The sequence below is a fragment of the Lissotriton vulgaris genome, chromosome 5, assembly GCF_964263255.1.
Source record: "Lissotriton vulgaris chromosome 5, aLisVul1.2, whole genome shotgun sequence".
Classification (NCBI taxonomy): Eukaryota; Metazoa; Chordata; class Amphibia; order Caudata; family Salamandridae; genus Lissotriton; species Lissotriton vulgaris.
Window position 1 is genome coordinate 18,047,272 of NC_141693.1, and position 144,179 is coordinate 18,191,450.

A 144,179-nucleotide genomic window follows, 5' to 3' on the forward strand; every position below is an offset into this window, starting at 1 on the left:
GAATGGGGGGGGAGCGGGCTCGAGGAGGACGACAGGACACACGGCCTGCACACCACCAGCCTCAGTGGCCTGCGCTAAGTGTGCCGCCTGGCCCAGCTGCAACCCCCAGAAGGGGAGGAGCGGGCACGAGTGGAGCTGGGGGACAAGGGTGGCTGAGGAGGGGAACTGCGCAGGCTGGAAGAAAGAAACGAGAGCCGGGGTGGGTAGAGCCGGGAAGCCTAACTTAAAGCTGTAGCGGACGGGAGGTCAGCAACCATGCCTGGGGGGGGGAGGGGAGAGCAGGACGAAGGAGCAATCAGGGGGCAGAAGGCAAGAAAACGAGCACAGTTAGAAGGCATAAGGCAAGAAAAAAAACAGCAGGACACTGACCTCATGTCCTCTCCTGGCTTTCCGAGCAGAAAAATGGCGCCGCAAAGCTCCGAAAATGTTCAGATTCGGGGGCGTGTTTTGCGTTCTGAGTGACAGATGACGTCACCGGCTAAAGAACAGCAAAATACACACCCCCGAATCCGAAAGAGACGGGGCTAAATTGAAGTGACGGCCCTCTCCTCCAATGCCTGGCCTCCGTTTACGAAGCCAGCCAATGGAGGAGAGAGGCGGGTTAAACCACACTACTAAGAGACATAAGATCTCCTACCGGAAGCTGGCAAGCCAGCATTTCCGGTCCTCGACCTAAAAACTTACATACAAATCAATGGAGTGCACTTAAAGAAGTAGTCGGGCTGATTCAAAGGCACTGAAGGCCACGGGACAATCGGAAAAGCCGCAATCCTCTAGAGGTGAACAAGGCCACATTATAATGGCATGAAGATGTATTGCGTATTAAAGGATAAGAAAAACAACAGTATTTACCTGACGTTTTCAAAGTAGTGGGCTAGACATTGGGGAGGCGGTCAAACGTACTGCGGTAGCCTAAAGAGGGTGAGTGAAAGCAGAGATAAGGGTTAGTACGCAGAAGTGCCACGATCGCTAAGCATTAGCGGCTTCATTTAAAATAACCAATGGGTACTTGAGAAACCGTTGGTTTACCTGGAGTGGGGAATGGGACCTCTGTCAGGCATCCAATCTGCCGGCAGAAAAGCTGCAGTCAAAAGGACCGGGCAGAGCAGGTATTAAATTCCCTGGGAGGAGTCATACGTCAGACTTCCATACGTGATGGGAATAGAAAAAAGACTAGCAGCCAAAGCTGCTGTCGCCATGGTAACTATCGGACGCTCTGGTGAACGTGGAAAAAGGGGGTCATTCACCACGGTCGATGTTGAAAAAGGTTAAATCAATGTTGGACCATTTTGAGGGGGTTCATTATTACCAGCAGAGCACAAATTCAGGCGGTACATATGGTTTGGTCGCTCACTGTTCTGTGCGGTATGTGTATTAGATGGTGTATATAAAATAGAGTTGATGGGTATTAACACCGAGTCATATGTAGTAATGAATGCAACATACATTGTGAGCACGACAAACGTGTAACTACCGTGCAGGGTGTTCAAAGCACTCGTGGGATGCAAGTGATCAATGGGAAAAATAAAATAAAATAAAATAAATTACTGTACATCATCGTTTGAATGAATAAAACGCGTAAGATCCGCGCAGGGTGTTGAAGGCGCTGATGAGTTGCATCTGATCATTAAATTAAATGAAATTTATTGACAGTTAGGCAAAAAGTAGAAACCGCCGTGCCGAGGGTAAAAAATCGGCAGTGGATAACATATGATCCTTACAATAAATGCAATGGATTAAATGAACTTTACCTCCTCAATTGACAATGACTGGAGCGTTTACCTGCCACACAAGGTGATAAAAACGCTCAAAAGTTCTAAACGTTGTGAATTAGATAGATGAAAGAGAGAAATGGAGAGCATTCAGAAGGACAGTGTGTCGCCGGTTGACCCGACCTTGGTCTGCCGGTACCAGTGTGCAGACGACTAGCAGTGTCGGAGGCCGAAGTAAAGTTAGGATTATCTTTACAGTACTGCAAGATGGGCAAAACTGCTGTCTAATTCATTGAGCCCACTGTTGATAGAGTTAAAGTATGTTATCCACTTAAGTTCACGGGTATTCAGTAGGAGACCAATGTTACCACCTCTAGGGCCAAGGGAGACTTGTTCTAGGACAATCCATTAAAAACTGTCAGGTGAGAGTCCTGTCAATTTGAAGTGTTCATCCCTTTCTACGATAAGAAGAGAACGTATCCCTACCTCCAGGAGGACTACTACTGCCAAGACAATCAAGGTCGTTTCACTAATCGAGACCGTGGTGGATTCAGGGGTGGGCGCAACTACACGACTTTCTCGGACTCATCTTACAGTTCTGAGGGCGACACTGAACAAGCTGGTCTCAGCTCAGCGTACAGTTACCAAGAATTTAAATACCCTCCACAGCAATCTTTTTTAGGTCAAGGAACATGGAGACCACCATGCGGAAGAGGGAACAATTGGTCCAGAGGCACCCCGAGGGGACAACAGGGCAACAACATGGAATGGGACGGTGGGAGAGTGCGCGCCCAGAAACAGGTCCGGTTTACACTGGAGGAACACGGAGAGAGATCGACCCGCCACAAGAACTACAGGTGGTAAGGATCGCACCCACCCCAGTGGTTAATATCTCCACCTACAAGCTCAATGAGACCAAGGTCAGGGTACTTAGTAGAGGTCTATCGTACGTACACACAGTCTTGCCTAATCAATTTAACATCAAAACGGAACTTCATAGAATCTTTCAAAAAATCAGGCTACGCTATTTTTTCAGAAATTCTACTGTTCGGACTCGGAAATCCTACACAGGGCTCAGAACCCCATCTACCTTTGTCCCACCAGCACATGCAATGACACACACAAATTTAGCCTATGAAAATGTGGTGCTTCGGGATGTGCAAAAGATCCTGGCTGAAAAGAAGTATACCAAATTCAACATCAGCAAGACAGGGAGGATGGCATTAATAGCTTTGAAAGACAACAAAGAAGTGATTATTAAGCCGGCCGACAAGGGCGGGGCCATCGTGATACAAGATGTCTTTAAATGCAAGGATGAAATCCTGAAACAACTAAATGATGGAGTTAGCTACAAAAAGCTTACGGTAGACTACCCTCTAAGGATCTCGCAGCCGAAATACAATGTGTCACACAAGATGGCCATGACCAACATTTCTTATCTGAACTGGAGTACCAATATCTCAACCAGAAGAGCCCCCGACTACCCACATCTATACCTTGCCGAAAATACACAAGGATATGACTAACCTTCCTGGATGCACCATAGTCTCAGGGTGCGGGTCCTTGCTTGAGCCCCTCTGCTGATATATCGATTTCTTTTTTAAACCTATCGCGGAGGCAATGGAATCGTATCTACGTGACACCACCCATACCGTTATAGATGGCAGCCCTTTCGACTCTACAAAACAGCTACTGGTCACCTCTGACATTATTTCTCTACATACTAGTGTTCCCCAGGAGGCAGCACTTGATGTCATCTCTTCAGTACTGGAGAAACGTGAGGCACCAGTCCCGGTCCCAACCAACTTTATCATCTTACTACTCAAAATTGCCATGAGTAAGATTTTCTTTGTCTTCCAGAATAATTTTTATCTACAGACCAAGGGAGTAGCCATGGGGGCTGCTTTTGCCCCGGATTTGACTATTATCTTCATGTCAGCCTTCGAGGGCAATCTCATCTTGAATTAATTCAATCCTTTCCAGCCCAACATAGGGCTCTGGATGCGTTACATCGACGACATAATAATGATTTGGACAGGTAACCAAACGCAGTTGATAGCTTTCCATACATGGCTCAATATGAGATCTCGAGACATCCAATTCATGATCCAATCTGATCCCAAAACAATCAACTTTCCTGATCTATCCATCTATGCGGAAGGCGACGTCCTATGCACGACGTTACAGAGAAAACTGGCAGAACGAAACCCGCGTCTGCAATACTCCAGCCACCACCCCAGAGGATTGAGGGATAATTTGCCTTTTGGGCAATTCCTTCAGATACGGAGGAACTGTTCCAAAAAGGAACACCACATGAATGAATCTGAAGACCTATTGGAACGCCTTATCGAGCATGGTTACCCAAAAAGACTTGTAAAACGAGCGAGAAAAAGAGCTTGGTTTAGCCCCGGTGAATCACTTCTGCAAACTAGAGACCATGAGGATAATGAGGAACAATGACTGATCTGTTTAACCACCTTTTCAACTAAGAGTAACGAAATAAGAAAACCATCAATAAGCATTGGAATTTGATCTCAGATGACCTTGGACTAGATACACCCCCCATGCATGCCTTCAAAAAGGCAAAGAATATCAGGGACCATGTAGTTCGATCATTCCTCGACCCACCGGCAGCAACCACGATAACGGCACTTTGGAATCTACCACCTATCCTTGGGCACCATAGATGTGGCAATTGCAAAGCCTGCACTAGTAGCATCGAAACTAAGTTCTGTTACAAGCAACACAAAATTCCACTTCAAACCTACTCAAATTGTAACACTTCAGATGTTATTTACTGCATCATTTGCCCATGTGATTTGATTTATGATGGTCCAAGTCAACAAAAAATAAAAACAAGAATTCTGCAACACTGCAGCCGCATCAGATGTGAAGTAACAGGTGCACCGCTTGTTGAACACTTCAAATTGACAGGCCACTCACCTGACAGTTTTGAATGGATTGTCCTAGAACGAGTCTCCCTTGGCCCTAGAGGTGGTAACATTGGTCCCTTACTGAATACCCGTGAACGTAAGTGGATAACATACTTTAACTCTATCAACAGTGGGCTCAATGAATTAGACAGCAGTTTTGCCTAACTTGCAGTACTGTAAAGATAATCCTCACTTTACTTTGTCCTCCGACACTGCTAGTCGGCTGCACACTGGTACCGGCAGACCAAGGTCGGGTCAACCGGCGACACACTGTCCTTCTGAATGCGCTTCATTTCTCTCTTTCATCTATCTCATTCACAACGTTTAGAACTTTTGAGCGTTTTTACCACCCTGTGTGGCAGGTAAACGCTCCAGTCATTGTCAACTGAGGAGGTAAGGTTCATTTAATCCATTGCATTTATTGTAAGGATCATATGTTATCCACTGCCGTTTGTTTACCCTCTGCATGGCGGTTTCGCCTTTTTGTTTCACTGTCAATAAATTTCATTTCATTTAATGATCAGATGCAACCCATCAGCGCCTTTAACACCCTGCGCGGTTCTTACGCGTTTTATTCATTCAAAAGATGATGTACAGTTATTTATTCTATTTTATTTTTCCCATTGATCACTTGCATCCCACCAGCGCTTTTAACACCCTGCGCGGTAGTTACGCTTTGTCGTGTTCACAATGTATGTTGCATTCATTACTACATATGACTCGGTGTTAATACCCCTCAACTCTGTTTTATATACACCATCTAATCTGTGCCGCCCGGCCTAGCTGCAACCCCCAGAAGGGGGGGAGCGGACACGAGTGGAGCTCTGGGAGAAGGGTTGCTGAGGAGGGGAACTGCGCAGGCTGGGAGAAGGAAAGGAGAGCCGGGGTGGGTAGAGCGGGGAAGCCTCACTTAAAGGTGTAGCGGACGGGAGGTCAGCTACCATGCCTGGGGGGGGGAGGGGGAGAGCAGGACGAAGGAGCAATCAGGGGGCAGAAGGCAAGAAAACGAGCACAATTAGAAGGCATAAGGCAAGAAAAAAAACGGCAGGACACTGACCTCATGTCCTCTTCTGGTTTACCGAGCAGAAAAATGGCGCTGCAAAGCTTCGAAATTTTTTGGATTCGGGGGCGTGTATTGCGTTCTGAGTGACAGATGACGTCACCGGCTAAAGAACAGCAAAATACACACCCCCGAATCCAAAAGAGACGGGGCTAAATTGGAGTTACGGCCCTCTCCTCCAATGGCTGGCCTCCGTTTAGGAAGCCAGCCAATGGAGGAGAGAGGCGGGTTAAACCACACTACTAAGAGACATAAGATCTCCTACCGGAAGCTGGCAAGCCAGCATTTCCGGTCCTCGACTTAAAAACTTACATACAAATCAATGGAGTGCGCTTAAAGAAGTAGTCGGACTGATTCAAAGGCACTGAAGGCCACGGGAAAATCGGAAAAGCCGCAATCCTCTAGAGGTGAACAAGGCCACATTATAATGGCATGAAGATGTATTGCGTATTAAAGGATAAGAAAAACAACGGTATTTACCTGACGTTTTCAAAGTAGTGGGCTAGACATTGGGGAGGCGGTCAAACGTACCGATGTAGCCTAAAGTGGGTGAGTGAAAGCAGAGATAAGGGTTAGTACGCAGAAGTGCCGCGATTGCTAAGCATTAGCGGCTTCATTTATACTATCCCATGGGTACTTGAGAAACCGTTGGTTAACCTGGAGTGGGGAATGGGACCTCTGTCAGGCTTCCAATCTGCCGGCAGAAAAGCTGCAGTCAAAAGGACCGGGCAGAGCAGGTATTAAATTCCCTGGGAGGAGTCATACGTCAGACTTCCATACGTGATGGGAATAGAAAAAAGACTAGCAGCCAAAGCTGCCGTCGCCATGGTAACTATCGGACGCTCTGGTGAACGTGGAAAAAGGGGGTCATTCACCACGGTCGAGGTTGAAAAAGGTTAAATCGATGTTGGACCATTTTGAGGGGGTTCATTATTACCGGCAGAGCACAAATTCAGGCGGTACATATGGTTTGGTCGCTCACTGTTCTGTGCGGTATGTCTATTAGATGGTGTATATAAAATGGAGTTGATGGGTATTAACACCGAGTCATATGTAGTAATGAATGCAACATACATTGTGAGCACGACAAACGTGTAACTACCGTGCAGGGTGTTCAAAGCACTCGTGGGATGCAAGTGATCAATGGGAAAAATAAAATAAAATAAAATAAATTACTGTACATCATCGTTTGAATGAATAAAACGCGTAAGATCCGCGCAGGGTGTTGAAGGCGCTGATGAGTTGCATCTGATCATTAAATTAAATTAAATTCATTGACAGTGAGGCAAAAAGTAGAAACCGCCATGCAGAGGGTAAACAAACGGCAGTGGATAACATATGATCCTTACAATAAATGCAATGGATTAAATGAACTTTAGCTCCTCAATTGACAATGACTGGAGCGTTTACCTGTCACACAAGGTGATAAAAACGCTCAAAAGTTCTAAACGTTGTGAATTAGATAGATGAAAGAGAGAAATGGAGAGCATTCAGAAGGACAGTGTGTCGCCGGTTGACCCGACCTTGGTCTGCCGGTACCCGTGTTGAGACGACTAGCAGTGTCGGAGGCCAAAGTAAAGTTAGGATTATCTTTACAGTACTGCAAGATGGGCAAAACTGCTGTCTAATTCATTGAGCCCACTGTTGATAGAGTTAAAGTATGTTATCCACTTAAGTTCACGGGTATTCAGTAGTAAACTAATGTTACCACCTCTAGGGCCAAGGGAGACTCGTTCTAGGACAATCCATTTAAAACTGTCAGGTGAGAGTCCTGTCAATTTGAAGTGTTCATCCGTTACTACGATAAGAAGAGAATGTATCCCTACCTCCAGGAGGACTACTACTGCCAAGACAATCAAGGTCGTTTCACTAATCGAGGCCGTGGTGGATTCAGGGGTGGGCGCAACTACATGACTTTCTCGGACTCATCTTACAGTTCTGAGGGCGACACTGAACAAGCTGGTCTCAGCTCAGCGTACAGTTACCAAGAATTTAATTACCCTCCACAGCAATCTTTTTTAGGTCAAGGAACATGGAGACCACCATGGGGAAGAGGGAACAATTGGTCCAGGGGCACCCCGAGGGGACACCAGGGCAACAACATGGAATGGGACGGTGGGAGAGTCCGCGCCCAGAAACAGGTCCGGTTCACACCGGAGGAACACGGAGAGAGATCGACCCGCCGCAAGAACTCAATGAGACCGAGGTCAGGGTACTTAGTAGAGGTCTATCGTACGTACCCACAACCTTGCCTAATCAATTTAACATCAAAACGGAACTTCATAGAATCTTTCAAAAAATCAGGCTACGCTATTTTTTCAGAAATTCTACTGTTCAGACTCGGAAATCCTACACAGGGCTCAGAACCCCATCTACCTTTGTCCCACCAGCACATGCAATGACACAAACAAATTAACCTATGAAAATGTGGTGCTTCGGGATGTGCAAAAGATCCTGGCTGAAAAGAAGTATACAAAATTCAACATCAGCAAGACAGGGAGGATGGCATTAATAGCTTTGAAAGACAACAAAGAAGTGATTATTAAGCCGGCCGACAAGGGCGGGGCCATCGTGATACAAGATGTCTTTAAATGCAAGGATGAAATCCTGAAACAACTAAATGATGGAGTTAGCTACAAAAAGCTTACGGAAGACTAAGGATCTCGCAGCCGAAATACAATGTGTCACACAAGATGGCCGTGACCAACATTTCTTATCTGAACTGGAGTACCAATATCTCAACCAGAAGAGCCCCCGACTACCCACATCTATACCGTGCCGAAAATACACAAGGATATGACTAACCCTCCTGGACGCACCATAGTCTCAGGGTGCGGGTCCTTGCTTGAGCCCCTCTGCTGATATATCGATTTCTTTTTTAAACCTATCGCGGAGGCAACGGAAACGTATCTACGTGACACCACCCATACCGTTAACATCATAGATGGCAGCCCTTTCGACTCTACATAACAGCTACTGGTCACCTGTGACATTATTTCTCTACATACTAGTGTTCCTCAGGAGGCAGCACTTGATGTCATCTCTTCAGTACTGGACCAACGTGAGGCACCAGTCCCGGTCCCAACCAACTTTATCATCTTACTACTCAAAATTGCCATGATGCGGAATTTCTTTGTCTTCCAGAATAATTTTTATTTACAGACCAAGGGACTCGCCATGGGGCTGCTTTTGCCCCGGATTTGGCTATTATCTTCATGTCAGCCTTCGAGGGCAATCTCATCTTGAATTAATTCAATCTTTTCGAACCCAACATAGGGCTCTGGATGCGTTACATCGACGACATCATAATGATTTGGACAGGTAACCAAACGCAGTTGATAGCTTTCCATACATGGCTCAATATGAGATCTCGAGACATCCAATTCATGATCCAATCTGATCCCAAAACAATCAACTTTCTTGATCTATCCATCTATGCAGAAGGCGACGTCCTATGCACGACGTTATAGAGAAAACTGGCAGAACGAAACCCGCTTCTGCAATACTCCAGCCACCACCCCAGAGGATTGAGGGATAATTTCCCTTTTGGGCAATTCCTTCGGATCCAGAGGAACTGTTCCAAAAAGGAACACTACATGAATGAATCTGAAGACCTATTGGAACGCCTTATCGAGCGTGGTTACCCAAAAAGACTTGTAAAACGAGCGAGAAAAAGAGCTTGGTTTAGCCCCCGTGAATCACTTCTGCAAACTAGAGACCACGAGGATAATGAGGAACAACGACTGATCTGTGTAACCATTTTTTTAACTAAGAGTAACTAAATAAGAAAACCATCAATAAGCATTGGAATTTGATCTCCGACGACCTTGGACTAGATACACCCCCCATGCACGCCTTCAAAAAGGCAAAGAATATCAGGGACCATGTCGTTCGATCATTCCTCGACCCACCGGCAGCAACCACGATAACGTCACTTTGGAATCTACCACCTATCCTTGGGCACAGTAGATGTGGCAATTGCAAAGCCTGCACCAGTAGCATCGAAACTAAGTTCTGTTACAAGCAAGACAAAATTCCACTTAAAACCTACTCAAATTGTAACACTTCAGATGTTATTTACTGCATCATTTGCCCATGTGATTTGATTTATGTTGGTCATACCCAACAAAAAATAAAAACGAGAATTCTGCAACACTGCAGCCGCATCAGATGTGAAGTAACAGGTGCACCGCTTGTTGAACACTTCAAATTGACAGGCCACCCACCTGACAGTTTTGAATGGATTGTCCTAGAACGAGTCTCCCTTGGCCCTAGAGGTGGTAACATTGGTCCCCTACTGAATACCCGTGAACGTAAGTGGATAACATACTTTAACTCTATCAACAGTGGGCTAAATGAATTAGACAGCAGTTTTGCCTAACTTGCAGTACTGTAAAGATAATCCTAACTTTACTACAGCCTCAGACACTGCTAGGCGTCTGCACACTGGTACCGGCAGACCAAGGTCGGGTCTACCGGCGACACACTTTCCTTCTGAATGCTCTCCATTTCTCTCTTTCATCTATTTCATTCACAACGTTTAGAACTTTTGAGCGTTTTTACCACCCTATGTGGCAGGTAAACGCTCCAGTCATTGTCAATTGAGGAGGTAAGGTTCCTTTAATCCATTGCATTTATTGTAAGGATCATATGTTATCCACTGCTGTTTTTTTACCCTCTGCATGGCGGTTTCGCCTTTTTGTTTCACTGTCAATAAATTTCATTTAATTTAATGATCAGATGCAACCCATCAGCGCCTTCAACACCCTGCGCGGATCTTACGCGTTTTATTCATTCAAACGATGATGTACAGTAATTTATTTTATTTTATTTTATTTTTCCCATTGATCACTTGCATCCCACCATAGCTTTAACACCCTGCACGGTAGTTACGCGTTTGTCATGCTCACAATGTATGTTGCATTCATTACTACATATGACTCGGTGTTAATACCCATCAACTCTATTTTATATACACCATCTAATAGACATACCGCACAGAACAGTGAGCGACCAAACCATATGTACCGCCTGAATTTGTGCTCTGCTGGTAATAATGAACCCCCTCAAAATGGTCCAACATTGATTTAACCTTTTTCAACATCGACCGTGGTGAATGACCCCCTTTTTCCACGTTCACCAGAGCGTCCGATAGTTACCATGGCGACGGCAGCTTTGGCTGCTAGTTTTTTTAGGTCGAAGCCTGCTATCAGCGCATGCGCTGTAGCAGGCAAAGAGATATTGTCAGGAGGGGTTTTCAATACGGCATGAAGCCACACCCCTTTTTTCCATTGGCAGGCCTCTCGAAACGGAGGCCTGCAATTGGAAAAAGCTCCTGTTTTGCAGATTTGTCTGCTCTGGATACCGCCCCTCGAGGACTCCATGACCTGCCTTACGGTATCACGACAATATTTCTTGAAATATCGCCTTGGCAACCATGAGGCAGGTCAGGGAGTCCTAGAGGGGCGGGATTCAGTATCCTGTTTCCGCCCCGTTTTTTTTGCGTTCGTGCCGTCATTTCGTTGGGAGTCCTCGGAGATGCAGGTTGTGGGGGTGAGGCTGTGCTGGTCAGTAAACGGTGCTTGTTATTAGATTTCAGTCATAATCACAGCACTTATTTGGAGAGATTTTATTAAATGTTCCCAAATACCATTTCTTGCCGTATGACAGACGAAATAATAAAATGTAGGCAAGAAAACATGATGTTTTGACAAACTATCTGGAGTAAAAGGTAAATCAATAATACCAGAAGCGCAGAGCTCCGGTACCTGTCAATTATCCGGCAAACTCTCCCTGCTTCTTATCCTTGCGCGCGGTACTCGCAATGCCGAAGGCAATAGTGAAGCGCGAGCGAGCCTGTGAAAGTGACCGGCCTCGGTCTCCTGTTGTTTGGCGCCGGCAAGACAGGAATGTTCAAATTCCCTTTTGGAAGGTTCTCGAAGACGTTTTATCCGAGCCAGAGAGCAAAGAAAATGTGACGCACCGCACGGGAACTGGAATCCAGGTTATTGCGAAGAGCCTGAAATTGTGTCTGCCTGTGTTATTTGTAAATTCGACATTCCTCCTAGTACAAGGGTTCGGTGTTGTGTGCAAGACCTGGCGTAGCATTGCCGGTCTGTTTTATCCTGTCACCAATGCCTCCATGCTCATTAAAAACAGATTGGGTCGCCTCATAAAGCATTAGGCAATAATACCACTGAAGAGTTTCCCAGGCTCCCACCAAATTATATTTTGCATTATTTAATACATATTTATTAAATGCATTTCCTTATTAAATGCATTTTGTCGGCCTTCACAATTCTTATTGAGGTTGCATCTTTTCAAATATAGACATACTAAATGTTCAGACATTTAAAATATATTTATGCTGTTGCATTCGAGTTGCATCTTCAAAAAAGAGAGACACGGAACCCGGGGTGTAGTATACTTTCATATCCTTATTATCAGTGGGAGAAGTTCATATAGTAGCAGCAGCAGAAGTATTACTAATATTGTTAATATTACTTGCTTACAAAATAAATACGCCTCAATCCTTCAAGCATGGTCACAAAAAAGTATTATTATTATTATTGTAATCAACTGTTACTCCTTTCTTTTTATCGGGTGAGCTCCCCTTATCCTCTATTCTTTGCCAGCCTCCTCTCTCTAGGTATTGCCTACTCTGAGTTTCATAATAGCCTGCATTATTCTGTATTATTTTAGTGCAATAAATTACACTGAGTCTGTTTCATAGATGGATACCCACTTCTTTGAAATCATTCCCTGTATCCTAACTGTATTTTATCTAGGTTCTCTACCACTACTTCTTAAACAAGCATTGGCATAGCCATTAGGTCTCGCCTTTGGGACCTTACAAGTGTTTAGCCATGCATTAGTTGATGATGTTGCACCAAGGATATTGTGCTGGATAACTAAACACTTATAAGGTCTCAAAGGCGAGATCTGTTGGCTATGCCAATGCTTGTTTCTATACCCATCACGTATGGAAGTCTGACGTACAACGCCTCCCAAGGAATTTGATACCTGCTCTGCCCGGTCCTTTTGACTGCAGATTTTCTGCCGGCAGATTGGATGCCTGACGGAGGACCCGTCCCCACTCTAGGTAAACTGACGGTTTCTCAAGTACCCATGGGTTATTTTAAATTAAGCCGCTAATGCTTAGCAATCGCGGCACTTCCACGTACTAACCCTTATCCCTGCTTTCACTCACTCTCTTAGGCTACCGCGGTACGTTTGACCGCCTCCCCAATGTCTGTCCCACTACTTTGAAAACGTCAGGTAACTACTGTGTCCCATTGTTGTTTTTCTTATCCTTTAATATGCAATACATCTTCATGCCATTATAATGTGGCCTTGTTCACCTCTAGAGGATTGCGGCTTTTCTGATTGTCCCGTGGCCTTCAGTGCCTTTGAATCAGACGACTACTTCTTTAAGCGCACTCCATTGATTTGTATGTACGTTTTTTCTCCTCTGATTCTGGGCTACCACGTGGTGTTTGTTGTGATAGTATGGGATCAGTTGTTTTTCCATGCATGAAAGAACTATACATTGTGTTAGTATGTTGACATACCTCACAGCGTTCAATTTCTTGCCCGCTTAGGGAATATTGCATGTACATGGCATCAAGGCCATGTTTGATACATCTTCCACCCTGTTCCACCGTGGTGTTTGGATCCCCTTGAGGGACCAGTCTAATTATGTGTTTATATGTCCCCCCTTTTTAGGAAGCTTGCCCAAAGCCCTCCCCGTCCTGTTGAAGACCGGCTCTTTAAGGGATACTGACCCTACACCTTCCTGGGTCGAAACGTAGACCCCTCACCAACTTCTACCCCGAGTGTGAATTACACTGCTGCCTACAGAAGTCTGGTTATGAATAATTGTAACATTTGATGTACCGTCGCCTGGCTCCCCTGTGAAGCCAGCTGAAGAAATGTTGCTTTTTTTGCATGTTAATAAGTATGCTTGACCTTTGTCACATTCCTTACTTTATAACACTTCCTATCACTTCACTTCGCCATCCCCCCTCCCCTACCATTGGGCACCTAACATTTTTTGTGAACTGATATGTAAATGTAATGTACATTAAGATGTCTTTGAGCACTTTGTGATTAAATAACACTGTGCTCTAAAGTGAAAAAAATCTTTTGCTGATTTTACTATTCCTATCTGTTCTCCCGTTCTTGGACCCCTTTCTTCTGTCTCACAACATACCCAGGTCCCAGTGACTTTCCTTGGGTTGACCCTACTTTTTGTAACGTAACACACTGATTTTTGCAGCAGGTGCTTTAACTACTATAGTTATTTTGCCAGAATTATTATCCCCTATAAGTTGCTGAGTACACACAGATCACTGCAGCAAGTGCATTAACCGCCAGAGTTATTTTACCAGTATTAGTTTCCCCTAAAAGTTTCTGGGTACACACAGATCTCTGCAGCAAGTGCATTAACTGCCAGAGTAATCTTCCCTTTATTATTTTCCCCCACAAGTAGCGAGGCACACAGATCTCTGCAGCAAGTGCATCAACCACAAATTATCTTGCCGGAATTAGTATCCCCTAAAAGTATGCTGGGTACACACAGATCTCTGCAGCAAGCGCATTAACCGCCAGAGTTATCTTGCTTTTATTATTATCCCCTACAAGTTGCTAGGCACACAGATCTCTGCAGCAAGTACATTAACCCCCAGAGTTATATTGCTAGCACTATTATGCCCTAAAAGGTATTGGCCACACAGATCTCTCTGCAGCAGGTGCCCGAACTTCAGGAGATATTTCAAAACGCAGCCTCATTGTGATCAGGTAAGTAAACAAGAGCCGATCTAGTGTCACATTTGTCCTTGTTACCTTTCTTGTGGCCGAGTTTTAAAAACATAACCGTTGATTGCCAGACTCTTTTTTTCATGACTCCACCCCCTTGCTCCCATCCACACCGGAGTCCTTGGTTATGGGGTCCCGGAATATTATTTTCCGATCGCAGCTCTGTGCGTTGAGCTGTTTCACCTGCAGTCTTTGGGGTAAAGGCACTGCAGGGCACGCTCAGCCTTTAATTCTTGCAGGGTCAATAACAGAGTGGTTTTCGTAGGAGGCTCTCTTAGGGTTTCTGCCCCTTCCCCTGCTCGAGCGGATGGGGGGATTGTATGGTACATCTATGGCCCCCAACATCCCCGTTGAAGGGGTGTCCTTATATGGTTGAAGGGGCATGGTTATAGGGTTGAAGGGGCGTGGTTATAGTGGTTCTATCATTGAATTGGCGTGGTCCTATCATTGAAAGGGCATGGTTCTATCTGTGGATCTATGGTTGAAGGGGCGTGGTTACAGCGTTGAATGGGCGTGGGTCTATCGTTGAAGAGGTGTGGTTATGTAGCTAAGAGGGGCGTGGTTATAGTGTTGAAGGGGCGTGGTTATGTAAATATATACCCCGAAGTGTCATCACCGCCTGGAACTGTCGAATCCTGGAGAGCTAAAACCCCCTTCCCCTCCTCCCCCAGCGGTGTTAAAGATAGCGAAAGGCAAGGGGCGGGGGCACTGGGGGACAGGACGGAGATCACGATGGCGGTGGGGGGCGCCATCAATGCAGCTCATTGAGTGTTGTTTCTCATCCAACCCTCCCACCCTCCCTCCCCCTATCACCCACCAGAGACTCAGTGTTTCTGGGATCAGGAATGAAGGGGAGGTAATCATTTGCTGCTGCCTGTAGACCCCCCAGGTCCTTGTCTGACCCTCTCTTGCCCTCCTTCAGGCTCTCTCCTGCGTTACTTCTCCTCCCCCTCGGCCCCCCAGTTTATTTGTAAAAGTCGCATGCACTGTGGAGGGGGACCTAGCGTGGGGGGCTCAGTGTGTGTTGTGTGGGGGCGGATGGGAGGTATTTCATGTTCGGGGGGCGCTCTCTCCTCTGATTCCCCAGTGCCTCTCTCCCCCCAGGCTCACTCCGTCCGGAATTTCTACTCCTCCCTCTCAGAGCCCCTCCCCGGGGCCCCCCAGTTCTCCGCGGTCGGGTACGTGGATGACGTCCCCATCGCCAGTTACACCAGTGAGAGTCACAGGAAGGAGCCCGGGCCGCCTGGATGGGGAGGATCACTGCCGAGGACCCCAGTACTGGGAGAAGAACACGGAGAACCTCCGAGGATGGGAGCGGGCATTCAAGGCCAATGTGAGGATCGCGATGGAGCGAGTCAACCAGACTCAGGGTGAGTGACACGGGGGAGGAGTGATGCATGGTGGGGGTGAGTGATTTGGGCAGTAATTACAGGTCAAGACCGGGGTTAGTTACTCCTGGTGGGCGGAGGTTTGAACGATATGTGAGAGTTGAGGAGGGTTTGAAAGAAGGAGGGGGGACGAACTGCACGTGGTGTGCAACTGTGGAGCCGAGGAGTGGAGCAGGTGCACAAGGTCAATGTGAGGAACGTGATGGAGCGGGTCAACCAGACCGGAAGTGAGTGACTCAGGGGAGTGAGGCATGGTGGGGGGGAGAGGGACCCGAGTGGGGTGAGTGACATGTGGGGAGGGGAGTGTGGCATGGTGGGGGGGGTTGTAATTACAACACAAGACCAGTGCTAGTGACACCTAGGGGGTGTTGAACGACATGCAGGAGTGGAGGGGGTGGGGGTTGAAAAGGATGGTAAGAGGGGCCGAACTGAGTGTGTGTGAATGTGAATTGAACTTTACTTGGGGAGGGGGCCCAGGAAGAGGGGAGAGAGGTCAGGGGGGCAGTGTTTAGGGAGGTGACAGGTGTAGTCACACAATATTTTGAAGCAATGAAGCTGTGATTGGAGTTTCTGTTTGGCGGGGGGGTTAACAACACCCACCCCCACCACTTAATCAGAGGGGGTATTCTTTCTTCTCTACAATCACTCTCTGCCTGGCATCCTTGCCCCTTCCTTCCGCTGTGCTCCTGTTCACACCCCCCACCCCTATGGATGGTTCTATAGGGGTGTGCGGGGGAGTCGCCGCACACTCTGCCTGGAGGTACCGGACTCTCGCTCCCCTCCCTCTGCCCCCCCCTCATTTCACCTCTGGTCTCTGAACCGCCACTTTACTCACTGCTGGTCCCCCCTCAGGCACAGTCTCTCTGCCCCCCCACAGAAGAGGGGGGCTGTGTCTCCTCGCTATCTGTGCATAAAGGTGTCTGTTCCTCCTTCAGCCCCTCCTCCCATGCCAGGGGGGCTGTATCTCCTCCCTCTCTGCCTCCAGGTGTCTGTTCCTCCTTCAGCCCCTCTCCTTCCTCCTCCTCAGTCACAGTCTCTTTGCCCCCCTCGCCCTCCAGAGGGGGGCTATGTCTCCTCGCTCTCTGCCTCCAGGTGTCTGTTAATCCCTCAACTCCACCCCCCTCCCTTGGGACAGGCTCTCTACCACCCTCCTCATTCCCCAGAATGGGGGCTATGTCTCCTCCCTCTCTGTCCCGAGGGAGGAACAGACAATCTCTCTACCCCCTCGATCCCCAGAGGGGCGGAATGTGTCTCCTCGCTCTCTGCCTCCAGGTGTCTGCACTGCTGTGCGAGCTCTGGGTGAACTGCTACCTGAGGAGGGGAATGTATTGTCTCCCCAGAGGTGTCTGACTCTCCCTCACTCCCCCCCAGGTCTACACATGTACCAGTACATGTAAGGCTGTCAGCTCCGGGACGACGGCTTTGGGGGCGGGGAGTTATTTCCCCCTCTCTCTGCCTGGGACATCATGGTCCTCACTCTAACTGCCTACCCCTCCCAGCTGTAATTTCACTTCTGGTCTCCGGACCTTGACTTTACTCTCTACTGCTCGCCCCTCAGGCATAGTTTCTCTGGGAGTGCTCGGTCTCCTCGCTCTCTGTGCCTGCAATTGTCTGTTACTCTCAGCCCTCTCAGCCCCTCACTCTCACCCCCCCCCCCCCTCAGGTCTCCACATATTCCAAGTGATGTACGGTTGTGAGCTCCGGGACGACGGCTCTGCGGGGGGTTACGCCAATTTGCCTTTAACGGACACGACTTCATCAGCTTCGACAAGGACAGACTGACTACACGGCGGCCATGGATGCGGCCAAGATCACACAGGACCGATGAAACTCGGAGAGGAGCATCGCCCAGCGATGGAAGGGGTACATGGAGGGGAGGTGCATCGAGTCCCTGAAGGAATACCAGGAAGTCAGGGCAGAGAGGATGCAGGTAGGTGGGTTATGGGGGTTTATATAGCGCTTACTGCCCCCACCAGGCACTGACTCCTCTCTGTGCACGGACACTGGCAGTGCAGAGAGGTGGGTTTGGGGGTCTATATAGCGCTTACTGCCCACACCAGGCACTGACCCCTCTCTGTGCATGGGCACTAGCAGTGCAGAGAGGTGGGTTATGGGGGTTTCTATAGCGCTTACTGCCCCCACCAGGCACTGACTCCTGCAGAGAGGCGGGTTACAGTGGGGGCTGGTGACTTTTGAAAGTAGTAGGGCGTAAAAGCTGGGAGCGAGCCCAACTCTCATAAGGGAACTTTGGAGGAGTTCCCACCCCAGGAAAATATTGACAAAAGAGTGGGCAAATCGTGCATTTGAAAGCAAGAAGATTCATAAATCAATTATTAAAGTGCAGACTTGAAATATTTAAACAAAAAAATGCTCCATATTTTACGGAATTAATATTGTTCAGCAGTTACTGTAGTGTGCAAATTGTACAGTTGAACAAGCAAGGTTTTCAATCTTCTTACCTGCACATAGGGTTGTCTCTGCACTGCATTTGGTTGCTTAAGCTGAAAATATTCATGAAAAATATGTATATGTATATGTGTATATGTATGTGTCTTGTAAAGCGCACTGCTGCCCTGAGGCGTCGTGGCGCTGTAGACCGCTGGGGAACCCGTCCTGGCTATCCCTGTGAGATGGTCCCTACTGGGTATCTCCAAGGTTAAACCAGGCTTCTGTAGTAGGGGATCTCTGTGTATAGTCATAATCTAGTGAATAGTCCCGCCCATGTGCGTGGACCCCGGAGCAATCAAAAATAATCTCTTAAATTGTTGAAAAATGCAGAACTGCACAGACACTTAAGAGAGAATTAAAGACAGATAATGCAGCCTATAAAATAGGCTACACTGTGCAGTACTTCAACTAAAAATTCCACCAAAAATCTCCACAAAACAGCAAAGCCTGTACAGATTTCCCTTGCTTCAGCAGCAAAACCCTCTGGAATGATAGAGAGGAGGACCTGGACAGACAAGACCCATAGGCTGCCATTATGTGGCTCAGAACAGGATACTGTGCCTTTAAGTGAACCTTCCAGAACTTCACAGTATCCCAGAATGCACTGCAGGTCCCTTTTACTTTCAGTTCTTTTTTCCAGCTCCTGCAAGCAGGACCCTGGAGCATTGAGCTCTCCATTTTCAAGGGTTTATTGGTGATTTTTCACTGTTATTTTTCAATTTAAGTGCTTCTAAGTACTTTAGTGCTTTTCGTCTTGGTGTTTGCTCCTTTTTGAGGTCAAATATGCCTGCATTATTTGACAAATACCAGGAGTGCTCCAGGAAAAAGGCAAAATCAGATCCCCATGAGGTGTGTATCCTCTGCCTTCCTTCTTCCCATGTCCCAGAGGAGTGTGTGATTTGTCAAGGCTTCTCTGGCAGGACCCTGAAGGACAGAATGAAGATCAGGCTTCAGGGCCTCGAGGAAAGAAGACTGAAGGCACAAGGTGGGTCTGGAGGGACTTCTTCTGCCCGTGCTGAGGCCTCTGGGGGCTCCCCAGGGGCAGGAAGACCAGGAAGCGTCCCCATTCTCCGTCTGGGTCGATTGCACCGACTACGACGTCGAGAGGGATGACTACAGTCTGTTCCCCGTCTCCCCAGGGCTCTGGGTCGAAACGGCATCGACGCTCGATGTCGAGGGATTTGAACAGACCGCCGTCTTAGTCTCCGGTGACGATCTCGTCGTCATCCTCGGCGGACTCGACGTCGAGTGATCGACATCGGAGGGCCCGGCGTTGGCGCTCGCCGTCGAAGCGACTCTGCCGTTCGCCGTCAGCGAAAAGGAGAAGAACGTCGTCGAGGGGATCCTCGTCGTCGAGGAGTGGACCGCCGTCGAAGCGGAAGAGGTCGCCGTCGAGGCGGAAGAGGTCGCAGTCGAGGCGGAAGAGGTCGATGTTGAGGCGGACGAGGTCGACGTCGAGACGCAAGAGGTCGTCCTCGAGGCGGACGTGGTCGTCATCGAGGCGGACGAGGTCGCCGTCGAGACGCAAGAGATCGCTGTCGAGGCGTAGAAGTCGACGCCGAAGAAGAGACGCTCGACGTCGAGGGGCCGATGCACGCTGTCTGGTCACCGTTCTTCGACGTCGAAGAGGCGTGAGATGAGGCCTGATGCCCTGGGGGGCTCGGCCACGTCCCTGGCTGGAAAGGAAGGCGGATCACCGGGCTCGGTGTACTCCGAGGTGTATACTCCGTCGCAGAAGACAGTTACGCCTCCGCCTCCATTGCCGAGGGGTCTCCTTTCGAGGGCTCCTACCCCTCCTCCTTTGCCTCCACTTCCGCAACCCGTGCCTCGGCCTCAGGTGCCAGAAAGGCCGCCCCCGGTTCCTCCGCGGTCGGTCTCATTGCCCAGGCTTCCGACTCCTCCCAAAGGGACTCCTAAGCCGCAGGCCCTGGCCAAACCTAAGACGCCCGCTCCGGTGAAACCGGCGGATCGTCCGAGGCCTAGGAAGTCGCGATCACGCTCCGGAAGGAGAGGAAGATTGAGGAGTCGGCACAGATCCTCCACTAGATCTAGGCCTCGCCATAGGAGGCGGGGATCCAGGTCCCGCAGGGACTCCTCCAGGACACGATCCTATTCACCGACCTTGTCAGATTCCCCAGGGACAAGGGTGTCTCCGGTGGATGACATCAGCACGTTCCAGGAGGTTCTCCTGAGGGGGGCTACAAAGTTGGGCATCACGGTGACGGCTCCTACACCTACGACGTCCGTGATATTTGAGACACTTCACAAGAAGCATTTGTCTCGCTCTCTGCTACCATTAGTGCCGGGTTTGGTGGAACCTGCGGAGGAGCTGTTCCTTACGCCAGCGGTGGTGAAGGCCGCTCCCTCCAGACTTCTGAAGAAGTACAGGGCCCCGGATTCGGACCCGGCTTTCTTGCGGATGGATCCAGTACCCGACTCTGTTATAGTGACGGCGGCCAGGAAGTTACACTCTACCTCCCCGTCCTCCACCGTGCCGCCTGATAAAGAAAGCCGATGGAGTGACATGGCTGGAAGGAAGGCTTGTGGGACTGCGTCCACGACTATGAAAGCCTCCAGCGATTCAGCGTTGCTGGGGCGGTACGACCGTGCCCCGTGAGACTCCCTGCAACAGTTCACGGACCTTCTGCCACGAGACAAAAGGGAGGACTTCCTGGAGATACTTAAGGAAGGGATGCTGGTTTCAAACCAGGTCATTAGCGCGGCTGCGGATATCTCTCTTTTGGGAGCCCATGGTTACTGTCATGGGATCAACCAGAGACGTCATGCTTGGCTCAGGCTCACGTCACTCAAGCCGGAGGCCCAGCAGTGGGTGGCCAATCGGCCTTTTTCCAGAGAAACACTGTTCAGAAAGCATGCCGATGATGAAATGGCCCGCATGAAGGCGGAGGCTGAGACCCTGACGGCTGTGGGCTTGGAGAAGCCCAAAGAAAAGAAGTCCTACCGACCGTTCCAGAGGCGGTTCGGTGCACAGGGAAGAGGACGAGGGCAGTCTTCGGGACAGCAGCAGCAACAACAGCAGCAGTTCCGGAGACCCTTCCAGAAGCGCCAGAAGGGTAGAGGTGGACAACAATCCTCTTCCCCTTCCCCTTCATCCGTTACCCGCTCCGGTGGGGGGAAGCGTTCAATTTTTTCTGGCAGAGTGGAGAAAAATTACTCAGGACAAGTGAGTGCTGAATATTGTTTGCAATGGATACAGTCTTAGGTTCACCAGCCCGCCTCCATCGATTTCTCAGTATCAAATACGCGAGCTCCAGGCGGAGGCCGATATCCTGTTAAGGAAAAGGGCCATAGAAGACGTACCTCTGTCTCAAAGATGAAGAGGTCTGTACTCCCGGTTCTTTCTGGTTCGCAAGAAGGACAAGAACGAGTTCAGGCCCATGCTGGACTTGCGACAGGCAAACAAGTGGATTCGCAGAGAAAAGTTTTGCATGCTGTCGTTGCATCAGATTTTTCCTCAGTTGCAACAGGGAGACTGGCTATGTGCAATAGACCTACAGGATGCGTACTTCCATGTCCCCATTGCACACAAACACAGGAAGTTCCTGCGATTTTAAGTCGCCACCAATCACTATCAGTACACAGTACTTCCATTCGGGCTGAAGTCTGCGCCCAGAACTTTCTCGAAGTGCATGGCAGTGGTAGAAGCACACCTGAGGAAGAACAAGGTGTTTGTCTACCCGTACCTGGACGATTGGTTGATCAAGGCCTCCTCCTTCTCGGAAGCTCAAGCGCACTTCTAGAAGACGTGCGTTCTCCTGAACAAGCTGGGGTTGCACATCAACATGTCCAAGTCTGTCCCGACTCCGGTCCAGTGCATTCAGTACTTGGGGGCCACCATCAATACGCTGTCAGCAAGTGTGTCTCCTTCGGAGGAGCGAAAGTTATCACTCCTTCGGAAGGCTCAGGCTCTTATGACCACTCCATCTACCACAGTGAGGACGGTGTCTTCTCTACTGGGGTCGATGGCCTCTTGCATCTTCCTAACGCCACACGCGCGGCTGCACATGAGACCGCTGCAGGAGTGTTTGGAGGATCAATGGGATCAGAGGAGAGGTTCTTGGGACGACAAGATACGACTGTCTCTGCATGCTCTTCAGTCTCTGAAGTGGTGGTGTTCAGCGGCGAATCTCCTCAGAGGGGTTCCCTTCCACAAGGACATTCCCACTCAGACTATCGTGACGGATGCTTCTCTCCAGGGCTGGGGAGCGCACTCCGGAGACCTACAGATTCAAGGGATGTGATCCCCGACGGAGTCCACGTACCACATCAATTTCCTGGAACTTAGAGCTGTTCACTTGGTGCTGAAGGCCTTTCATCCGTCCTTCCAGACCAACTCCCTGCTTGTACAGACGGACAATACGACGAAAGCTGATGCGGACCCCTTGCAATTCTGTAACTACCGTCCAATTTCCCTCCTCCCTAAGCCAGCTAAAATCCTGGAAAAGGCTGCCCAGAAACAATTGGCAGACTACCTGGAAGCCAACCAACTGTTACACGACTCGCAGTCTGGATTCAGAACAGGCTTTAGTACCGAGACCGCTCTTTTAGAGGTATCGGAGACAATTCGTGAGTGTGTGGATGGGGGCGAGGAGGCCATGTTGGTCCTCCCCGACCTATCTGCCGCTTTCGACACAGTATCTCATGAGATACTGTTGGATTGGTTAGGTCAGATGGGAATTGGAGGTACTGTGTTGACTTGGATTAGATCTTTCCTTACAGGTCGGACTCAGAAGGTCTTTCTTCGACCTTTTGAATCGGAGGGTAAACTTCTTTTTTGCGGAGTGCCTCAGGGCTCTGCTTTGAGCCCTTTGTTCTTCAATGTCTATCTCGCTCCGCTGGCTGAGGTGGTGGAATCTTGGGGTGTCAGAGTGATCTCCTACGCTGATGATACTCAGCTTGTGTTTTCATTTAGAGATCACTTAGACACCAATTTCATCAATTTTCGCCACTGCCGCAGCAATATCTGCTCCTGGATGACCTCTAATCACCTTAAACTGAATACCGATAAAACAGAGGTATTATTTTTTAATCAGAAAACCGCGCTGCCTGCCATCCAGTGGTGGCCAACTGTACTTAATCCTCCTCCGGTTCCAGTCCAGACAGCTCGAAATTTGGGCTTTCAATTTGATAATGCATTATCTTGCAAATCACAAATTAATAAGGTCACAGCAGCTTGCTTCGGCAAACTGCGTATGATCAGGAAGATCTTTCCATACCTCCCATTGGATTCCTGCAAAACCATTGTCCATGCCCTGATTACATCGCATTTAGATTATGCCAACAGTCTCTATGCGGGCGCCCCCTTGTACCAAAATTGAACGCTTGCAAATAGTTCAAAATGTCGCAGCGAGACTGATTGGCAACATTCCTTTTCGTCATTCGGTTGCATCATATCGGAAGAAGCTGCACTGGCTTCCCATTGCCCGTCGCATTCAGTTTAAGGCTTTGATTTTTGCTTTCCGTGCCCTTAATGGGTTAGGCCCAGGATATTTGAGAAAGAGACTTAAACTGTCCCAGTCTGCCAGGTCTCTGAGATCGAACAGTCTACGCCTCCTGGTGGTGCCCAGATTCCGTCGTGCCAGAAGTGGTGGCAGAGCGTTCGGCGTAGTAACAGCTAAACTTTGGAACAACCTCCCACTGGATCTTAGGTTTGTTGATTCTAAACCATTGTTCCGAAGCAAACAGAAAACTTGGTTGTTCACTATCTCATAAGTAGCTTATTCCTCTCTAGCTTGCAGTCTATAGCGCCGGGACACCCCCGTTGGAGGTAGCCGTGCGCTTTACAAACTTCTTAATAATAATAATAAATAAATAATAAATAATAATAAATACGACCACGATGTATTACCTCAACAAGCAGGGGGGCTTGAGATCACGCACTCTGTCGCAGGAGGCGCAGGCGATCTGGCATTGGCTTCTGGCCCGAGGACTGACGATAACGGCTACACATCTGCCAGGTGTGCAGAATGTTCAGGCAGACGCGCTGAGCAGACTGATTCAGGAAAACCACGAATGGGTCATAAACAACGAAGTACTAGGAGAAGTCTTCGCAAGTAGATCTGTTCGCCACCGCCGAAAACAGCAAATGCCGAGACTTCGCCTCCAGGTACTACCAGCAGGGAACGCTGGGGAGTGCGTTATGGATCAACTGGTCGAACAGCTTTCTGTACGCTTTTCCACCCATTCCCCTGATTCCGGCGGTGCTCATCAAGCTGTCCCAGGCCAGGGCGCGGATGATCCTCATCGCTCCGGAATGGCCCGGACAGTGGTGGTTCAAGGACCTGCTTCACCGGTCTCTCCTTCCTCACATGCGGCTGCCGTGCAGGCCGGGACTTCTCACGAAGTTCGGAGGGCAGATGTTGCATCCCAACCTCTCGTCTTTGAGTTTGGCGGCATGGCTCCTGAGATAGTGCAATATGGCCATCTAAATCTCCCAGAAGATTGCATGGACATACTGAAGGAGGCTAAGCGACCTTCCACTAGGACTTCTTATGCTTACAAGTGGAAGAAGTTTTGCATCTGGTGCAAGTCCAAGAACTATGACCCAACGACATGTAAGGAAGATGTCATCCTTCCATATCTTCTACATCTGGCGCAGTCTGGCCTTAATGTCCATTCCATTAAGGTTCATCTCGCTGCATTGACTGCCTACAGGAAATGCCCTTCACAGACTTCCTTCTTCCAGATCCCTGTGATCAAAGATTTTTTGGAAGGCTTGAAGAAAGTGTTCCCTCCTGTCAGGCTTCCTTCGCCTTCATGGGATTTGAATGTGGTGCTGTCCAGATTGATGAAGGAACCTTTTGAACCTATTCATAAGGCTTCGTTGCAGCACCTGTCCTGGAAGGCGGCGTTCCTCGTGGCCATTACATCGGCCCGCAGGGTGAGTGAAATTCAGGCGTAGTGTTGCCAAGAACCTTATACTGTATTTCATGCTGCTAAGGTTGTGATGCGTACTCACCCTAAGTTACTTCCTAAGGTGATTTCGGATATTCATGTCAACCAGACTATAACTTTGCCTACGTTTTTTCAGAATCCTTCCTCTCCAGCGGAAAGGTCTCTGCATTCCCTGGATGTTCGGAGGGTGTTGACATTTTATCTGGATAAAACCAAAGATATTCGTAGGTCAGACCAATTGTTTATCAATTATGGATCAGTCAGGACCGGTCTTGCTACCTCTAAGCAGTCCATCTCGAGGTGGATTGTGTCCTGTATACAATTGTGTTACCAGAAGGCTAATAAGACCTTAGGGGGTAAACCTAAGGCTCATTCCACCAGGGGCAAAGCTGCCACGACTGCTTTGCTTCGTAATGCTCCTATTGCAGAAATCTGCAAAGCGGCCACTTGGAGGTCGGTCCATACCTTTGCTAAGCATTACTGTCTGGACACTGATGCCAGGGCAGACGCTCAGGTTGGGCAGGCTTTGCTGCGAAATCTATTCACATAGTAGTGGTGTTATTTCTCTTTTCTCCACCGCCGCTTTGGTGTGGGGGATGGGTTTGCCATTCTATTCACTAGATTATGACTATACACAGAGATCCCCTACTACAGAAGGAGTAGTTTCTGTCCTGTAACTCCAGTTCTGTAGTAGGGGTATCTCTGTTATAGTCATAAGCGCCCTCCCGCCTCCCCGGTGGAGAGAGATATTCATGTAAGGAATGCTACAGGTCTGGCTTGTTACGCCTTCAAAAAGAACTGAAGGTAAAAGGAACCTGCAGTGCATTCTGGGATACTGGTAAGTTCTGGAAGGTTCTCTTAAAGGCACAGTATCCTGTTCTGAGCCACATAATGGCAGCCTATGGGGCTTGTCTGTCCAGGTCCTCCTCTCTATCATTCCAGAGAGTTTTGCTGCTGAAGCAAGGGAAATCTGTACAGGCTTTGCTGTTTTGTGGAGATTTTTGGTGGAATTTCTAGTTGAAGTACTGGACAGTGTAGCCTGTGGATATAGGGTGCATTATCTGTCTTCAATTCTCTTTCAAGTGTCTGTGCAGTTCTGCATTTTTCGACACTTTAAGAGATTATTTTTGATTGCTCCGGGGTCCACGCACAAGGGCGGGACTATTCACTAGATTATGACTATAACAGAGATACCCCTACTACAGAACTGGAGTTACAGGACAGAAACTACTCCATCCCCGGCGAATGGGGGGGGCCGTTGTAGAGATGAGGCAAGCTAATGCTTAGAGTTGCCGAGTGTGATCCCTGGTTAGAGTAGGCACCGAGGCGAGAATTATCGAGTCCGCTGACCCTGGTCCACGACCCTGCTGCGTCGGGAATTGAACCCTGGTCCCGGGCTGTTCTCTGCTTCCGGGTCTGCTGCCTCTAACCAGTGAGCCACACCCCTCCACTGAGGGGTGCACTATGAGGTTAGTGTACCACGTTATTTTATTAACCTCAGATACTGACTTGTGAGACTGAAGTATGCAGGGCTGGCTAGTAGCTAAGTGGGGGACCCACAGCCAGGTCCTGGAGCTTTTTGTCAGCTGCTAATGTTGCCCGACGAGTAAGCCAAGTCCCATGAGTAAGAAAGGTGCCTCGCCTGCTACGGGGGGCACAAAACTAGCACATCACCAAGAGGCCCTTTGACTCCTTGGAGCGCACTGCCTGCGCAACCCCTTTGAAAGCACTCCTGTTAAGGAGCGCAGGTTCAATGTGCACCAGCCCTGTTCACACATCTTAGAACAGGCTACTTGAAGGATTGCAGCTAAAGGAACACCTATTGCCACGTAATAAAATATAGACAATGCTAAAACCCCTCGCAGTTCAAGAGGCACAGAGAAAGGGCAGAGCGATTGTTCGAGAGGTGTCTGTGCCGACAGAAATTAGATTTAAGAAGCAGCGAGCTGCCAAAGTCACTGACAGATCCAACCAACACCCTGCACTGCCTCATACACATGCCAGGGACCCCAAACAACTACTACTGCACCTCTAGTCACCGTCGACAACCACTCTATCGGCAGAGGAGCACAGAGCCAAGGCCCGAGAGCTATGCTGATCTCGGGCTCATGATAAAGCAAACCTCTGGCCAGGTGAACTCATCCCCAGCCACAGGCCAAGCCCACCCCGGCCAAAGGAATGCACTGCAGACCTTCAGCCTTGTGAAAAAGAAAGCATCCCTCCCCGTAAAAAAATTAAGTCTGCCACACTGTGTGCAGACGTCCCACGGGCCCCAGAAAACGGACTGGGACAAGAAGTACCAACAACGCTCCAGGCCAAGGTAAACAAGCCCACATAGTAACTCGGGGACAAGCCAGACCGGGACAGAACTGAGAACTACTGCCACGAAAGGATCAACCTGACAACACCGTGCCTTCAGTGGTGGAACTTGAACCCTTAAATCTGATGGCTGCTTAGATTGAGCGCCAATTACCGGACGCCCTTCATGCACCCACACGCAGACAAACAGATTAGCTCGAAATCATCTGAGCACTAAACGGCTTCTGGTGACGTGAGCGTTTTCCTTGATTAGTTCATATTTGCAATTCGTATGCCATCCACTGAGCTCGCTGGGTTTTGAGGCTCTCTTTTTAACACTGCAGAAGAGCAGATAACTGGCGGGTGATTGAATGGCTCATTGGCAACAAATACAAACCCTACATTAAAATGCATGTATTTCTCAGTGGATCGGTGCTGGTTAGTTAGAAGACACCTTCATTTAGGGTTTCCTGCTTTCAAAATGTTCAGTACAGACAATGCCTTGATGTATCTCAGAGTTCAGGAAATTTAAAAGATAACCTTGTTAAATCAGACCTTGGGATGCAGTTTAGAAACGTGGGCCTCACTGCTCCTCGCTGCACTGGACTGTGCCTCACTGCACCTGACTGTGCCTCACTGCACCTGACTGTGCTTCACTGCACCTGACTGTGCTTCACTGCACCTGACTGTGCCTAGCTTCCCCTGACTGTGCCTCGCTGCTCCTGACTGCGCCTCGCTGCACCGGACTGTGCTTCACTGCACCTGACTGTGCCTCGCTGTGCCTCACTGCTCCAGACAGTGCATCACGGAGCCCGACTGCGCCGGAACGTGCCTGACAGCGCCTGCCTCTGTGGGTTCATCATTAGGAGAGAGAGCATGGGTGGGTGCACGGCATAGGGGCTCTCATCTCAGGTCTGTGTTTAATTCCCCGGAGGAACTACAGGTTTGGTGGGTGAAAGCCCCGACGAACCCTGCAAGAGGCTGTGAAACACTTCTCACGTGGGCCACACTGCATACACCCGCCTCCCCATCCGCACAAAAGGGCCCATCTCTCACGCCTTACGTTTACTTACACACCACAGGTGCGGCAACACAAATGTGACAAAGCCACAACTGCGTTAACTCCAGTCACGCCGGCATTACAGGCGGGTAGGGGTGGAAATGGGGTTGTGGGGTCGTCGCGCCGCGGAAGGGATGCGGGAGGGGTTTAATGGAAAAAAATAAAATAAAGTAAACTTACCATCCCGAGACTCCCGCCGTCCTGGTTTTCAATTCCTGCAGCACTGTGCACGTCATCAGGAAGGCGGCAGGCAGCCACCCTCCCCCTCCACCACAGCGCTGTGATTGGTGAGGCCGCTGCCCCGCCAGCGTCATTTTCTCTCTGTATGCTGCAGCATACAGAGAGAACAGGGAGTGTGGGTGGTGTTGCTCGAGGGCAGGGGGGAGTGGCTTGTCCACTGTTGTTCATAATGACTCTTTGGGCGGCCTCAGGCTGCCCAAGCAGTCAGTATTAACAACAGGGGGCAAGCCACTCCCCCCTGCCCTCAACCAGGACCGCCCACCCCCAACCAGGAACTTCTGCTTTCTCGCCGTGCGAGAAGGAAGAAACAAATGGTAGTTAGTACAGCAATAACTACCATTTGTTTCTGCGTTCTCGCACGGCGAGAAAGCAGGGGGGCGGTGCCCAAACACCCCCATAGAGGAGCCGCCACTGGTGGCTTATCACTAATTATATAGCGCTTACTGCCCCCCTAGGTGTTGAGGCTCCTATAAGGGTTCTCGATGGCTTGGTGTGTCATGCACAAGGCAAAAGGTGTTGAGTCTCCTATAAGAGTCCTCGATGGCTTGGTGTATTGCACACAGGGAAGGATGGGTTGAGTCTCCTATAAGGGTCCTCGATGGCTTGGTGTATTGTGCCCAAGGCAGAAGGTGTTGAGGCTCCTATTAGGGTCCTCATTGGCTTGGTGTATTGTGCACAAGGCAGAAGGTGTTGAGTCTCCTATAAGGGTCCTCGATGGCTTGGTGTATTGCGCACAAGGCATAAGGTGTAGAGTCTCCTATAAGGGTCTTTGATGGCTTGGTGTATTGCACACCACGCAGGAGGTGTCGAGTCTCCCATAAGGGTCTTTGATGGCTTGGGTGTATTGTGAATAAGGCAGAAGGTGTCGAGTCTCCTATAAGGATCCTCAATGTCTTGGTGTATTGTGCCCAAGGCAGAAGGTGTTGAGTTTCCTATAAGGGTCCTCGATGGCTTGGTGTACGCTAAAAGATAGAAGGTGTTTAGTCTCCTATAAGGATCCTCGATGGTTTGGTTTACTGCGCACAAGGCAGAAGGTGTCTCTACGCCTGTGCACAAGGGAGGAACCGTTCTGTAGTAGGGGATCTCTGTGTATAGTCATAATCTTGTGAACAGTCCCGCCCATGTGCGTGGACCCCAGAGCAATCAAAATATTCTCTTAAGTTGTCGTCTTCTGCAGTCCTACATAGCCACGTACGAGAAAATCAAAGACAAATAATGCCGCCTAACATTAACCAAGCTACATTGGCCAGCACTTCATCCTGAAATGAAAAAGGATAGCTAAATAATATATTTACACATTTTACAGAGTTTCACACTTAGAGAAACTCGCCTTCACAAAAATCCTTTGTCATGATAGAGAGGAAGGGTTGGTCAGACAATTCTCATAGGCTGCCATTATGTTTCTGGAAAAGAGATACTGTGCCTTTAAGGAACAATCCAGAGACCCTCGGTATCCCATGATGCACAGCCACAGGGAAGTTACTTTCAGTTCATTTTTCCGGCTCCTGCTAGCAGGACCCTGGAGCATTGAGCTCTACCTTTTTAGGTTTTGCCTGCAAGTGCGCACGTAGTGCGCATGCGCTAAAAAACCTTATGAGTCTTTTGTGGAATCGATGACCCGCCCCCGGCTCCCATTGGCTAGCTCCATAAATGGAGGCTAGCCATTGGGAGCCGGATCTGTCAGTCAAGGCCGGACCAGATCCGGGGGCGTTCCCGCGTTTTTTTCCCTGGGCGTGGTTCCATTCGTCTTGGAGGCGGCCTCTCCTCTACACTGCTTTAGCCGTCGGAGTTGGTAAATGTGCGGTATGCGGAGTTTCGTTTGGGTTTGTTTTCTTGAGTCCATGCCGACCGCCGCCGGAAGAAGTCCAGGTGAGTGTTATTTTATTTTATTTATTGCCTTCCAGCCCCCCTCCCGCTGTCCGTGTGCCCGTTCCCGCCCCCCTCCCGCTCTCCGTGTGCTGTCCTGTCTTCCCCGCCCCCCTCCTGCTGTCCGTGTGTTCCCGTGACCCCCTTCCCGCTGTCCGTGTGTGCCCGTTCCCGCCTACCCCCCTCCCGCTGTCCGTCATTGTACCTCTCCTCGCTTCACTTTGTTTCTATTGCGTGACCTTTAAGTGCCCCTGTGGCACAAGCAGGGGCCAACTAGAGTGCTTCTCTATCGGAATGCACTGTGAGGTCCCCCGGGGGTACAAGCAGGCATCCCCTTCGGTGGGAAGCGCGCGTGCCGAGGGGTTTCCCAGAGACCGGAGTGTTTCCCAACTTAGGGCTCGCACTGCACGGATGGTGCGCGCTGAGTCCTCGAGGCCGCCTGCTCACATCACTGGCGCATTGGGCTAAAGGTATATTATGTTTCATTGTATGTGCTTTCAGATTGCGTTGCTCGTTCCCAACCGCCGGTGACCGGGACACAGCCCTGGTAACTTCCTTTTTTTTTGTGCAAGACATTTACACTGTAAGTATTCCATATACCCTAATGATTTGGCAAGGAGAACAAAAAAACCTCTAGAACATAATGTTTGGATGACTTCAAATGATCTCTTGTGTTCGTTTCTGTGGAATCACCGAGGCTTGATGAACACTAAGTGAATCTGATGCATAAACGCAGCTTCTACCTCGATTCTGATGAGTGCCAGATGTGGGGGGCATGTGATGTGTGTGTCTTTGTGATCAGGCAGAATCCATTGCTGTTTTTAACCTACCGTAGCGTTGTCATGTTGATTGCCCCCACTCAAGGGCTGCTGCTACGGGGTTTGACTGCAAGGGGCTGGATCTTTTCAAAGGTGGGGTGCTTTGGTGGTGCTGGAGGCAGCAATAGGGTGAGAGAAAGAGGGGGTCGGGCTCATTAAAAGCTGCATCTCAGAATATACACTCAGAAAGAAAAACAGCAAAGCGCACACTGCAAAAATAAAAATCATGCAAAGCACCAAGTGCTTGTTCTCACACTGGAACAAAAGCAGTGATTTAATTCACTTTTAAAATAGATAGGAAGTCGGGTGGGCTAGATTTCTTCTTTTATTTCACTGGATGCACAGTTTTTTAGTGGCTGGTGTCTTTCTACGGACTTTGCCTTGCATTCTTAACAAAGTTAGGCAAAATGGATCATTTGCAGGCCTGGCGAATTAACATTATTAAATGTTTGTTGATTCGATCTTGATGACGAGCTCGTCATGAACAATGGGAAAATGAGTGCCTGCAGCACAGGAGGTGTTAAGAAAAGGTAACTCCTCAGACATCTGTAGGCAGTAGTGCTTCATTCAAATAAGCACACACACTACTATCGAAGTGACAGATTTTGTATGTACATGTCCTCCATTTACACTCACGATTACAAAGTTACTTTCCGTGAATTGCTTCGAATAAGTCAGAAGCGGCCCATGGTCTTCCGGTGAGCTCGTCAGACACCCCAGACTGAGAATGAAGAGAAACAGAAACACAACTTCTCTAATGCACCCCAGGTGTGTGAATGTGTGAGAGCCGCCCATGGTAAATGGAAGACCAGAGCTGTAAATACTGATGGGAACCAGGAGATGGTATAACAGAAGCACATTACGAACGTCGGCTTCTAATCCTGGTTACAGAATCAAAACTGGTGGAATGTGATGGTCGTAAAGTGCACTTACGCACCGGCCTCCAAGGCAGAACGGCGGCATTCACACATTCAAGATCAGGGGTGGGGTTCTAGGCGTTCTTTTGTGTGGCAACCTGAAAAAGTATTTTACACCCACAAACTTACTCCTGTCAAAGCAGGGAAAATTCATTTTCATAGTGTGGCAGCCTAATTTACACCCACAAACCTACTCCTGTCAAAGGCAGGGACACCTTCATTTTTTTTTTTGCAGAGTTTTATATAGCGCGAACTAGACCCGAACCGAATCGGGTATCAGAGCGCTTTACATAGCACCAGTTACGTTACATGAGGACACACATTCATTTTTGTTAGGCACGGGGAGATTAAGTGATTTGCCCAGAATCACAGGATGTTTGGCGTCGTTACCGAGACTCAAACCCAGGTCCGTTGGGAGGGTGCACGCAGATATTTATTAAAGGAATTAGCCCCTGGCCTCACATGTCTCATCTCCAGATGCAAAGCAAAGACCAGAATCAGGCAGCCGGCACTGTACTGACTGAGCCTTTCCGGCACGGTGTGTTAGATAAAATGAACCTACCTACTACACTGTAACTGGGGGTACTGGCAGGGACCGCATGAGCATGTGAGGTGCAATAGGTGTGCGCTGGTATGACCGTAACTCCATGTCAGTGGAGGCGGGAGCCTGGCACCCCGCCCCCGCCCCCGCTTTATAGTGCTATAAGCAGTCCGGTCTCTGCGTAAGCAAACCAAGTATTTCACATCACTTAGTGCGCTCAGCAGAGAAGCCAAAGAGATAATGAGCAAATAGTCAGAACCCTTTTACAGTCCGGATTATTTCATACGCTCAGCAACAAGGCCAAAAGGCGTGCTGTTTTAACATTAAGCACCTAGGGCCAGATGTAGGTAAATCCCATTTACCGATTTTAAAATACCGAATCATACCGATTCGGTATGTCAAAATCGGTAAATGGGATGTAGGTCCCAACATCTGGATTTGTTACCGAATCCTTAACAATTCATTAATTACCGATTCGGTAAATACCGAATCGGTAATTTGAAGCCCATAGGAATGATTAGGCATTACTGATTCGGTATTTACCGAATCGGTAATTAATGAATTCACAAGGGTGCAGGGGGTGTCACTTTGACACCCTCTGGCACCCCCAAAACAGGCACAGGTGCCATGTGGCAGGCATACCTGCCCTAAGGGCAGGTCTGCCTGTCACATGACATAGGTGTGCATGCACACATGTGCATGCACACCGGAATCAGTATTTTACCATGAAGTTGGATTTCATGGTAAAATACCGATTCGTTAAGGCCTTTTGTACTCAGAAGAGTCCCACCTACATATGGAATTTACAGAATCGGTAAAATTACCGATTCGGAATTTTACCGAATCGGTAATTTTACTGATTCTGTAAATGTAGATTTACTTACATGTGGCCTTGGATTTAGGCCCCTACATACCGATTGGCCATTTACCGGTCGGTAACGGGCGAAATCGTCCGTTACCGGTCGGTAAATGGCCTGAAACGGCCACCTACATCGGGCCCCTAATGTTTATTAACTGCAAAACGTTTTAGCCACTCACGATTGTGTGCCTGGTCGGTATTACGCCCTATCACGTTTGTGAATGTGTATATATTTTGCAATGTGACCTATGTACTAATAGATATTTATTACTGTGTTTGGTACTGTGTACAGACAGAAATGAAGCTGAAACTTGAGGACATATATTAACAGCGTTGCATTTCTGGTCTGCTTGTTTTCTGGCTTAATTGTAACTCCACAAACCCTTTCATATCTCATCGGCTTTTCCCATCCTCTCACTCATTGTGTTTGTGTTTAGAATTTGTATTTGGCATCCTATCCCTGACGAGGCCCTGAAGTGCTTGCAAGTGAGAGGCTCCTCCATTTGTTGTGCATTGTTAGTAGAGTGTAGGTTTACTGTGTAGCTTACATGGGATGCATTCTGTGTTGTGTATGGTGATAGAGGCGTGCTGCAATCATATGGCAGCAAAATTGTGGCTCCACTTATGCATGGAGTGAAGCTGAAGTGTGAGGGAGATATAGTAATGTGATGTCCTCTTGTGTTTTTCACATTGTTCTTAGAGATCTTTTTACTGACGTTTGCAGAAACATTATATTTCAAGTTCCATATTCAATCACATAAATTCCTAGACCCCTCTCCCTCCAGAAAAGACCACAGGGTTGATACAGTGATCAGTTATCCAGTATTTGTTTATGCATAATACAGTCTCATTAGACTTGGTGCATTGGTTTTCCTCCTTACTAGGAATTGTTCATTTCTCTCTCCTGTTCAGTCAATTTCTGCGTCACAAAAATGTAACCAATGTTCATATTTTTATGAGATGCCCCTGCCCTTATTCATTGGAAGATGAAGAACCCTGCACATATCTAAACTTACCTTACATGTTTCAATTTCTAAGGGGGGATACACTTCTCCAGGCCTGTGTGATATGTCACTTTACTAGGACTAATGCTAGTTGGGTTTCAACCATTACAAGGCGGTCTTTACACCTCGCTACCAGGAGGCGGCCTGGGGCCCCGCTGGTAGCGAACTGTGGGGGAACCAAGACCCCCGTGATAGCAGTACTTTGCGGATTACGGCGGGCGGGAGGGGCACTCCACGCAGCAGATGTGACTGCTCCCCATAACATTTGTAATATGGGCAATTCAAGTCACCAAGGAGCATTGTGACCTTCTAGGGGAAAGAGTCTGAAAGTGGGTTACTTAAAAAGGTCTTGGAACCGCAGGTGTCTTGCAATATCATTTTAATATATAGTTGGGAAAGAATATATTCTTTATAATGAACAGTTGCAGAATGACTCTCTCCAAAGCTGTATGGAACTCTGAGGGCCTGATGTACATTGCCAGACAGTGTGTGGGGCTTGCAGTGTGTAGGGCTTGCAGTGTGTGTGGGGGCTTGCAGTGTGTGGGGAGGGCTCTCAGTGTGTTGGGGGGCTCTCAGTATGTGGGGGGCTCTCAGTGTGTGTGGGGGGCTCTCAGTGTGTGGGGGGGCTCGCAGTGTGTGGGGAGGGATCGTAGTGTGTGGGGGGTTCGCAGTGTGTGGGGCTCGCAGTGTGTGGGGGGGGCTCGCAGTGTGTGGGGGGGCTCTGTGTGGGTGTGTATGGGGGGCTTTGTGTGGCTGTGTGTGTGGGGGGCTCTGTGTGGGTGTGTGTGTGGGGGGCCTCTGAGTGTGTGTTGGGGGCTCTCTGTGGGTGTTTGTGTGTGTCATTTGCGAGAGGCATTGTACATGACAATGCCATTTATTTATGTTAAAAAAAAACATAAATAAAAATAATGTCAAGAGCAAACTGCACCGGTACCGGTCGACATCGAGGGCTTCAACGTCGTCGTCGAGAGGTAGGACTACCATCTGTTCCCCGTCAACCCACCGCTCTGGGCGAAGCGACGTCGAGGGGTAGGACGTCGAGACCTTGGACGAGGTCGATGTCGAGGACTTCACCGGCGTCAACACGCCATTGTCGTCGTGTTGAGGCAAGCGCTCGCCGTCGAGGTGACACCGCTGTTTGCCTACAACGTCGACACGAAGATCGACGTTGAGGAGATGAAGATTGATGTTACAAAGATCGACGTCACGAAGATCGCCGTCACGGAGATCGACGTCACAGAGATGTACATCAAGGAGAGCCACGTCGAGGAGATCTACGTCAAGGAAGGACGTCGAAGAGGAAGTCTGCTCCCCGGACGGGGTCTAGCGCAGTGAGCGTCTCTTCATCAGAAAGTTCCCGGTCGCGGCGGCACCAGCGTTCCTCCTCAGGAGAGTCTACCTCCAGAGCATCCTCTTCGAGGCCTGCTCATAAGAAGAGGAGAGTTCTTGGGTCTCCGGACTCTGATTACTCGAGGACCTACTCGCCCTCAAGGCCTATGACTCCTACTCTGCCACCTCAACAGCTACCTCCTCCTCCTCCACCTCTTCCTCCTCTCCCCTCCTCCTCCACCTTTTCCGCCTCCTCCACCTCCCCCTCCGCCGCCTCTTCCACCTCAGCCTCTACAACCAAAGCCTTTGATTCCGGCTCAGCCGCCTCTTCTTCCACAACAGCCGGTGCCGGTGGGTCCGGCGAGACCCAGGAAACCGAGGTCAAGATCACGGGGGAGGCATTACTCTCGCATTGAGCGTAGATCTTCAACCAGGTCACGACATCGTCATCGTAGAGAGAGGTCGAGGTCCAGGCATACCAGATACACAGACTCTTCCAGTGACAGGAGGTATTCGCCTACTTTGTCAAACTCTCCTCCAACTAATGTGTCGCCAGTGGATGACATTGTGACGTTTCAGGACCTCTTCCACCTCTGTCATCTTTGAAACGTTACAGCGTAAGCACCTGTCTCGCCCTCTGCTGCCTTTGGTGCCAGGGTTGGAGAAACCGGCCATGGAGCTGCTTCTGACGCCATCCTCGGTGTAGTCTGCCCCATCCCGGCTGCTGAAGAAGTACAGACCCGGATTCCGATCCGGCATTGCTGAGAACGGATCCTGCCCTGGATTCGGTTATTGTTACAGTGGCAAAGAAGCAACACTCCACTGCTCCTTCGTCAAGGTCCCTCTAGACAAGGAGAGCCGTCATATGGATTCGGCAGGGAGAAAGGTCTGCAGTACGGCAGCCATGTCTAGGAAAGCTGTGTGTTCGACAGAATTTCAGGGTCGGTATGACCGCTCCTTGTGGAGTCCCTGCAGCAATTCATTGAACTCCTCCCAAGGAACAGAAGGGAAGATTTCCAGGAGATCTTGAATGAGGGCATGATGGTTTCCAACCAGGTCATCAGCGCGGCTGCGGCTGCCTCTCTCTTGGCTGCTCATGGGTACTGCCATGGAGTAAATTTGAGACGCCACTCCTGGTTACGCCTTACCTCTCTTAAGCCGGAGGCGCAGCAGCGTATTGCCAACTTGCCCTTTTCGGGCACTACCCTCTTCGGGACTCATGCGGATGAGGAGAAGGCCCACATGAAGGCAGCAGTTGAGACACTGAAGGCGGTCGGTTTGGAGAAACCAAAGGACCAGCGGAAGTCTTTCTGCCCCTTCCAGAGGCGCTACTCCTCCCAACATTTCCAGCGGGGGCAGGGTCACCAAGCTGGCCAACAGCAGCAGCAGCAGCAACAACAATATCAGAGGGAGCCCTTCCAGAAGCGTCAGAGGGGCAGAGGTGGTCAGCAGGCCTCATCGGGGAATAAGGGCCCACCTGGGTCGAAACCCTGAGGGATTACTTCACCCTCGTCTGTTACCCACTCCGGTGGGGGGAAGCATTGAGAATTACCCGGAAGAGTGGAGAAGAATTACTCAGGAGAAGTGGGTGCTGAATATTGTTTGCAATGGATACAGTCTTCGTTTTGCCAGCCCTCCTCCAGCAATTCCACCAGTTCGCTCACAATACTAACTGCACGAGCTCCAAGTGGAGGCCGATTCCCTATTAAGAACAAGCATTTATAATGCAGTGGTCTCGGCATTATTAAAGGTAGAGCTATTGGCATTGCTCATGACTTTTTTTTTTTAAATCATAAATAAATAGCATTGTCATTTACATTGCCAATAGCTTAATCTTTAAATAAATGGCATTGTCATTTACAATGCCAATAGCTTAATCGCTCGCATATGCATGACCTATTGCATTTACACAAATACAAGGCCACACACACCCTAGAGCCACCCACACAGAGTCATTCACATAGAGCCACCCACACTAAGAGCCACCTACACAGAGTCACCCTCAGACACACAGAGCCACCTACACAGAGCCACCCTCACACAGACAGAGCCACCCACACATAGAGCCACCTACAAAAAAGCTATCCACACAGAGCCACACACACAGAGTCCGCCCACACACACACAGAGCCCCCCACAAGCACAGAGCCCCCCACACACACAGAGCCCCACACACACACACACACAGAGCCACACACACATAGACACACACACAGAAACACACACAGACAGAGCCACACACACACAGACAGAGCCACACACACACAGACAGAGCCACACACACACAGACAGTGCCACACACATACAGACAGAGCCACACAGACAGAGCCTCACACACACAGACAGAGTCACACACGCACGGACAGAGCCACACACGCACAGGCAGAGCCACACACACGGACAGAGCCACACACACACGGACAGAGACACACACAGACAGAGCCACACACACGCAGACAGAGCCACCCACACACAGACAGAGCCACACACACGGACAGAGCCACACACACACGGACAGAGACACACACAGACAGAGCCACACACACGCAGACAGAGCCACCCACACACAGACAGAGCCACACACATTCTCAATAGACAATACAAGGAAGAGGAGAGGACAAAGGGCATACCTTGCTGAGACAAAGGTATAGCTCACACGAGGAGACGAAATAGGACCACACAAGAGGAGATGACAAAGGATACCACACACGAGGAGACAAAGGACGCTTAAACCCAGTGGCAGTGGGTTCGAGGACGCTGGCTGCGCCTGGGATTGCTTTCTACAATTTTTAAAGTGACTGTTTTTTAACACTATTTTGTGTGTCTTCTCCCTTACCTGCCGCCGCTGCCTGTCGCCGCCTCCCCGCTCCCCTAGCCCCGGTCCGGCACGGCTGAGTGCCGCTTGTTCCGGAGGGCTGACGGGGTTGCGGGCTCCATCTTTGGTGGGGCAGTGGTGGGTCACGGTGAGCGCTGTAGTCATTGCGCTCCCACTGGTTTAAAAGGGACGCCCCATGCGCACGCGCAGCGGACGCTTAAACCCAGTGGCAGTGGGTTCGCGGACGCTGGCTGCGCCTGGGATTGCTTTCTACAATATTTAAAGTGACTGTTTTTTAACACTATTTTGTGTGTCTTCTCCCTTACCTGCCGCCGCTGCCTGTCGCCGCCTCCCCGCTCCCCTAGCCCCGGTCCGGCACGGCTGAGTGCCGCTTGTTCCGGTGGGCTGACCGTGTTGCGGGCTCCATCTTTGGTGGGGCAGTGGTGGGTCACGTGAGCGCTGTAGTCATCACGCTCCCACTGGTTTAAAAGGGACGCCCCATGCGCACACGAAGCGGATTCTTAAACCCAGTGGCAGTGGGTTCGCGGACGCTGGCTGCGCCTGGGATTGCTTTCTCCAATTTTTAAAGTGACGGTTTTTTAACACTATTTTGTGTGTCTTCTCCCTTACCTGCCGCCGCTGCCTGTCGCCGCCTCCCCGCTCCCCTAGCCCCGGTCCGGCACGGCTGAGTGCCGCTTGTTCCGGAGGGCTGACGGGGTTGCGGGCTCCATCTTTGGTGGGGCAGTGGTGGGTCACGGTGAGCGCTGTAGTCATCGCGCTCCCTCTTGTTTAAAAGGGACGCCCCATGCGCACGCGCAGCGGACGCTTAAACCCAGTGGCAGTGGGTTCGCGGACGCTGGCTGCGCCTGGGATTGCTTTCTACAATTTTTAAAGTGACTGTTTTTTAACATTATTTTGTGTGTCTTCTCCCTTACCTGCCGCCGCTGCCTGTCGCCGCCTCCCCGCTTGCCTAGCCCCGGTCCGGCACGGCTGAGTGCCGCTTGTTCCGGAGGGCTGACGGGGTTGCGGGCTCCATCTTTGGTGGGGCAGTGGTGGGTCACGGTGAGCGCTGTAGTCATCGTGCTCCCACTGGTTTAAAAGGGACGCCCCATGCGCACGCGCAGCGGACGCGCGCAGCGGGCGCGCCGGCGGCGCGCCAAAGGCAAGCCTGTCTGCGCCCGTCCGGGGCCGATCGGGGCCAGGGGCACTCCACTCTGCCCAATTTTTAACCTTTTCATCAGCCCAGTTTCGAACTATGCAAGGTCCGTGGGCTCTGCCCGATTCTACTATTGCCAAAATCTCCAAACTCGGCCTCACGCCGATCTCTCCTATCCCCAATATTCTGGCCCCAGTCCCTCCCCCCCGGCCTCCCAGCGTCGCCCTTTTCTATTCCTGCGATTCCGGCAACCTCGGTTCTCCTTTTGAACACTAGATCGGCAGTCAAGCATTTTCATTAACTCTTTGTTCTGCTAGACACGCACCAACCTAATCTTCTGTTTCTTACGGAGACTTGGTTCTGCCCGGACTCCCTCCCAACCCTTCTGGCCACCCTCCCCCCCTCCTATTATGCCATCCGTGCCGATCGGCCGGCCGGTAAGGCTGGTGGTGGGGTGGCTCTCATCGCTCGCACGGACCTTCACTTCCAGATACTACCAGCTCCCCCTATTGCTATGATTGATTACCTGGTTGTTCGCTCTGCTTCCTTTTTGCCACCTCTCACCTGCCTGCTTGTGTATCGTCCCCCACAGACCACTGTGCACTTCCTTCACGCCTTCCAGGACCTGCTGGCTACCCTAGCAGTCAATAACTCCTCCATCCTGCTGCTTGGCGACTTTAATTACTGGCCTTTTGATCCAGCTGAGGATCTTTCGTCTAAAGAATTTTCTGACTCTCTTTCTTCTTTTGATTTGGTGTCTCAAGTTCACTGCCCCACTCACATCCATGGCCATATTTTGGACCAGGTTTGGTCGCTCAATTGTCCTGTCTTTTCCCTGGTGGTCTCTCCCTGCACTTGGTCTGATCATTCTTTAGTTTCTTTTTCTCTGTACCCCAGTCTTGTTAGGAAATCTCCCCTTCCTAGGAACACTGGGCCCGGAATTGGACTCATGTGGACGTGCCATCACTCTGCTCCTCCCTTTCTGTCTCTTCTCCCAACCTTCAAGATCTCCCCTTCCATTGTCAAATGGACTCCCTAAACAATTCGCTCAGTAGAGGCTGCGATCAGGTGGCCCCTCTCAGACGAGTTTCTGCCAGGCGCAATTATGACGCCAATAGGTGGTTTAATACTGCATTGAAAGAGGAAAAACTGGCCCTCCGGCAAGCGGAGGGTGCCTGGCGACGTGCTTATTGTCCCACTCTTAAAACTCAGTACACAACTCTTCTGAACCAATACAAGAAGTCCATCATTCTTGCCAAAACAGAGTACTTTTCTTCTAAAATCTTGCTCACTGAAAACCAGCCTAGAGAAATTTTCTCTATTGTGCAAGATCTGGCATTCTCTGACAGAGTAACCCTCAAACCCTCCCCTTCCCAGACCCTCTGTGATTCACTTAATAGCTATTTCTCAGACAAAATCTTAGCTATTAAGTCTAACGTTGTTCCTCCCCCCCCCTCTTACTCGGATCCACAGCCCTTTTTCCCCCAGATGCATCTTGATCACTTTCCCCCTCTGACTACAGAAGCTTTCTTGTCTCTCGTCTCGACAGTTAAGTCAGGCTCTCCATCTGACATTTGCCCTGCACACATTTTAAAACAAATTTATCTGGCTTGTCCTTCCCCTCCGCTCACTCTTCTTAATAACTCCCTGGCTCATGGTGTTGTTTCCCAGACTCACAAATCGGCAATCATTATCCCCATTTTAAAAAAGCCTGGTTCCGACCCATCCTTACTTGCTAATTACTGCCCCATTTCCCTCCTCCCTTTCCTCTGTAAAATTTTGGAGCGTCATATCACTAGAACGCTCAGTATCTTCGTGGAGGAGAACGGCTGCCTAGCCTCTCTTCAGGCTGGGTTTCGCCCGGCGCACTCCGTTGTCCTCTCTGTGATGGACAACCTCAGAGAGGGCATGGATGCTGGCCGGCCACATGCTTTGGTCCTCCTTGATTTATCCGCCGCCTTCGACGCAGTGGATCACTCCATCCTCCTCTCCCGTGTCGAGGCGGTCGGCATCAGGGGGTCCGCCCTGGCCTGGCTTGCATCCTTTTTAAAGGACCGCACTCAGGCCGTCCATCTGGCCAATTTCTCTGCTCCCCCTCAATTGGTCCACTGCGGAGTGCCGCAAGGTTCTTCTTTGTTTCCTTTGTTGTTTAATTTGTACATTTCCCCTCTTATTTTTGCACTTCAGCAGATGGACGTCCCATCTACAACTATGCTGACGATCTCCAATTGGTTTTTAATTTATCCTCCTCCCCTGAGTCCATTCACAACTTTCACTCTACTATGTTGTTCATCAAGGACTGGATGAGCTTTAATCATCTGAAGCTTTACCCAGACAAAACCGAGCTGGTTTTGACGGGAGGCTCCTCCAGTCCCTGGTCCTCTTTCTTTTGGCCTTCTTCCCTGGGTCCCCCTCCCACCCCTTCTTTTTCGGTTAAAACCTTAGGGATCAATCTCAATGCACACCTCTCACTGCACTCTCAGATCAGTTCAGTTGTTTCTTCGTGCTTTCTCACTCTTCGCACTATCCGTAAGGTGTCCCGTTTTTTTTCTTTCTGTGCCCTCAAACTCATTCTGTCTGCGATGGTGACCTCCCGCTTGGACTATGGCAACGCCTTGTATAATGGTGTCCCCGCCTACCATCTCCGGAGACTCCAACTAGTGCAGAATCAGGCAGCCCGACTTGTCTACAATCTGTCCAAGTCCCATCATGTTACCCCGCTGCTCAAAGCTCTGCACTGGTTGCCTCTCCGGGAGCGTGCCTTGTTTAAGATGGGTTGTATCACCTTCCAGGCCAGGGCAGGGACAGCCCCTCACTTTATCTCTTCTGAGATCAAGGCATACTGTCCTAGCAGAGAGTTGCGTTCCTCCTCACAATCTCTTTTGGTTGTCCCTCGTTTCAAGAAGAAGAGGTCAGGTGGCGCAAAATTCTCTACGCTTGCGCCTACCTTCTGGAATGCCCTTCCTCCCTCCCTTAGACTCTCCACCCATTACTCAGAATTCCGCAAATCCTTAAAAACATTTTTGTTTACTCAAGCTTTCCCACGTTAGTTGGCCGGTTCTTCACTCCCCCATGGTTTTGTGTCCTAGGGCCAAGAAACCGAGTGGTGTATGTGCGCTTTATAAATATTTTAATTTCAATTTCAAAGGAGCCCCTCAAGAGGAGAGGAAAACGGCATACCTCACAGAAATGAAGGAAATACCTCAACCCCAAACAGCATACCTCCTTTGAGGAAAGAAAGGAGCCCCATACAAGGGGAAAGAACAAATGCATACCTTCAATTGGACGAAAAAGCAGCCTCACACCAGGAGAGAAGACAAAGGATGCCTCACCGAAAGAAAAGATATACCTCCCATAAGGACACAAAGGAGAGAGGACAAAGGCAACCCAATGCATTCTGGGAGTGCTAATCGTGGCTAAATCATCCACATTCAATTTCTATGCTTCAATTGTTAAAAGTAGGAAACAGTAAACTGGAAGGTGATGTTTCTGATAACTAGGGCTCACCCAGAACCTTTAATCCAAGGAGCAGAAAGCAGAAAAACACCTGAGGCCACAAAGCAGAGCCACTCAGACAGAGAAGGATCTTTTGTGCAAGTGGGCGGGGTGAGGTGCCAGAAAAGATAGTTGGAAAGAAAAGATGCAAAAACTTACAAGATACAACAAAATATTTAAAAACTAAAAGCAGGTTTTAAGTAAAAACAGGGTTAGGGCTACTGTGCTGAAGGAAGGAAAAGCAAAGGTCTGCTTCCGAAAAGTATCACGTAACCAAAGAACGCGCCACCCACCACTCCAACAATCTTACACAAGCAATACACAGGGGATAGACGGGGCTATGGATAGTATGCAGTGCCCCAAAATGTGCTTTTAGGGACTCTTCCACCTTCAGCAGGGAAAGAAAGAAGCAACTTACCCCCATTTAGTGTGTAAGTTCTTGGTTGTAAACTGGTCCCAGTCAGGGCACTATATGATAATGTAGTCATCCCTCAGGCCACTCTTGCCTTATGACAAGCACTGGCTTGGAAACACCAACACACATCTTGGAACCGAATAGATAAAATCAGAAGAAATACCATGCACACAGCTCTGCACCAGAGACACGCACACAGCTCTGCATCAGAGATACCCTCCTAGACTGCAACACTTATTTAGAAAATATTCACAACATACTGCATCAAGTTGTGATACTCAGAATGCAGTGACAACTTAACCCTGAGGAAGAAAGCGATATGATCGTAAAGGAAAGGTTGATAGCGCTATATATATGCACGTAAAGTAGCAGAACATATACATGAGTGGATGTGGCCTAAAGGCCAGAGCCGCCGACTTTGGACCTGAGGAACCATGTTAAACATCCTGCGATTCTGGGCAAATAACTTATACTCCCACTGCTTGCTTAAAATATGGTGCTCATGTGAAGCGCTTGAATACCTTCTGGTCGAGTTGGCGATATTATAAAACCACAAAAAAAGTGTGAGTGAGTGTGTCACACGTGCGCCTGACTGAAGCAGATGGGCTGGGTCTTCTGGGCCTCTGACTGCTCTCGCCTCCACCCCAGCCTGCTCCATGAACTGGGAGGACACTTCACCCCCGAGGGGAGGGCGGCGAGACTTCAGACGGCGCTCGTGCAGTCCGAGGAAGAACACACTGCCCACCGGATTAAGAGGGAGAAACTCCCCTGAGCCTGGGAGCCCTCCTTCCGAGCCGCAGTGAAGGGGTGCAAGCTGGCACGGTATTAAATTAATGAAAGCTCGTGGAATGGCAAAAATAACCATCAATAAAATAAAAGGAAAATCCCTCGGATGTGTCTAGGGTCACAAACGACGACACAGTTTGCGCTGCCACGGGCCGAACAAAACCATTTTAATATTTAATTATACTTTAGAAACAGACACAAACAAGGGATAGTTACCTCATATCCTCAGTAGACGCTGCTCTCCTGGTTTTACCAAGCAGCAAAATGGCGGCCGCAAAGCTCTGAAAATGTCAGAATCTGGGGCGTGTTTTTGCGTTTGAGTGACGGATGACGTCACAGGTCGTAGGAACGCAAAAAACACGCCCCCAAATTCGAAAGAGACGGGGCTTGAACTGAGTGATGCCCCTCTCCTCCAATGGCTGGCCTCCGTTTAGGAAGCCAGCCAATGGAAAAGAGAGGCGGGTTCAAGCCCCCATACTAGAAAACATTAAATCTCTCACCGAAGACTGCGCAAGAGCAGCCTTAAGTCATAGGTCATAAGTTCTTATATAGCGCACAATTCACCAAAAAGATCTCAAGGTGCTAGGCCTTACGGTCTTCGACCTCAAAAGGGCGATAGAAGACGTCCCTCTGTCTCAAATGGGAAAGGGTCTATACTCCAGGTTCTTTCTGGTGCGCAAGAAGGACAAGAACGAGTTCAGGCCCATTCTGGATTTGCGAAAGCAAACAAGTGGATCCGCAGGGAGACGTTTTGCATGTTGTTCTTGCACCAGATTTATCCTCAGCTGCATCGAGGAGACTGGCTTTGCGCAATAGATCTGCAGGATGCGCACTTCCATGTGCCCATTGCACAGAAACATCGGAGGTTCCTACGCCAAGGAATAGCACTGGAATGGATCACCTCGTTCCTCACCGGAAGAACCCAGAGAGTCCGCCTCCCATCATTCCACTCAGAGGCCACTGAAGTCATCTGCGGCGTACCACAAGGGTCCTCACTCATTCCCACCCTCTTCAACGTATACATGAGCCCTCTCGCGGCCATCGCACGCCAACACAACCTCAACATCATCTCCTACGCTGATGACACTCAACTGATCCTATCACTCACCAAAGACCCTAACACCGCCAAAACCAACCTTCATGAAGGAATGAAAGATGTAGCCGAGTGGATGAAGCTCAGCCGTCTGAAACTTAACTCAGACAAAACAGAAGTCCTTATCTTAGGTACCTCCCCCTCCGCCTGGGATGACTCTTGGTGGTTAGAGGCCCTTGGAAAAGCACCCATCCCGATGGACCACGCACGGAACCTGGGCGTCATCCTGGACTCCTCACTCTCTATGAACAGACAAGTCAACGCCGTTTCATCATCTTGCTTCAACATTCTTCGCATGCTCAAAAAAACATTTCACCGGATCCCCACTGACACTAGAAAAACAGTCACCCACGCACTGGTTACAAGCCGCCTGGACTACGGAAACACCCTATACGCAGGTATCACTGCAAAACTCCAGAAAAAACTCCAACGCATCCAGAACGCATCAGCCAGACTCATACTAGACATCCCACGTAAAGACCACATCTCTAATCACCTGAAAAACCTCCACTGGCTCCCCGTCAATAAGAGGATTACTTTCCGCCTCCTAACCCACGCACACAAAGCACTTTACGAACTTGGACCCGAATGCCTCAACACACGACTTTCCTTCTACACCCCCTCTCGCCAACTACGTTCCTCCAACCAAGCGCTTGTCACCGTACCTCGCATCAATAAAACCACCATGGGAGGTAGATCCTTCTCCTACCTCGTAGCTAAAACCTGGAACTCACTCCCCACTCACCTTCGTCTCACTCAGATCCACCTAGCATTCAGAAAGCAACTTAAAACTTGGATATTCGACAAGTAATTCCCCACCCTTCTTCAAGCGCCTTGAGACCCTCCGGGTATGTAGCGCGCTATATAAATCTTTGACTTGACTTAACTTTCTAGTCGGCACCAACCACTATCAGTACACCGTACTTCGGTTTGGTCTGTAGTCTGCACCCAGGACTTTTTCTAAATGCGTGGCTCACCTTACATTCTTATCACCTGAGAAAGAACAAGGTGTTTGTCTACCCGTACCTGTAAGACTGGCTAATCAAAGCCTCCACCTTCCAGGAAGCACAATTGCATTTCAACAGGACGGCTGTTTTGTTGAGCCAACTGGGTCTACACATCAACATGTCCAAGTCTGTTCCGACTCCTGTTCAGTGTCTGCAGTACTTGGGAGCCTCCATCGGTACTCTCAGAGCAAACGTGTGCCCTTCGGAGGAGCGACGCTTATCGATCCTTCGGAAGGGTCAGACTCTCATGTCCGTTTCATCAACGACAGTGAGGACAGTGTCATCTCTCCTGGGGTCGATGGCATCCTGCATCTTCCTTACACCACATGCACGCCTCAACATGAGACCGCTGCAGGAATGTCTGGAAGATCAGTGGGACCAGAAACGAGGGAGCTGGGAGGACAAGATCACACTATCCCAGCACACTCAGCAGTCACTGAAGTGGTGGTGTTCAGCGGAGAATCTCCTCAAGGGGGTTCCATTCCACAAGGACATTCCAATACAGACCTTTGTGGCGGATGCCTCTCTCCAGGGTTGGGGAGCACATTCGAACTATCTGCAGATCCAAGGAACGTGGTCCCAGGCGGAGTCCAGGTACCATATCAATTTTCTGGAACTCAGAGCTGTTCACTTGGCACTGAAGGCCTTTCATCCGTCCTTCCAGACCAACTTCCTGCGTGTACAGATGGACAATACGACCACGATGTATTACCTCAATAACCAGGAAAGCTCGAGATTGCGCACACTGTCTCAGGAAGCGCAGGCCATCACGCACTGGCTGCAAGGCAGAGGACTGACGATAACGATGACCCATCTGCCAGGTATGCAGAATACTCAGGCGGACGCACTCAGCAGGCTTGTTCAGGAGAACCACGAGAGGGTTCTAAACGACGAGGTTTTAGGAAACATATTCGAAAGATGGGGCACTCCAGACATAGATCTGTTTGCCACCGCCGAAAACAGCAAATGCCAAGACTTTGCCTCCAGGTTTTACCAGCCGGGGACTCTGGGGAATGCTCTATGGATCAGCTGGTCGAACAGCTTTCTGTACACTTTTCCACCCATTCCCCTGATTCCGGCAGCAGTCTCAATTCAGAGCGCGAATGTTCCTCATTGCTCCGGAGTGGCCTCGACAGTGGTGGTTCACAGACTTGCTCAACCGGTCTCTCCAACCCCATCTGTGGCTTCCATGTCGGCCGGATCTTCTAACGAAGTTCGGGAGGCAGATGGGGCACCACAACCTCTCATCGTTGAGTTTGGTGGCATGGTTCCTGAGATAGTACAGTATGGACACTTGAACTTGCCTGACAACTGTATGGAAATACTTAAGGAGGCTAAAAGGCCATCCTCCAGGACTTCCTATGCCTACAAGTGGAAGAGGTTCTGCAATTGGTGGACATCCAAGAACGCTGACCCTACCTCCTGCAAGGAAGATGCCATCCTTCCATACCTCTTGCATTTAGCTCAATCTGGCCTTAATTTCCATTCTATTAAGGTTCACCTCGCAGCATTAACTGCGTATAGGAAATGCCCTTCACAAACATCCATTTTCCAGATACCTGTCTTTAAAGATTTTTTGGAGGGTTTGAAGAAGGTGTTTCCCCCATTCAGCGTCCTTCACCTTCATGGGAGCTGAATGTGGTGCTGTCCAGGTTGATGAAGGAGCCTTTTGAGCCTATTCATAAGGCTTCCCTACAGCATTTGTCCTGGAAGGCGGCGTTCCGTGTGGCTATAACATCAGCGCACAGCATGAGTAAGATTCAAGCTTTGTGTTGTCAAGAGCCCTATACACTATTTCATGCTTCCAAGGTTGTCATGAGGATTCACCCAAAATTTCTCACTAGGGTGGTATCTGATTTCCATGTCAACCAGACCATCACATTACCAACGTTTTTTCAACATCCCTCCTCTCCGGCCGAGAGGTCCCTTCATTCACTGGATGTGAGGCGGGTGTTTAAATTTTACTTAGATAAGACCAAGAACATTTGTAGGCCAGATCAGTTAGTAAATTACGGTTCAGTAAGGACTAGCCTTCCCACCTGTAAACAGTCCATATCTAGGTGGATTGTGTCCTGTATACAACTATGCTACCAGAAGGCTAACAAGACTCTAGGGGGTAAGCCTCAGGCTTACTCAACTAGAGGCAAAGCGGCTACTACAGCTTTGCTACTTTACGTTCCCATTGCAGACATCTGTAGGGCGGCTACGTGGAAGTCTGTCCACACATTTGCGAAGCATTACTGCCTGGATTCTGATGCCAGGACAGATGCGCAACTTGGGCAGGCTTCGCTGAGGAATTTATTTGCTCAGTAAGAATTTTTTCTTTAGTTTTCTTCCACCGCTGGATTGGTTTTGGGATGGGGTTGCCATTTTATTCTCAAGATTATGACTTTACACAGAGATCCCCTCCTACAGAAGGAGTAGTTTCTTACCTGTAACTCCAGTTCTGTTTTAGGGGTATCTCTGTTATAGTCATAAGTGACCTGGCCTCATCTCCGGTGGAAGAAACACGGATTACCTGAATGCTACAGGCCTGGCTTTATACACCTTCAAAAAGAACTGAAAGTAACTTGCCTGGGGCTGTGCATCATGGGATACCGAGGGTCCCTGGAGTGTTCCTTAAAGGCATGGTATCCCTTTTCCAGACACATAATAGCTGCCTATGAGGCTTGTCTGTCCAACCCTTCCTCTCTATCATGACAAAGGATTTTTGTAAAAGGGATTCTCCAAGTGTGAAACTCTGTAAAATGTGTACATTTATATATTATTTGGCTATCCTTTTCACTTTGGAATGAAGTGCTGGCAAATGTAGGCTGGTTAATGTTAGGCTGCATTATTTGTCTTTGGTTTTCTCTTAAGTGTCTATGCAGGACTGCAGAAGACGACAACTTAAGAGACTATTTTGATTGCTCCGGGGTCCACGCACATGGGCGGGACTAATCACAAGATTATGACTACAACAGAGATACCCCTACTACAGAACTGGAGTTACAGGGGGCGAGCTCCGCCGGCCGAGTTGTAATCCTCTTAAAACGCTAACAACTGAGAGCTGCTGCAGTGTCTATCACTACTCTTAGGTCTGCGGAAAAGCTGAGGACCCCATTGCTGGTGTTCCCGCAGACCGCTTGCGATTTGAGACCGAGCTGTGCGGTAGCCTGCTGTGCCACGGATTACCTGCCGGTCCTTCCCTCTCGCCGCCCTGTTAATCGAGCCCGCGGCTGCGGACAGACCTTGGGCCCGGTGCAGGTCACACGGCCGTGGTGCTCCGACCTTCATTCTGACAGCACACTTGAGGCTAGATTAACGCCTACGCCAGAGCGGTGAGCTACAGAGTGCCCGTGGATGGCAAGGCTGGGAGTGCAGAGATCTGGGGCACTTTTTCCCCAAGGTCACGGCCGCCATTCTGTGGGAGAGATATCGGAGGCCAGTGGTGTGTGGAGGCTTGACGGTGGTGCGGTTGTGCCGCGCTGCTCCCGCCATTAATCGCGGTGGAGTTGTGGATCTGCTGGTGAGTGAAGCACTGCGGGGAGTATATGAGAGGGGGGTGCATACCTCATGGTGTGCCTGCCGCTGGTGTTGAGGCCCTGTGAACTCGCTGCCCCTTACTTTGGGGTCGCCCGCCATTTTTGCATCACAACATCAGAGGTTCGAGCCTGGGTGTGTTTGGGACTGCTGGGGCCTGCGGGACGTACTTGCCATCATTGAAAGTTACATGGACATCACAGCATTGTAGGGCATGTGTGCACGCAGCTGATGTGGCGTGAGGGGCCTAGCGCATTGTCATGGAGCGGCACCCTCCGAGTACTTCGCTTCCAGGAACTTTGCATCCTTGCCCCAGACGCTGCTTAAACCGCATTGTGCATTTACTGGCTGTGGTGGGACTGGGCCCAGGTCGGTCACATCTGTAGGGCTTCTAAGACACTGCCCTTGGTTGACCCTGATGGATATTGTGGGGTAGGGTGCCAGATTGAGGATCGGTGGGGCCTAGTGCCCGGCATCTAGTTACGACTGTTGAATTTTGAAAGTGGCGAGGCGTAAATCATTGCCGCTCATAGCCGCAGACTGTTTGTGGGGCCATTTTGTTGGAAACCGAGGAGGGAGAAGGACTACAACCACCAGGTGCCTTGGGACAACACTCATCTGCGCATACACCAGCCCCGCCTCCCCGTGCTACATAGCGGCTCATGGCCCTCGCTGCGCGGGACACACGCGGGGGGAAGCCCGGGCCAAGGGCGGGCCCGTCTGAGCCCGTCAGGGCAGGGCCACCCCCCTTGGTTCTTCGTTTACAGCTCCTTTTACTAGTCTTGAGGACTCCATTGACATTTGTGTAGATAAGAACCTTTAGTCTCTCCTCTATAAGTCTTTTTTGAGGCACAGGGTTTAATTTCGACATTTAATTAATTTCCAGGTGTTTATACCGAGTACCCTCCCTAAAACGAGTAAAGTAAGATGGATAAACGGAAGAGCCTTATGGGTACTCTAGACGCCTTTTTGGTTAGAGCCGAATCCCTTCTCAGCCACGAGATTCAGCTAACGGAACGAAGGCTTTCACTTGACCCCACATTGTTCGCTTTAACCAGGGGGGAAGAAAATTCTACTTCATTAACACCGAGGGTTATAGTCAAGCAAAGAACTATCATCCCTAACTCGTCACCCCTACCTCCTCCCCCCCAAGAACAATGCTAGAGAATTTGACCACTCCATCTCGGAACGAGCAGGCCCACAAACACGGAACCATCTAAAAATAAAGAAGGGGTGTAAAACATGCTCAAAGAATAAGGGAACAAAGGGGCAAGATGACGGGAGAAAAAAGGCACTCCAAGAACCAATCCGTATGGAAATGCACTCAGTAGAATCACAAACAGAGGTGGCTGATTCCCTCTATCTAGAACAAACCACTCCCCCCAACAAGGCCCCTGCCAAATGCATAACCGATACCAACTTAATTATTGAAACGCTCATCAAGGGTCTCTCAGAAGAACATACCAAGGCCATGACGACATTGGTGAGCACCCTTATTAACGAAAGATTTAGTACAATAGAGCATAAGTTGGACGAATTAAAAGAAGATATAGAGTCATACAAATTATCCTCAATGAAGCAAATTTCAGTCCAAGATGGTAGGGTAGGTGCTCCTATGCAAAATGAAGACCTCAGGCAGAGTATTCAGGAGGCTACCATGAGTAGAACAAGGGATCTATACCCAGAAACTTTGAAAAACCATGATTCTGCGCCTAACATCCTAATGACTACCCCCAGAGTACAGCATAATAATAGACATGACTCATCAAATAAGGACAATCAATCCACTAGTACATCTCGATTAAACCCAGAAATTCTGGATCTTCCTCCAGCGTCATGTCCTTATGTTCTAATTCGCACGGGGGTCCCACCCCTGAAACAAGCCCAACCTGAAACCTGGTCATCGCTCCGAAACAAAGTAGTAGACTGGCTGATAGAACATAAGTGCTTTAATCCCTGCAATATTAACGAAATTCTCATGGTTCGCAGGGTGGGCTGGTTAGGTTCCTCGCTGAAAACAATATAGGGTAGGGTGATTGTATTGCTTTAAATTTTAGGTCCCCATGAATGGTCCGTTCTCTTTTAAACAACAAAGAGCTCATTTCCTCATTTAATCCAATCATCATGGCCGTCCCTTTGGGATATTTCTACAAACCTACAGTAAACTTTAGGGGAGAAAGAAATGGCTCAGTTATAACCTCAAATAGGTTTAACCAGTTATCTTCTCTTGAAGAAATAGATTGACCATCAACGCCTGATCAAAGGTCTATACCGGGACCAAATGAAGTAAATAGCAGGGTGTATTCCCTCATTCCATTCCAGACCCCTTCTTCAAGTGTATCCAGGGAAACAACTCACTCACCCATGTCACCAGACTCTATTATGATTCCCCTAGAACGGAATAACATAGCCCCTCCGTCTAAATCACTCATTGATTCCACCTCTCAGATCTCCCCCCACAATATTTGTCCTACGCCCACTTTGGTCTTTCAGTTTGAACCAATTCAAGGTAATTAAGATCTTAGTCATTTAGCAACTCCCCTGTCTGTTGCACCCACAGTGAGAGGGCCCCGTTCAAAATGATCTTTTGGAATATTGCGGGCCTCCTTACAAAGGTCAATATGGGCGAGTGGCTTACATTTGTCCGGGATTAGGACCTCATTTGCCTACAAGAAACATGGGCAGTTTTCCCCGCCCATTTAAATGGCTATAAAACCTATTTCTCTCCTGCAATTCCATTTCCCGCTGGACGTGCAAAAGGAGGCTTAGTGGTGTATGTTACCAACCTAATTCAATTCCGGAAAATCACGGCTTTACAAATCTAGCCCAATTATCAGATAATCCAAATTGATGTAAGCGCTTAGAGACCCCGGGGTGATAAGGCGCTCTACAAGTCTAAAATACAAATACAAATACAAATAACCCGGACCCCCATTCTGATAGTCAATTTTTATAACAATCTACCTCAAATGCAGCTGATCGTTATTTTTAACCTAAGAAGTGCCACAGGCCGATCTAATCGGCTCTGTGTTAAAAGTGAAACTGCTCAGGCCGATCTGATCGGCCCATGAGCTGACACTCATTTGGGAGGGGTTTATTTTCTACTATGCCCCTTGAAAATCGAAAATAACCTCTAATTCCACTATCAAACATATCCCTCTTACTTCACAGAGCTGTATTCCTCCATATTCTGTCCCACATGGCTATATTTTGTCTTTTAAAAGTTACGGAGAAATCATGTTTACAGGACAGAAACCAGTCGGCTAAAAGCTGCACAGATACTTCTCCACCCCATAGAGGGTGCAGAGAGCCCGGAGACATTGCTCTAATCTGCCGTCAGCCCCAGAGACAGTGCAGCCAGTGCGGGCACGTGACTTGCCTAAATCGTCACTTCAGTGTTGGGTATGAACTGCAGACATACAGAAACCAGCACAGGTAGGGTCGTTTATTTCCCAAACAATACATTGATTTTACTTTTGAATCGTGTGTGACACGTTTTTTCTCCTTTTTTTTCATTCCTCTCCTTTGCCCCATCCTCCAAATACTCCAACCTTTATTCCCATTTCCGTTACTATTATGGGGTCAGTCCGCTGCTCCATATGTGCTACTGCCTGTTTCCCAATCGTTTCCGCCTTCCAGCTACTTGTAAGTAAAATAAAAACCATAGAGCCGTTTTCTGTGTATGGGCTGTTACAATCAATTTCGGCTAGTAGGCCAATAGCTCCAGCGCTAGCAGTATACGAAGGGAAGGCGCTGGCTTCTGCACTTTACGGATCTGAATTATGGGGCAGTGAAAACGTGTCAGATCTGGTAAGAGCAGAGAACAAGTTTATAAGGGACCTAGTTACCCTCCCTGTCTCAACCCCATTGAAGCCTCTCTTCCACGATATGGGCAAGCGCTCGATATCAAATATAATCCGTCTCTGCCCCTTGCTGTTCTGGGTGCGCCTGAGGAGGACCCCAGAACTGACAAATTATGCATTGGTGCTGGACGAACTTATCACATTAAATGGTGCAAATAAGATCCAGTGGTTAACAAAATGGAGCCAGATGGTCATAAAGCTGGGTCTGGCTGAATCCTGGACCACGCAGTCCCCTCCGCCAAAGCAAATTATCAAGAAAATTTATTGGGAGTGGGTCCAGGCTGAGGAACTAAGGAGCACAAAATGGGGAGTCTTAACCGCTCAATTCTTAGAGCATAAGCCATTAGGGAGGTTTGAACCCCTTCTAGACTTCATCCAAAAACCAATAGATAGAACTCTTTTTCTAAAATGAGGTATGGGACACTCCCACTAAACAAATTTGTGGAGGGATGGAAAGGAGGGCGGGCCCAAAATGGCACCTGCCCAAGCTGTCCATGTATGATTGAATCCCTATCGCATTTTTTGTTTGGATGCAAGGCTTACAAGAAGGCGAGAGCAAGATGGTTGAAACCAGTATGCAAGGTTTTAGGAGTTAGAGATTTCAGGGTCGCGCTGCGCATTCTTTCAACTGACACAACATCTCTGGTTGTTGTATGCGGAGTTGCTAAATATTTATCAAGCGCCTGCCTTACCCGCTCCAAGTTGTTAACCCCTTCCATGCGGCCGCGATTCCCCTGGTGTGCTGTAAACAACACGAACAGGGGCGGGCCATGACGAACCCCAGCCGTCATCAGCACACGAGCACCGTAGTGCATGACGGCTGGGGTTCGTCATCAGCATGGAAGGGGTTAAATAGCGACAATGTTTAGAGCCTGTGGGAGCAGAATTGCTGTTTTTTATATTGCTGCTATTGAATGAGAGATTGCCAAAACATCTGTTTTACCGTGTACATAGATATCCTTTTTATTGTTTTTAATCTCATTTTTTTAAGAACTGGTTATTAATTGCCCTTCTAAACTTTCTACCTTTTATTAAAATGTATGCATGTTACTTTATGATATTTATATCGAATAAAGTATTACAAACGACAATCAATTTTGCAAAGTTTTTCCAACTACTGACCTACTGCATTCATATGCCAGTAGAACTGCGCCACAGATCTTTCAGAAGGCGCAGGCCGGCTGACCAGGCTTGCAGTCAGTCTCGGCATGACTGCCTGCGTCACCCCGCTGAATTGAGTCTAACCTCTCATACATAGAAAAAAGCTCTATGGTTCCTATTTGAATGATGTGTTATTTTATTAGAAAACGCAGCTCTGAAAGCTGCTGCTCGATGGTTGAAACAATTGGGAACCAGGCAGCGCCACACATGGAGCAACGGACTGAACCCATTTTAGTGACCCTGTGCCTGCCACCATTGCAAGAGACGCCTGCGCAGTGAGTGCAACTCCCGCACCACATGCAGTACTACATGCAGCAAGACTCGAGCGCAGGTGACAACGCAGGTCCATGTGTTTCATTTTGCAGCCTCACAGCCTATGACTTGACTGAATGCTGATGGCAAGGAGGATCCATGGGGCAGTGTGGGTGAAGACTGGATATGACTGCTCTAAATAAATTACATTAATGCTTCAATTATTCTGACCTTCCTCTAGCTCTAAGAACTGTGCAGTCAATCATTTATATATGTAAAACGTGTGTGAGTACTTATGTAAACCATGCATCAATGTCTATCTACCTCCTTGTCGGGCGCTGCCAAGAGCATCCATTCTCAGATGTCACATCTTCCTCATTGAAAAGTTGGCACGCACATTTATAAACATTCGATAATGCCTGCTGTGCAAAAAACACAAACTTTGGAATGTGACTATGAAGACACGCAGTATGAACTCTACTCATCTCACTTTTTAGCTGCCTGCCATTGGCACACTTTAATTCTGTGACATTTTAGTTTCTCAATGCTCAAATGGATGTCATTTTTTTGATATTTTATATGTTTACCTCGTCAAAATTGCTTCATGTTCTGTTGTGATAGATTCACGCATAGCATTTTATCCTCTCATCTCCCAGCAGTGGCAGCAGGCCTTGTAAGCATGGGCCCAATGAAAATAGCAGGAGCTGGTAAGTCCCAGACTTGTATTCAAGTGTAATAAATTTGTAGCAGGGGTGGAGGTAGAAATGTGGTCACGGGGCATCCCAAAATAGAGTAATAAGGTGTTGCAATATGAATGGAGCAGGGCACATCATACCTTCCTTACTTTGAATCATGCAGGCCGATATTTTAAAAGTATTTGTGATCAAATTCAAGCATCAAATTGTGCAGTGAATACATTATAAAATATGAAGGGATGAAGTAATAGCAGCAAAAAAGATGACATGACGAATGCATGTGACACACGTAATTTTTCATGCACTGATGGGTACATTTCAGTAGAAAGTGCTTTTGCAATCTGACCTCTTCAAATTGAAGATATGCTTGGCTATGATTTAATTTTTGTGGTTGTGCAATTATCTTGGCCTGTCTTACCTGACAAGTAAGAATGATTTATGTGAGTAAAGATCTCTTTCATGGAATGAAAATACAATTTGCTGCTTCCTAACTGGTATTTCCTATCAAGCAGCTTTGCAAACTAAAGGCTCTGGGTTGAAAGCTGTGGTTTCACACTTTTCCTAGTTGTGCCATGTATATGTTTTTACAACTTTCAACTGTATGCAACTTGAACACATGCGGAGGCAACGAGTTTAATTATTTTATGTAGGATGACGGAAGAATGGAGAACTGGAGTTACAGGGGGCGAGCTCCGCCGGCCGAGTTGTAATCCTCTTAAAACGCTAACAACTGAGAGCTGCTGCAGTGTCTATCACTACTCTTAGGTCTGCGGAAAAGCTGAGGACCCCATTGCTGGTGTTCCCGCAGACCGCTTGCGATGTGAGACCGAGCTGTGCGGTAGCCTGCTGTGCCACAGATTACCTGCCGGTCCTTCCCTCTCGCCGCCCTGTTAATCGAGCCCGCGGCTGCGGAAAGACCTTGGGCCCGGTGCAGGTCGCACGGCCGTGGTGCTCCTACCTGCATTCTGACAGCACACTTGAGGCTAGATTAACGCCTACGCCAGAGCGGTGAGCTACAGAGTGCCCGTGGATGGCAAGGCTGGGAGTGCAGAGATCTGGGGCACTTTTTCCCCAAGGTCACGGCCGCCATTCTGTGGGAGAGATATCGGAGGCCGGCGGTGTGTGGAGGCTTGACGGTGGTGCGGTTGTGCCGCGCTGCTCCCGCCATTAATCGCGGTGGAGTTGTGGATCTGCTGGTGAGTGAAGCACTGCGGGGAGTATATGAGAGGGGGGTGCATACCTCATGGTGTGCCTGCCGCTGGTGTTGAGGCCCTGTGAACTCGCTGCCCCCTACTTTGGGGTCACCCGCCATTTTTGCATCACAACATCAGAGGTTCGAGGCGGGGTGTGTTTGGGACTGCTGGGGCCTGCGGGACGCACTTGCCATCATTGAAAGTTACATGGACATCACAGCATTGTAGGGCATGTGTGCACGCAGCTGATGTGGCGTGAGGGGCCTAGCGCATTGTCATGGAGCGGCACCCTCTGAGTACTTCGCTTCCAGGAACTTTGCATCCTTGCCCAAGACGCTGCTTAAACCGCATTGTGCATTTACTGGCTGTGGTGGGACTGGGCCCAGGTCGGTCACATCTGTGGGGCTTCTAAGACACTGCCCTTGGTTGACCCTGAGGGATATTGTGGGGTAGGGTGCCAGATTAAGGATCGGTGGGGCCTAGTGCCCGGCATCTAGTTACGACTGTTGAATTTTGAAAGTGGCGAGGCGTAAATCACTGCCGCTCGTAGCCGCAGATTGTTTGTGGGGCCATTTTGTTGGAAACCGAGGAGGGAGAAGGACTACAACCACCAGGTGCCTTGGGACAACACTCACCTGCGCATACACCAGCCCCGCCTCCCCGTGCTACATAGCGGCTCGTGGCCCTCGCTGCGTGGGACACACGCGGGGGAAGCCCGGGCCAAGGGCGGGCCCGTCTGTGCCCATCAGGGCAGGGCCACCCCCCTTGGTTCTTCGTTTACAGCTCCTTCTACTAGTCTTGAGGACTCCATTGACATTTGTGTAGATAAGAACCTTTAGTCTCTCCTCTATAAGTCGTTTTTGAGGCACAGGGTTTAATTTCGACATTTAATTAATTTCCAGATGTTTATACCGAGTACCCTCCCTAAAACGAGTAAACTACTCACCTCACTTTTTAGCTGCCTGCCATTGGCACACTTTAATTCTGTGACATTTTAGTTTCTCAATGCTCAAATGGATGTCATTTTTTTGATATTTTATATGTTTACCTCGTCAAAATTGCTTCATGTTCTGTTGTGATAGATTCACGCATAGCATTTTATCCTCTCATCTCCCAGCAGTGGCAGCAGGCCTTGTAAGCATGGGCCCAATGAAAATAGCAGGAGCTGGTAAGTCCCAGACTTGTATTCAAGTGTAATAAATTTGTAGCAGGGGTGGAGGTAGAAATGTGGTCACGGGGCATCCCAAAATAGAGTAATAAGGTGTTGCAATATGAATGGAGCAGGGCACATCATACCTTCCTTACTTTGAGTCATGCAGGCCGATATTTTAAAAGTATTTGTGATCAAATTCAAGCATCAAATTGTGCAGTGAATACATTATAAAATATGAAGGGATGAAGTAATAGCAGCGAAAAAGATGACATGACGAATGCATGTGACACACGTAATTTTTCATGCACTGATGGGTACATTTCAGTAGAAAGTGCTTTTGCAATATGACCTCTTCAAATTGAAGATTTGCTTGGCTATGATTTAATTTTTGTGGTTGTGCAATTATCTTGGCCTGTCTTACCTGACAAGTAAGAATGATTTATGTGAGTAAAGATCTCTTTCATGGAATGAAAATACAATTTGCTGCTTCCTAACTGGTATTTCCTATCAAGCAGCTTTGCAAACTAAAGGCTCTGGGTTGAAAGCTGTGGTTTCACACTTTTCCTAGTTGTGCCATGTATATGTTTTTACAACTTTCAACTGTATGCAACTTGAACACATGCGGAGGCAACGAGTTTAATTATTTTATGTTGGATGACGGAAGGATGAATGCATGTGAATGCATGTGTTTTCAATACTGTAGCCATGCTTGTTGATAGGATTCAGACTACTTTTGTAAAAAGAGACCTGCACTTTTTTGGTATATTCAGGTGGTATGTAAGGAGCAGGCACAGTGACAAGATGGATAAGGTTTGGGTGAGGGAAGTGGGCTGAGTAGTAACCAGGAGCAATGAAATATGCTCCAGACTATTAGAGTCTTGTACCCAGTCATTCCCTGTGAGGGATGAAAAAGACACAGAATGCTCAGCCAGTTTTTTGATAGAGCACTTCATGTGCCTATCTCCCTCTGCCTGATGTCACAAGCTGTTATCATTTAGCAGCTCCAAGGAATCTGCTTGTACAAACCAAAACCAGAGACCAGTGTGGCTACCGACACCTGGCTCCTATTGCCTACTACCTATCATATGAATATGGTCAAAGGTGTGTGAGTTTTTTTAATGTGTTAGATGTTATGGTTTGATATCACGATCATGCAACTTATTTTTTTGCCTTCTAGATACCTAATGCATTCAAAGACACACTAGTATTTACAAACCAAGGCCCAACTGCAGACAACGAAAGCAACCAACATCTGTTTACTCTTGAGAAGGTTGGTTTCCTACCCATCTGAGGAAATAGATGCATGCAACATTTTACTGCACTTTGCCTAATCTATATTACTTCTTCTATTCTGTTTTCTGCACTCTCCTGTCCTCTGCTTGTTTTCTCTTTTTCACCTTTCTCCCACTCTCCTCCTTTCTCACCCCTTTCCCCCCGCTGCTGCTGCCTCTGCAGCACCTCCCCATCACGACCAATCCCCCTCCCCGTTCCCACCTCCCAGCTGTCCAGCCCTCCTCGACCCCTACTTAATGGCAGACGCTGCATGGCCAGGCAAGCAAAACCACTGACTCTTGTCAGTGAAACTGCTCTCCCACCCATGCAGCTCCCCCATTGAGTGAGGCCTCCACCAGCCCCTGCCCTCTCGAGTGTGAGTGTTCGAGCCCCATCTCACCGGCAGGTTTAGCTGCACCTCATCCCCGGTGGTCCAGTGGACCCCTGTCTCCCACTTTCCACTCCGTATTCCGCTCGTTTTACTAGTTGGTCACTCGTTTTTCACCAGCTTTGCCAAATCCTGCTTCTTTTCTGTTTTCAGAGCTTTCCTGGGCTCTGCCAGTCTTCTCTTTTTCACCTTTCTCCCACTTTCTGCTCCATTTTTCCACTTGTTTTACTCATTTTTCACTCGCTTTTCACCATCTTTGCCAAATCTATATTCCTGCTTCCTTTCTGTTTTCTGCACTCTCCTTTGCTCTGCTTGTCTTCTCTTATTCACCTTTTTCCCACTCTCCTCCTTTTCAGCCCGTTTTCCCCTGCCACTGCTGCCCCTGTGGCTCCTCCCACCCAACGCAACCAATCCACGTCCCCATTCCCACCTCTCAGCTGTTCCAGCCTCCCTGACCCCTACTTAATGGCAGCCGCTGTGCCGCAGTGCCATAGGCAAGCCCGTCTGTGCCCATCCGTCACCCACAGCGACCAGCACCAGGAACCCCGGACCTCCGTCCCGCCAACGATTCAACCCAGCAGCACTCCACAAACTCAACCCAGGCCGCAACAACAACTGCAAGCTAGCTTCGCCAGCCTACACCCATCGACCCTTCAGCTGTCACCTCTGCTAACAAACCTACAGCACCACCTGGAATACGAACCCAGCACAACCCGTAAGAACACACTCGAACCGAAGACCATGCAATGCATCCTCCTCAACATCTGATCCCTCCACAAACACGCCAACAAAATCTGGGGCCTCCTCAACAGCACCACCCTGGACGTAGCGTTCCTCACTGAAACCTAGACCAACACCACCTCGGAACTGGATATCACCATCGCCATTCCCCAAGGATACAGGATCTCCAGAAAGGACCGCCCCACCGGCCCGGGAGGAGGAATCGCCATCGTCCACAAATCCACCCTCCGCCTGAGTACACTCCCCGATGAGCCCACAGACATGATGAAACATCTACACTTCAAGATACTGTTATAATCTGTAAGTAGTGTCTCCTAATGTATGTTTCTACCATTTTAATAACACCCAGTAGAATGTTCAGTGCTGTGATGTAACACAGAGGGCTCGATTCCGATCCGGTAGGAAAATCCACCGTACGATTCGTATTCGTAGCCCTTTCCGTACAAATCGTACCCGTCCGTCCGAGTCGCGTAGTACGATCCGCATTCCGTGAATCCGTCCGAATCGTCGCGATCCGTACGTATTGCAAGGCTGAGACTGTGAACCGTACGACTCGTACACATGCCGTACGACCCGACGAGTACGATCCGGACCGGGGAATCAGGACGCGATTCGTACGGTCCACGTCAGGTAAGGGCGATTCGTACGGAAAAGCGCATGATTACATACACCCCGTACAGCGCATACCCCCCCATGATTGCAGGGGTACGGCACGTACCCCTGCGATCATGGGGTGTACGAGCCGTACCCCCATTGTACGATCGGTGTACGAGCCGTACCCCCATTGTACGATCGGTGTACGAGCCGTACCCCCATTGTACGATCGGTGTACAAGCCGTACCCCATGTACGATCGGTGTACAATCGGTGTACAAGCCATACCCCCATTGTACGATCGGTGTACGAGCCGTACCCCATGTACGATCGGTGTACGAGCCGTACCCCCATTGTACGATCGGTGAACGAGCCGTACCCCATGTACGATCGGTGTACGAGCCGTACCCCCATTGTACGATCGGTGTACGAGCCTGACCCCCATCGTACATGGGGTACGGCTCGTACACCGATCGTACATGGGGTACAGCTCGTACACCGATCGTACAATGGGGGTACAGCTCGTACACCGATCGTACAATGGGGGTACGGCTTGTACACCGATCATACAATGGGGGTACGGCTCGTACACATATCGTACAATGGGGGTACGCACGTACACCCCATGATCGCAGGTGTACGGTGCGTACCCCTGCGATCATGGGGGGTACGCACCGTACCCAGGGGGGCCGTTCCGTACCTGTTTCGGCACGAACTCTGCTTTTACGGCTGTTTTCAGCTCCCGTAGAAAAAGGGTCGTACGGTGCGTACCCGACACGTATCGTACTTGCTGGGTCGTAAAAACCAGCCGTGAACCATACAGATGTCGCGTACAGCAGGTTCCGAGGGAGAATCGTACGGAGATTAGAGTCGTACGGTGTCTTGTACGACTCATACGGAGTACGGCTCCTGGTACGAATCGTACTTCGTCGTACGTACGGGGGACGTTGCAGGGTATGATTCATACGGGAAAAACGCTCCAAATGGCTATTCGGAGCGGTTTTTCCCGAATCGGAATCGACCCCAGAATGTTGAGTGATGCTGGGGGACTTTTGACAGTTAAGATGGGGCTGAGCTACCTGCTGGCTGCTCCTGGTGGGGCTAGACTTTGACTAGATCTTGACTAACTTAACATCTTAATAAATACATCCTAAAATATACCTACTTGCCTGGACCAACTTACTACATTTTGATGGCGACGATTTGAACTTACCCTCTACGTGCTCAACTGGATTTTCAGCGTCACAGCTACCTCTTTAGGATTTCAACTCAATACTTCTAACATGATTCAAGCAACAAAAAGGCAAGTGGTTTAATTCAATTTTCTACTCTATTCAAAGAAGGCTCTGGCACCTAGCCCCACCAGTGACCATTTCACCGGTCGCCACCAACGTCTTTATGCCACACTTCTCTTTCAAATCTCAATTTTAGACATTTAATCACCTTTCAAAGTTTCTATCAAGCTGCTGTTCAGTACTGTTTTCAAATCTCAATTTTAGACGGCACAAGAGGAAATGTGTTCAAACTCCACCTGTTTAGAGTTAAAGCATTATGCAGCGGAAGGATTCCTGTATTGAATTGTGACTGTACATTTTTGAATTGACTGTCTTCCCTGGCTCTCATTGTTTTTGGAAGCGTGTGTGTTTAGGAGGAATTAATGCAATTTAATGACTCTGAGCCTAACTGAAAGCCAGCGTTTTATCTTGGCTGAGACAGTGGAAAAGGAACTCCATCTACAAAAAAAATCCAATTACATGTAATAGTTCACAGCTTTGACGGATACTGTGCAAGGCAATTCATGATCTCACCGTGATGTGTCAGTGACGGTTGGTCGGGAGAGCTCTTCTCCGTTTCAGCGCCACCTTCCTAATGATGACGTATTTAGAATCACACAGGGTAATGGTGAAGCTCTTCAGGGTTTGTTCGCTCTTTGTCATCACCTCCAGCCTCTGGTGATCTATTTGTGACGTTTTCCGACTATGCTAACAACACTGCTGCTCTATAAATTGTAACTTAACCAGGACCACCGTTTTTCTGTATTGACTATTGGACCCCGGTCCTGGAGTTTTTAGGGTCTACCCCTTTCTTACTCCTAGTTTAATGAAGGAAGGCTGGTGTATCACATCACGAGCGTATATTCAACTTAGCTGTATTTTGTGTAAAATGGAGCGCATGTCCAGCGCAGGTAACAAGTTTATCTTCATTGTGGAGGAAAACCCTAATAACAAGACATTTTTGTATCAATGACAAAAATCTTTGTAAGTCTCATCGGAATACTTCTAAACTCGAGCACTCCTCCAGCATGGTTTTGTTCATAATTCAGGAATGTTGTTCTTCATTTTTCTCCTCATTGATTACAGTGCAAGGCTGCCATGTCATTGTGTGCTTTTATTTCCTTGCCAACAGCGTTTCCTACCGAGTATGATGAAACATATTGAGTTTCGAATGGTTTGCCTGCTTTATTTACGGAGGTCTCAATCAGGTCTGCCATCGCATCTCCGCATCATCCTACAGCGATAGGCACACTTTATCATATTTGCCTACTTCATTTCTTCAAATTTGTTACAGCGACTGGCACGCCATCTGTTCTTCGAAACCCTGCATTCCACAAGTCTCCGGGATGTTTTCTTCTATTTTCATCGAGTCAAGGTACTGTAGTTATAGTGAAGCTATTTTCATTGTAAACACCGTGATGCACATATTCAGACGGGACTAATGCTGCCATCTAGTGGTTATTTTGCACCAGCTTCTCCTCGAGGAAGACAATATTCGATCTACTTCAAGTAATTTCGAGTTTACCCACTTTTCATATCGAAATAGAGTGTAGTATTTTTATTGGTGTAAATATATATTATTACTGCACTTTAGTACTGTTTCTTAGCACTCAGTACATGCATTCATTTGAAATGTTTTCAATCTATTATTCAATTTACCTGCAGGTGTTCTATTTTTTTAATTATCTATGCATGTACATATGTACAATGTTTCTTAGTTAGGAATGTACATTTCAATTCGATTTTCAAGTTATGTGCATGTGTTCTAAATTTTCAACTTTTCGAAATATATGCATGTGTGCTGTATATCTATTTTCTCAATTGTCAAGTTACATGCATGCGTGTAACTCGACGCACAGAGTATCTCCAGTTTCAAAGTATATTCAATTGTGATTTTGGTGAGGTTATTTTCTTGTTATTTACTCACTGGTTTTCAATTTTCAGCCTTTTGGTTGTGGAGATGGATTTCTTCTTGTCAATAACTCTACTATTTTCAATATACTATTTTGTTGTTGATATAGATATATTCCTGTCAACATTTCAATGTTTTATTAGCGGTTTGGGTTCTCTATCCCTTTTTCTACCTTTGTTTTTCCAGGTTATCTATATGAGTTTCAACTTCTATTTACTCAATGTTTATTTAATCCTTATATTGTTACCGTTTATTGAATAGTATGAAAAGTCACTATCTGTTCTTTCTTATGCTTTCATTCAGCTTGTCTATTTTCCTCTCTACGTCCTTCTCCTTACTTGCTTTTTTTTTTTAGTTAGTTATGTGTGGGGTGGTTGTTGAGCTGTTCTTTCCTTTTTACTCTTTTATGAAGAAGAGGAGAAGATAATATAGTATATCAATTTAACGTTTTCTTGAGTTTTGATTTGCTTAGGAATTGTATGACGTTTTCTATAGTTTTGATTTGCTTAGGAAATGTATGAGAATTATCTTTTCTATTCTTCTTATTTCAATTTCAACTCCACATGCTTTATTGTGCTTTCTGACACATTTGCCTGGCCAGTAGATGGGTCAATGGGTATTGATGGGTATGTATACTTTTCTCTTCTAGTCTCTAAGTTCTGAAATTTTCTGTTTGCCTTCAAAGGAAAGGAGATATGTTATAATCTGTAAGTAGTGTCTCCTAATGTAGGTTTCTACCATTTTAATAACACCCAGTAGAATGTTCAGTGCTGTGATGTAACACAGAATGTTGAGTGATGCTGGGGGACTTTTGACAGTTAAGATGGGGCTGAGCTACCTGCTGGCTGCTCCTGGTGGGGCTAGACTTTGACTAGATCTTGACTAACTTAACATCTTAATAAATACATCCTAAAATATACCTACTTGCCTGGACCAACTTACTACAGATACAGACCAGCCCTACCACCACCAACCGAGGAATCCTCATCAACCGACCTCCCGGACCCGGTGGATTGGTCACCACCTCCAGCACGGAGGTCATCTCCCCGCATGCCATTGCATCCACCAACTACACCCTGCTGGGAGACCCCAACTTCCACATCGACAACCAACTGGACCCCAACACCATGTCCCTCCTGGACAACATCCACAACATTGAACTCTGCCAAATCGTGACTGAACCTGCGCACTCAGCAGGACACACCCTCGAACCCCTCTTCATAACAGGAAACTCCATCACCTTCAGCCACACCACCAAACTCTTATGGACCGACCACCGATGCGTCCACTTCACCTTCAGAACACCCACCATCCACAGACACCAGCACCTGCTCCCACGAAGAAAGTGGACCAGAATCACCAACGACCATCTCACCGCCTCACTTAGCAACTCCAACCCAACCATCACGGAAAATGACGACCCCAACACAGCAGCGCAAACCCTATACAGGTGGATCTCCGACAGAGCCAACACCATAGCCCCCCTCACAGAAATACAACAACACCCATGCCAAGAAAGACAGATGGTTCACCACGAACTTCGAGAGTCCTGACGCACCTGCCCCCACCTCAAAAAGACCTAGAGGAACACCAAATCAACAGATTCTCACAACAACTTCACAAGACCTCTGCGACAAAATCAGCACCTTCTTTCACCACAAAGTCAAGAGCATCTACGAAAACTTCAATGAAGACAACCAACACATGCAACCCCCACCAACCACCCCCAACACCCTGAAGCCAACGATTGATAGCTGGAGAACCCTCACCACTGAAGACACACTGAAGAAGATGAGGGCAATCCACTCCGAGGCCCCCATGGACTCCTGCCTCTACCACATCTTCAACAGAGCCGCCGACACCATCGCACCCATTCTCCGCCATACCATCAATCGCTGCCTGCCGACCGCCACGTTCCCCGACAACTGGAAACACGCCAAAGTAAACCCCTTGTTGAAGAAACCCTTGCCGGACATCACCGCACTCAAAAACTACAGACCCATGCCCCTGCTCCCATTCCCTGCAAAAGTTATTGAGAAAGCCATCAACAGCCAACCCGCCACATTCATCGATGAGCACAACATCCTTGACTCCTCCCAATCCGGCTTCAGGGAAAACCACAGCACAGAAACCGCAACAGACGACACCCGCACCCTACTGGAAAAAGGAGAAACAGTAGTCCTCATCTTCCTTGACCTCTCAGCAGCATTCTCACACCACACCCTAATACATAGACTTCACAGTGTAGGGTTCCAGAACAAGGCCCTCGACTGGATCAGCTCCTTCCTCTTCGGCAGAATGCAGCAGGTCATACACCCCCTTTTCCCCTGGGACCCTACACCAACCACCTGCGGAGTCCCTCAGGGGTCCTCCCTCAGACCTACGCTCTTCAAGGTCTACATGGCCCGCTCGCTCCCATCGTCAGAACCTACGGACTCAACATAGTGTCATACGCAGACAACACTCAACTCATCCTCTCCCTATTCAACGAACCCAACACTGCCAGGCACAACTTTTGAGAAGGCATGGGAGCCGTTGCAAAATGGATGAAAAACAGCTGCCTACAACTAAACACCGACAAGACTGAAGTACTCAGTGATGACATAACCCCTACCAGGACTACGCTTGACCTCAAGATGACGCCCGTAATTTCTCTGAACCATGTCTCCCCCACAACTAAGCTGACTACCCCTGAGTCCCAAGTGCACTTTAGCTCTATCTCGACTGCAGAGTTAGAGCACCATGTCCGACGGCCGGTGGAGCTGCTCTGCTCAGGTAAAGAGGAGACTGGCCTTGGTTCACCCCCTGACCATCACCTACCCAGCCGGACCTTAGGCACAGTTTTTCTCCATCTCCCTGTCTCACACACCCCCCTTCCTGTTTGTTTTTCTGCAATTGTCTTTCCCTCTGCCTGACGACCGCTGGAGCTACTTGGCGAGCTTTAGGGGAGACTGGCAGTCAATTATCTCCTCGTGCCATCGCCTACCCACTCGGTTTCTGGGCTGTCTCCCCCCGTCTCTCATTCTTGCTTCCCCCGGTCTTGTCCCCACTCTTACTCTTTCCAACTTCTGTCCTTTGCCTCACCTGCCCTTGCCCTTTGTCCCCACCCTGTTTGTTTTTTGGGAACTTCTTCCCTCGCCACTTGAGACTGAACTATTTTGTCTGATGCCCGAAGGAGCTACCTGGTTTAGCTATAGGGGAGATGGGCTGTGGATTCCCTCCTTGGTCGTCACCTACCCAGTCGGTCTTTAGACAGGCTTCCTTTCATCTCTCCTTGTTGTCTCTTCCCTTATCCTCCCTTTCTCACCTCCCCTGCCCCCTCCACTATTTTTCTCTCTCATATCTCTCCTCTCCTAATATATTGCCTATTTTTTGATGTAATGTGTAATTGTTGATCTTTTTCTGATACATTGTTTGATTATCATGTAAAGCGCTCTGATACCTTCGGGTTTAGCCAGCGCTATATAAAACTCTTTAAATAAATAAATAAAATAAATGAGCCCAAACCCCATTGCCTGAAATGACACCTGGTGGCACCCCGCCCTCTGAAACCTGCCCACCCCCATGGACCACGCACGCATCCTGGGAATCATCCTGGACTCCGAGCTCAAAATGGACCGCCAGATCAACTCAGTCTCGTCCTCCTGCTTCCACACCCTCCACCTCCTATGTAAGACCTTCAAACGGATCCCCCTCGAACACAGGAAATGTGTCACTCATGCCCTGATCACCAGCAGACTCGACTACGGCACCGCACTCAACGCCAGAATTAACAAAAACCTCACCGGCAAGCTATAGAACATCCAGAATGCCGCTGCAAGACTGGTCCTCAACCTGCCAAGACACTGCCACATCTCCCAGCACCTGTGCACACTCCACTGGCTCCCCAATGAGGCAAAGTCACCTTCAGGATACTCACCCACACACACAAGGCTCTCCACAACACCAGACCAGCATACCTGAACAGCCGACTCAAATTGCACGTATCCCTAAGGACCCTACGATCAGCCCAGCTCTCCTACGCCGTGGTTCCACTCACCAGAAAAACCTTATCGGGAGGCGGCTCTTTCTCCATCCACTGGGCCAAAGCCTGGAATGCCCTTCCACTCCACCTCAGACAGACAAGATTGTTTCCCATCTTCGTAAGAAACCTCAAAGCTTGGCTTTTCGATGGTCCCCCTTCTTGATGGACTGGAACCTCCAACCCTCCACACCAAGCACCTTGAGACCCTTGCGGGTGAGTTGTCGCACTTAACAAAAGCCTGATTGATTGATTGAATTCATATTTAAAATTTGCATGAAACAAATGGGCAGCCAGATTCTCCTGCTGCATATTTTCAAGGTACACTTTGCAGTATTAGGTCTTTATTTGAAGGAAAAGTATCAGGCTGGACCTGCACTTTCCCCAGGTTTCGAAAATGTATTATTGTGGGAGTCGAGCATTTTTTCAAAATTGAAACATGCTCCCTGACTAAAATTTACAGACCTTGTTGAGTTGGAATGAGCTATGTATTTACAGGGCTGTGTTGTGTGAGGAGAGTCTGGTGAAAAGTAGGGGTGGGTGAAATTTGCATAATTGTGTTACGCAAATCTCCGCAAAATGGTAAGAAATCTCCGCGAACACGCAGAAATTCCGTGAACACGCAGAATGGCTTGTTTGCGATGCTTTTTACTGTTCGCAATCGCTGTTTGCGAGCTCGGGGGGAAATATCTTGCGAACACGCATTTGAGAACGCGAACAAGCAAAAGATTTCGCAAAGTTGCGAAATGCAGAATTTTGGGCAATTTTGCGTTCTCCGCGGAACGCGAAATTACCCAAATTCCGCAAATTCCGAGAGCGGAACGGAATTTTACCACCCAGGCCTAGTGAAAAGGTAGGTGGTTTTATCACTCAGGTGAGTTTTCCATTACAAATAGCACAGTATATACATTGTGAGAGTATTTGAGTATGGTTCTGTTTTGTGACTATCTTTTGATCTCAGCTTGGATAAAAAATTAGCTTAGCATTGCATGACCTTGCGGACATAGCAGAGTAAATAGAACTGCTCTACTCTGCATAATAAATAGCAGTCTAACTTATCAGAAAAGGATACAGAGAAGCATACTGTGTTGACAATCAAGTGGGTGGATATAAACCAGTGGAAATTCAATCACGTTTGATGTGGGGGTGAGAGAGGGTGACCAATGTCTTTTTGGAAGGGATTTGATTGCCCTTGGTTTAGCACTACATGGTTTCACTAATACTAACCATGTTCTGCATGAGAGTTTCTGATGGGATGCTATGCCTCTGAAAATGCTACTTACAATCCAACTCTGCATAGTAAGAGGGTGAGTATCAAATAAATGGATGGGTGTGATTTGGGGATGTGTGTTTAGTAGTAGTATTTAATAATAAAATATGTTTTTTTCTTCACATGGTGGAAACCGTACTTATGAGAACACTTTGATGGTGTCTGTGATGAAGGTGAAGAAGATAAACAATCACGTCACGCTGGAAAGAATGTTGGATGTTGCCAAAGAAACATCATTCAGGTAAGTCGGTGACTGGAAGGTATACCAAATCTGTGGACCTCCTGGGAAGCACCTTGGTATACGCTCCTGGAATCCGGATCTAGTTTTTTCTCTTTTAATAAGAGGAGCATAGGGTCAGGTTATAGACATACTTTTTTTCCCTCCTAGGTGGACCAGGAACTTCAACAATAGTCAACTACATGTTTAGCTTAAGGACAGCTTGCAGGTTTATGGCAGCTTGCCTTGAGCTAATGCCCTCACTGAGGTGCGTTTGCTGTCAGCAGCCCAACAGCACCACTTTGTACAGTTGGTTCAAGGCAACCTACCTCTCGTTTTGTTTCTCCTCGCTCTGCCATGAATGTTTAGAACAGGGACAGGAGGTAGGCACACTCTCTCTCTTTTTCTCCGTCTAGGTGGACCAGAACTTCGACAACCGTCAACTACACATGTTTAGCCTAGGGACAGCTTGTAGGAACATGTTTTGCAGTTTGCCTTGAGCTAATGCCCTCACTGAGGTGTGTTTCCTGCCAGCAGCAGAGCTACAGCACCACTTTGTACAGTTGGTTCAAGGCAACCTAGCACCTGTTTTGTGCCTCCTGGCTCTGCCATGAATGTTTAGAACAGGGACAGGAGGTAGGCACACTCTCTCTCTTTTTTCTCTTCTAGGTGGACCAGAACTTCGTCAACCGTCAACTACACATGTTTAGCCTAGGGACAGGTTGTAGGTACATGCTTTGCAGCTTGCCTTGAGCTAATGCCCTCACTGAGGTGTGTTTATTGCCCGCAGATCCACAGCCCCACTTTGTACAGTTGGGTCAAGGCAACCTAGCACCTGTTTTGTGCCTCCTGGCTCTGCCATGAATGTTTAGACCAGGGACAGGTTGTAGGCACACTCTCTTTTTCCCCGTTTAGGTGGACCAGAACTTCGACAACCGTCAACTATATATGTTTAGCCTAGGGACAGCTTGTAGGTACATGCTTGCCTTGAGCTAATGCCCTCACTGAGGTGCGTTTATTGCCAGCAGATCCACAGCACTACTTTGTACATAGTTAAAACAGAAAATGCATACAGCAACATGAACCGGCTGCAACGCGACATGCTGCCCCCGCTGCAGGCACTAAAATAACCAGGCCTAAACCCGACCCCCAAGCGCATCCTGTCCCCCCCACGCTGCAGCACCACGAGACGCGCAGTCCCCGCTGCTGATGCCATAACACCCAGGTCTCAACCCGACCCCCAACCGCATCCTGCCCCCCCCCCACTCGCTGCGTAGCCAGAGCAACCCCGGACATGGCCATCCGCCGACCCCCGCGAGGAGCAGCCCCCAACCGGGCCCCCGACCCCAGCTGGCGCAGAACCCGAGGGAACGTAGCGGAGCACAGGCGCCCGCTACGAGCCGGCATCAAAATTCAATTGGGGCTGAGGAGACCAGACCGGCGGGGCGCCAGGAGGACCAAAGGAGAGGGACAGATAAGCGTGCGGGGGGAGGAGGGAGGTGAGCAAGGCCAGACCGCACTGCAGACCATGTTCTAATGCCAGGCCTAGTTTGCGGAAGGCACGGAGGTGGTCTCCACAGCCCACAGCAGGGCCCTCCAGCTCATGACTCACCAGCGTCCCCCAACCCGCGGCGTGCCGCACCCCCACCCGTAGCCGGCGAGAAGAGAGCCGGCTGGCCACATGGCTCGCTACACGAGGGGGGGGGCGCGTCGCGGCAGGGGACACAGTGTCAGGAGCGCGAGAAGGGCGGAAGGCACCAAGTAAGCGGGGGCAAGCCAGGGGACCCCAATTTCCCCCCAGAGTCCCGCAGGCAGACAGACGGCTGTGTCAGGCCTGCAATGCACCACCACGCCACCACAGGCCCCCCAAACCGGCCACAGGACAAGAGGTAATCTCCCGGGCACATCAACCTCTCCACCCGAGACCTGTGGAAGTCGACCTCGACCCTAGGCAACAACAGAACGGCACCCCAGCCCCCACCCACCCCGATCCCCGGCCCGCGATAACCGCCCGCTTCCCGACTCCAAACGCGCTGCACATGGCCCCCAAGCAAGGCAACCCACCATCCACACCTAGCCAGGCCGCACACGGAACAAGGGACCCCAAAGAAAAGGGACCCCGAAGAATAAACCAGGGCAGGGAATGGGAGGGGGGGAGGACCACTCATCTCAGCAAAACAGCGTCGGGCAAAACAGTGTCGGCCAGTACGTTCAGCGAGGTCCAGGAAGGAAGGGGATCCGTCCTTTTCAGACAGGGGAGCATGTTTTTTAGGTTTGAGTGACTGAAGACGTCATACATAGAAAGAACCTAAAAAGCACGACCCGAATCGGGAAAAGCCGGGGCTTAAAGGGAGTGACGCCCCTCTCCTCTAATGGCTGGCCAGCATTTACGTGGCAAGCCAATGGATAAGAGGGGCGGGTTCCCGCCCCCTAACTAAGAAACATTAAATCTTTGGACCGAACTGCGCAAGCGCAGCCTACGGTCCTCGACCTAAAACATGGGTGTCTGTAGTTAGTAAGAAAGATTCCCCTAATGAGGAAGTATGTGCTATAAACACCAATAAAGGTGATTTGTGTACTTTAAACAAAGGTCTATAGGAAGAAAGACAAAAGCAAAAATACCACACGTTACAGATGTGGAAGTATGAATCACATTGCTTCTTTTCCTCATTGTCCGGCCATTGGGAAGGAGTGTGTGAAATGTGGTTGTTTTGGGCATTTTGCACAAGTTTGCTGGGACATAAGAAGGAGAAGCAAATGTTCGAGGCATGTGAGCTGCTGAATTCATATCTGGTGCATAGATCGCCGCCTAGTGTTGGGTCCGGATGATTGCACATTGTTGTCCTGGAAGAGACTTTGACGTATCACAAGATAGGTGGCTCCTCCCCTGGACTACAGTGCGCATGGGCATCGACTCCATCCTCAGATTGTTTTTCGCCATTGTGGCAAAGATGGAGTGTAACACCGTGAGTGATGACCATCCTAAGAGTAATTGTAAGTGCTGCAGCCGCTACAGGCGCCGGGGAGGAGGGCGGGCGATATGAATGTCAGCAGCCCTACATGCCAAGAACAGATGCATACTGGTAAGTAGCATATTCGGTTTGAGGCATGTGGGCTGCTGAATTCATATCTGGTGCATAGAATACATAGCAGTCCCTCCATTAGCGGCGGCCGCCTGTGCCAGCTGCAGCAGTTTGAAAAAGTGTTTTTATAACAGCCTGCCCTGCAGCTGCCTGCTGTTTGGAGTGCACATCTACACAGTAGTGTTTTGTAAATGTGTGTGTGGTAGACCATGTGGCTGCTCTACCTATGTCTTCTAAAGGAATATTTCCAAGGAATGCCATGGAGGCCCCCAACTTTCGCGTGGAGTGGGCCCGTGGGGGAACCGTTGATGTGCGCTTGGCTTTTTGATAGCAAATTTGAATGCACTTAACGATCCACCTGGCTATACCTGCTTTGGAAATGGGGTTGCCTTTGTGTTGTGGCGAAAAGGCAACAAACAGTTGTTTTGTTTTCCGAAAATCTTTGGTCCTATCTATGTAGTACATTAAAGCTCTTTTGACGTCCAGTGTGTGGAGCTTTTTCTCTCCGCCACTGACTCTGGATTTTGGAAGAACACTGGCAGTTCTATAGTCTGATTGATATGGAACTGTGAAACCACCTTAGGAAGATACTTAGGGTTAGTACGGAGTACCACCCTGTTGGAGTGAATCTGTATCTCGTGATACTTCGAAGACTCTTCCAGGACAACAATGTGCAATCATCCGGACCCAACACTAGGCGGCGATCTATGCACCAGATATGAATGTCAGCAGCCCTACATGCCAAGAACAGATGCATACTGGTAACTAGCATATTCGTTACCGACAATCAGAAGGGAAAAGTTTCTTCTCTAACTGAAAATAGTAGACATGAAGTTAACTGTGATGCGGAAGGTCTGAGGTTCCTACTAAAGGAATTATTATACCTATAAATGACACCAAGCAAGAAGAAATAGGTGGAAAGTATCCACCCAAATGCATGGTCAAGGTACTTGGTGAGCAGTTAAGAGTCCATGGGTGGCTCTGGGTCTCCAAGGACCATTATTACTAAAAAAATATTGTATGGAAAAGCTGGGAAAATGTATAGATTTGGACAAATTGATACAGTCAGATATTATTGCAGAAACATTTGATGGCACAGCAATTGATGTCATCGGTTACAATGTTCTAGAACTAGAGTTCAAAGATAGAAAAGCTGAAGTTAAACTACATAGCCATAAAAGGTGTGAATGTTCTTGGATGGAGGCATCAGTAGAAGTTAGGAATCTTATAGTTTCAGACAAAAATATTGAAGAAATTATCATTGACCAATTCCCAAAAGTTTTTTCTGACAAACTTGGCAAACTGATTGGTTTTCCACATGATATCAAAATTAAAAGCGGGCCAATTTCTGTGAGACAAAAATTTTGGAATGTATCTATTAATATAAGACAAGAGTTAAATGTTATGTTGGAGGATATGGTCAAAGAAAACATTATTAAAGAAGTAGAATCTTCAGTATGGGTTTCTCCCATAGTTTTGGCTCGAAAAGGGTATCAATCATTGACGTTTGTGGATTTAGGAGCTTTAAATGCCAATGTGATAGCAGATTGCCATCCACTTCCAAATATAAATGAGGTTGTGAGCTTGCTAGAAGGAGATGCAGTGTTTTCCACTTTGGATCTCAGATCGGCCTATCACCAGATAGAGTTAACAGATACCTCTGGGCACTGTGCTGCTTTTATTACACCTTTGGGCCTAAACCAATTCAAAAGGATGGCTTTTGGCTTAAGTTAATTTTACAAACTGTTTTCAAGATGACATACGTATATTTTCAAAGGATCATCAAGAACATTTCTCTCATCTAGAACAGGTTTGCAAAAGATTGGAGGACCATGGTTTGATGTTGAAGAAAACCAAGTGCCAGTTATTTCGTTCTTCTGTAGAATATTTAGGTCACACTTTGTCGGGAGAAGGGGTTGTTCCCAAACAATCATTAGTTGATGCTATTGTGGAAGCTCCTGCACCAGATTCCGGAGATAAATTACTTTCATTTGCAGGAATGTGCGAATATTATAGTAAATTTGAACGAATTTTGCCACGAAGATGGAACCTTTGCGTATGTTGAACAGAAAGGATGTAAGGTTTGAATGGTCTGGTAAGCAAGAAAATGTTTTTCAACAAATTAAAAAAGATATTCTGTAAGCACCTACACTTAAAACATTTTGTATGGGTAAGGAATGTATAATTACCGTCAATGCCAGTATGTATGGTTTAGGAGCTGTTTTAGCTCAGAGGTGTGGAAGAGAGGAATGGAATATTGCGTTTGCCTCTAGGTCACGTAAGGAAACATAGATGAAACATGCAGTGATTGAAAAAGAACTGTGTGTGGGCCATCGAACATTTCCGCAATTATGTGTGGGGAAGTAATTTTTTACTCAAGACTGATCCCAAACCACTTGTCCATATTTTATCACCTGGTTTGGCAGGAATGCTACTGCTTGTATTGCCAGATTGATGTCTAGACTACAGGAGTATAGTTTTAAAGTTGAGTATATGCCTGGAAAGAATAATGTCATTGCAGATTGTTTTTCCGGGTTGCCTTGTAAGGAGCCAGAAGGAAGTTTGGACAGGTCTCATGGTGACATTATTGCCACTATCAATGATGTTGTAGAGGAAGCTTTTGAGAGCATTGAGAAAAAAATGTGGTCTGGTATTTGCAAAGAAGATGAATTATGGAACAAAGTAAAAGATTATATTCTGACAGGTTGGCCAAGGAAAGACCTTTTATTGCCACAAGTACTTTCGTTATTTAAGGTTGCAGATGAATTGGAATTGGAAGGTGATTCAAGGATGGTAAATGCATTCCTCCTGTAGGAATGCAAGAGATTATTCTGCAATCAGCGCATAAACAATATTTGGGCATGTCTTCAATGAAAAGATTAATTATAGCCAATTGTTGGTGGCCTTGGTTAGACAGGATGGATGATTGTGTGGTAAGAGAATGTGTAGATTGTGTGAATAGTGAGAGAGGTCTCAGAATGACTCCTGCACCTTTCAAACCTGTAGATTGGCCAGAATTTCCTTGGCAGAAAGTTGCCATGGATAATTCAGGGCCTTTCTATTCTTTGCCACATGATGTGAAGTTTGCTCTTCTTGTTACCGATTGCCATTCGGAGTGGCCAGAGGTGAAATTTGTTAGTCACATTACTACAGATGGTGTCATAGAATTTCCTAAGGAAATCTTTGCAAGAGAAGGGTACCCTGAAGTGCTCATTACTGATAATAGGGTTCAGTTCAAGTCCAAAGAGATGCAGGATTTTCTGGTGCATTGTAGCATTTGCCATTTGACCACTGCCTTATATGAACCTCAAGGGAATGGTCAAGTGGAAAGATTTAATCAAGTATTAAAAGAATGGATAACTACTGCACGCAACAATGGCAGTGAATGGAAAAATGTTTTAAGAGAAAAAATTTGGATGTATCGTACTACACCTCACAACCAGGGAACAGAGGCAAGAAAAAACGGGCACAACCAGGGAACAGAGGCAAGAAAAAATGGGCACAACCAGGGAACAGAGGCAAGAAAAAACGATCACAACCAGGGAACAAAGGCAAGAAAAAACTATCACAACCGGGGAACAGAGGCAAAAAAAGTATCACAACCAGGGAACAGAGGCAAAAAAAACGAGCTCAACCAGGGAACAGAGGCAAAAAAAAAAACGAGCATAACCAGGGGGCAGAGGCAAGAAAAATGACCACAACCAGGGAACAGAGGCAAGAAAAATGATCACAACCAGGGAACAGAGGCAAAATAAACGAGCACATTCAGGGAGCAGAGGCAAGAAAAACGAGCACAACCAGGGAACAGAGGCAAGAAAATGAGCACAAACAGGGAACAGAAGCAGGAAAAACTAACACAACCAGGGAACAGGGAACAGAGTCAAGAAAAGCGATCACAACCAGGGAACAGAGACAAGAAAAAACAAGCATTCACAATGCAATGGTCTCGGCATTATTAAAGGTAGAGCTATTGGCATAAATAAATGGTATTGTCCTTTACAGTGGCAATAGGTTAGCATTAGAGAGTAGTAGAGAGTATTCACGGACACAGACCCACACACACACACACACACACAGCAAGCCCCCCCCACACACACACACAGCGAGCCCCATACACACACACACAGCGAGCCCCATACACACTCACTGGCCCTCTGAAAGAAAACTGCGCCACAGGATTGGAGCCCTGTAGGCTCTAGAACACTACATGTGCCCTCTGACTCCTCAAACACAAGGACTGCGCAAAACTGAGCCCTCTGGCTCTAACAGTACGGTGTCCCCAGGGGGCCACTCAGGCTCTAAACAAATGCACGCAGGCTAGAGCCACACGGGGCTCTGTAAATAAAAGTAGTCCCCAAACGTTGGAGTCCCACATGGGCCCTGGGACAAAGAGTGCGCAAAAATGTGCCACAGGTTGGAGCCCTCTGGCTCTAGAAATAAACACATGGCCCCTTAACTAATTTGGGCCCAGTATAGGGACCGCGTTGGCGCTTTAAGTAAATATGGCCCAGCTAGAGCCACACAGGCTCTTTCAACAATCATGCCCCCTGTCGTTGGGGCAGCCCTCTCACCAGCGGGGCCACCCAGGAGCCGGTAATGCGATCAAATGGGACCCCCAGATTCGGGGACCTCGGGACCCCCACGGGCCCTCAAAACCATTCAATGTTGGAGCGCCCACTGCACCAACGGGGCCGCCCTGACCGTGGCCTTTCTGCACAACTAGTGCTCCTCTTCGTGGGAGCGGCGTGCTGCAGGACGGGACCGCTGGGGGACTGAGACTGCCATCCCCCCTGCCCAGCCCTCACTTATCGGGCTTCTCTCTGGCGAGGGGGGGGCTCCAGAACGCTGCTCCGGGCTCCAGAGCGGGGCCGGCACCCTGCTTCTCCCCATTCTACTGGGGAGGCTTCGTCGACCAATCGGCTGAACTTGGCAGCTTTCCCAGGCGGCGGCAGGTACCGCAGGTATGCGCAGGGCTCCCATCGGCACACGGGATCCCTGCTTTGGAAGACGCTTCTCCCAGGGATCCCATCAACTCATGGGGGCCCCGCGCCGGCACTCGAGGAGGCGGGGTAGGCTCCCGCCCTCCTTTCTCGCCCCACTTCCTGCCTTCCATACTTTCTGTCCTGCCGCGGCCCGCCCCCATCACAGGCCGGCTTGCCTGACTTCCTGGCAGCCGCAGCGGGACAAACTCGGACCTAATGAGGGGTGGGCACCCTCGGTAGGTAATAAAAATGTAGAAGCGATGTAGGCACTCGCTAAGGCACACAAACACAGGGTGGGCACCCGTACTAATTGGCAGCGAGGCTGTTCCGGGCAACAACCCAAAAAAATGGCGGCCGCAAACGTCCAAAATTTTCAGAATTGGGGGCGTGGTTTTGGCGTTCTGAGTGACGAATGACGTCACAGGGCGAAAGAACACCAAAAAACGCCCCGAATCCGAAAAAGATGGGGCTTCAACCGAGTGACGCCCTTTTCCTCCAATGGCTGGCCTCCGTTTAGGAAGCCAGCCAATAAAGAAGAGGGGCAGGTTGAAGCCCCCCTAACTAAAAAACATAAAGTCTTCGGACTACGCCCACTGCTACACAGTGCGACGGTCTTCGAACTAAAAAACGATCACAATCAGGGAACAGAGGCAAGAAAAAAACAAGCACAAGCAACGAGGGGGCAGGACTGCAAGCACAAGCAACGAGGGAGCAGGACAGCAAGCACAAACAGCGAGGGGGCAGGACAGCAAGCACAAGCAACGAGGGGGCAGGAGAGCAAGCAAAAGCAACGAGGGGGCAAAACAGCAAGCACAAGAAACGAGGGGGCAAGACAGCAAGCACAAGCAACGAGGGGGCGGGACAGCAAGCATGAGGTGGCAGGAGAGCAAGCACAAGCAACGAGGGGGGGCAGAAGAGCAAGCACAACCAGTGAGGGGGGCAGGAGCAAGCACAACTAACGAGGGGAGGGCAGGACAGCAAGCACAAGCAACGAGGGGGCAGGACAGCAAGCACAAGCAACGAGGGGGCAGGACAGCAAGCACAAGCAACGAGGGGGCAGGACATCACTCACAAGCAACGAGGGGGGCAGGAGAGCAAGCACAAGCAACAAGGGGGAGCAGGACATCAAGCACAAGCAACAAGGGGGCAGGACAGCAAGCACAAGCAACGAGGGGGCAGGACAGCAAGCATGAGGTGGCAGGGAGCAAGCACAAGCAACAAGGAGGGGCAAGAGAGCAAGCACAACAAGCGAGGGGGGGCAGGAGAGCAAGCACAACCAGCGAGGGTGGGGGCAGGAGAGCATGCACAACCAGCGAGTGGGGGGCAGAAGAGCAAGCACAACCATCGAGGGGGGGCAGAAGAGCAAGCTCAACCAGCGAGGGGGGGCAGGAAAGCAAGCACAACCAGCAAGGGGGGGGGGCGGAGAGCAAGTACAAGGAGGGGGGGCAGGAGAGAAAGCACAAGCAATGAGGGGGGGGCAGGACAAGCACAACCAACAAAGGGGGGCAGGAGAGCAAGCACAACCAACGAGGGGGGTGCAGGAGAGCAAGCGCAACCAACGAGGGGGGCAGGAAAGCAAGCACAACAAACGGGGGGGGCAGGAGAGCAAGCACAAGCAACGAGGGGGGGACAGGAGAGCAAGAACAACCAACGTGGGGGGTCAGGAGAGCAAGCACAAGCAGCAAGGGGGACAGGAGAGCAAGCAGAAGCAGCGAGGGGGGGCAGGAGAGCAAGCACAACCAGTGAGGGCGGGGGCAGGAGAGCAAGCACAAGCAACGAGGGGGGCAGGAGAGCAAGCACAAGCAACAAGGGGGGGCAGGACAGCAAGCACAAGCAACAAGGGGGCAGGACAGCAAGCATAAGCAATGAGGGGGGGCAAGAGAGCAAGCACAACATTCAAGGGGGGCAGTAGAGCAAGCACAACCAGTAAAGGGGGGCAGGAGAGCAAGAAGAACCAGCGAGGGGGGGCAGGAGAGCAAGCACAACCAACGAGGGGGGGCAGGAGAGCAATCACAAACAATGAGGGGGTCAGGACAGCAAGTACAAACAACGAGGGGGCAGGACAGCAAGCACAAGCAATGAGGGGGCGGTCGGAAAGCAAGCACAGCGAGGAGGGGTCGGAAAGCACGAGGGAACAGACGCACAACGAGGGGAGGTGGAAAGCAAGCACAAGGAGTGGGGGCCGGAAAGCAAGCACAATGGGGGGGGGGCGGAAAGCACGAGGAACAGACGCACAATGAGGGGGGGCGGAAAGCAAGCACAATGAGGGGGGGGCGGAAAGCACGAGGGAACGGAGGCACAACGAGGGGGGGCGGAAAGCAAGCACAACGAGGGGGGGCGGGAAAGCACGAGGGAACAGATGCACAACAAATGGGGGGCCGGAAAGCACGAGGGAACAGACGCACAACGAGGGGGGAGGGCGGAAAGCAATCACAACGAGGGGGGTCGGAAAGCACGAGGGAACAGACGCACAATGAGGGAGCAGACGCCCAAAAACTAACCGGCTCAAGGGGGGGAGTCTCTGTCTCTTGCGTGGCCGGTCAGACAACGCCATGACACCACCATCTTTCTCCGAGGCAAAACAGAAATACCTCGGAGAAAGCATCGTCATTTTCAGATTCGGGGCGTGGTTTTCTTTCTCTCCTCTTTCCATTGGCTGGAAGGTAAAATTTGAGCCAATGGGAAGAGGAGAGAAAGAAAACAGAAAGAAAGTCAAAAACACCCCCCCTAATCCAGTCTTCCACGGAGTGACACCCTCTCCTCCAGTGGCTGGCCTCCCTTTAGGAAGCCAGCCAATGGAGAAGAGGGGCGGGTTCAAGCCCCACTCTCGAAAACATCAGTTTCTCCCAGCAAGACTGCGCAAGCGTGATCGTTCAAAATCAACTTGCTACCGTCCCATCTCTCTACTGGACTCATTCGGAAAAACGGTGGGCGTATAATTTTAGATCGGCTTCAGTCTTGGTCCAAAGATAAACAGATCATATCCAATATCCAATACGGTTTTAGGGAAGGTTTGGGCACTGTTGAGCAGGTTCTGAATCTGTCCTTAAAAAAGGGGAAATACGTGGACCCAAAAGGTGGGAGTCTTTAACTGGCCTACGTAGATCTTACAGCTGCGTTTGACTGCGTAGGCCATTCGAAGTTATGGACTATCTTAACTGCACTGGGAGTAGATGAACTGTTAGTAAAATTTCTCAGGGAAATGTACTCAAATGCCACAGCTAGAGTGAGATTTGACACCGGGGGAGAACTGACTGAATCGTTCAGAGTAGAGCGGGGGTCAGACAGCGTTGTGTTCTGGCCCCCTTCCTTTTTATCTTGTATACCAACGGTTTACAATTAGCCATGCTGGAAGGGGTAAAGGACATACCCTTAATTCAGCATCGTCTGATCCCCGTTCTCCTCTACGCGGACGATGCTATGATTATAGCCCGCACACCCATCGAACTCCAGCATTCTCTGTCCCGTTACAACCTATTTATGTCAAATCTTGATCTAAAAATTAACATAAAAAAACATTTATCATGAACTGTGGTAATAAACGAGGTAAAGGGATGACGATTTATATCAACAATTCTAGTGTAGAGAATACCCCCACATACCCACACCTGAGAGTATTGATAGATGAAAAAGGTACCTGGAAAAAAGCCATTGAGGCTAGAAAACTTCAGTTCTGAAAATCTACCATGGCTCTGGTAAAGTTTATACAGAGATTAGGAAAAAGAGCGCCCGAGAAACTGATTCAAGTATACCAGGCCAAATGTATCAGTAAAGCCACCTATGGGGCTGGGTGTGGGGATATGCTAAAGCTGACTCCCTCCAAAAAGTGGAGAACAAATTTCTGAGGTTCCTCAGGGAACATCTACGATCAGCTGCCATCTTGAGCTGGGCCTGCCCTACATCACCGATCTCATCAAAGCAGAGCACCACATATGGACCTCGGATAAGCTGGTCATCTCTCAAAACATTGTGAGGGATTTTCTTTTGTTAGAAAACGTCTCAAAGATTGGATGGCTCCATTACTTTAAAGGGTTCTTGTACGATATGGGCCTAGAGCAACTTTATCTGAACCATTTAGAAGTGAGTCATATCAGCAGGAAAGTGTTGAAAATTAAATGTTTATCTCATCTAGAGGAGCTCCGCTTCTCCGTTGAAGCCCGCAAATCTTCAACCCAGCACGCCTTATCAATTCAAACCTCAATGCTGATTCAGCCTTACTTAACCTGGCCTCTAAGCAGTTATGATAGATTTCTGTTGACTCGCTTCAGGCTAGATATCATTTTCAGGGTAACTACATTTCCCAAAGTTAACGATTGGTCGTAGTTGCTTTCCCAATGCCCCAGTGATGGTATCTCCTCCCAATCCACATTACATATGACCCTCTTCTGTAAATTCTACTTAGAACCTAGAAAGCGTCGCCCTGCCCTTTTGGTTCTTCAACATTTAGAGTTTGAATATTTTGCCTTACCTATTGTTAGGTTTTTTAAATGTTGTATTAGACACAGAAAGAACCTTTAATTGCGTTCTGGAGAGTTTTTCCTATACTTTTTGAACTTTTTGATGCATATTTTATTTAATCGGCCTTTTACAGTGCATATGTAAGTTTCTTTCTTGACGAATGTATTAATTTTTTTACATATGTACTTTTATGGTTTTCTGTATATTGAAACCGAATAAAGTTCTTACTACTACTACTCCTTCTGTACTCGATGCTGATGAAGCCATCGGCAGGTTCCTCATCCGAGAGTTGTATCTGATGTAGTCACCTGGACCCTCGGGTCCCTCAGTCTCTGCGCTTTTGGATGTCCCTCCGTGTGACTGAATACCAGTGTCTGACCTACCGCCCACAGTGAGCGGCTCCATTAATGAACGCTTCCTCTATTTCCTATCTCTGTTTTTGTGGAGTTTTGTGACCACGATCACATACACCACATTATTAACTGAGGCACGGGCATTTTCTAGAGAATTATTTCAAGCGAACAGTTTGTTGGTGGTCTATCCTAAGAACAGTCATGGAGTGACAGGGGCAGCCGGGATCTGCCATCTCTCCTGTGTGTTCCATGAAGCTTGTAGTATCAGACCTACAGTTACTACTCAGATGTATATCTAGAATTGGCTCTGATATAGTGTCTTGCTGGGGCAGAGATGGAAACTCCAGGGTATAGTGGACTATTCTACCTGTTAAATGTTGTCTCAATGTGGGTCGACATTCGACTGCCCTTTATATTAGAGTGGGGTAGATTGGGATAAAGTGGAGAGGGGGTTGAGTAGAGCGGGGAAGACTGGAGAGGGGTAGAGTAGATTAGAGTGAGAAGGTTGGAGTAAGGTAGAGTGGCTAGGATGGAGTGGAGTAGATTGGGGTGAGGTAGACTGGGGTGGAGTGGGGTGAGGCCCTGATCTGTTGACTGGGTAGGAGTATTCTGCTTAATTCAGAAACTCTGTCCATCACCACCCCCTTTTCTGAATCATTTTGTCCACCATAAGCGTGGAAGGGTATGCTCAGACATGAGTCCCTTGCTCACTGCACCATCAGGATTCAAGCAAGCCGGGCCGAAGACGGCTGTAATGCCAGAAACCGGTCCCCGGAAGCTTGTTTCCTTTCCAGTAAAAGAATTGGCTTGGTAGTTTGGTCTGCCCTGTTCCCATGATGCACTGGGCCAGGGACAGACTAATTTGCATGTAGCCAGGTTTTGAGCTGGGATGGTGCAGTGAGCTAAAAAATGGTGATGGATCAAGCCCTGATCTGTTGACTGGGTAGGAGTATTCTGCTTAATTCAGAAACTCTGTCCATCACCACCCCCTTTTCTGAATCATTTTGTCCACCATAAGCGTGGAAGGTTATGCCCAGACATGAGTCCCTTGCTCACTGCACCATCAGGATTCAAGCAAGCCGGGCCGAAGACGGCTGTAATGCCAGAAACCGGTCCCCGGAAGCTTGTTTCCTTTCCAGTAAAAGAATTGGCTTGGTAGTTTGGTCTGCCCTGTTCCCATGATGCACTGGGCCAGGGACAGACTAATTTGCGGGTAGCCAGGTTCTGAGCTGGGATGGTGCAGTGAGATAAAAAACGGTGATGGATCAAGCCCTGATCTGTTGACTGGGTAGGAGTATTCTGCTTAATTCAGAAACTCTGTCCATCACCACCCCCTTTTCTGAATCATTTTCTGGTACATATTATGTAGCAGATTTGCACAAAAACCATCAGCGGAGATCATCCTTCAGAAATCATACCTAGGAAATGTAGTTTAATCTGTTCTTTTAAGAAAAGCAAGGAGTAAATACAAGGAAAGAAAAGAGAACAATTGAAATAGGTAGTGGGCTGATGTAATTAAAACTTAATCTAATCTAATCTGGGGCTTTGTAGAGCGTGTGCCTTACCCCAACGCGGTATCCCAGCGCTAAGTAAGGAACCAGATGGCAAAAAGCACTGTTAGAACATCCAGGTATTGAGTAGCTGGCGAAGCTACAAAAAGGACGCAGTTTCAAAGGCAGAGTGTTCCGTAATGTAGGACCGAGCAGAGAAAAGGACCTGCCACCTCATGGAAAGGTGCAAACTACTAGAGCAAAGTATGTGCCTGGGTACATAAAGATGCACAAAGATGCTCACGTATCGGGGCCACGTAGATTCTGGTCCTTGTGCATAAAGCAAAGAGCTTTAAACTGAATGTGCTGGGTGATAGGCAACTAATGGAGAGCCTGTATATAAATAACAATCTACGTGGGGTAAAAGTTTTTCATTTTGATGGACGGTCTTGTAGTAGGGGTAGGAGGCCAGTAGGAGGCCTGTCTTGGTTAGGCTACTGATGTATTGTTTATTTTGTCCTGCTCTCCTAAAATACATATGTACGGTTGTAATACAAATTCCACATAAATGGTTAGAAACAATGAAAACAGAAAGAGAAGGGTATTGAGGGGATATTTTGGCCGAAGGTCTGCTTGTAAGAATACTAGAAGGCATGAACCATTTAGAAAGATAATCTACCGAAGCATTCGTGAGGGACAAATACCAGACACAAACAGGGTGAAGTCTTGGGTAAAGGAGCGGCCATGTTTGGTGCGCATAAAGTTTCGAAAGAGGAGAAGCAACAGCAAGAGGCTTTGCTACAGAGCCAGAGCAGATCATGGGAAACCTGTGGCAGGCAGTATGGAATGTCGTGGGTAGAAAGCATGCATCATCAGCTGAAAATAAAGTCAACTATGTTGATAAAAAAAGGAAACAAGTTGCATTTCCCAGCATCTGAGGACCATTTTGGGGCACATCTTGCATTAAGTCTTTTAAGTTTTATGGTTCTCCTGGCCTGGTCTCAAACAACCACTACGTGGGGAGGGGGGCTTTAAACCAACTACAGACCCTATTACTGAAACTACCATCCAAGGAAGGGTCTTATCAGCTATCACTGCTGGAGTCCTTTCTGAGTTTTGTGGATGTGTGGATTTGTAAGACTCAGTTCCAGTGACGTGCTTCCCAAAGCTTGTTAAGTAGGCGTGTGCACTCCAACCCAGAGGTTGGGTAGTAAGGCCATGACGTCAATGGCAGGTGCTAGGTATGAATTGAAAAGTAAATGGTATGGGCCCTATTTTCAGTACGTCCTTCCAATGTGTTTTTCTACTTGTATATATCAATTAATGTTCTTACCAGTTCAATGCTTAATTTTAAGACTGTCTTTTTTAAAATATCTTTAAATCATGTTTTGTAAAATGTTTGACTTATGATTCTTTTCCGAATCGAATAAAGTTTTTGAACCGAATTGAAAAGTAAGAACTTCCCAGACTGAGGTACTGTCTTCCCCTCAACCATCCATTTCTTCTTCATGCCTGGTTCTCATGGAATGGGTACTCAGCCTCCACCTCCTCAGTAACATGCAAACTGCCTCCCAAGGTGCAAGTCGTTGACAAAAGGGTGAATATTGGACAACGCTGGCACCATATGTGCACATTTCTAGATTTCCTACAGGAAAAAAGTAAATTTACAAAGGTGGAAAGACCAGTAAGCAGGCTTGTAGAGGGGGTGTAACTACAATTTCCTTCTGGCTCACTTCCCCGTCCTAATCAAAGCTATAACCCTGCAGTGGGTTTAAAGTGGAAATCTGCCCTCTACCTTGCTTGTAATGATCGGGCTCTCCAGGCAACCGGTTTGGAATCTTGCAGTGATGTGGAGTTTCAGCATCACAACTGTTCAACCACAAACTAGATGCCTGAGGATTACCCAAGTCACACTATTCAGAGCCACTACCAGGCCGCCCGCCACACTTTATGGGACATATATGACTGAGCTCAGCTGCAGGGTTGGAGTTGATGCGTCACAACCTCAGATATGAGAAACAGTGGTTAGTATCGTGGGGTGCTAAGGACATAACAGGGGGCAAGGGATGGGGACAGTGAGTGTCACCAGAGCAGGATGAGTGACTGGAGATGGGTGAATGGGGAGTGACAACTAAGCACAGATGTTCCTCTTACACTTCTCCACTCCTCAGGTGTGAGCATTCCCCAAGAAGACACCTCCATACCGTAGATTTTTCCGTACGTTGGTTACGTAAAGCATTCTTCACCTTCGATAGAGACCGAACAACATCCATCACAGTCCTGGACCCAACCAGACTCAGTCAAACCTCTTGAAACTCTGAGAAGACTGAAGTCTAGTGATGGAGGCCTACCTGGAGGAGACATGCATCGAGTATCCGCAGATATACTTGAAGTATGGGAAGGAGAAGCTGGAGAGGAGTGGTGAGAGTTGTGGAGGTGTACAACTACAAGACAGTAGAGGTGTGTCGTGCTTTGGTAATACCTTGTCCATATTCATTTCCTTTGCTCACATCTGTAGTATGTCACAGATATACGGGACATAGTGCTGCAGCAAATAACGGTGCATGGCGCTGCCGCAAATACTCACCTCAGGCACCACTTTGTGTGACAGGTGCAGTATTCCCATGCCATCTTCGCTTCGTCTCTTGAACCACAAAGACCACTGGAATTGCATGCATTAAGTTTGATATCAGCATTTAAGAAGCAGTGTCTTTTGTCATGAGGTGATGCTGGGCAGTTAAGCATACATGCGCAATGGCTTACTTGAGGCATTACACATACTGCTGTGTCTGGTACTAATTTCCAGTGCATCCACAGCAAGAAAGAAAGGACTCAGCCTCACGAGGGTTGAAGAAAGCAGGGAGAAAAAATTGTAAGAGTGAAGGTGTTCTCCATTTATCTCTTATGTGTTTCTATTTAAATGCATTGTGCTGTTGCTAGGTTATGCACTGAATCTAGTATGTCTTGAGTTCAGTTGACTGAGGCTGAACCTTGAGGCAACAGGCTTGATGCTGTGCTGCATTAAAGATACATTTTATTTTTACACATTGTAGGAGAGTAGGGTCTGCTATCCTATGGTCACCCCAAATTTTTGCTTTTTGCTTCACTGGTTTCTGACTTAATGTGGCTGTGGGCCTGCTAATCAGACCCACAGCCTGCTGTTCTCTCTCTAAATTGATGCCAATGCACTTTAGGTGCATTACGAATTGGAACTGGTTCACCTTATGAGCCCCTGTAAGAGTGCACCCTAGGTGCCCAGGGCATAGGTGTAGCCAAGGCCTGCCAGGGGCTGCAGCATGTATTGTGCCACCCCTGGCCTGGCCTCCATATTTGACACAACTGGCTGATCACTCAGCTGGGGTAAGTCGGTGTAACCACCTCTTACTTAGGTACAGTATGTCTGTGCCTAACCCTAAACTGGACACATATGTTCCTATCAGCCACTCCTATGGAAGGCCTCATCAATCCTGGAGGCAGAGTGCTTGGAAATATGTGAGATGGTGCTCTGGCATGAGCTGAGCCTGTCTGCAGCTGTCGGGAACAACTCCCTAAGCTGTTCCGGGATATTGCCATACCATATACTCTTAAGTGCATTATAATCCTCGCGGTTAAATGCTATCTTTGGTTTGGCTTTATCAAAACATGTCGAGTAAGGTGTCATACGAATTGGAATACTATCCCCTCGCCAATTCTGGCGACGGGGATAGCATTCCACCCTTCTAGAGGGACACGACATGTGTGTAGCCTTAACCCCGGTTAAAGTTAAACAGAGCCTCAGCTTCACAAAATGGACGCTGCCACCACAGACACAAGTCTGGCCTCCTGCTGCTGACCGAAACTCGGCAGATGGTGGCCTGGACAAAGGGTTTCCTGCCTTGGGAGGTGCGAGCACCACCCCAGACAGGATTTTGTGTATTAGGTAGGACAGGGCTGAAAAGAATCAGACATGCCCGGGGCACACAAGGTGTCCCCGTGCATAGGCCAGCCCAAACCGGTTCTGGGGCCTTCCAGCCCCAGTCCTGGCGCGGAGCTGGACAAAGGAAAGGGGGTGTAACCGCCCCCCTTCCTGGTTCCTCCCAGAGGAGGGACCTAGTAGGTGATCCACCCCCAGTTTGGGAATAAGAGGGGGAGCAGTGCCATTGCACAGCAGATCATCCCGAAATCAACTTAAAACTAAGAAGAAGACTGGACTTCGACATTCTGCTGCACAGAAGACGGAAGAAGAATCTCCCTTGTGGCCAAGGAGTGACCACCCTGTGAACACAGGTACCAACCAGCAACTCGACGTCTGCTTTGCCGCCGCCTCCCGCCGGAGACCGAGCCCAGAGCCCGACAAGAACCAGACTCCCAGACCTCTCAGAGCCCGATCCACAGTCCCTGCGAAGAAGGGACCCGTGGAGGCACCGAGTGACGTGGGACCGGACCTCTTGGAAGACACTCGTAAAGCTGACTGCGCAGCTTCTGAGGCATCCTCGACGTTGTGCTTTGGGGATTGAGAACCCCCACCACCGAGCAGCCCTTGCACCGAAGATCAGCCCCCCAGCATCTCCACGATCTGCGTGGGGCCCTTTTGCATTGTGCCACTCGACGCGCCATCCCGGCCACTAGCCACGCGGCCAGCGGCCATCTTGGCGACGAACCCGAAGATTTAAACAGCAGGTCTGGTTGCTCCAGACCTACCCAAGCTCCTGTGAAAAGGAGCCCTCGCTCTGACCTTGCTGGTCCGAGTGAACAGCATCTTTCGACTCCTGCGTGGCTTGCATTTGCCAAGGCCTGTTTGCTCCGATCAGGTCGCCGACACCGCCAACAGCGAGAAGCCTACGTGGGACAGCTCGTGACCGACTCCTGGACGTCCTCGACCCCGGGTATCCACGTGGCTGCAGAAAGAAGCTACCCGACAACGCCTGTTTGCACCCGACATCGCCTGGTTCCACTCTGGTTCCAGGGCAGTCACTGGCTAGTGACTTTGAACACTGTCCCCTCTGCTTTCAGGTCTTCAACTCTTCAGATCCACCCTTGGATCCACCGGAACTCTTCTCATCGAGCCGCCTGCAGCATCTTCAGCTCCAAGCACCATCGACCAGCGTGACGAAACCCGACACATCTTCGACCCTGTGCACCCGCTTCCTGTGGGTGAGGTAACTCAGCTCCGCCGGTGCTCCTGCACTGGTACACATCCCAAGGGCCTGTGTTTTAAGTTTCAGCTCCGTAGGTCACTCGGAAGGTTCCTAACTTTCTAACTTTGTGCTTTTTACGCACCATAGACTTTGTATTGAGAAGTGCGTGCACTTTGAACACTGCACCCGAGTCCCGTGGGCCTTTCCCGACTTAGTTAACTCCAGTCTCGAATAGCTCCAGCGATTCCCAAGGCCCTAGGCCTCTTCACTTTCCTTTAGGTATCTCTTATACCACTTATTTAGTATATGGTTTAGGTGGCCCCTAGGGCTCATCCATATTGTGCAACTTTTGTGTATTTTAAACTGTCTTGTGATTTAACGCTTGTGCTTCTGTGCTCATAAAGAGTCCAGGGGATTTTAATAGTTAATAAATCAATATATATTTTCAATATATATCTGTGTGGTGTCCCTTTCATTTGGTATTCAAGGGGGTTGTGTATGGTATAACAGCTGGCTTCACATGCCTTTCAGAGTTTAGCCTAAGACTGCTTTGTCCACGTTACCACTAGGATAACTGGTCTACAAGGTTGAATTACAACCATCATCATAAGGGTTGCTTGGCATGGTACAAAGTGATCACTAGAACTAGTGAGCATTATATACCAGGCCAACTTCTCACACACATCCATTGTGTTTGGATTTTATTCTACATTTTTGGCGACGAGCGGAGGTTCAGTGAACCTGTCATCGACTCGAGGGCAGCACAGTTTACCGTGTGAGGACCACACTGGCTGGAATGCGCAATGAGCAAATTATCAAACTTTACCGCCTCAAGAAAGGTTCCATTTTGACACTCCTGCGGCAGATAAAACCGCAGTTGCTGTCTGAAAATGAAAGGGGTAACAACATCCCACCGATGACCAAACTACTTGCAGTATTGCACATGTTAGCGTCTGGTTCTTTCCAAACTACTGCAGCTACATTGGCAGGGGTGTCACAAGCGTCTTTCTCTGCCTTCCTGCCATCAGTTTTGGATGCAATTCTTCAGATAATGCCACAGTACATCAATTTCCCAAGCACCCACCAGCAGCAGATGGACATCAAACAGGGCTTCTATGCCATTGCTGGATTCCCCCATGTGCTAGGAGCAATAGACTGCACCCATGTCCAGTTAGTACCACCTGCTGCAACTGAACACCTCTACAGAAATCGGAAGCATACCCACTCCAATAATGTGCAAGCCATTGTGGACCATCGTGGACTATATCTCAATGTACTGGCAAAGTATCCAGGGAGTGTCCATGATGCGTACATTTTCAGAAATTGCATCATTAATGACCGTTTTCAGAATGGACAATATGGCAATGGGCTCCTAGTAGGTAAGCCAAATGCGTTGAAGAAATAAGTATACTATGCTGTAATACTTCGTACTTTGCCACACCACATGTCGGCATTTCACCATGATATAATAAGTCAATGCGGGTTGGGGGGAGGGTAGGGGGGTATTGCACAGGGATGTCCCATAAAATTAGCAGAGTCAATTCCACCGGATTGTATGTGCTCACTTTAGTGCGAATGTTGATGCAAATCCTGTGCCCGCTGTAAGCAGGTGTAACGACTGTAGTTGCATTGTAACAATCATGCCCCCCCAGAGCATGTTAGGTTTATGTGTTGTGGTTGCAATTACATATCTGCAATGTACCACTGTCATGGCACAGATCACTCACACATCACTCAAGTCATGGCATCATGGTGTGCAGCATTTTAAATGCTGTGCATAAATGTTTATTGAAGGGTGGTGCTGAGTAACTGGTGCCTCTTTGTTGGTATGGAGGGATGTGCAAGTCAATGTCAAATAGTCCCATGACAACTAACACTAATTAAATTTAGAAATGTGCATTGCTTAGTAAGAAATGCAATTATCATTATTTAATGGGTGACACATGTAATTTTGTTTGAAAGAAACATGAAGTATCACTTCATGGCCCAGATTCACAATTAGTCGATCTACCCTGGTAATCTGCAGGGATGCAGAAGTAAATGTGCACAGCATCTCCACCACCCATGATGCCCTGCCATTACAATGACATGCACCATGGTGGCAATTCTGCGCAGATGTCTCATGCAACTGCCCTGTAACAGTGGGGCTTTGCTGGAGTTGCGATGCAAGTGTGACGTAGCTCCAGCAATGGTCTAAGTTGGCCTCATTTGCACAACACATAGCACTTGTGTGATCAGTCACTATCTCCTTGTGCTATTCATGAGTCTATATCTTACAACTCTATTAACATTTCTCCTCAGTCCTGTGCAGTAGGGTATATACGTAGTCCTTTCTCTACCTCCCTATGCAGTGACGCAGTCTCTGCGGTGGACCACTTCAACATATCAGACTGCCATACTTCGACATTAGGGGGTCTGTGCAACTTCCATCTCTTTTTCAGTGCTTGAAGTGCCAATTGGAGGCCTAGGTCCACTCATTTCAGTACTGCCTTACACGTCTTGGATATTGTACTGTTACCTATCAGGCAGGGTAGTGCACCTTCATGGATCTGCTGAGCTCTTACAGTGTATATTGTGTTTGTGATTTCACACTCAGTAGTTGCGTACTCTTGGGTATGGCCATAGTATGTGAAGAATATTTGTGTCATCCTTATTACATCTAGGGTAATTGTGGGGAGTGGCAGGAAATATGCTGTGTAGCCTTTGGGGAGTGAGATTAGCTCTATGCAAAAGCATGGCCTGTATAAATGGGAATTTGTCAATCCTGTATACCGTCCTAGGGTGGGCCAGGATAATTGCCCATTCACCGTCTGTCATGGCCTATCCTGTGTCTGCTATCCAAGCTTCCCTGACTTTTGTGAGGGGCAAACATGCATGTTCCATAATGCCCACATATACCCACTTTACTAGGTGTCCACCCGTCAACATATAGTGGAGGATTTGCACCACTTCATGTTGGTTTTGCTTGGTGCGTTGTGGAGCCCAGGTGCGTCATACATCGTGGCTCACCGAGGCGTGTACAACGTACAGTGATTGCAGGGCCTCTGTGGATAGTAGGAAGGCAGCATGATCTAGTATGGTGTTCTTTACAAACAAATCTCCAACTCTGTCCATCCCAGTATCTGTCCAGGGTAGTAATCTGCGTTGTGTGTGGTTCCCCTGTGGAGTTGGTTGTCCAAGCAGGGGGATGATGTCTGCGTAAGGAATGGTTCCTCCACTCTACTTTAATGCTGTCCCCCAACATCTCAGATGCACATGCAGTAGGGGGTGGCACTCCCTGGGAATCCTGACTGTAGGTAGTGAAAGGGAGTGAAGTTACCCGCGTGCAAATTTTGCCACCGTCAAAGCTACTTTGGAGATTACTACCCGACACCCATTTCATCATCCATTGTAGGTGGCTAGCATTATAGTAGCATTGTAGGTCTGGTACACCTTTGCTCCTTGTCTGGTGTTCAGCTGTAACTTCTTGAGACTGATCTGCCGTCTCCCTGTCCCCCAAATGAGAATCATCACTAACGTCTTTAGTGTGTCAAAAATTTGTTGTGGGAGTAGGACTGGCAACTTCACAAAGTACTACAGTATTTTGGGGAGCAGGACCATGTTTGAGAAAGCCACCAGGCCCATTACAGAAAGGGGCATGGATGTACAAAAGGTCACGCCACTTTGGAGGCCTTTGCTTGCTTGCCGCACATTGCCCTCAATCTGGTCTTCCGGGCACTGGTATACGTCAATACCAACGTAGTGAAACATAGTTGCAGATACCTGGATCTTGTGTGTGCCTGAATGTATATGGGTAGGTCGCACACCGTCTTGGGAAAAGAAGCACAGTGATTTACCAGGGTTTACCAGCAAGGCAGAATTCCTTTTTAAATGCATAAAGATCGTTGGTAGGTTTGTAGGGTCACCTTGCAGATTTTGGAGGGACCTCATTATATTCTCCACATATATGGAGATCTAAATATGGGTCTGTACAACTAGAATGGCCACCTCTGTTGCTCTAGTGCGGAGTGCAATTGCCAGGGGTTCCAGTGTGGGCATGAACAGTAACGGTGACAGCGGGCACCCCTGTCGGGTGCCCCTGTGGTCGTAATAACTGTCTGAACTGTGCCTGCCTGTGCGTGCTGTTGCTGTTGTGTTTGTGTACAGTACACGGATCCATGTCATCATGCCATTTTTGGTATCCAAAGCGACTTAAGGATTCAAACATGAATTCCCATGTCAGGGACTCAAATGCTTGTCTGAGGTCCAGGGCCATGCAGCCAGTGTGGCCAAGTCCCTGTGGGGTGGTCGTCATGAGGATGTGGAGTTCAATCATATATTTGGAAGTACTCCTCTCCGGGATAAAGCCACATTGATCTCTTTGGATCATGCCAGGGAGATGGACTTCTGTGAGACGGAGACCCGGAGTGTCGGCCGAGTACAGGGGGAGAGGCCTCTGGTGAGGGCCGTCTCGGGTGATCGTACAGACAAGTAACTTCCCCTCCACAGATGGACACCACACAAGGATGCTTTTAACACACTTTATATACGAATCTTGAGGCAAGGTGATAACGATACAGGGGTACCAGGATACGAGGATCATGGCAATTCTAGTCTCTGCAGGGAAAAGGGGTAGCGGGACAGTCTTAGTACCGGGCCTGTACTGGAACAGCAAGAGATGGAGCTCACAATCCTCGAGCTTGAGGGTTCGCAAAGATGGGCTGCGGCAGCGCCAGCAGGCTTCGATGGTGGTTCACGATGGATAGGGCCGCGGCAGCGCTAGCAGGCTTCGAAGGTAGTTCACAAAGAAGGGGCCGCGGCAGCGCCAGCAGGCCTTCAAGGATGAGTTTGTCTCGGTGTCTCTCGACTCCAGGATACAACTGCCTTCCTGCTCTGGAGCTGCCCCAGTTATAGGTCTGGCCTCCTTTGACGTCTGGACCCTCGCACTTGGAGGTCGGGAGGTCCGGGATGAGGGAGTCCAGACACCCAGCAGGGGGTTTGAGCCAGCGCCCGCGGAGGCCGGGGGCGATCGACACCTGGCGGAGGGGATCCGTTGACACTCCTTCTCCCATTGACCTGCCAAGTGGTCTCTTGACCTCCTGGGTGGATGGTGGTGCCTCGATGTCGGGGCCTGGCCAGGCCCAGAGTTGGGGTTGATCTGAGGCCACGCGGCCTTGTCGGGCAGTGTCTCAAAATGGCGGCTGGGCCGGGGCAGTGGTACTGACGTGGTCCCGGGCCAGCCGAAATCGGGGTGTTCAGGAGTTGGGGTCCCGTTGTGGACGGGCCGGGGGTTGTCCCGGTGGGTTGCCGGGATGATTCCTCTCTTGGATACAGGGGAGCAAGGGTCCGGGCCCCGCCATGCGGGGAGGGAGCGGGCCGTCCACGAGGCCTGTCCAACAGGTGCTATTTCTAAGGTGATAGCTTTGCTAAGGATTTCATACTCCCAGGAGAGCATGGACAGGGGTCTACAAATTCACACGTCAAGGGTGTCTCTGCCGGGCTGTGTGATGGAGATGATTAAGGCCTGCATAGTCGTGACTGGTAGATGGGCAACTTCATAAACATATTCTTATAATGTTTATCAATACAGGTGCCAAGGTGTCGGAGTAAGTGTGGTAAAACTCTCTAGGCATGCCATCCATACCCGGAGACTTATGCTGGTTTAGTGTGTGAATGTGAATTAAAAAATCCAGTTGTGTAATGGGTGTTGCTAGGGACGACTGGATTTCCTGGGTCACGGTTGGAATCATCAATTCATCTAGCAAGTCTATCGGCAGAAGGCTAATGGCGTTTTGATTGTGCACCACGTGCCCCTGACCTGTTCTCTGCGTGGTCCGCTCCTTCCTTGAATGTGCTGCCCGATGAGTTCTGATTAGTGTTTAGGTCGACCTGGATGTCCATCACTCCCAGCCACTCCTCCAAGTCCGTGGGGCTGTCAAAGAAGTGAGTTTTGATGTCTTTGATCACTTTGAGGTGTGCAAAATCAGCAGGGTGTAGCGGAGTTTGGCACTATGGAGTCCCTTGGAAATTGAGTAGTAGAAGGACCAGTGCTTCTGTGATTAAAGTGGTGTGTGTAAATGATAGTAAGTATCAGTGATTACAAAATTCTACCGGGGGTCTCTGTCAGTACATAGTGATATGGTGCAGTGCGCTGCTCTGACAGAGTCTCCAAAATAAACAAGTAGTGTCAGGGGCTTCTAAAGTTGATCAGCAACATCTAACACAACATGCAATTGACCACAAATGAATTCACCATCACAAACTTCACAAAGTATTTGTACAAAATATGCTATGTATGCAGAAGTAACACTAAAGTAAGATATGTACATTTACTTACAGCTGATCAAGGTTATGGTCTACAGACGTGGATGATGACTCCATTTGCCAACCCACAAACGGAACCTCAAAGGGCATACAACCATGCCCATTGTAGGACGCGGAATATTGTTGAGCGAAGTTTTGGCTTGCTGAAATCCCGGTTCCGTTGCCTTGATGTGTCTGGGGGAAGGTTACTATATTCCCCCGAAACAGTGTGCAAAATGGTACTTGTTTGTGCAATACTGCACAACATATGTGTGAAAACAAATGTCCCTTGGGATGAAGAGGACCAACACCATGATGAAATGGACAATGGTGATGGAGGTGAAGCAGGAGGCCAAAACATCTGCAACACTGCAGCAGGGATTAGACGCCGCGCACACATTGTGTCTCAATTTTTTTCTTGATTAATCATGCTTAACTTTGTAAATATGTAAAATAAATGTCTACATGAAAATTAATGTAGGAACATCTTTCTATTTTTATTCTTTGAACTGTACAGCCCATATGATTAGCAAGTATGTGTCTGGAAGTTTGTGTTACCATCACCTGCTGGGGTGTAAGGGAGTATTCTACAAGGAATGGCATGGTTGAATTAGACAATAAAGGAAATGCTGCTTGGGGAACAATGTTTTAAGTTATTTTTGTTTTTTTAAACCCCTTTATTAACATAGACCAAGTCTTACACAGCTTCTCGCCTACAACCCCCCAGGGCCGCCAATGCGACAATGATGAATACGGTCGGGAACCAGACGATCTGAAGTACACAGCCTGATGCCGTCAACCCTGGGGTACGGCGGCGTTATGCCAATGTGCAACCAGCAAGAAAGCTATAAGTGATTTTTGGTATTATGACCGTACACTTGTACCGTTCTCCTCGGTCCCAGAGGGTGGGATATGTAGGACGAGTGCTTTAGAGCCGGAAATGTAGGTGTATTTAGTGCTATATCAACCCACCCCCTACTCCTCAGCAGGAGGCCCCCCCCTCGTTCAAACAGGAAAGAAAGTACCCCGAAAAATAAACGCACAATCCAACCCCTCCCCCCCACTGTCCACCCTGTTCGCTGATCTAACCAGTAATGCCTGTGCCATTTCAAATCCTGTGCTGGTGTCCATCTCTCTTCCCCTAGCGCAACCCCCTCGGCATGGCCTAAGCATGTCCCAAACTCACCCCCTCAGCAGCCCTAAACGACTACCACTCATCAGTCGCTACAGGACAGGCGGGTTTCAATACTCCACCCAGCCATCACCATGGCTGCCTAATTGCGGACGGCTCACCCATACCCCAGGCTCCGGGATTGTACTGAGCAGGTTACAGTTACTGTGTAGCCCCCCTCTCCTCTCATCGCTCATCCACTGTGTCTTCCCTGGCATACCTGAAAGTGTTACATAAGCCCCAGAATTTTTTGGGCCTACTAGTAGGAAGGAGGAGTTTGCTGTAGTGTTCAGCCTGTGTGGAACAGTATACCATGTCCCTGTCCCATCGGCTTTTTGTCGGGGTTGGCCCTCTCATCCAACACTGCGCCACCGTACGCCTCGCCAACAGCAGCCCCATATCCGTCAATCGCCTATACTCCATTGGTAGAGGTTTCGAATATCCCAATAGCGCCAACGCGGGATCTATAGGTAGTTCATGCTCCAGTATCTTGCTGAATTCCCAAATGACCTCCACCCAGAACTCATGAATGTTACGAGAACTCTATGCCATGCGTAGGAAGTCCACTACCGGCGCGTGACAACGCTCACACTCCGGAGACTGTCGGAGGCCGTATTGGTGTAAGCCTTCGGGAGTGTAATATAGTCGCTGTAAAAATAGGAAAAGTATCAACCTTTGCCGTCCATTCAGCGAGACTCCCCTGGTGTTGGCGCAGCAGTACGTCCACATAGAATCATCTATTTCCACCTCCATGTCCCTCTGCCAAGCCAGTCTGGCCTTGGAAGGTTCCTGTGTTCTGTAGGAGATAATGCTCTTGTACAGGTGTGTCATTAAGTGATGAGGGGAAGCAGTAGCTATGAGGAAGGATAGTTCCGCAATGTTCTGCGGCTCTGCCATATCCGGGCCCAGGATGTCCCTCAAGGCACCCTGAAGCCTGTGGAATTTGAACCGTTGCAATAATGTTGGGTTTTCAACCATTTGTGCCACCTGGTCCCATGTTGCGGCCTTACCCTCCACAAACAGAGCCCCCGCTGTCGCAATGTTCAACCCGTGAAGCGCTTGGACGACATTTCCGTCCCCGATGGGGGCCAGCCACTGTAGACACTCCACCGCCATCGCGGGAGAGTATAACAACGTCTCATTCCTAGCCTCCAATATTTGATTCCATGCATGTTTTGTAGCTGTGATCGAGTCTGGTAAGCCTACCCGGCGGTCTACTGGATTGCAAATCGTGGCCGGGAACGGAAGAGGTGCGGCGAAGAGCTGCTCCATGCGTATGTGCGGGATATCTCTATGTCCATGAATCCATGTGTGCAGGTGTGTGGCTTGGGCCACCCTATAGTATCTTACTAGGTCAGGGGCACCGAGTCCTCCCAGCTCACATGGCAGCATGAGAGTGTTCCACTGCACCCGCGGTTGTTTGCCTCCCCAGGCCAATTGAGTCATACGTTTTGTTACATTCCGGAATAAGGCTTTAGAGAGTATTATCGGCAGAGTGGCAAACAGAATTAGAAATCTCGGGAGAATCACCATCTTCATGACGGCTACTCGTCTCATCAAGGAAAGCGTAAGCTTGCACCATCGCTCCACGTCATCCTCGCATCTACTAAACGCCACCCCGTAGTTTTCATTGAAGAGCACTTCCGGGTCTGTGTGAATAATTTCGCCTAGGTATAGTACCGGGTCCGTAAACCAGCGTAATGGGTAGTCCATGTCAAATCGATCCGTCACTGGCGTCAGCGGAAACACCACCGATTTCTCCCAATTCACCTTCAGACCTGTGAGGGCGCCAAAACGCACTACCTCTCTGAGAACAGGGGCAAGGTACAATTCTGGGTTTCGCACATAAAGCAACGTGTCGTCCGCATATGTCGAGATGACTATTTTGTAGGACGGGAAGCTGACTCCCCGGTACCAGTGGTATTCCCACAATGCGCACACAAGAGGTTCTGCCACCAGGGCGTACAGCAGGGGGAACAAGGGGCAGCCCTGTCTCGTTCCTCTGCTGATCGGGAAGGGGTCTGAGAGCCGATCCCTCAGTCGCACCCTAGCCGTCGGTTTCCCATACAGCGCACCTATCACCTGCAAGAACTGCTCTCCCAGCCCCATACGACGTAAGAGCCTAAGCATGAACGGCCATTCGACGGAGTCGAACGCCTTTTCCATGTCCAGGAAAACGGCTATCGCTTTTGCATCCTGATGCACATGCTGCATCGTACCCAGTACAGTTTGTATATTATAGGACAAGTTTCGTCCCAGCACAAAGCCCGACTGTTCCGGGGCTACAACTTCCGGCGCAATGAGTGACAGCTGGGTGGCCAAGACCTTGGCATAAAGTTTAGCGTCAACCTCGATATGAGTTAACGGCCATCGGGGTCAGCTTGGAGCGGCCACTGGACCAGCTTGGAGTGCGGGTCACCATGTCAATACGCCCCTAGAATGTGTAGTGTAGCCTGCCGCTGCAGAATTACATAAGAGGCCCCTGTGTTGTAGTATCTTGCTCGTGAGTGGTAAGTTTGTTTCCTGAATTAAAGCTAAGTCCACACGCTGTCTCTGCAGATAGTGAAGTAACTTCCTCAATTTCTTGTGATTGTTCAGACCCCTAACATTCCAGGTTAACACTTGTAAGGTCTCAGCAGGATTAGCCGGGGCCGCTACCTGAGGGTCTGCCATCGGAACTGACATAGTACAATACAACAGTACATTTCAGCAATGCCACCAACATTTCTCAAATCATGAAAGTGACATAGCTAACATTTTGTGAACAGTCCCGTCCCTCTCCCACCCCCCACCCCACCCATTACTTCCAAATTCATTAAGCAACATAGCAACAAACTACATCTCCCCCACCACCTCAAAAAAATCTCACCCCCCACCCACAGCAGACCCACCCCAACCTGGCCTGACAGTAGCTCACCCACCCCACACCCCAACAGACCAACCACAACTAGGTTCAACCACCACCACAGTGTGCCTAACGCGCGGGGAAGCAGGTAGCCAAGTTACATAGTCTCTGCCTAGCTCTCAGAACTCTCGTGTGGCCCCCCCTCCGCTCCCACCATGCACAGCCACCAGGAGTAACGCAGCAGTCGTACATATCAAGATTGTCTGTTACACACCTTGATCTACCCTATCGCGCCCAGGGCCACATCCTGCCAATGTCCCCAGGTCCAGGCCTATAACCATTGATGGTCATTCACATAGTCTCCTGCAGCAGGTCCCCTCATATATCAGGACCAAATGTGTAGCACATTGCCACCCGGGCGTACCCCCACACACCGTATACCCCCGCAATAACACTAATCTGTACAAACCGCCACAGTCTCGTAAGGCAAGGAACTTCTCGACTCCCTTCCAGGGAATACGCAGCATACCACTGTCTCGGGATATCCATGCCAGAAAAATGCAAGCCAGTCCATCAAAGACAGTGATCAGTCCTGATCATCTAGTTGTCCGCCGGATCCTTCTCCCTCGGGGTTCCGCACTGTGTTTGTCTTCTGTTCCTTTGCACACCTTTTTATCGCCTGTTGTAGTGCCTTTGGATCCGTGAAGATATTGGAGTGTCCTTCCCTGTTGACGCGCAGTTTGGCCGAGTACAGTAAGGCATAGTCCAGGCCCATTTCTCTTAAGCGCTTCTTGTGCGGGATAAATTGTTTCCGCTCCTCCTGCACCTTCTCCTAGAAATCCGGGTATAGCGAGATGGCGGACCCTTCATATTGCAGCTGCTGTTTGGATCTCGCCAGGCGGAGCGCAGTGTCTCTATCCCTGTAATTGAGCTGTTTTGATATTATTGGGCGCGGCGGCACACCCGGCTGCGGTTTTGGAGCTAACGACCTGTGCGCCCTCTCAACTGTGAACATGTCCAAATTTACTTGGTCCCCCAGTAGTTTCGTGAGTAGCTGCTCCACAAATCGTTCCATAGGACCAGTGGTTGTGCTCTCCGGAATGCCCGTGATGCGTAGATTGCAGCGTTGAGAGTGTGCCTCCTAATCCTCAGTCTTATCGCTCAGGACCTGCATCATCCTCTCCATCTTCTTCTGTGCCGTGTCCAGGTCAGTTTGCGCCTCCTCCACCTCTGTCATCCTTCTTTCCGCCATGTTGTGTCTCTCCGCCTGCTTATGTAGCCGTTTCGCCATCCGATCCATCCTATATGACATGGCGTCTATCTTGGACCCCAGGGCAGAGATTCTGGTCTGTATCCCCTGTGCCATAGAGAGCAGCATGTTTTAAATGTCCGAGTCAGCACTCCGGGCCTCCTCCGTCCCAGTTGTTGGACTGTCGTCCGTGGCCGGGCTATGCTGGAGCAGCCTCTTCTGAGAGAAGGGGAGCTTGCTCTGGGTTCAATCCCCCTTGCCCATTGTCTCTCTGAGCAATCACCGGCTGTGTCCTAGTAGGTGTGGGGTCCCCGGGGATGTCTATGCTGCTAGTAGATACGGGGTTGCAACTCACAGGTACTCCACCATACCCCCAATCTGCTCGATGGTTGAAAGCAACGGGAAAAGACAACCCCCCCCCAACGCCCACTCCTCAGTGTCGTGTGGCCTGAGGGGAACCATCGGCCAAAGACCTCAGGGTGCGTGCCTCTGACCCCAGTCGCAGTTGGCCCAGGTGCCAAACATAAGTTCAGTCAAGAAGCAGAATGAGGAGGAAACGGAGGTACCCGGGGGCCTTTCAACCGACCAGTGGCTTCACTGTACTCCAACCAGGTGCGCACCTCACCTCCTGTAAACGCTGACTCAGGCAACTCCGCTATGGCCTGCCACAGCGCCTCAGCCAGCGCGTTCCGTAGGGAAATGGCGCCAAGCCTTCCAGGGGGGCTGATCAGCTCGCCTCTCAATCTCTCTAGTGGGGGTGCAGTCCCCAGTGCGGCCCCCAGCGGCTTCTGCCCCACAGCAGGCTGCTCAGCGCCCTCTAACCCTGGGCCTCCGTACCTTCGCCACCTCGGCGGGGGGGGCAGCAGCCCATCATCTCTCCCCCGGTGTTTGGCCGGTTCGGGGACCGCCTGCTCAGGTTTGGCTCCCGCTGGCTGCAGCTCCGGGGTCGCAACAGGAGGCAGTAGGCAAATTTAACTTCGGGAAGTGCGTGCAACGGAATACTGCGAAACCTCCAGACCACCATGTACGGATCTTGTAAGCTGCTGTTGAACGGACACGCTTGCTTGCGCCTGTGCAGCCTGCTACATGAGCAAAAGCTGCAGCCGTGAGTGGTGGACTAAGCCAGAGATGATGAGGCCAGCCGATTGCAGGCACTTGTGATGCAGCCACGCAGTGCGGCTCTGATTGGCGGCTGGGCGGCCGGGAGGAACCTGGGGTGGTGAGAGAGGTGGAGGAGCGCTGACAGCCAGAGCCAACGTTTGTTTTTGTAGCCATTTTGTTAGTTGTGCCTCCTCGTGGACAGCCACCCCGCCCCGCTAAGGCCTCCCAGCTGCCCCTCCCTTGCACCTGCCCCCTCCACCATCCATATATGACAGATGCCTCCCTGTGCAGCGGACGCGCCCCATGCGCGCGGAAGGCGTGCAAAAGTTAAGGCCATCTACGCCCGTCCACGCCTGGACCGCGCCCAGCCCCACACCCCCAGGCCCCTGCAAAACTCTCCACCCCAGCATTAAGTATGACGCCGCCACCCTCCTAGCCCTTAACCCTGGATGCACAGCAAGGTAGCATAAAACGCCTATATACAGAAGCCTGCACTGTCCAACCTCATTCTGCATAAAAGTGACCACTCCATTAAATTGTGACATCTACACACACAAACACTGATGTATAATCCACATTGTGTAATGAGTCCCTCTAACTTTGCAAGTCTCTAAAATTCAATATTCACTCAATTTGAAGAAGTCACTCAAAATCAAGATGAGTGTCGCATCGTTACCTAAATTGTCTCAATTAAACCAATGTGTAGCATCAACACAAATGACAATAATAGCAAGCTACAGTAAAAGTGTAGCATCTACCATCAAAGTATAGCAAATCACCAAAAACGTGTCGCATCTTGACAAAATGTATCGCACTATGACAAATGTGCCGCATTCCAGATTGTAAATGCATGTTAACGTGCGATGCAACACTCAAAATATGAAAACGTGACGCATATGCTGGAATACTTTACCTAGCTATAGAAATAATATCGCATCGTGAAATGCGTGTTGCAAATCATAAAAACGTGACGCTACTCCGGCAGGATGTGATGTCATCATTCTAGAATCATCCAAACCAGGAAGTGGAGTTTCCGGTCAGTTTCTGTTAGTCTCTTTGGGTGTGTGCTTGGTGTTGGAGGTGTTTGGAGAGATTGAGACTGAGAGTTGTGTTTCCCTGTATCTTGTTGTGAGTTTATTGTGTGTTTGTTAAATTTTAGGTCTGTCTATTGTTAGTCTTGTCTATCTATTTGTATTTTGTGTCAAGGGGTGTGTGTCATTAGGGGTATTTAGTATTTTGAGTTTTTAGAACTCACTTTTAGGTTAAGTTTCCTTTTGTCTCTGACAATATTTTTAATTTTTAAACTTTGTCAGAGCACACTATGTCTGGCAGGTCCAAGAACCTCACAGACAGAGTTTGGGGGGCTGTTGTGGTTGGTGCAACATTATCTGCCGAGAATGGTGTCCATGGGTGGCCGTGTGAGCCAAGGCTACCCCACAGAGGAGCGGAGAGGCAGATGGCAGCTTGTACAAGAACACCTAGAGCAATTGTTCTCCATCCAGCGTACCGTACATCAGATTAAGCACCGGTGGCAGGACACTGTCAGCCGTGAGGGTGATGTCCTGGACCATCTGGGAGTGGATGTAGGAGGCCCAACCCGTGAGTACATTTATTTTTTTTACTCATGTTGTCATTCTCACTAATGTACAGATCTGTAAAAGGTTTCAATGATAAGAAAAGTATGCCTCAAATTTACAACAAGGTAAGGCAAATGTTATTCCTGCGCCGTGCTGCGTTAATTCAGAAACCACAGAGATGCAACATATTGAGAATCATATGTTGTGTGTCTGTGCATCCCCCTGCGCTCATGCACTAAGGGGCAGATTTATGTTAACTGGCGCATCCCCAGGGATGCGCCAGTTAACGTGCGCCACAGCTCCGCCACCCATGGTGCGCCGCATTTATAATGCGGCGCACCATGGTGCAAAAACGGCACAGATGCGTGACACATCTGTGCCGGAAATGTGGCGCATTGCTGGAGTTGCGTTGCAAGCGCGACGCAGCTCCAGCAAGGCTCGGGGGTGCACCATCTGCACAATGCTGCGTCAAGACCTACGCCTGCTTCAAGCAGGCGCAGGGTTTTGACGCAGCATTGCCCTGAAAGTGACTGAGTGAAATCTCATAGATTTCACTCAGCCACTTTCAGGAGGCGTTCCTGCGCAGGAACGCCCCCCCCCCCTGCGCAGGAACGCCTCCTTATGGCGCAGTGCTTTACAACGTGACGCATCTCCTAGAAGCGTCACGTTGTAAATAGAGCGCATTGTTTGCACCGCAGTTGCGTCAAATAAAGTGACGCAATTGCGGCGCAAAGAGGCGCAACGGCCTCATAAATCTGCCCCTATCTGTATACATGCACTGGCGCAGGCACCCTTGCACTATGATGCAAGGATGCCTGCGCCATGGGGAGAAAATGGTAAGTACAGTGAGGGCCAAGATGCAGTACAAAAAAAATCATTTCACTTTTTCCACTTTCAATGAGTGCTTTGAAATGCAGCAGGCATTGAAAGTGGAGCACACATGGAGAAATGCAAGCATTTCTCAATGTGCCTCGCTACCCCCCCTTTAGTGTGGCGTAGCATTCCTACGCCACTCCACCTTAAACATTTTGTTAAAAATTGTAAATGTGTCTCCCTCCAAAGGTGTTGCCTGTGAACATCCACAGCAACATCCATGCAACACCCCTTCCACGCACAGTGCTGCGTGTGAAGGGTATGTATTTAGAATGAGAGGTGAAGTCACGCAGGGTGGGTTTCCCTCTCCTTATAAATATGTATAACCACTCTGCACCACCACTACGTTGAAAAGTCTGACATACTTGTAGTGCAGTGGGCTAGTAAAAGACAACCAATGCCAGTAGATGTTGATAACTGTGATGTGGTGCATATTTGGAAATATGCAGGGAAGCATCATCACACATCCAACACTCATTTCCCTCCCTGGTCCACTGCATTTGTCTTTCACTTTGTAAGCTGCATCTCGGCGCAACATTTTTAAACAATGTGTGTGAAATACTGTGATGTCATGGTGGAGCAATGGTGGAGTTGGGTTCAAAATGATACTTGGATGACGTAATGCTGAAGTCAAACCCTCAGGGCTCCTGGCATTTCACACAGGATTGTCACGTATCACAGACATTAAGGGGCGCACTTACTTATTTAGGGGAATCCCTGCATATCAGCAGGGATGTAACACAGGCCTCTTCCATGCACACCTTGCAACACTGTTGCCTTACATTGAAAAGGGTAAAAAGTTATGCACCACTGGCAATAGGCTTTCATTATTGATTCCCCACGTATGTAGGGCGGCTGATCACCCAGCATTGGTGCCTATGATTTTCAATGCAGCACACCATGGATGAACAAATGAACTGATGTTTAGTTATATTCATTAAATGATCTGATAGTATTATATGTATTGCCTTTCACTAATTTAACTACAGTATAATGTAATAAAATATACATCACAAACAGGAATGCATGTACTTTTAAACAGTCAATTAGGCAATATGTATTCTGGTCATCCTGGACTGCATTGTATTGTGGAAACATTCACCCAGGTAGCAGATGTGGCCAAGAGTATAGGTAGTGCCTGTGGACAAGATGTAGTCCAGCGTGTGAATGGGGGTGTAGATGGGTGTTGTGAGGAGTTGTCTGAGGCCAAGTTTCGGTAGGTTGTGTATCAGGGTGGCAGGGTAGGCGTCATAATTCTTGTAAAGGTGGAAGTTGAAGTCCACAAGGATGATGTATTCCATGAAGGCAAGTGCATGGCTGCTTGCAAGATTGGCAATGGAGTTCATACATTAAGCCAGGGAACCAGGGGGTGGGTCAATTAGTGTCCCTCAGAGGGTGAGGTTGTTTTTGTTGTGGATCTGCAAGTGCATTTGTTTGCCAGTGTGGAGGGTGATGTCTATATGGCTAACAAACGTGATGGCATTATTGTTTACAATACCTATTCCACTTCGGCTTCCATTGGGACAATCCATGCAGGTGATCTTCTATACATCCGGGATGGCTATAGGAATGTTGTTGGGCAAGGAGTTGTTCCACCAGGTGTCACTCTTGAAGGCCACATCTGGGGCAGAGGTGTCTTGCAGATCCAAGTGCAGACCAGCGTGTAATGTAGCAGAGCAGGTGTAGTGGAGTATGCTGTGGAGGTGTGTGTGTTCAGTATTTTGACATTTGGTGGTCCGCTCACAGGTGAACCTGCATGTGTGGTTCAAGCAAGGTCTGTGGGACCGTTTCAGGGTGTCCTTCAAAGTGTAGTGGTTTTGGCCTGCCATGAGTATGTGGAGGCTGCTTGTGTCACTGAGGAGTGTGCTCTTGTGGGATTTGCGTGGTCCATGGAATCTGATGCTGGCCAGCCTCCAGACATGTGCATACGGGCTTGCCTTATGCGCGCCTTCCGCCACCCACCTAATGGCATTACAATGTTAGCTGGAAAGGCAAAGCTGCTGGGAGGCGGGATGCTGGGGATGGGGAATGGGGCCAAGTGGGCTGGACCACAGGGGTATTTGCATCAGAACGTGAGCTGTTTACACGGGGGGGTGAGTTGTCAAACATGATCAAACAATGTACACTCATGTGGAGGTCAACATGCATTACCAGAGTCCATGTACATTTCCTACCTACATTTTGTAGGACAAATGAAAGGGTAGTAAAAGACTATAAATGACATGCATATGTTACCGTACAATCTGCCCGCTACAATATTTTGAATTTATAATGCCATGCATTAATGTACAAATTTGCACATTTTTTGTAGGTGGTCCGCCGCCATACACGCAGGGGGAGATCGACAGCTTCGAGGACCCCAATGCAACCAGTGAGTAAATGTATTAATTCCTACAGATTGAAGTAATGTGTGTGGGAGCAAGATGCACTGTGTATGTGCCCAACTATGGCATGCTCAATGCATCCACTTGTATCAAATCTTTGCTGACAACCTCAAAGTAAATGTAACATTTTGTGAGTGTTTGTGACAGATGTTGAATCATGCATGGACAAAATGAAAGGCACATATGTGTCAGACATCCCATTACCCTAGGAACAAAGTAACAGTCAATGCCTGTTTCTTTTTGACACTGAGGGAGCAGAATGCAACATGAAAATGCAAATTCTTTACACGTACATCTGTACAGTAAGGCATGCTGAACACAGTGCTCACTACGTGTGTTTAGTGAATGTGTTGTGTGAATGATTATTACAGGCTGTGGTACCAGGGTTGCAGTGTGTGTAAGCTCTAAATCAGGTGTACTGTGGAAGCACATGGCTTTCTACGTTTGTTCACAATCACTGTTTTACAAGACACGTACACCTACAAATCAGTAAGGGTGAGATTTATGTTCACTGTTGCATCCCCAGGGATGCGCCACTTAATGTGCGCCATAGTGCGCCACAGCTCCCCACCCATGGTTAGCCGCTTTAACATAGCGTTGCACCATGGGCCACAAACGCCACAGATGTGTGACACATCTGTGCCACAAAGTTGGCGCATTGCTGGAGTTGCGTCGCAAGCGCAATGCAGCTCCAGCAAGGCTTGGGGGTGGCCCATCTACACAATGCTGCATCGAGACCAACGCCAGCTTCAAGCTGGCGCAGGGTTTTGAGGCAGCATTGGCCAGAAAGAGACTGAGTGAAATCTCATATATTTCAATCAGCCACTTTCAAGAGGCTTTCCTGCGCAGGAAGGCCCCCCCCCCTGCACAGGAACGCCTCCTTATGGCGCAGGGCTTTACAAAGTGACGCATGTCCTAGATGTGTCACATTGTGAATAGGGCCCATTGTTTGTGCCGCTGTTGTGTTGAATAAAATGACGCAACTACGGCGCAACCGCATCATAAATCAGGCCCTCAGTGATTTTAGCAAAACTTAAGATGCCCACAGTGCATGTAGTGCCTTTTCAATGTGTAATACTTTGTGCATGCTGCATCAAAATCACACCGTCACTCCTCGCACATGTAAGCACAGCATCCCTCCGTGTAATGACACTGGGCCACACCAGGATCTGCTGAAGCAAACTTATTTATCATTTGGCCCACACCAACCCCTAGTCCAGGAATTTGCGTGTCAATTTTGTTGTGCTAGTGTGGGTTCTGAAATGTTACAGACATGTTGCTGTATCCAGATTAATTTTGTGTTACAATATATGCTTTTACATTGTGAAAATGTCCTCACAGTAAGTGAACAAAATAAATTCTATCCCACAACATGTGCATAGGGCACACATTATGCAATCAAAAATTTTAGCCTATATGAAGAGGTTACTGCCTTGATCGTACACACACCAATCCTTACATATTGCCATGCAGCATTCACTGGGGGTTGAAACAGGCCCGTCCCACCATCACTCTGAATGGCAGTAACCAAGGGCGTATGGATTAAGTAATGAGCCCGTGACAGCCCAAAGGTATCCTGCACGTTGTCCATTTACAGGACAACTCCCTTGCTATTCCGGTCTACCACTCCCTACAGGCCAAGCTCCATCCATGTAGCAAGGCCCAACCAATCTCCCACATGTGAAAGTGGTGTACACATGGGCAATGGTACCTCTGGGGCATGAGGGCATTGCACTCCCATCGTGCCATGGTACCTTTTACAACAAAGTGTCGGAGTCAATTTTTACTCAGTGAATAAATCCATCCTTATCTTGTGTGATAAATATCACTAAGGATGAGACGTGCCGTCCCACCTCTGGTTCCATTTTAGATTCAGCTTGCATTAAGTCCTGCGCCACTGCGTGGGTGAGCCCCTTCAATGGAATTGACAATAAGTACAAACAAAAATGTGGGACAGCAATTACCCCCTCTGCCCTGTGCTGCATCTGGGTCTCCAACGCCACCCTTCTACGTCCAGTTTCCGTAATAACAGTCAACATATCACAGAATTCTATGCACACCAGCAATGTATGGTACTAGGACAACAGACAGGAAAGTGCCACCATCATCACCAATGCCGCTCGTCCCACCTACAACCGTACCAACGTTGACCAGAATGCATGCTACTCCGATGCACTCTCATGACTCATACCATATTGACATCACTTTGTTATTCCTGGGTATGGTAAACATGTGTCCCCCAGTAATAGAGAAGTCTCAAACCTGTTTTTGAGAGCATGCACCCCCTCCAATGCCTCCCCATCGTCCACTGGAAAGAACAAAAGGTCATCCGCATTCTATGAGACAAAGTGCGTGTGATCCGAGAGCCTCAGGCCACAAACAACCCTACACAATTGAGAACAAGTTGCTCATGTTTCGACAGCCAGAGCAAATTACTGAGGGGAGAGCAGGCAACCCTCTTGGCCTACTGGGTATTAGGAGGACATGAATAATCACACCTTTACTGTGGGGATGCCTGACAAATACAATTTTACTATCCAGTGGACAATTTCCGCTCCCAGCCCAAAAACCCTCCTAACAGCAAACAAGTAGGGCCACTCTGAGCAATGTAATGATTTAGCTATATCCAATTAAGGTCCTCTGCACAATAGTCCACCGCATGGTCTGTGTTCAACATTTATATCAACTTCCATAGACTAACGGCCATATTGCTGGTAGGGATGAAACCAGCCTGATCAGGGTGTACCAAGTGTAACAGGTGTGTGAATACTTGTGCATACAGGATGAGATTTGTCATCACATCATCCATGGTCAGCATAGTTAGGGGACAGTACCCACAAAACTCACTTTGGACTTCACACTGTATGAGGAAAGGGATAGTAATAGCTAACCTAGTCGTAGACAGCAGCATCCCCAGTTGGCCAGCCCCCATAAACATCAATGGCATCTGAGGTGCAAGAATGTTGACATTACCCTAGTCAAACTTGATGGTGAGACCATCAGCCCACAGGGGTTTTGTTCAGGGCCACTTCTTTTACAGCGCACCGGACTTCTACATCCATTATATCCCTACCAAGAGAGTGCACCTGCTCCTCGTACACGGTGTTCAAAGAAAGCCTGTACCTCTGCTTCCCAAACCTGTAACTGGCCACTATGTGTATCAGCGGCCACTATATGAATCCAAATGAGATGAGACAGTGTGTACACATACCTATCTGCTTTGCCTTTCATTGGATTACAATTATATCCAACATGGAGATTTTACCCTTAACTACGGGCACCTCCTGTGTATCGTGCTTTATATTGTCACACATATACCTTTGACTTAAGACAGCGTGCTCTTCCATTACAATGTATCCATGCCTCACCCAATGTGATCTCTCCCATCCTCTCAACTTGCATTCCTTCTACTCAAGGATGCATGGGGCTATGATACCCTCACAAGTATCTTTTGCAATATGAAAACGTAAGACGAGATAGTTCTACATAAACCAGCGTGGGATACCAAGGCCACGCTTGAGCAGACAAGCACATCTGTTATACTTGACAGTATGTATGTGGCCAGATGCTGGTGTGTCATTTCATGGCAGTCATTTGACTTGGGCACCACCTAGTGGCCCGTGGTCATGTGACTTTGGATGTATATGCTAGATGGCAATTTTGCAGTGTGTCATCACAAAAGTGTTGGTCTTATTTTCATGACACTTTCCATTCACTCTTTTGATTGTACAACTTAGGTCATGCTGATGTCCATCATGTACTGCTTGCCTTACACATGTTCCCTTTTTCCATACAGATAACATGAATGCAGCGAAGGAGCGGGCTTTCCGCATCAGGAAAGCTTCGGTATGGACATATACTTGCCGTTGCAAAGGTATTTCGTTGGTCGGGGCGCCAATACCAGAAGAGGAAGTTGGCGAAGACATGGGTTATAAAGTCATCCAAAGGCCAAAGTGGAGATAAAGTACAATCACATGTTCCCTCAACACATGCAGGTGGTGCTGCTGCCCCACAAGCATCAGCATCCACTGGAGGCACGGCAGCAACTGTTGATGCTACAATGTTGGCAAACATGGACAGGAAAGTAGATAATTTGGAGGCCAAAATTTCTGCATTAGACACCAAACTCAACAGGGTGCAACAGACATTGGACCACATAATTTCAATGATTTGATGCATATCTGGACAATGTGTGGACAATGACTTTTTGTTTATAGTCGAATGTTGAAGCGTATTTGTTTTTAATATTTTATATAGGTTTAGATAGATAGTTTAGGTAGTTAGTAAGGTTTCCTTTTTCTATTTCTTAATTTTAATTACGTAGTTGCTGGGTTTTACATTTTCTATTTGGGTGGGTGGGTTTTCTTAGATGTGTTATATGTGTTTAAAAAAAATTGTAAAAAAAATTTGAAAAAAAATATATATTTGTGGTTTGATTAGATTTGTGTGTAGTTTATGTTTAGGATAAGTATGTGTATGTCTCTTGTGCATTTATGTGTTAAGGGGGGTGGGGGCTGATGTTTACTTGTCCTGCGTCAAGCTAGGTAATTTTAGGCTAAGTAAGTTAGGGCATAGTTATGTAAGTTAGATAGGTTAAGATAAGTTAGGTTAGGTTAAGTTTAGATAGTTTAGATAGGGTTAGGTATTTTAGGATTTAATGTGATTTTTAAGTAATGTACATATTTTTACTGTTGTGTTTGAGAAGTAAATTTTATTTGATTTTACAACTTACATACTTTGTGATCTCTTGTTTTAAGTACTGCATTTACTGTGTTAGAAGTGTGAGTAAGTTGACACATTGAATGGATAAAGTTTCATGTTTGCGTGCATGTCATTATTATGATCTTGCTATGTTCAAGCTGCATCTGTGAGTACATGTGCTGGCAATCCCTGTGATGTCAAATCTTGTCGAATATGTCATGCACCTATTTGCATACATTACAACTTCAAGCAGATGGCCTCTAACAATGTTCTTGAGGTCTCTCCCCGCATTTCAAACACAGACTCTACCGCCTGGCCAGTATTGACCATGTCCCCCACAATACATACGGTGCCTCAGGGCACAATTGCCAGGAATGTTGTCACCGCTATCACTCACCAGGGCAACAAGTTCATTGAGCCAAGGTATATGGGGACATCACTTAGGTCTGCTCTTGTAATTTGAAGGGAGATTGTGAGGTCATGTCTGCCACTTCCTAAACACCGCTCAGCCAAAGTGATAGTGGAATGTCCAACACTTACCCTGTAGTTATTCACTATTGTGCAGTGGGGTGGAGCTCAGCTACATTGCAACTAACGCACCCCTTCCAAGGCATACTCGGCATCCATCATATGCATCTACGGATCCTCAGCATACAGTGATATTATATGCATGGTGACAACAGTTAAATGTCAATAGGAAACAACAGCGTGGACAAGGAACAACCCTGACGAGTACCCTGCCCCACTGGATATCACAAGGAGACCCCCGCCCAACCCCCACCCTTGTGCTTGCCAATGAATACAACCTGTCTTTGCATCTCAGATGACACTCCCCAAATTCTAAGGCCCTCATTATTCAGAATAGATGAGACCACTAAAGGCTTTTGATACATCCACTAAGTGGATCACTGGCATCCTCTCCTCATCATAGGTCTCTCCCACAATTCAAGCCCCGTCTTTTTCGGATTTGGGGACGTGTTTTTTGCAGTTTTTAACTCTGTGACGCTATCCGTCACAACAACAAAAAACACGCCCCCGAATGCGCTTTCCTGACACCATTTCTGCCCGACTGCCGCTGGAAGAAGTCGAGAAGCTGCCGAGTCCTCCGGTGAGTACTCGCTTTTCTTGCCTCTCTTCCCTGATTGTACCCGTGATCTTGTGCTTGCTTTCCGGCCCCCTTCGCTGTGCTTGCTTTCCACCCCCCCATTCGTTCGTTGTGCTTGCTGTCCTGCCCCTGCCTCCTTGTTCATTGTGCTTGCTGTCCTACCGCTGCCCCTTTGTTCGTTGTGCTTGCTGTCCTGCCCCTGCTCCCTCGTCGGTTGTGCTTGCTGTCCTGCCCCTGCTCCCTCGTTCATTGTGCTTGCTGTCCTGCCCTTGCTCCCTCGTTCGTTGTGCTTGCTGTCCTGCCCCTGCCCCCTCGTTTGTTGTGCTTGCTGTCCTTCCCCTGCTCCCTCGTTCGTTGTGCTTTCTGTCCTGCCCCTGCCCCCTCGTTGCTTGGGCTCGATGTCCTGCCCGTGCCCCCTCGTTGCTTGTGCTTGATGTCCTGCCCGTGCCCCCTTGTTGCTTGTGCTTGATGTCCTGCCCGTGCCCCCTTGTTTATTGTGCTTGCTGTCCTGCCCCTGCTCCCTCGTTCGTTGTGCTTGCTGTCCTGCCCCCTCGTTCGTTGTGCATGCTGTCCTGCCCCTGCCCCCTCATTTGTTGTGCTTGCTGTCCTGCCCCCTCGTTCGTTTTGCTTGCTGTTCTGCCCGTGCCCCCTCGTTGCTTGTGCTTGATGTCCTGCCCCTTGTTGCTTGTGCTTGATGTCCTGCCCCTCGTTGCTTGTGCTTGCTGTCCTGCACTCCCCCCTCGTTCGATGTGCTTGCTGTCCTGCCCCCTCATTGCTTGTGCTTGATGTCCTGCCTGTGCCCCCTCGTTGCTTGTGCTTGCTGTCCTGCCCCCTTGTTGCTTGTGCTTGATGTCCTGCCCATGCCCCCTTGTTGCTTGCGCTTGATGTCCTGCCCCTCGTTGCTTGTGCTTGATGTCCTGCCCCCCCTCATTCGTTGTGCTTGCTGTCCTGCGCCCTCGTTACTTGTGCTTTTTGTCCTGCTCTCTCGTTGCTTGCGCTTGCTGTCCTGCCCCCCGTTGCTTGTGCTTGCTGTCCTGCCCCCTCGTTGCTTGTGCTTGCTGTCCTGCCCCTTCGTTGCTTGCGCTTGCTGTCCTGCCCCCCTTGTTCGTTGTGCTTGCTGTCCTGCCCCCTCGTTGCTTCTGCTTGTTGTCCTGCCCCTGCCCCCTCGTTCGTTGTGCTTGCTTACCTGCCCCTACTCCCTCGTTCGCTGTGTTTGCTGTCCTGCCCCTGCCCCCTCGTTCGTTGTGCTTGCTGTCCTGCCCCCTCCTTCGTTGTGCTTGCTGCCCTGCCCCCTCGTTCGTTGTGCATGCTGTCCTGCCCCCCCTCGTTCGTTGTGCTTGCTGTCCTGCCCCCTCGTTGCTTGTGCTTGCTGTCCTGCCCGTGCCCCCTCGTTGCTTGTGCTTGATGTCCTGCCCGTGCCCCCTCGTTCGTTGTGCTTGCTGTCCTGCCTCTGCTCCCTCGTTCGCTGTGCTTGCTGTCCTGCCCCTGCCCCCTCGTTCGTTGTGCTTGCTGTCCTGCCCCTGCCCCCTCGTTCGTTGTGCTTGCTGTCCTGTCCCTGCTCCTCGTTCGATGTGCTTGCTGTCCTGCTACTGCCCCCTCGTTGCTTGTGCTTGATGTCCTGCACGTGCCCCCTCGTTGCTTGTGCTTGATGTCCTGCCCGTACCCCCTCGTTGCTTGTGCTTGATGTCCTGCCCGTGCCCCCTCATTGCTTGTGCTTCATGTCCTGCCCCTCGTTACTTGTGCTTGCTGTCCTGCCCTCCACCCTCGTTCGTTGTGCTTGCTGTCCTGCACCCTCGTTGCTTGTGCTTGATGTCCTGCCCATGCCCCCTTGTTGCTTGTGCTTGCTGCCCTGCCCCCTCGTTGCTTGTGCTTGATGTCCTGCCCCTCGTTGCTTGTTCTTGATGTCCTGCCCTCCCCCCTTGTTCGTTGTGCTTGCTGTCCTGCCCCCCCTCATTGCTTGTGCTTGCTGTCCTGCCCCCTCGTTGCATGTGCTTGCTGTCCTGCACCCTCGTTGCTTGTGCTTGCTGTCCTGCCCCCCCCTCATTTGCAGGTTTGTTGTGCTTGCAGTCCTGCCCCCCGTTCGTTGTGCTTGCTGTCCTGCCCCCTCGTTGCTTGTGCTTGCTGTCCTGCCCTCTCGTTGGTGGGGCTTGCTCTCCTGACCCCCCCTCATTTTTTGTGCTTGCTCTCCTGACCCCCCTCCTCGTTAGTTGTGCTTGCTCTCCTGACCCCCCCACGTTGGTTGTGCTTGCTCTCCTGCCCCCCCTCGTTGCTTGTGCTTGCTGTCCTGCCCCCTAGTACACCCGAGCAGTTGCACGAAAAAAACCCTTTAGAAACGATAATTTGGTCACCTTCCCAAAAATCTACCCGGTAACAGAGCTCGTCCCCAAACCCTTCCATTGTGGACATGGTCTTGCATGCTTATGTTCCAGCACCAATTCATTACTTTCCAACCCCTAGAGTTTCTGCATGGAGATTCCGTAGTTCTGTGTGATGGCCTTAAGCAGGTGCTGGATGGGTTAATTGAACTCTGCCTACTTTACAGTTGTTAATGTCCCTTGCGAGTGTGGTGCTGTCAGCGGTACTCCATCCAATGCCCTCCCCACTCAAACTCCTCCAACCTCTGAGGAGGGTGTGTCTCCATTTCCTTCATGTAGGTAACATCTGCTGAAGATTGCTATCACAGGCAAAGACATCTGCTCCCCAGCCAGAGCTCTATGTCAAATGAATGACTAGAAAATACCAACAGCATGAGTAGAGTGTCCTGGGCGAAAGCCGTCTGAAGCATGTGAGTAGTGGCTAGTGTTGCTCTAGTCTAGACTGTTTTCTGTGCCGGTGTCTTTTGGGCGAGTATTGTATTTCTATAGGGAAGGGCGTGTATGTAAGTGAATAGTTTCGGCTAATGCCACAGCTGCTCGTTTTTAACTTTTAGCGCCAGGTCCTTTTTTTCTCATAATAACAATAACAAAAGATCCGCGTAAATTACAGATATTATTTCTGAATTATAATCTGTGTGTGTTGGGGTGTCTGTGTGTGTTAGGCTGTCTGTGTGTGTTGGGCTGTCTGTGTGTGTTGGGCTGTCTGTGTGTAGCTTTTTTGTAGGTGACTGTGTGTGTGGGTGGCTCTGTGTGTGTGGGGGGCTGTGTGTGTGGGGGGGCTCTGTGTGTGTGTGTGTTGGGGGCTCTGTGTGTGTGTTGGGCTCTGTGTGGCTCTGTATGTGTAGCGTTTTTGTAGGTGGCTCTGTGTGTGTGGGGGTGGCTCTGTGTGTGTGTGTGTGTGTGTGTGTGCGTGTGTGTGTGTGTGTGTGTGTGTGTGTGTGTCTCTGTGTGTGTGTGTAGGTGGCTCTGTGTGGGTGGCTCTGTGTGTGTGTGGGTGGCTCTGTGTGGGTGGCTCTATGTGAATGACTATGTGTGGGTGGCTCTGTATGTGTGTGGGTGGCTTTGTGTGTGTGTCTCTGTGTGGGTGCAAATGCAATAGGTCTCTAATTTGCGAGCGATTAAGCTATTGGCATTGTAAATGACAATGCCATTTATTTATGTTTTAAAAGCAAAAACATAAATAAAAATAATATCATGAGCAATGCCAATAGCTCTAACTTTAACAATGCCGAGACCATGGCATTGTAAATGCTTGTTTCATTGATGCAGCAATGCTTGGTTTCATCCAGCATCCGCTGTTGTGTGCGACATGTTCTCTCGCGCTCTATTACGGAAGGGCGAGCAGCAGAGAGTACGCGCATGACAGGCTCTGACGTGTTTTACGAATAAGTATAAAACGCTGCCATTGGGTACACGCATAACGCTCTGACGTGTTGTAAAGAGTATTAAACGCTACCATTGGTTGAATCTACTTTTCTTCATTGGCAGATGTGAGCTGCACAACGCTCTGACGTGTTGTAAATAGTATTAAACGCTACCATTGGTTGAATCTACATTTTTTCATTGGCAGTTGTGAGCTGCACAACGCTCTGACGTGTTGTAAAAAATATTAAATGCTACCATTGGTTGAATCTACATTTCTTCATTGGCAGATGTGAGCTGCACTCCCATAGGATGTATAAACGTTTTGGTGTTTCATTTGGTTTTTAAGCGTTTTTATTTAATTACATTGCGTTTTACATCGGCTGTCATGAGTTTTAGAGGACTTCTACTTCAAACTGTTTGCAACTGAGGAAAGTCATTTTATGAAGGAAAAGACACAGTTTACAACCTACTTGGAAGATATCTGGTACATGGGGTAACACCTTTAATGTGTTATTTAACTTTAGTGAATTGTTATACTTTTCTAAATTAGACAATTTTGTGTACATTTTATTGTGAGTAGCCATGCAATTTGATCCTCCAGGAAAATGTTTACCAAACAAAGGTTAACCTACGATGCCTTGGATAAGATGGAAAGAAGAATTTATTCTTACATGACTGAAATAAATGGACAAAGAATTGGTGCAGAGAGAAAAAAGAGCATATTGTTACATTGCCTGGGATTTGAGGACCAAGTTGTTTTCAGGAGTCTTTCACAAGTGGAACAAGACGATTTGGACGTATATAAGGAGGCACTACTTAGGATGGAACTTAGATTCAAACCATCTACTAGCATTGCGTTGAATAGGTTCAAATTTTACATGAGGGCGCAAAAAGAGAGTCCTTTGATGAGTTTTTAACGGCAATACGGGAACTTTCTATGTCATGTAATTTTGGACAGATGACTGATGAAATGATACGAGATCAAATTGTAGTTCATGTTATGAGAAAGAAAATATGAGAGCAGTAATGGGTGGTAGGAGAGCCAAAATTACAAGACGCTATTGCTATTGCTCTAGAACAGTCTGAAAAATGGGTGTCTGTAATTAGTAAGAAAGATTCCCCTAATAAGGAAGTATGTGCTATAAACACCAATAAAGGCGATTTGTGTACTTTAAACAAAGGGCGGGTCTATAGGAAGAAAGACAAAAGCAAAAATACCACGTGTTACAGATGTGGAAGTATCAATCACATTGCTTCTTTTCCTCATTGTTCAGCCATTGGGAAGGAGTGTGTGAAATATGGTTGTTTTGGGCATTTTGCACAAGTTTGCAGGGACATAAGAAGGAGAAGCAATGCTACTGACAATCAGAAGGGAAAAGTTTCCTCTCTAACTGAAATTAGTAGACATGAAGTTAACTGTGATGCGGAAGGTCTGAGGTTCCTACTAAAGGAATTGTTATACCTTTAAATGACACCAAGCAAGAAGAAATAGGTGGAAAGAATCCACCCAAATGCATGGTCAAGGTACTTGGTGAGCAGTTAAGAGTTCATGGGTGGCTCTGGGTCTCCAAGGACCATTATTACTAAAAAATATTGTATGGAAAAGCTGGAAAATGTTTAGAATTGGACAAATTGATACCGTCAGATATTATTGCAGAAACATTTGATGGCACAGCAATTGATGTCATTGGTTACAATGTTCTAGAACTAGAGTTCAAAGATAGGAAAGCTGAAGTTAAACTACATAGCCATAAAAGGTGTGAATGTTCTGGATGGAGGCATCAGTGGAAGTTGGGAATCTTATAGTTTCAGACAAAAATAGTGAAGAAATTATCATTGATCAATTTACAAACGTTTTTTCTGACAAACTTGGCAAACTGATTGGTTTTTCACATGATATCAAAATTAAAAGTGGGACAATTCCTGTGAGACAAATATTTTGGAATGTACCTATTAATATAAGACAAGAGTTGAAAGTTATGTTGGAGGACATGGTCAAAGAAAACATTATTAAAGAAGTAGAATCTTCAGAATGGGTTTCTCCTATAGTTTTGGCACGAAAAGGGGATCAATCTTTGACGTTGTGTGTGGATTTAAGAGCTTTAAATGCCAATGTGATAGCAGATTGCCTTCCACTTCCAAATATAAATGAGGTTGTGAGCTTGCTAGAAGGAGCTGCAGTGTTTTCCACTTTGGATCTCAGATCCGCCTATCACCAGATAGAGTTAACAGATACCTCTGGGCACTGTGCTGCTTTTATTACACCTTTGGGCCCATACCAATTCAAAAGGATGGCTTTTGGCTTAAGTTAATTTTACAAACTGTTTTCAAGATGACATACGTATATTTTCAAAGGATCATCAAGAACATTTCTCTCATCTAGAACAGGTTTGCAAAAGATTGGAGGAACATGGTTTGATGTTGAAGAAAACCAAGTGCCAGTTGTTTCGTTCTTCTGTAGAATATTTAGGTCACACTTTGTCGGGAGAAGGGGTTGTGCAGAAGAGTGTGGCGTGCAAAAGAGTGTGGCATGCAGCAGAGTGTGGCGTGCAGCAGAGTGTGGCGTGCAGCAGTGTGTGGCGTGCAGCAGTGTGTGGCGTGCAGCAGTGTGTGGCGTGCAGCAGTGTGAGGCGTGCAGCAGTGTGTGGCGCGCAGCAGTGTGAGTAATGCAGCAGTATGAGTAATGCAGCAGTGTGTAGTATGCATCAGTGTGAGGCGTACAGCAGTGTGAGGCATGCAGCAGTGTGAGGCGTGCAGCAGTGTGAGGCGTGCAGCAGTGTGAGGCGTGCAGCAGTGTGTGGCGCGCAGCAGTGTGAGTAATGCAGCAGTATGAGTAATGCAGCAGTGTGTAGTATGCATCAGTGTGAGGCGTACAGCAGTGTGAGGCGTGCAGCAGTGTGAGGCGTGCAGCAGTGTGAGGCGTGCAGCAGTGTGATGCATGCAGCAGTATGAGTAATGCAGCAGTGTGTAGTATGCATCAGTGTGAGGCGTACAGCAGTGTGAGGCGTGCAGCAGTGTGAGGCGTGCAGCAGTGTGAGGCGTGCAGCAGTGTGAGGCATGCAGCAGTGTGAGGCATGCAGCAGTGTGAGGCATGCAGCAGTGTGAGGCGTGCATTGAGGAGACCGGCTCCCTTTAAATACGTCACTGAAGTTTTTGTGTGCAAAGGGATACTAGTTTGACTTCCTGGTTCAGCCCTTTGATGGGTGGGACTGCAGACTCCTGTGCGGGGTGAAGGGGGCCTGTTAGGTAAGGCCCATTCCCTTTTGTCTTTCATGATCACACCTTCAGTTTGGCTGGTGACCAGAAGTGGTGAATTCTCACACCTCGTCAGGCCTCTGTTGTGCCTACCCTGATGTGAGGGACATCCTTACACAGCAGCTGTGTCTGGAGAGCAGCCTCACAATGACGTCTGACAGGAGAACATCCTAAAACAGTTTTAGCAACATTTATAACGGGAATGATTCAAATAAATGTATTTATTTTCAATTTGCAAGAGGTCATGTCAACATGCGCCGTGAAAAAGTTTCAATCTGTTGCCTAAGTAATCCATCCATTCATTTCCCCAACAGTGCTTTGGTCTTGTTCTCACCTCTGAGGTGGAGGTTTCTCTCTGATGTTTGTTGGCTGGAATGCATTTCAACCTCTAATGTCGAGACTTATCACCTTTTCAAAGGCATCCTTTAAATTAAAATCCCTTACCAAACACAATCATTTTTGCTGATAAGGTCACCCGCTGACAGTAGCTACCATCAGGGAACAATGTAAGGCATTTTTTATAAATAATCTAGGCTCAGAACGAATTACAATGCCCAGAAATTTTGATTTGAAAACATGACTAATTTGAGACAGTACAAAGCACTCCGTTCTCCAACGTGCATTTCAACCATGACTTTTACGTTTACAAAACATCCTCATCGAAGACAACAGAGAGATCTTGTTTTTCTTTCAGTATTTGTTAAAGTTAACTGACATAGAAAAAGTGAAAACTTCTTAAGATGTGCACAAGCACAAACAGCGTAACTAACTGGTGCATTTTACAGGCTGAAAGAATTTGTAGAGTTAGAATAATGTAAACTGCACTTACCAGAACATCTGGAGGAGTGCAGAACCGATGTCACTAGCTTATATCCCCAGGTAGCAGACACTTACTCTGTGACTCACCGGAAAAAACCAGCTCGACCTAAAAACGAGACGAGACACAGGAAGCCAGGCGGGACTGCCTGGACTGCCTACTTGAGGGCGGGGCCACCAGCATAGACAGGAAGCATACGGGAGCCTACCCCGCACTCCTGTGACGAGGAGGGAGCCAGCGTGTGACCCTGCGGGGCTCCCATGCTAAGGGAGAGCCCCGCCTGCTGCCGGGCCTGGACCGCTGCTGCCAGGAGTATGGTGAGAGAAGCGGAGGGGGCTCGAGGCACATTGCCGGTGCCTGCCCCCGCCACCTACCAAGCCCGTGCAGCTGCCACCACCGCGGGATGAGAGGAGTTCGACAGACCCGGTGAGTGGGGTGGGGGGGCTGTGTGTGTGCGTGTGAGCCCGTGAGTAGGGTGGGGGGTGTGCGTGCGTGGCTGTGTGTGTGCGTGGCTGTGTGTGTGCGCGTGAGCCCGTGAGTGGGGTGGGGGGTGCGAGCGTGTGTGCGCGGATGTGTGTGTGTGGGCGCACGTGTGTGTGTTATCCGCTTCCTGGCAATGTGGGACAGGAGATGTGCACGGCGTGTGGGTGAACGTGCGCACTCACATGGGGGAATAGCCTGCGCGTGCACATCCCCTGTCTCACATTCCCAGGAAGTGGATGACAAAAGATGCTTCGCTGGACGCAATGCTTCGCACTGCTTACACCAGCTCGACCTAAAAAGATATTCTGGAAGCACCTACCCTTAAAACATTTTGTATGGGTAAGTAATATATAATTACAGTCAATGCCAGTATGTATGGTTTTGGAGCTGTTTTATCTCAGAGGTGTGGAGGAGAGGAATTAAATGTTGCGTTTGCCTCTAGGTCACGTAATGAAACAGAGAGGAAACATGCAGTGATTGCAAAAGAACTGTGTGTGGGCCATTGAACATTTCCGCAATTATGTGTGGGGAAGTATTTTTTTACTCAAGACTGATCACAAACCACTTGTCTATATTTTATCACCAGTGGCGTAACAAAAGCTTAGGGGCCCCCCCTGCAAGGTGTGATGCAGGGGCCCTGCTCAACTACATGCAATCTATGTCCCTCACCTATCACCTTTGCAAGGACTTTCAAAACCGCACAACATATAGACACTTTATAGACACTTTCAGCAGAACTATTCCCAGATTACACAAATCTGCAGGCTGTGGCTTGAGACTGTGATGTACCTCAAGTGAAGAAAGGCCTATAGGCTGCACACACTAAATGGCATCGAGCAGATGGGTGGTAAACTGGGGAGTAGGTATGTTAGTGATACAAGAAAGAGAGGCATCTTCGATAAATTACTGTTGTTCTTAGTGTACGCAATGCTTGTACTGGTAGAGAGGAAATCAGAATATCTAAAAAGATCTTTTATTTAAGTGAGGAAAAGGCAGAGCCAGAAAACAAATAACTTTATACAAGAATGAAAATCATTCAATCAGGAAGCTTATGTAGTGCACAGACAAAAAGCACTAAGCACTGAGTACTGACAAGCTCAATACTTTGTTTCAGGATTTGGGGACATGGTAACCAGAAACCGTAAGGCTTTTTATTGTCATAATCCCGTGTTTGAAGATGATGGTGCCTCTGTCTGAGGCAGCCAGTCTATCTAATAAGTCTAAACCCTGGTTTAGTTTGTCCATTTATCACCAAAGACAAATGTGTAGATCAGCAGAGAGAAGATGGAGGGAGAGAGAATTTGAAGAAAACAGGGCTTGCTGTAGGAAGCATCTGCAGCTCCTTTCGCAACAGGAAAAGGCAAAAGCTGTATTATACTACTACTGTAATGGAAGCCATAACACCATGCTGCTAGGGGGTTCAGTTAGCTTACTCATCCACCAGGCCTCTTCCTGATGGCGCTGCCTTCACAGAGTTTGGTAACCAACAGGGACTCTTGCCTTTTAACACAAGATCATTATAATCGAGCACAAAATATGAATAATCTCTAGTCAGGAACTCAAATGTTTTCTCCTTATTTCACTGGCTGAGGCACTGTTGAGTCCTTGCCCAGCAGCATGTTGTGTTATCTGTTCCTGATATGGCAAGGTGTGGTCTCACAATAGATTAAAACAGCTATTGCGACTCCCCACATTAAACAAGCATTTGCAATGCAATAGGTCTCGCATTTGTGCAAGTTAGAGCTATTGTCGTAGTAAATGACAATGTTTTTTAATTATGTTTTTTGTTTGCAGTGAAGTGATTATTTAAAGAAAAAGTGTGTTCCAAAGCCATGCGTGCACCTTGGAGCTGTCGGACAAATTGTTTTTCGGCATTTAAAATGGGGTACTGGAGGGAAAACTACATGTACCAGAATGCAACAGGGAACTAGAATCTACACCGGTAACACAAAAGATGTGGTTTCTGTTTCCTTTTGTGTGAGTGCACAACAGGTAACTGTGCACGAACATACACACAGTGCACATACAGAGAAATCATAGTGTAGAAACATAGCACACATGGAGTGTGCAAACAGCATTCAGCGATCACCCTGTTCACCTACTCTGGGCATAGATGCATTATGCCCACGGATAACACAAGGTACAAGACATAATGCTTATGGCATGCACCCAGAGCAGAAGGCACATAAACACTCACACAGGAGACTACATGTACAGCATTCACAAAAAGGGCGCATGCACACAGTACATATGTGGTATGCCTAACAGATGACAGAGTGAACGCACACAAAAACACATGCAGAATACATTCCATTAGAGTAAACCCCACCAGTAATCACAACAGCTGCATGAGAGCTCTCGATGACCAGCGGAAGAACTCACTTATTTGAGCCATGCAAATTACTGTCTCTGTGGTGGCATGGAGTTGGGCGAGCCGCGCAGAAGAAATTAAATGAACGGTCGCCATTGTTGAAGTTGAAGTGTGACATGCAGCAGAACCGCCAGCTATACCAGCCTGGCCATGGCAAATGAGCATGGAGAAGACCAGAAAGCCTGTGCCAGCAAGCAACCTCCTCAAGGTGTCATGATTAGTACATGGGTGGGGGTGAGTGTGGGGGAGCGGGATGGCGTTAGATAGGGGAGCTGTGACATGGAACAGGACTCGGATGAGTGAGTGAAGGAGTAAGATAGAGTTTGGTGAGCTGCGCAGAAGAAAAGAAAGGTGCAGCTGTCATTGTTGAAGGTGAAGTGTTCCGCGTGACACTGTTTTAAAAAAACATAATATAAAGGGCGGCATGCCGCGCTGTTTAAAAAAAAACTATATAGGTTGTGTGCAGAATCAGAACGCCTGCACGAGTGCTATTGATGATTAGTGGAGGCACTTACTTTGTTAAGACTTGTCATGTATGCATTAATTCAAAGATATTTTGAGTTCTATGTATTAACTTTAAGCACCTCAAATGTAAATAAACAGGTGCTCAGGTCTATGCTAAATCAGTAAAACTCTTCATGATACAGCCCTAGGTGCTTGCAATGCTTGCAGACATCTCTGCCCCTAACTGAAATCTGAAGTTAAACCGGACATGCACACATGTGTGCATACACACCTCTCCCAAACTGGTGCATACAAAACACAATCAAGCTCGAGGGACAAGGTGTTCCGTGTTTGCCCCAACAGTCTTGCTTGCTCACCCTTTATTTCTCCTGACAAATTTCAGCATTTAGCAGAAGTCTTAGTTTTCATGGAGGGCAGCCTAAACACAAGAGAAGGCACGTTGTTATGTCTACTAGAGCTGGATTAATTAGCAGCACTTTGCAGGAAACCATTAACACAGATCTCATTTCACCTTATTGTCTTGTTTTCGACGTTGGTGACCGCGGTCAAATAAGTTGTTTGGTGATGCAGCATTCCAGTCCTGCTTTTACGTTTGTGCCATGTCCCTGTTTTTTGTTTTCAAAATCTGGTCTTCCGAAATCAGCCACACGATAATGTAACAATGAGAAAACAAGCAAACTCACCGCCACAGCCCGGCTTTAACAGGAAGCCAGACAACCTTTGTTGGGACGGGGCCGGACAAAAACAGGAAGCAGGCGCTCCTGTGCCCGCCGGAGGATTTCAGTGTTAGCTAGCGGGGCTCCCGTGCTCGTGGAGAGCCCCGCGGCCACCGCCTGTTAACCGGAATGACCCGCTGGCTGCCGAGGGACACGCAAGAAGAACCTGGTGAGTGGGGTCTGAGGGGGATGTGTGCGCGCATGTGTGTGTGTGTGTGCGCACGTGTGTGTGTCTCTGGTGAGGTAAGGGGGGGCGTGTGTGTATGCAGTGTGTGCGCGCGTGTGTGTATGCGACGGCGGGAGTGGGTTCTCTGTATGTATGGGTGCGTGCATGGGCGCTTGTGTGTCTCTGTGTATGCGCATGCATGTGTGGTGCCGTGCGCGCCCTCGAGGAGGAATCTGAGACAGCGAGGCTCGTGCCTGAACGGTGTCTCACATTCCTCCTAACACGCTAACAAAAGGTCAATCGCTGCGCTTCGCTAGCTCGACCTAAAAAAGATGGTCTTCCCATGGATGACAGACACTTTTTGACCATGTTCTTATTTGCCGGTCTCAGCCAAGTGTCGGAGGGAGTGGTACATGAAATGATCCAGAAGCATGTTTGTAAGTTTTACTTATTCAGTGAATATTAATTATGATTTCAACTGGGGCATGGTACAGAGACAGTCATTTCTTTGCTTGAACCTGTCCATGTCCTATGATACAATAGATCACTCTGTTCTTCTGGAAAGGGAGAACTCTTCCCTATGGATTTGAGGGTCAAAGTTCGGCTGTAATTAGTTTCAGACTGGGTTTAGTGATTAAGATATTTATCCCATGGTGAAGGAGCTTTGTTTTTGCGCTGACAGAAGATTCTGCAGTTTATCAATTGCTTTTTAATGGGTATATGGCTGACTTTCAACTAGACTTTCAGCACTAAATAGATGACACCCAAATAAGGGTTCATCTGGAGGAAGGTAGTTGCCAGGCTCTGTTCCCACATTCTTATGGGCTCACAGAGATTGTGGCTTCTCAGTGGCAACATTTAATCCTGGAATCATTACCTTCATCCAAGAGCCTTCGTCAGTAAACACACCAAGCACAGAATTAGCTGTTGTTTTGCACATGCCTTCTTGTCAGTAAACGGAATACAGCAAATGCCTTTAAGAAAACTCTGATCACTTGAGCATGCTTGAGTATCAGTGCACTTAAAAAGGAGTTTAGCTCCAACTGTCAGTGTTCCACAGTGTTTAGTTCCAGTACAGAACCTCTCCAGCTCTTCTAAGCATCCTCAATTGTCCTTCTGCTCACCACTGCTCCACATTTTTCTCCTTGCCTACCCCTTGGTGTGTACTCTTCCACTCCTCCAGATTTCCTAGTCTTGCAATTCCAAATGGTCCTCTTTGCCTTTTCAGTGCCATTATGCTATTTTTCTACTCGCCTACTATATTCAACCCGCATCAGACAGAACCCTTTGTTACCAGGCATTTTCAGATCAGAATTTCAACAAGCAGTGCATCACTCAAGCCTTCTGGTTTCTTTGCTATCACTGCCTAGTCTGCAGCTGCTCAACTCCACTGCTGATTACCATTTCACTCAGAACCAATTGTAGTGGCAAGTTCGAAGACCAATCTTGAAAGGCAGAAATTAGACTGCCATCATCCTGAGGCTTGGTGCTCCCTCTTGTAAGCTAGGAGGCATGCATCATTTTAGAGTGGGGGTGGTTGTGTTCCAACCCCTCATGTCTGACAATAGAGAGAGAGTAAATAACAGCTTCTTGTGGGGATGAGAGTAAGTAAACCAGCTTTCAGTCCCGGAAAAATGGAACTATCACAAAATGGAGTGGCTATTTCATCTTAATCTCTGTTTTCTTGGCCGGAGTTCCTTGTGGCAGCATCATGAACACTCTCTACCGTTAAGATCCTAAATGTCTATACTGACCATCAACTCTCTTTAGGTCCATAAATTAGAACAGAAGCGAAAAGTTTAGTCCAGACTGCCCGAAATCTTGTTCCGTTCTTGGACTCAACGAAGCGGGCTACATTTATGAGGGTTAACATTTTATTTTGTATGGCCTATGATAATGTCCTTCACGTCAAGATAACTGCTGGGCAGATTTAAAGTGTTCCAGATGGCTCACGACCAAGCATTGTGATCGATTTACAGAGGAAGAAAGCAGAGTATGTGCTTCATAGAATTAAAGTCACTATATCCGGCCCATAGAGCTACTTATTACAAAGGTGATTTGTGCCTTAAAAAGTCATTAGAAGATGCTGCCCCAGAAGACATTAGCGATATTCAGCTCCAATGAGACCGATCTCGTTGAGATACTGTAAAAGTCATTTCAGTGGAGCCTTCTTTGCCATCTTTGTGGTTTCCGTATGTTACATATTGCCTTCGGAAACCTGGGCAACTGAGAAACTGTTTAAAACCAGTCATTTCTAGAAAATTTATAGCTAAGGATGAGTTACTGCTCTACCGGGTAATGCTGTTCTTTGTACAGTGTCCACCACTCTACATACATGCACATTCTCCATAATAGAAAAAACTGAATGTTAATCTATATTTGTAATAGGACATGCTCAGTTTTCTCCTTTGTGTTGTACTCCTCTGCAAGTTTCCCCTTCCTGTTGCTACTCTACCCATGTGTATCTTCTCCTACTAATATTCTCCCTCATGTGGCCTTCTCTTTTTAGTCTCTCCTTCACATCTTCCCTGTCCTATGGTTTTCCACTCCCTTTCTCTGTCTTTTGTCTTACCCTCTCTTCCATACTTTTTTGTCATCTCTCCTCCACTGGGTTGTTTGTCTTTTCTCTCTCCCATATTACTCTCCACTGTGTCACCTGTTTTCCTCTCTCAACTCTCCCTCTCTTTCTCATGTCTCGTTATCATCACTGCTACCTTTTCCTATTAGTTAATTATTTATTATATATATATATATATATATATATATATATGTCTCTTTATTACCTCTTTCACTCTTGCTCAGCTATCTCTCACTCACATAACTATCATTTAATTACTTATTTTCTACCTCTTCTCTATACCTGTCTCTTTATATCATGCCTGTCCCTTTATAAACTTGCTATCTCTTTCCCCCCTGCCTTCTTTCTAACCGGTCTCTGTATCGCCATGCTCTCTCCTATCTCTCTACCCTCTCTGTTCTTTCTCATCTGTACCTGTCTCTTAATTTACCCTAATCTCTCTCCCCACTGTCTCTTTGTCGCCTGTCTCTTGATCATGTCCACTATCACTTCGCCCCTCCTTATCGCTCTCTGCTGCCCCATTCACACCTGCGGTCGCTTAATTTCCTCTTTTAGCTTGTCCATTTCTTACCTTGATCGATTGCCTGTCTCCTCCCTATCTCTGTCTCTTTTACTCTTCAGTCCTATTTTCACTTCTCTCTCTTAATCACTCTCTATCTCACTCACCTGTCTTCCCCTCACAGCCCTTCGCCCTCTCCCATGCCCCATCCTTTAAGCTGTCTCTTTCCCATATGCCTCTATATCTTTATCACTTCTTACACAAATCTCTCCTTCCATACCTCTTATCTGTGTTTAACTTATCTCCCTCCCAACAACTGGCTGTCTCTTTCTCAGCTGTTTTTCCTTCTTACTGTTCTGGCTCTATCACTTCTCTCCCCTTCTCTCAATAACTGTCTCTTGCTTGTCTACTATCTCTCGCACATCTGTCTCCTCCACACATTTATCCTCAGTTGTCATTTATAACATGACTGTCTCTTTACCAACCCCCATCCCACTCACTCTGTCTCTCTTTCTCTCTCTCTCAGCTATTACTTTTCTTCCCTCAGTCTCTTTTGTACCTTTTTAAGTGGCCTCCCCTCTATCTCTCCCCATGGGGTTTCACCTGTCTATCGCTCACACACCTGTCTCTTCTCTGTCTCTCTAACCTGTCCCTTTCTCACATGCCTACTTCTTTATCACCCCTCCACTCTAATTCTCTGGCTGCTGTCTCACGTCTATTTCTGTCTCACACCTGTCCCTTCTCTCATCTGCCTTTTTCTCACCTCTCCCACCTTTCTACCTCTCTCTGTAACCTGTTTGTTATTACCTCTCACTAATGTTTGCACTTCTCGCTCTCTCTTTCTCCCTCTCACCTGTGCGTTTTCAGGTGCTTGCTTTTACTCTTTTGTCATTCTCCTTCCCTGCGATGTCTTTCCCCTCTCTCACCCTGGGCTCTCCTTCCTCACTGGCATGAAGAGACATGGAGGCCCGGGTCCCCCCTCTGCCAACAGGGTTTCATTTTGCTCGTTTTTAGGTCTCGTCAGCGAGACCTATTGTTGTTATGCCTCCCAAGGGAGACAGACCGGGGCACGCTGTCAGGTCTCTCCCTCAAACAAGTAATTAGGGTTAAAATAGGTCTAGCAAGAGTAGGGGTTAATTAGTAGTTTAAATAGTACATTAGGGTTTCAAAAACAATACCTTAACTGAAATCCAACATGGCTGACAATTAGCTCTAACTGCATCGTAGGTTAACGTTTTAGTTTTTGTAGGTAATTTCTCATGTACCAGGTGCGAGGCACTAGCAACTGCGCACTTCACCTGAGTTAATAGTCGATAGCGGTTGGTTTTGAGAAGCGCGTTGTGTCAAGAGAAGAAGATACACTTCGAGTCCAGTTTTAGAGGCAGCAGTAGAATAGGAATATTCCTGGGAGCAGACAGCTCCGACTTCGGGCAATTCGCGGAACAGAAGCCAGCATAATGTAAGACTGTTCTGAATTTGTTTACAGTTTCAAATTGCATCTGCGTATGCTTGGAAAGAGCTTCGCTTTACTCCCTAGCGTGCGCAATAAGATTTACGAGTTAAGAAGGTAGAGTCAGCACAAGCTCATACCTACACCCTGAGCAGTGCTTTTTTGAAAACGTTTGTGAGAGCACTGAAAACAGGCTATTGTGCAAGCAAAAAAAAAAGGCCTTTGAAAGACTTATTTGAGGAGAGCATCTCCGAGGTTATTTAACATAACAGGAAATTAGACACAAGCAAAAGAAAGAAATTACATTGTATTGAAGCCTGGAAAATATTTCTAGAATCTTTAGAAGATTTCTAGAGCTCAATAAGAGTAAGCCTTTAAGGACTAAAACTAGTAAAGGCAATTACATAGCAAGGAAGCACAAAGGAAGAGAACAATACAGGAGCTGTAAATAACTAATAAGAGATGTACATATAATTCAACAACCAAGGAAAGAAGCAGTGAATACAACTGTAGTGTTTTCCAGCATCAACAAGACCAGCTTAGGTAGAAGAAACACAACATTAAAGAAACTACTGGTCCTTAACAGGTGAGAGTAGAAGAATAGAAATCTTGAGGTCAAAGAGAAATTAGCTCTAATTAGGAATACCCAGAGCAGAGATAATTGACATATAATTTGTATTCACACACAGCCAAGAAGGAGCCAGAAAGAAAAACTAGACATAAAAGAAGAGAAGCAAAGGCACACAGTACTGGTGGTAGGTAGTGAAGACACAATAGATAATAACAAGTCAGAGCAGTTGAGATGGAGTAGAGGATTTATGTTGGTATTTATTTTACAGTGAATAAAACAGCCAGTGTAAGAAAGCTAAAGAAGAAAGAAGAATATTCAAAATACAGAATCTTCAAAGAAGAAAGAAGATCTTCTTGTGTGCATTCTCTTCTCTGTCCATTCCCCTTTCCCCCATTGGGCTCTGCTGGCTACTCATTATTTAATCAGTGCGTAGCTGGAGAGTCTTTGGGTGGAGTTGGGAGCTTGCGTCGTTCTGCTCCTGTGTCAAGCGCCAGCTGAGGAGAAGCTGGGTCTGACAGAGTGAAGTGCCCACGAATTGTTGGCACCTGAGCAGAATGGCGGAGGGGTTGGACTTGAAGAAGTTAGGAGAGATTTTGGAGGGCATACAAAGGGAATTAATTATAGTTAGAGAAGAAAATAGAGAACTTAAGAAAGATACCACAGAGTTAGCGCATAGAATGGAGAACATGGTTCCTGGGGAAGGAGATAGAATGTCATCTTCAGTTTTAGGGTCATTTGGTGATCAGGCTTCACCATCGCCTAAGGTAAATACCCAAGTGATACACTCTTTGTCCCCAGTAATACCGCTAGCACCTCCAGAACGCTCTAGTGGAGATCCCCAAAAGGCCCAGATATTTTTAACTCAATGTTCATTACACTTTATGTGTAGACCAGCCTTATTTCCAGATGCGCAGTCTCGAGTAGCTTTTATATTGTCCTGTCTTAGTGGGGACTCTGCAGCTTGGTCCATGCCATTGGTCACCAGAAACAATCCTATCCTGTTTAATCTGGATGCCTTTAAGAAGGAATTCATGCAAATATTTGATCGACGAAAAGTATCACAAGCCACAGATAATGAGTTACTGGAGATAAGACAAGGAAACCGAGAATTAGTGGCATATTTAGCCCAATTCAATAAATTGGTGTTGGAAACCGAGTGGCCAGAGAACAAGAGGGCAGCAGTGTTCTATCGGGGACCAGTGGCGGTTTTACCGTGGGGGCGTTTGGGCGCCGCCCCCCCTGTTTTCTCGCCGTGCGAGAAGAAGGCAGAAACAAATGGTAGTTATTTATTTATAACTACCATTTGTTTCTGCCTGCCCTTCTCGCACGGCGAGAAATCAGTCAGCAAACTTCCTCGAGCTCGAGCCTCAGGGCAGGGGGGAGTGGCTTGGGGAGTGGCTTGCCCACTGTTGTGAATACGGACTGTTTGGACAGCCTGAGAGGCTGTCCAAACAGACAGTATTAGCAACAGTGGGCAAGCCGCTCCCCCAAGCCTCCTCCCACTCTCCGTTCTGCAGCATGCAGACTAAGAGGAATGACGTGTTTAGGGCAGCCGGCCGAACCAATCAGCGCCAGCTGCCATGGAGGGGAGGGAGGCTGCCTGCAGCCTTCAGTGACGACTCTGGTGACAACGAGGCATTCAAAAAAATCCAGGATGGTGCGCGGGAGTCTGCAGTCTCGGCCCTCGGGACAGGACTCGAGTCGAGAGCCAGAGCGGGAAGCCAAGCCAAGGTAAGTTTTTTTTACATTTATTTTTATTATTATGAGGCAGTCAGTCCGAGTCTGTTATTATTGTCCAGCCACCGCCAATTTTACGCCCCGCCTATTTCAAATGTCACCAGCCGCGACTGTCGGGGACTAAAAGATGAATTAAAGGATGCATTGGCACAAGTCCCCAACCGCCCAACAGAACTATCAGCGTTGGTTGATTTAGTACTAGAAATTGATTTTCGTCAGAGTGAAAGGAGAGGAGAAAAGAAGCGTGATTACCGACCTAATGTACCTCGTTTTGATAGAGCCAGATATGAGCCCCATAAAGAAACAGAATCAAGTCGTGGAGTGGAACCCATGCAGATTGGGGCTGTGCAAGGACCGCTTTCCAAGGAAGAAAATGACAGAAGACGAGCAAATAAGCAATGTTTGTATTGCGGTGGAAATGGACACTTTGTCCGAGACTGTCAAAAGAAGCCCAAGTCAGCGTCGGCGGAAAACACCTCGCGCCGCCAGTAGAGGGAGTTGGACTCGCGGTAGCAGAAACTAAAACAGCTCCACAAGATCATGCTCTAGCTAACACCTTACAATCTGCGGCCCCTCATTTGATGTTAACCATGAATCTGAGTTATCGAGAAGAAAAGTTGAAACAAGTTTCCGTGATGATAGACTCAGGGGCCACCGGTAATTTCTGTGATTTAAAATTTGCTGAGAAGATTGGACTTCAAGCAATAAGGAAAGAGAGAAGTGAACCAGTGAGAGCGGTGGACGGCACTAATTTGTCTTCCGGTCCAATAGTAAGTCATACCAAACCGGTGTTATTGGAGACCATGGAAGGGCATCGTGAAAAACTGCAGTTTAATTTAATAGATGCTCCTCAATTTCAGTTAATATTGGGTCTGCCTTGGCTCACTGAGCATAACCCAACAATTGACTGGGCGGCAAGAACGATAACTCTGAATTCAAAGTATTGAACCGAGAATTGTTTTGAGATGTGTCAAAAGACGAGTGAGAAGTCCTCAGCTTATCATCTGTGTGAGAATGAAAGTATGGTGTGCTTAATTAACACTATAGAATTACCAGAGAAGTACCTTGAGTTTCAAGATGTTTTCAATGAAATGGAAGCCAAGAAGCTACCACCACACCGAAGTTATGATTGCAAGATTGACTTGGAACCTGGAAGCGATTTGCCCTGCAGCAGGATATATGCATTAACCGAGCGAGAAGACAAACACCTGAAGAGTTATCTGGCAGAATACTTAGAAAACGGTTTTATCAGGCCCTCTCAATCTCCTGTCTCGTCGCCTTTGTTTTTCATTCCAAAAAAGAAGAACGGAGAATTGCGCCCGTGTATAGACTATAGGGCGATCAACAGAATCACGATTAAGAATCGTTATCCACTACCTTTAATTTCCACACTTTTAGATCAAGTGAAAGATGCCAGGATCTATACTAAGCTGGATTTGAGGGGGGCATATCATCTTGTTCGAGTTCGAGCTGGTGATGAATGGAAGACTGCATTTAGAACAAAGCATGGTTTATTCGAATATCAGGTCATGCCATATGGGCTCTGCAACGCACCAGCGGCTTTCCAACATTTTATTAATGATGTTTTGAAGGGTTGTATTGACCAAATTGCAATAGTATACATTGATGATATTTTGATATACTCTGGAGAAGTTAAAAAACATGAAGGCCATGTGAGAAGGGTTTTACAAAGATTGCGAGAGAATGGGCTGTTTGTTAAATTGGAAAAATGTGCCTTTGATGCTACCACTGTGGAATTTTTAGGCTTTATGCTGGCTCCCGGTGGTATAACCATGGATGAAAATAAAATCAAGGCTGTGTTCAATTGGAAATCTCCCTCAGTCAAAGAAATTCAAAGCTTCATTGGATTTGCAAATTTTTATAGGAGATTCATCCAAGATTTCTCCAAGAAACTTATTCCCATTACTCGGTTGCTAAAAAAAAAAAAAAAAAGCTAAAGAAAGGAGTTCCATTTTTTGGACATCAGAGGCTGAAGCAGCATTTGAGAGTTTGAAGAAAGATTTCACTTCAGCTCCAATTTTGTTACATCCTGATCCGGTAGAACCATTTTTTGTGGAGACTGACGCTTCGAATTTGGCTTTGGGAGGAGTGTTGTCTCAAAGACATAAATCAACTGGGCAATTACATCCGGTAGCATTTCGCTCACGGAAGTTAACTCCTCCGGAAATCAACTATACAATCACTGAAAAAGAACTGTTAGCCATTAAGGATGCATTCAAAGTGTGGAGGCATTATCTCATGGGAGCGAGTCATGTGGTGACTGTATATACCGATCATCGGAATTTGAAGTTTTTAAAATCTGCCAGAACGCTAATGCCTAGACAACTACGTTGGTCTTTGTATTATGCAGACTATGACTTAGTGATAACTTATCGGCCTGATGCCCAAAATGGAAAGGCAGATGCATTGTCCAGATTAGAGACTGATGGAATAGTGGAAAAAATTCAGGATCAATCCATCATTCCAAGGGAAAAAAATAATCAGCGCTGTGTTACAAGAGATCAACCCACTATGTAAGGAACAGAATTTGGAAATGCAGAGTGGTGGAGAGTATGAAGATTGGTTAAAGGAAGATTCAAGGAGAGAGCTTCGAGAAGGAATACCTTATCATAATGGAGCTTTATTTTTGCCAACTTCAGAAATGCAACTAAAGGGCTTAAAAGAATGCCATGATAACATTTTAGCAGGCCACAAGGGAATCAACAAAACTAAGGATTTGGTTCGGAGAAGATTCTGGTGGCCAGACATGGTTAAAGACATACATAGATATGTAGCTACCTGTGAGACTTGCGCAAAGGGAAAACCTGAGAGAAGATGTCCACAAGGTTTATTACAACCTTTACCCACTCCACCCTTTCCCTTGCACACAGTGACCTTAGATCTCATAGTAGATCTTCCTTCTAGTCAAGGATTTGATACAATCTTTGTGTGTGTGGACGCCTTCACAAAGATGGCGCATTTCGTGCCTTGAAGGGAGTGTCTACAGCTAAAACTTTAGCAAGCGCTTTTAGTCAACATGTGGTTAGGGCCCATGGTATACCCAAGGTGTTAATTTCTGATAGGGGCTCCCGATTCTTGTCCCAAATTTTGGAAGGCTTTTACTAAGCAATTGAATATCGAAAATCGGTATTCCACTAGCTTCCATCCTGAATCCGATGGTCAAACGGAAAGGACAAATCAGGAGTTGGAACAATATTTAAGAATGTGTCTGTTAGAACAGGAGGGAGACTGGCCAGATTATCTGTGGGCAGCTGAATTTGCACATAATAATACTAAGAATGCATCTACAGGTTATATCCCATTTTACTTGAATTCAGGCAGGCACCCCCAACATTCCTTAAATTTCCAAGAAGTTGATGTTCCTGCAGTCACAGATTTAGTAAAACATTTAACTCAGATTCATGATCAAGCCACGAGAAATTTAACGTTAGCGAAGGCTAGTTATAAGAAATATGCAGAACAGAAAAGAAGGAAGGAACCAGTACTGGAGGTTGGAGATAAGGTTTGGTTAAATAATAAGAATCTTAGATTGAAAGGAGTACGGAAATTTCAGCCCCGCTTCATAGGTCCTTATTCCATTGAGAGAAAAATAAGCACCCTGAATTATCAGTTAAAATTACCCAAGTCCTTACGTATACATCCTGTATTTCATGTATCCTTGTTAAAAAGATCCGAACCTGGAATGAGAGTAGGACAGTTTCCAAAACCCATTCAAACTGAGCAAGGTGAGGAATTTGAAGTCCAGCAAATTCTGGATTCAAAACTACGGAAAGGCAGACTTTACTATCTGCTGGATTGGAAGGGTTACAGTCCTGAGGAGAGGTCATGGGAACCAGCTTCGGAAGTAAAAGCTCCACGGTTGATAGCAGAGTTTCATAGGAGATTCCTAAATAAACCCAGAAGGGAGGTGACCCCTTGAGGGAGGGTACTGTCAGGTCTCTCCCTCAAACAAGTAATTAGGGCTAAAATGGGTCTAGCAAGAGTAGGGGTTAATTAGTAGCTTAAATAGTAGATTAGGGTTTCAAAATCAATAACTTTACTGAAATCCAACATGGCTGACAATTAGCTCTAACTGCATCGTAGGTTAACGTTTTAGTTTTTGTAGGTAATTTCTCATGAACCAGGTGCGAGGTGCTAGCAACTGCGCACTTCACCTGAGTTAATGGTATAGAGCGGTTGGTTTCGAGAAGCGCGTCGTGTCAAGAGAAGAAGATACACTTTGAGTCCAGTTTTAGAGGCAGCAGTAGAATAGGAATATTCCTGGGAGCAGACAGCTCCGACTTCGGGCAATTCGCGGAACAGAAGCCAGCATAATGTAAGACTGTTCTGAATTTGTTTACAGTTTCAAATTGCATCTGCGTATGCTTGGAAAGAGCTTCGCTTTACTCCCTAGCGTGCGCAATAAGATTTACGAGTTAAGAAGGTAGAGTCAGCACAAGCTCATACCTACACCCTGAGCATTGCTTTTTTGAAAACGTTTGTGAGAGCACTGAAAACAGGCTATTGTGCAAGCAAAAAAAAAAGGCCTTTGAAAGACTTATTTGAGGAGAGCATCTCCGAGGTTATTTAACATAACAGGAAATTAGACACAAGCAAAAGAAAGAAATTACATTGTATTGAAGCCTGGAAAATATTTCTAGAATCTTTAGAAGATTTCTAGAGCTCAATAAGAGTAAGCCTTTAAGGACTAAAACTAGTAAAGGCAATTACATAGCAAGGAAGCACAAAGGAAGAGAACAATACAGGAGCTGTAAATAACTAATAAGAGATGTACATATAATTCAACAACCAAGGAAAGAAGCAGTGAATACAACTGTAGTGTTTTCCAGCATCAACAAGACCAGCTTAGGTAGAAGAAACACAACATTAAAGAAACTACTGGTCCTTAACAGGTGAGAGTAGAAGAATAGAAATCTTGAGGTCAAAGAGAAATTAGCTCTAATTAGGAATACCCAGAGCAGAGATAATTGACATATAATTTGTATTCACACACAGCCAAGAAGGAGCCAGAAAGAAAAACTAGACATAAAAGAAGAGAAGCAAAGGCACACAGTACTGGTGGTAGGTAGTGAAGACACAATAGATAATAACAAGTCAGAGCAGTTGAGATGGAGTAGAGGATTTATGTTGGTATTTATTTTACAGTGAATAAAACAGCCAGTGTAAGAAAGCTAAAGAAGAAAGAAGAATATTCAAAATACAGAATCTTCAAAGAAGAAAGAAGATCTTCTTGTGTGCATTCTCTTCTCTGTCCATTCCCCTTTCCCCCATTGGGCTCTGCTGGCTACTCATTATTTAATCAGTGCGTAGCTGGAGAGTCTTTGGGTGGAGTTGGGAGCTTGCGTCGTTCTGCTCCTGTGTCAAGCGCCAGCTGAGGAGAAGCTGGGTCTGACACACGCGCAGATTCTGGTGTGTGAACGCGCTTCCCATGAACAGCTTGTGCGCGTTAATTAGATTTGAGTGCTCCTTTGTGGAAGACGTGCTGCGCGTGAATTACAGTTCAATGGTCCTCTCCGGGAGACTTCCTATCATTTAGCGGCACGGGGCGCCTGTCGTCATGCTTGTTTAAAAAGTCCTCCAGTCCCTACACCCATGGACCCACTTATGCGGCCTTCATGCGAAGCACCATGCTCACCACACCCCGACCTGGCCAACCAAACACACGGGAGCGTGCTATCACAGCGAGGAATAGGAGCAAAACCTTCTAGCCAGGCACACGGGGGGCCTTGTCCCTCGCTCACCATTTGCATAGACCTCGCGCCCCTCACCATGCTCGCGGCTCCTCTGCTTTCTGCGGTGCATGAAGCAAGCAGCGGCAAACTGTTTCTCACAGCGTGAGCCACTTAAGACGACCTGGTGTCCACAGAGCCCGCCCGCCCCAGGGAAGGCAAGGACCAATCACAGACAGGGTGAGCGATCCCAAGTGCGTGCTTAAACGGGAGTGTGTGGGCGGAGTGCCGCGAGCCTTGTGGAAGCCAGGTGCCAGGAGCTAACCAGAAATAGAAAATAAGGTCGGACTACACTTTTTTGCAGTTGTATATAGCGTGTACTTGACTTTAATAAAAATAAAAAAACAAGCATTGAAAATGCAATAGGTCTTGCCTTTGATTAAGTTAAAGCCATTTGCTTTGCTACAGAATACCATTAGCAAACCAAATGGCTTTAACTTAATCAAAGGCGAGACATATTGCATTTTCAATGCTTGTTTATGTGTTTCACTGTGCTGGGATATCCCCCGTACAACAGGCTTCAGCGAGGCAGCAGCTGTTGTGTTTTTTTCTGAAGCCCTTGCGAAAAGGCTTCGGAAGTGGATGGGGCCCCCTCCAGAGTAAAGGTTCCTTGGGGGCCCCCCGCACTGCGTGGGCTGCGGGGGCCTGTGTTACACCCCTGTTTATCACATGGGGGTGGCCGTAATGCTACTGCTTGTATTGTCAGATTGATGTCTAGATTACAGGATTATAGTTTTAAATTTGAATATGTGCCTGGAAAGAATAATGTCATGGCAGATTGTTTTTCCAGGTTGTCTTGTAAGGAGCCAGAAGGAAGTTTGGACAGGTCTCATGGTGACATTATTGCCACTATCAATGATGTTGTAGAGGAAGCTTTTGAGAGCATTGAGGAAAACATTTGGGGCCAGATATAAGAAGCCTAATACCGGTCGGTAAGAACCGAAATTACCGAATTTCGGCCATTACCGACCGGTATTAGGCTTTTGGGGTGTAGGGGCCTAATTTAAGGATTCGGTAATTTACCGAATCGGTAATTTGAGGAATCTGTAAATTACCGAATTCTTAAATACCGATTCGGTAAATTACCGAATCCCTAATGTAGGAAGCACTCAAGTGAGTGCTTTTCACTTGCAAGGATTCGTTATTTACCACCAACTACAAGTTGGTGGTAAATAACTAAAACCATTAAAAAAGCAATTTTGTGCTTTTTTAACAGTGCCATGTGGCAGACATACAGGCATGTATGTGTGCCACATGTGCACCCATGTACTATACAGGGTTGCAACAGGGTGTCAATGTGACATCCTGCCACCCTTGTAGGTCTACCCCCTATTACCGATTCGGTATTTACCGAATCGGTAATTCTCATTCATTCCTATTGGCCTCCAGGCCCATAGGAATGAATGGGGAATACTGATTCGGTAAATACCGAATCGATATTTACCGATTCGGTAAAATTTACCGAATAGTTATCTACATATAATTTACCGATTCTAAAATACCGAATCGGTAAAATTCGGTATTTTAGAATCGGTAAATGATATTTACCTACATCTGGCCCTTGGTCTGATAATTGCAAAGAAGATGAATTATGGAACAAAGTAAAAGATTATATCCTGACAGGTTGGCCAAGGAAAGACCTTTTATTGCCTCAAGTACTATCATTCTTTAAGGTTGCAGATGAATTGTAATTGGAAGGTGATCTAATATTCAAGGATGGTAAATGCATTCCTCCTGTAGGAATGCAAGAAATTATTCTGCAATCAGCGCATAAACAATATTTGGGCATGTCTTCAATGAAAAGATTAATTATAGCCAATTGTTGGTGGCCTTGGTTAGACAGGATGGATGATTGTGTGGTAAGAGAATGTGTAGATTGTGTGAATAGCGAGAGAGGTCTCAGAATGACTCCTGCACCTTTAAAACCTGTAGATTGGCCAGAATTTCCTTGGCAGAAAGTTGCCATGGATAATTCAGGGCCTTTCTATTCTTTGCCACATGATGCGAGGTTTGCTCTTGGTGTTACCGATTGCCATTCGGAGTGGCCAGAGGTGAAATTTGTTAGTCACAATACTACAGATGTTGTCATAGAATTTCTTCAGGAAATCTTTGCAAGAGAAGGGTACCCTGAAGTACTCATTACTGATTTTCTGGTGCATTGTAGCATTTGCCATTTGACCACTGCCTTATATGAACCAAGGGAATGGTCAAGTGGAAAGATTTAATTGTGTATTAAAAGAATGGATAACTGTTGCACGCATCAGTGGCAGTGAATGAAAATATGTTTTGAGAGAGAAAATTTTGATGTATCGTACTAGACCTCACTCCATTATGGAAGTAAGTCCTTTCAAACTGCACAAAGGCTGAATTTCTACCTTTAAGTTATGTCCTTGGTGGTTCAAGGAAAGATGGGAGAAGAAATGTCATGGCATTGATCTACAACAAGTTGACGAGAAGGTTGTCAAGAGACAGAATAAAATGAAAGAATAGTATGATAACAAATGGAGAGTTAAAAGTCCCACTTTTCGTGTTGGAGATTGGGTCAGGATCCGTTAGCCAGGAATTATTTCCAAAGTTATGCTCCGAGTTGGAAAAACCCATCAGAGTAGTACAAGTAAACTTGAACAGTGTTGTTACACAGCATGGTAAAGTTTGGAATGTTTGGCGTGATGCAAGATACAATAGTTTTAAAAATGTAAGTGTGCATTTTAACCATCCCCATGACCAAGATGTGGAGTTTGCATATGATGATACAATGTGTGAGCAGACAAGTCAAGTTAATCCTACAGAGTCTGTAACGTCTTGAGTCAAAGACACCTCCCGGGTCAGACGTGTCCCTCAAAAATGTAATGATTACACCTTTTATTGATTCATGTTTTCTCTTAGAGGAGGAGATGTGTTGTAATCTCAATTTTTCTCTTATGTGTTACTATTTAAATGTATTGTGCTGTTGCTAGGTTATGCACTGAATCTAGTATGTCTTGAGTTCAGTTGACTGAGGCTGAACCTTGAGGCAACAGGCTTGATGCTGTGCTGCATTAAAGACAGATTCTCTTTTTAGGTCTCACCTGGAATAAGCTTCCGAAGGATGCGTCCAGGCGGAGACTTATAGCTGCCTGTCTCGGGGGAATGAAGGACAAGAGGGTGCCACGCGCTTCTCTTGTGCTGGATTTGACTGCGTGCACGCGCACCCACACTCACGCATGCGCACATACACAGCCACACGCATACACAGCACTCACGCATGCGCACATACACAGCCACACACATACACAGCCACACGCATACACAGGCACACACACAACCCCCCGTCGCCGCCGCACCTACACACACACTAGCGCACACAGAGACCCCCCCACACACACCAGCGCACCTACACACACGCACGCACACACACACGCGCGCACACACATACACACATGCGCCCCCCCGCTCCCGAATACAGTCCCACTTACCGCCAATCCGGTGTTCTGTAGCCTCCGTGGGGCCCTCCCTCGGGCATGGGAACCCCGCGTCACCACTGCTACCCGGGCCAGGAACTCCATAGGCGCTGATTCGCGCACAAGACGGAAGTCCCGCCCCCACGCTAAGTTTCGTTTTCAAGAGTGCGCGCGCACATCTTGTCTTTTCCTTGCAGCTGTATTCCTCTTGTCTCCCTCCATGTACGCATCTGTATTCTCCATGTCTCTTGCCCTGGCGCACCTCCCACCCTGCGCACCCCGTGCATCGACTCCTTCCACGTGCCCCTCGTACAGCGCGCTGTGTTCTGCGTGTCACCATCATCTCTCACTGTCCGGGGGCGTGAGGCGAAATGATGGCTGCTCCCTGCAGAATGTAAACAGGGGCACTCGAGTCTCCCACATCTCAAATAAATTAATTAATCTTGGCCTGAATTGAGGGGGAGGGGGTCGGAAGGGGTGTACCCCTTCCGCCACTGCGCAGCAGGGGGTGTAGGGGCTTGTGTTACGCCCCTGTCAATATCTCTTCTACCCTTGGGTGGCTCTCAAAGTGTTATTTATATGGAAGATGCGTGTTCACTAATGTAATCGCCTATTATGTTATTAGGCAGGGCCGTTGGAGGTGTTAAATTTTGCGGCCGTGGCATTTGTTGCATAATTATGGATTTACCACATTTGACACATAGTCCATCATCTGACGCATTAACTGCAGGTTTAAGCAAAAAAAAATGATTTAAAGATGCTGCAAAGTGTGTCCCGACGTTGCACTGCACCGCCAAAAGTATCGCAAGGTGAAGCGTCTTGGCTTTGCCAATGCATGTTCATTAAAGCAGTTATGCATTTTTTAACATAAATGATAAAGAGCAATGTAACCCATACGCTGTCCTCCGAACGTATGTAAGGTAACTGAAAAATGCAGTGAATATGCATTTTTCGCGTGAGCTTACATTTCTATCTAGCCCGTTCTGCTAAGTTGGAATTAGGTGGTGTTGCATTATTGTAAAAAAAACGCGGCAAGACCTAGTCGTGCGCAGAAATGTCTCAGGTTTAAAATCTACGGATGCCTACAAACTGTGGAAACTCCGTGTAACTCACACGTGTTGAAATGCTGCTGACCCTGAAGGCAGTCGGGTCATTACCGCATAGTGGCATTGCCCTCATTGAGTTCGCCTGGTACTCGAACAGGAGGTCAGTCAACAGCCTGCCTTGCTTTTGCCCTATAAGTATAAGTATAAGTATAAACCATTTTGAAACGCGCTCCGTTACTGGAGAGTATCCTGGCGCGGGAGAAAAAGTAAGGCAGACAGCAGACCCCCCTCCTGCCTTGGGAATCAGGCGTGTGGGATGTAGTGTGTTGTGGCGCAGCTGTGAACAGAAAGCGCCCTTCCCTGCACACAGCCTATATCCACATAGCAACTCTATACACAACAGCCTGGCCCTGCGGGTGAATAACTTCCTCCATTCTGCTCTTCACGAGTGACGTGATCTTGGCTCTGATGACACAGCGTAGTGTCGGCGTGCAGGGTGTGCGGAGTTGTAGGTGTTCTACGAGGTAGGGGGCATTGCAAGTAGGAGGGCCCTGGCGGGCCAAGCCAATCCGGGGGCAGCGTGCGCGCTATTTGTGACTTGCAGGGCCTCCTGTGTCGGATCGGGATACACTGGCACAGACGAAGGCCTTCCCCCGGGCACCCTGGCACAGCCCCTCGCCGCTCTTTGGGCGGCGTGCACACAGTGTGCAGAGAGCGGGGGACTGCAGGCATGTGTCCGGTGGGAGCTGTGACTAGACGCTGCTCAGGGAACCAGGTAGTTAAAGCTTGTTTGTATATGTGTCTGCCTTTACTACTCTTTCTAGGGCTAGACACCGTGTGGTCGTGAACAAAGTCAGCCAGGTCTGGGCCTTTCAGCAGCACGAGAGCGAGCGGAGTGTCACAGACACCTTTCACCAGTGGACGGAGGAGGTACAGCGACACGCCTTTCATCGACTATGGGCTGCGCCTCATTGCCCGATGCTCCTTCCTCTCAGCACTCGGGCAGAGTCTAAAATGCAACCCACGGTTTGTTGCTCTGTTTGTTGTTAGTGACAGGGTAGGTGGGGGCATTTGCTTGGCATCGAGGGAGGCTCTGCAGTCTGGTCGAGCAGTGCGTTTTAGGATGCTGTGAAGGCCTCACATGGTTACTGTGGCAGGAAGCAGTGTCCAGTGTCTGTCCCTCACCATGCACTCGACCAAAAGACCTCAGCCCTGCTGTCCTCCGGGCGCTCTATTCCTAGCCCAGGCTACTGCTGAGCCAGCATGCCTCACTTTCTCAAAAATGTCGTCTTTGAACACAGATTCTTTTCCCACAGGCCCTGGCACCGGTTTGATTATTTCTGAGCCACACTGAGAGAAAACATCGTCCTCGAGGCCGCCCGTGGTGACAGCCCTGATTATGCAGGATGCCAGGAATGACATCTCTCTTAAAGCACACGCCAGCCCTACTTATGCGACGTTAAAGGGTTACTGTGTCATGCAGTGAACTGCAGGCTTGGGCCCACAAGCATTGAGGTAGGCTCTCCTGCAGTGTAACTAGGGGTGCTCCAGGATGAAATACGTACACCACTGAGGCATGCACCACAAACAAACTGTGCACACTTACACCACACACATTGCGCACAGCAACCAATTAAAGGCACGCTGTGCACAAACACATCCACCCCACTAACCTGCACAAATAGCTACAGTCAGCAGATACACACACAAACCTCCTCACACTCACAGACCCCCACACACTCACACATACACACACTTACTCTCCTATCACACATATAACACACCCCTTTGACTTATACATACAGCACACACGCACTCCTATCAC

At 48.1% G+C, this 144,179-nt stretch overlaps 1 pseudogene; it reads left to right on the forward strand.

Moving 5' to 3' along the window:
* Positions 1–11,529: 11,529 nt before the first annotated feature.
* Positions 11,530–60,102, forward strand: LOC147710011 (H-2 class I histocompatibility antigen, Q9 alpha chain-like; annotated as a pseudogene).
* The last annotated feature ends 84,077 nt before the right edge of the window (positions 60,103–144,179 follow it).